Raw genomic sequence first — 112,599 nt, 5'->3', positions numbered from 1 at the left:
AGTGTCAGGACTGGGAATTCTCCCCAATAGCACCTGTCCCATCTCCTGGGTACAACGCTGAAACCACCATGTGGGGGGATTAGTCCAGCCCGGAGTTCCATTACCAGCTCTGTCCACAGCGTGGAGCTCCAGCCCCTCCAAACAGACCTGGGGTGGAGCTCCACCATGGAGCTGTGCCCCCCCACAGCCCCAGCATAGAGCTTCATCGCTGACCCACGCCATGCAGATGCACCTTTCTCCAATTCTATTGGTCAGGCACTGTTGTCTTGGTCAGCCCCTCTATAGGAGCAGGCCTCGCAGCAAGTGTTGTAATTGGAGGTGCCTCTTCCACCAGGTGCCGCTGATCTCCCTCCCTCTCAAAGTGTTTGCTGCCTCCTGTGCTCCTGAAGACAGCGGGTGGTGCAGAAACTGTAGTCGAGATACTCGAAGGGGACTCGTCCTGCCAGAGATTGGCCACACAGCCAACAGCGCCTGCTGAGAGGAAGAGACAATTGTAGCTGAATCGAACCCAGGAGCTTGTGTAACAAATTCTGGAGTGGGTGACAGGCTCCCACGCAGTTCAGTTTATACAAGAGTTGGGAGAGCACATTAAACACTGGATGGACTGTACTTGGAATATCAGGTTTAGTTCAGTCCATCACACTACAGGGTGGATTACAGGCAGGAATACACAGTTGATGTTTTGGGCCTGTAATCAGGAGTCTTGATGATGAGTTTTGGCCTGAAACGTTGACTGGTTATTTCCCTCCACAGGTGCTACCTGAGCTGTGTGCTGCTCTGGATTTCTAGGATAGATAGTGGGTAGAGGTTGCCCAGGATGTTGCTTAGAATGTAGGGCTGTGATTACAAGGAGAGATTGCACAGGCTGGGTTTGTCCTCCCTGGAATGTAGGTGGTGACCTTAATGCTGTTTGTTAAATTATGAAAGAATGGATAGTCTTTTACCAGCAGTGGAGTGCAGAACCATAGGGCACAGATTGAAGGTGAGGGGAAAGAAATGCAATGCAGAGCTGAGAGGTACGTTTTCCCCACACAGTCTGGTGAATATCCGAACAAGGTAGGAGAGACAGGTACATACGTTCAATGTTTAAATATATTTGCATGGGAGATGAGTCTAATGTGGACAATGGGATTAACATAGGCCACAAGGTCTGTTTGTGTCTATGTTGTACTGATCCACACAGGTCCTGTCAGGGTTACAACAGGGTTTGTGACTGTGCTGTACCCTTCTACACAGGTCATGTCAGGATTACAACTGGGTCTGTGCCTGCTGTACTGATCTACACAGGTCCTGTCAGGATTACAACTGGATCTGTGTCTCTGCTGTACACAGGACTTGTCAGGGTTACAACAGTGCCTGTGTGTTTGTGCTGTACCACCCTACACAGCTCCTGTCAGCATTACAACAGAGTTTGTGACTGTGCTGTCCCCTTCTACACAGGTCCTGTCAGGATTACAACAGGGTCTGTGTCTGTGCTGTACACAGGTCCTGTCAGCGTTACAACAGCGTACAACACAAACAATCCACAAGTTGGGAAACAGAATTCCGATCTAACAGCCATCAGCAACTCCACCTTGCTGGACTCCCAAATATTTGTTCATATCTGTCTGCTGTACATAGTCAGCTGGGGAGAATGTGTTTACAGAATAACTTACAGACTGGAATCTAATGCAGGCGTTCACAGGGTTTATACATAGAACAACCTTACAGGCCCTCTGGTGCACGACTTGCACCAACCTTTTAGCCAACTCCAAAATCAACAACCCTTCCCCCCCCCCCCACCCTGCATAGCACTCCAATTTTCTTTCATCCATCAATGTTTACAAGGATGTTGCCAAGGGCAAGTTTGAATGGGCTAGGGCTTTATCCCCCTGGAGTATAAGAGAATGAGGGGAGATTCAACAGAGGTAAACAAAACTATGAGGGGTATAGATAGGGTAAATGTAAATTTTTCCACTGAGGTTGGGTGAGACTGGAATTAGAGGTCATGTGTTAAGGATGAAAGGTAAAATATTTAAGGGGAACCTCTTCACTCGGGTGGTGAAAGTGTGGACAAAACTGCCATTGGAGGTGGATGATGTGGGTTTGATTGCACCATTTAAAAGAAGTTTAAGTAAGTACAGGGATGGGAGGGGTATGTAGGGCTGTGGTTCAGGTGAGTCGATGGGACTAGGCAGAATAACAGGTTAGCATGGACTTAGATGAGCCAAAGGGCCTACTTCTGTGGTGTAGTGCATATGGCACCATGTGAGTATCTAAGAGTACTTATACACTCACTAGCCACTTTATTAGGTACTGGACTGGAACCTGGCGGTGTCTTCTGCTGGTTGACAGGTGTGTTCAGAGATGCTCTTCTGCGTATCTCTGTTGTACGGCGTGGTTATTTGAGTTTCTGCCACTTTCCTGTCAGTTTAACCCAGTCCGGCCATTCTCCTCTGGCCTCTTGCATTAACAAGCTGTTTTTTGCCCACAGAACTGCAACTCACTGGATTTTTTTGTTTTTTGCACCATTCCCTGTAAACTAGAGACTAGTTGTGTGTAAACTAGAGTTGTGTGTGAAAATCCCAAGAAAATCAGCAGTTTCTAAGATACTCAAACTACCCCATCTGGTACTAATAATCGTTCCACGGTCAAAGTCACTTACAGAGTCCCATTTTGATATTTGGTCTAAACAACGACTGACCCTCTTGACAATGTCTGCATGCTTTTATGCATTCAGTTCCTGCCACATGATTGGCTGATCAGATATTTGCATTAACGAGCAGGTGTACCTATATAAGTGGCCACTGAGTGTACAATGAGAGGTCGGGGTTCTGTTACCTGTCCGTTGGGACTGCTCCATTGCTGACCAGCTGCTGGGTGAAGCGTTTCTCTGCGGCGAGAGCTCTCTGCAATAAACCACGAGGTCAGTGTCCCTGACACCCAATACAAGCTCACCCTCAGGCAACATTCTGCACGTCAGCACAGCCCCTCTCCCCTTCCCGAGAGTGTCAGCCCAACCCTTTGCCCACCACTCCCATCCACTCCAGCCTCCCCTCCCTGACTGTATCAGCCATTCCTCTTCCCTCCTTGTGAAATCCCCAGGCAACCCCCCAACATCCCACCATCCTACCTTTCCCAAGAGCATCAGCCCACCTCCTTTCCCCTCCGACTTCGTCAGCCTGCCACTCCACACCATAGTCCTGTTGCTGATCGGGTTAGCCCACCCCTCTCCCCTCCTCCCTGACCATGTCAGCCACCCTTCTCCCCAGCCCATCCCTCCCCTTCCCATGTCAGTTCCAGGGAGCCCCCACCTTCTCTCGCTCACTCAATGCCAAGAACATTTTCCTCTCCATTTCTTCCTCCTCCAGTCTCTTCTTCTCTTCCCTCCGTTCTTTCTCCCTCAGTTTCCTGGCGGTTTTCTGCGCTCGCTTCTTAGCGGCTTTCTGTGCCTCCAGTTCACACGTTAGCGGTGTAGAAATCTGTTTGGGCACAACAAAATATCCGTACCACAGGACATCCACCGTACTGTTTCCAACTGTCCCTAAGTACTGCCCCCTACAGTGCGACCCTCCCTCTGTACCAACCCATTTTTTTAACAAACGCACAAAACTTATTCAAATACAAAAGATGTACAAAGGTTAGGGATTACAATACATTAGTGAATTCAAATTAAAATACAGTTATACCATAAGATACAGGAGCAGAATTAGTCATTTGGCCCATCGAGTCTGCTCTGCCATTTCATCATGGCTAATCCAATTTTTCTCTCAGCCAATCTCCTGCCTTCTCCCTCTATCCCTTCATGTCCTCACTAATCAGGAATCTTTCAAGCTCTGCCTTAGATATATATAAAGACTTAGCTACTTGTGGCAATGAATTAGGCATATTGACCACTCTCTGGCTAAAGAAATTCCTCCTCATCTCTGTTCTAAAAGGACAGAGATGAGGAGGAATTCCACGGACCAGCAAATGCCAGCCAGTTTAGCGAGCAGAGTGGCGGACACCCCTGATGAAATCCGGAGGAAAGCACACAGAGAATGCAGAGGGGGAATCACAAAGCCGAGGAAAGAGGACTGGGTCGAGACAACAGAGACTTTTGGAGAAGAGGAGTTCGGTGGGTAATACCGTTCCGGCTGACCAGAGGTACACTGAGAGCAGTAAGCGTAAAGGAGTTGGGTGCTTACTGTTCTGGCTAACAACGGATGGTGCAATTCGGGGCATATTACGATCGAGGAACGTGTTTGCAGACTGGATATTGAACTTTTTACTGTTGGACTTTGGCCACATTCCACTGTGATACAACACTTGGTGGCACAGGAGGTCGTTCCTGCCTGTGGCCATCGAATGTGCAGCTCCTCCCGTGGAGGGTCAGACACCCTGAGCCAAATAGACTGGTCCTGGACTTACTTTCCATCTGGCATAGTTTGCATTTTGTTGTTTGTTTGTTGGGGGTTTTTTGTATTGCTATACTTACGCTCTATTCTTGGTTGGTGCGGCTGTAACAAAACCAAATTTCCCTGGGGATTAATAAAGTATCTACCTATCTACATCCCTCTATTCCGAGGATGTGTCCTCTGCTCTTAAGGCTCCCCCACCATAAGAATCATCCTCTCCATATCCACTCTATCAAGGCCTTTATCCATTTGATAGGTTTCAACGAGGTCACCCCTCATTCTTCTTAAGTCCAGCGAATACAAGTCCAGAGCCATCAAATGCTCAAATACAGTTATTAGCATCTGTAATGCACTCAATTCCCTGGGGGGGGGGGCACTGTTCACAGAAGTTCCCCCTGTACTCATCAGGGTTACATGCTCTCTCTCTGAGGACACCCTGGCACGAATGTAACCCTGGAACAGGGGCAGGCAGAGCCCCCGACAGGCCAATGCCTTCATTCGCCAGCGGCCATCTTGACCAGGACATCCTCCGAGTGACCCACACCCCTCCTTACCGGGTGCTAATAGACCAGGAGAGTGGGGCTGACGTGCAGCCAGCACTTGAGAAGCGGCCCCTTCAGATGTTCAGACAGGGGCTGCAACCTCTCACGTTCCATGTAGACAGGCGTATTGACTCCTCCCGCCCCATGTAGACACGCGTATTGACTCCTCCCGCTCCATGTAGACACGCGTATTGACTCCTCCCGCTCCATGTAGACACGCGTATTGACGCCTCCCGCTCCATGTAGACACGCGTATTGACTCCTCCCGCTCCATGTAGACACGCGTATTGACGCCTCCCGCTCCATGTAGACACGTGTATTGACTCCTCCCGGCCACAGAAAGGACAGGTGGACCGTGTATCAGTGAATCTACCCAGCAATCTATTGTACGGTACTGCCCTGTGCAACACCCTCCAGCCCAGGTACTCAATATACAGGGGGAAAAGCCCGACAAAGAGAGACTTCCACTGGGGGCCTCCCTCACCACCTGATGGGAAGACAGGCCTCCATGCCGTGTCTGGATGGTAGGTGAGGGTCATGAAGTGAAAAGTGTGCAAAAGCAGTCCATACAGGATCCAGCTCAGTACAACTCCTGCTCATCCTGTGAGAAACCGTCTTCTGAAAAAGATCTTGGGGCTTGGGTCCCATGAGCACCTCTGGCGAAACAGAGGTTGGTGGAGACGGAGCCACTCCACACCCTCGAGCCACCACTGTGGAGGGATGGGAAACGACTTCCTCTACAGGGGCAGGAACAGTCTGACCGGAGGAGTCTCTACCCCAGAACCGCAGTATCTCCGGGTGAAAAGCAGGCAGTCCCGCACAGCAGAGCGGCTGACGCTCAACGCCAGGAGTCACGTACCCTCCTTATGGCAATGCCCACGGTGAAGAAAGTGTGTCGCCAGTGTGTGCCACCTCGGAAGGTGCTTGTTGTACAGGTATCTCTGCAGGGTCCTGAAGCAGAGCTGCCAACCGGGTAAGTACACACACCGGAAACTGACCGCCCTCCACAATCGGAAGACGCAGGGTCACAGTGGAGATTCAATCCCTCCTGTTGCCCCAGAAGAAATCCACCAACTTCCTCTGGATCCTGGCGACATATACAGAGGGTGGGACTAAAGTGACCAGCCGGTACCAAAGCATGGAGACTACCGGCTGGTTAATGACCGACGCCCTGCCCCGTACGAAATTGCGCAGAGTAGACACCACCAGCACCCCATCGGATAGAGACTTTTGTCTCCACGCCCCCCCCCAATTCTCTGCAGTGGAGCTTAGCTAGACCCCCAGATAGAAAAGGTACGTGGTGCTCCACGCGAATGGTCTTAGCTCCTCTGGCAGGGAGTCCATCTCCCTCTGGCCCACAAGAAGACCACAGCACTTTCCCCAGTTGACCCTGGCAGAGGATGTGGCTGAGAGGACCCACTGGCAGTCTTGCATCCTCTGTAGGTCAAGAGGGTTGGTGATCATCAGGAGGACACCATTGGCTAAGCCAAAAAGCCTACCTCATGCAGAACCAGACCTGCCAACTGCTTCTGAAGAAGGCACGCAGACAGAGTTTAGTTGCCCCATTGGGCAGCTCTGATGCTCCCCTCCAAAAGTAAAAGGGCACTGCCAAAGACCCATTGAACTTTAACAGGCACTCTGTGGTCCACGTCCGAGGAGGTAGTCATGATCCATCCTGTCAAATGCCTTCTGATTGAGAAAGAAAGATGACCGGCAGGCCAGACTCACGGGACTAGATGGATCATGTCCCGGATGAAGTGGATACTGTCCTGAACAGACCAGCCAGGGTCTTTTAATATAAGACTGCTCTAGGCGGATCAATGGGACAGTAAGGAAGCCAGGGAATTGGCTATTGCCTAGGCAAAGATCTTATACTTGGTGCACAGGAGAGACACCGGGCACCGATTTGTCAGGCAGCTAAGATCCCCCTTTTTCTGCAGTAGGACCACGATCATCCTATGCCATCTCACATTGCTAGGCTTCTGCCCAGGACCCTGGTGTAGTCAGCACCAGTTTATTCCAGAAGGCCCGGAGGAACAGTCAACCCGTCCAACCTCAGGGACTCACCGACCCGTAGCTAGTTAATTCCTCAAGCTATAGGGGAGAGTCCAGCTGCTGGACAGCCTCAGGGGTGACCTTGGCAGATCTGCCCTCAGCACTCGCTGCACCTCCTGACTTGGGTCCTATGAGAACAGGGTCGCATAAAATGAGTGAACTTCATTAACAATTGTCACTAGATCTGTGACTGAGTAGCCATCCTCTACCAGCAGCTCCACAAATTGCCTACACAATTCCCTCCATTTCTCCAGAGAGCAAAAGAAGGGTGAGGCATGGCACGGTCCAGATCCTGGATCCATGGCCTCATTAAAGCACCTCGGGACCCTCAGCACTTCCTTTTCCCCCGGTAACAAAGGAGCATACCCCCATGATTGGGCTCGCTTGAGACTCCAGGCCAAGGAGCTCGTTCTTGAGCCACTCGATCTGACACCCATTTCTTGGTCGACCCTCGTGCATATTCCTTGCAAAAACATTAGACATGAGCTCTGCCCACGTCCCACCAGAGCCTCAGAGGGTAAACCCCACTGCTCTTTCCTCCAGGCTTCCCAGGACAGATGGAAGAATAGCCAGACTCTCCGCCAACACCAGGCGGTGGTCTGAGAATGGCATCGCCGCATGGAGGCTGCCGATAAGCGGGGAAATGCGTGTTCTGGAAACTCATCCTGGAGATGGCTCAGAGTCAGGAGTGAGGCTCCAACAGATTTTGATGAAATCAAAAGATCCAGCCAGCTGTCTCACAGCTGCACTGACACTCGACTGCTATGAGGACCAGAGCAATCTCTCTCCTCGAGGGCTCGGTTGAAATCACCCCCGAGGACAATGCACTTGGAGCCCAGCAGCAGTTATCTCCCGAAACAAGTGCACCTGGGGCTTGGACGTAAATGTTAACTAAGTGTAGCGATACACCAACCAAGTGCACGGCGAGATGCAGCTAGTGACCTGGCTCGAGCTCATTAACCTTCACTATCTCCAGCTGGAAGGTTGGGGCAACAAGATCACCACCCTGTTCGAATCGGAGCTGAGGTGACTCATGTCATTCTGGGAGCCAGGTGGAGGTGTGGGTTTCCTGCAGGAAGCTCACCACATATCTCTGTTCCCTGAGGTCTGAGAGATGTCGGAACCCGCGGTAAGACTCCCTGCTGCCATTGATATCAATACTTGCTACTGTGACCTTCCTGACTGAGATACATCTTCTCACGAATGCCCTGGCTACCGGGAGCAGGCACATACCCTGTGCCCAAGCACCCTGAACAGGGCTCTCAGGAACTCCCTGAATCGGCGTCGCTCCAACACAACCGCTAACAAATCCCTCCCCCTTTTAAGGATAAATCGCACAAACCCAGGCAGGTCCCTCCATTGAGCAGACTCGATGGGCCAAATGGCTGACTTCTGCTCCTTTGTCTTATGCCTTATGGTTCTTCCATCGACTAGCGGCTAGTCAGGCCTTATGCTGCCCACGCAGAGTGCCAGCTAAGAACTCACGTATCTCCTCCACAGCAACAGTCTCAGACTCACTGCCGGGGATGAATTCCTCCACCATTTTGGCTTCAAAAGAGTTCTCCTCGTTCCCGTCACTGCATCCCAGGTCATCCTCACCTTCACTGTCCCATTCCCACATGCTCACCCCACTACGGGAAACAGCCACGTCCTCCCTGTCCCGTTCTCACATGCTCACTCCACTACCAGAAGTCTCATCAAGTGGCCCCACCACAGCCATGGCCCTAGCCTCAGGACCAGTGTAAGGTGGAGACACCACTTCCCCTTGGATCATCAACAGCACCCACACCCCGTGCCTGGTGCGTGGCAGGGCTGGCCTCGTGCACCCACATCCCGTTCCTGGTGCGTGGCAGGGCTGGCCTCGTGCACCCACACCCCGTTCCTGGTTCGTGGCAGGGCTGGCCTCGTGCACCCACACCCCGTTCCTGGTGCGTGGCAGGGCTGGCCTCGTGCACCCACACCCCGTTCCTGGTGCGTGGCAGGGCTGGCCTCGTGCACCCACACCCCGTTCCTGGTGCGTGGCAGGGCTGGCCTCGTGCACCCACACCCCGTGCCTGGTGCGTGGCAGGGCTGGCCTCGTGCACCCACACCCCGTTCCTGGTGCGTGGCAGGGCTGGCCTCGTGCACCCACACCCCGTGCCTGGTGCGTGGCAGGGCTGGCCTCGTGCACCCACACCCCGTTCCTGGTGCGTGGCAGGGCTGGCCTCGTGCACCCACACCCCGTTCCTGGTGCGTGGCAGGGCTGGCCTCGTGCACCCACACCCTGTTCCTGGTTCGTGGCAGGGCTGGCCTCGTGCACCCACACCCCGTTCCTGGTGCGTGGCAGGGCTGGCCTCGTGCACCCACACCCCGTTCCTGGTGCGTGGCAGGGCTGGCCTCGTGCACCCACACCCCGTTCCTGGTTCGTGGCAGGGCTGGCCTCGTGCACCCACACCCCGTTCCTGGTGCGTGGCAGGGCTGGCCTCGTGCACCCACACCCCGTTCCTGGTGCGTGGCAGGGCTGGCCTCGTGCACCCACACCCCGTTCCTGGTGCGTGGCAGGGCTGGCCTCGTGCACCCACACCCCGTTCCTGGTGCGTGGCAGGGATGGCCTCGTGCACCCACACCCTGTTCCTGGTGCGTGGCAGGGCTGGCCTCGTGCAGCGGGTACTGCTCTCTACCAGCCTGGGCTTGAGCCACTTTAGTCTCGACCGCCATTGCACTCGAGTTGCCTTGGTCACAAACCCCTTGGGCACCCCAAGGAGGACTTACGACCTCCCCACTTATCAGGACCCTGGCTCTCCACTCTTTCAGGAGGACCGTGACCCAGGAACCCCTGTTCACTCACGTTATTCCCTTCCCCGGTGGACGCAAGTTCCGAGCACTCTGCTCCACCCAAGGACGAATCATTCCCCTTACACAATCCCTGTTCGGAAGGGGTACCATGACACCAGAGGCTACGAGCTCTGGTGAGGCTGTCCTGGCAGAGAGTGAGCCTCTTTCTTGGGAGTCATGCTTGCAGCCTTTTGCGGGCGTAAATCTTCTCCCTTAGTCAGTTCCTATCTTTGGATTCAGAGGATGCGCAGCTTCCCATTTTTGTTCCTCTGATGTGGGGAGGTCCAATAGCCTCCATTTCAGCAGAACTCTTGGGCCTCAGCACCAGGTCCTCCCTCACAGCCTCTCCAGACCCTTGCTGAGCCACAGAGATATCCGTACCCACCAGGCAGGGACTAAGGGAAGGCCCTGGCTCATCCTTCTGCGGCGGAAAGGCCTGGAAATCTTTCTTCTTCCCTTTAGCCTTTTTGCCCTGTCCCTGCCACCGGGTCAGAAGAGAGAACGGGGGAGGGACAGAGAGTGGGGAGAGGCCCTGTGCCACCACGATGGAGTTGGTGCCCTGGTGTACAGGGCAGTTCTTATGAATATACCCAAATTCCTTGCAGGCATGGCACCGTGGCTGGCTCAGAGCCCAGCAGATCCGGTAACGCTCCTGTGTCACAAATGAAAGTACCCCTCAGCACTCCTTGGTCCATTTAGCTCTACAATGGAGGGTATACACATGCCCAGAACGACCTCCGCCTGGCTTGAGTGGTGTAAGGCGGACTGGCAACCTCGTCTCCCCAAAGAATGCAGTTGGGGAAGCAGCTATGCTCTGTCGAGGTGAGGGTGCATGTTATAGAAGGTCACATTCTGTATGGGGTCTGTCGCTCTTGTACCGGCACAAAGACCCCTTCCATGTTTATGCCCCCACTCAGGGCCAGGGACACCTCTCTAGTGGACCGTAGGTAAAGGGACTTCTGGTGCATCTTACCATCCCAGTCATCCCCACCCACAGACGCAAGCCATAGGAGCTAACCTCTCAGCTCTCGGGTGAGGCGATATCGCACTGCACCGTGTTTAGAATGATCAGTCTGAAAAGTGGTGGCTCTGCAGTTCTTTCACCAGAAGCTACGGCTCCTGCGTCGAAACAAGGTCTCACCATTTTGGAGCTACAGTCCACCATGTCAAAGTCCACATAGTCAGAAATCAAACGCTGCTGAATTAACTCAGTCACAACACTTATCAGTCTTTCGAAGAGCAGTTCCGAGAAGAGGGAAATTATATTAGTCTCTTCCAGACAAGCAGGGATACTGTGTGATGAAACTCTGGCACTGACCTTCTCAGTGTGCAGCTGGGACACTCCAATATTCACACATCCATCCGAGTGACAGTCCAAAGATTCGCCGCAAAACACATCACCCTGTCATTCCTGGCCGAGCGCTCCAGGTGAGAGAGGGCTTGCTGATGTTGGCAGCCAGGGAAGTCTGTCCCAGCTCCAGTAAAAGTTGCAGACACAAACTCTGGCAAGCCACCAGCCACTGTCACTGCCACAGCCTGGGCACAGATTCAACAAAAGTAAGCAAAACAGCCTTCCTGCGAGAAGAAAACTGCTATAGTCCTCTACCACGATGACACAGTTCTCTCCTACGCCTTCCTCCATCCTTGTCTCTGTTCCTTGGGGTTTATTCCCAAAATAAATCAACTTTTTCTGAGAGTTCACAACCCACCCAACCCACAGCGTGGCCTTCCCTCAATACCACCCCTCATACGGCGTTCCCCCTTCCAGTTTAACCATCAGCCCCTCCTCACGCCACTGTCCTGCGCACCCCATGGCAGTGCCTTGCCCCTCCCGGAAATCCCGCAGATGGACTTTGCTCAGCGTACCTGTGCTTTCACGTAGTCGTATCGCCCAGGATGATTGGCCATATACCTGCGGAACTCATTCCTCGTGTCCCTGTCTGCGGACACAGTGTACGCCGGGCGCCCTCGCTTATCCCTGACACAGATACATGGGTTAGCATGGCACAACACGCTCTGTGTACACCTGTGTGCATGATGTATCTTCATGTACCTGGTATGTTGTGTGCATGTATGTATGTTGGTTCTGCTCCACATCCACTGATACTCAGTGTTGCCATGCAAGTTGACAGGGTTGGTCAAGGTGGTGGAGGGTGTGCTGGCCTTTATTAGTCAGGAGATTGAGTTCAAGAGCCGCGAGGTAATACTGCAGCTCTGTAGAGTGCGCTTGGAGTATTGTGTTCAGTTCCGGTTACCTCATTAAAGGAAGGGTGTTGAAGCTTTCGAGAGAGTGCAGAGGACTAGAGGGCATGCCTCTGGAAGATGGGATGTGACCTGATAGTGGTGCACAAGATGATAAGTGGCATAGATAGAGTGGACAGCCAGACATTATCTCCAGGATGGAAATGGTTAATATGAGGAGGCATAATAGTGGTTGGAGGAAAGTGTAGGGGGAATGTCAGAGCAACAAACACAAAATGCTGGAAGAAATCAGCAGCATCTATGGAGATCAACAAACAGTTGATGTTTCACCCCAAGACTCTCCATCAGGACTGGGAGATGTCCGATGTAGGTTTTCTACAGAGAGTGGTGGGTGTGTGGAACACGCTGACGGGGGTGGCGGTCGAGCAAGGTAAATTAAAGAGACTCTTAGATAGGCACATGGATGACAGAAAAATGGAGGGCTACGTGGGAGGGAAGGGTTAGATTGATCTTAGAATATGTTGAAAGTTCGGCACAATAGTGTGGCCGAAGGGCTGTGTTGCTCTGCGTTACTACAACTTGTGCATGTGATTGTGTGCGTGCCTGTATAATGTGTGTATCTGGTCTGTATTTACATGCATATATACATGTTGTGTGTGTGCGTGTGTGTACATACGTGCATGCATGTATGCATATGTGCGTGTGTGTGCAGCCTTGTCCCCATGGAGACAGCGGGTACTCTGGCAGTCTGTCATCTCCCAGACGGCAGTTTGTCCTTACCTGCGGGCAGGGTCACAGCCGGCATCCAGCAGCAGACGTAGGACTGAGCCCTCAGCAGCCGCTGCAGCTACGTGGAGCAGAGTGAATCCAGACTCATCCACCGGATCATTTAGCACATCTGTTGTCACAGGCCCTGGACCAAGACCCCCGTCCCCCAGGGTCCCCCACATCACAACGGTGGCCCCACTGGGTCCGGCCCCATTGCCTGATGTCTGCTGTTGGGTCTGTCCGCTATCCGATGTCTGCTCCTGGTTTTGTCCACAGTTTGGTGTCTGCTCTGGGTTCTGTCTGTCGTCTGGAATCTGCTCCTGGTTCCGTCTGTTATCTGGTGTTTGCTCTGGGTTCTGTCTGTCGTCTGGAGTCTGCTCTGGGTTCTGTCTGTCATCCGCGATCTGCTCCGGGTTCCGTCTGTTATCTGGTGTCTGCTCTGGGTTCTCTCTGTCGTCTGGTGTCTGCTCTGGGTTCTGTCTGTCGTCTGGAGTCTGCTCTGGGTTCTGTCTGTCATCCGCGATCTGCTCCGGGTTCTGTCTGTCATCCGCGATCTGCTCCGGGCTCCGTCTGTTATCTGGTGTCTGCTCTGGGTTCTGTCTGTCGTCTGGAGTCTGCTCTGGGTTCTGTCTGTCATCCGCGATCTGCTCCGGGTTCTGTCTGTCATCCGCGATCTGCTCCGGGTTCCGTCTGTTATCTGGTGCCTGCTCTGGGTTCTCTCTGTCGTCTGGTGTCTGTTCTGGGTTCTGTCCGTCATCCGCGATCTGCTCCGGGTTCCGTCCGGTGTCTGGTGTTGGACTGGAGCAGCCGGGCTCCAAAACATGAGCCGGAAGCAGATGACGGAGTAAATCTCGCAGCCGCTCTACGTCTCCAGTCCTGCAGGCCGTGTACAGGTCGTTCCGCACTGGAAACAGGACATACCCATCACTGCAGCACCCTGAGGACCCACTGTTTACCACAGGTCCTGTAACCCTCCCCGTGCCCCAAGGTTGACCTATCCTTGGCCCATCTCTGGTCTGTGTGGGACCAGGGCATGACTGGAGCCTGAGCTTGGTCTACTTACACAGACAGATCCCTAGGGTGGTGGAAGAATCCAGTGGCAGGAATGATATAATATTATGGAATGAAAGCACTGGCACCAGTTACAGACTGTTGCATGAAACCACAAGGTTTATGATAAGCCTTTGGGCAGGAAGAGGTGACTGGTGGGATGTCAGAGGTAAGTTTTTTTTTTACATAGAGTGGTGGGTGTGTGGAATGTGTTGCCAGGAATGGTCTCAGAGGCAGACACATTAGGGATATTTAAGAGACTCTTAGATAGGCACATGGATGATAGAAAAATGAGGGTTATGTGGGAGGGAAGGGTTAGATTAATCTTAAGAGTAGGATAAAAAGATTGGTACAACATCATGGGCCAAATGGCCTGTATAGTGCTATAATGTTCTATGTTCTAACACAACCATTCCCGACCCAGCCTGGTCTGTAGAATGTAGGGAAAGGGCAGGAGACCATAGGCAAACTGATCCAATCTCACCCATATCATTAACCCTCTCTCAAATCCCCCGACAATTTCACCCCATCTCTCCCTTCCCACACCCCCGACACACAGTATCTTCAACCTCACCCCAATTCTCCCCTCCATCCCCAAAACTCAGTATCTCCAACCTCACCTGTCACCCCCTCTTTCTCTCCTGACTCCCTGCTACTCAGTCACTGCAATCACACCCTCATCTCCCCTCCCTCTCTTTCCACCCAACAATATCTCAAATCTCACCCCCCATCCTTTCTCTCCCCCCCCCATTGATTCCCCTGTGGGGTTTATCTCTGGGAGAGAGTGTATCATTCACCTGCACACTGCGGTCGGTTCCCTAACCCTTGTTTATTCCTTTCTTTTTGCACTATTTATTTTTTGTAATTTTAGATTTTTCTTATCTTTGCCTATACTACTGCCAGAAAACATATTTCACATCATTCGAGTCAGTCATGATGAATTTTATTTCTGATTATTGTTACTAAACAATGTACCAATATCTTCATGAGGAAATTGCTTTTGCCACCACGGAGGGTATAAACTAGCTTGGAAGGGTGGAGAGAACTCGAGAGAAGACATCAACCAAAGCATGTAAGCCCTGCCATCAGGATAACCATGTTTACAGTGAGCGGGCAGGTAGAACCACTGTTTTAAACTGCATCTGTTTTCATGCATGCATCTTAACAGGTAAGGCGAACAAACAAGAGTGTGGGTTGCCTCTAGGGACTGGGATATTGTGGCCATAGCAGAAACAACATGGTTGACAGAAGGGCAGGACTGGCAGCTCAGTGTTTCGGGATACTGATGCTTTAGGTGTGACAGAGGAACAGGGAGGAATAAAGGGCGTGTTGCCTTTTTGACAAGGGAGGGCGGAACAGCAGTGCTTAGAGAGGAATGTTCTTAAAGGATCATCTAACAAAGCCATTTGGGTAGAAAAAAACTGGCCGGTAGTCACTTTGATAGGGCTGTATTGTACATAGGGTACTTGAGGAGAACCACAAATATGCGAAAATCTGCAAATGGTGGAAATCCAGAGCCACACACACAAAATGCTGGAGGAACTCACAGCTCAGACAGCATCTATGAAAAAGAGTAAGTAGTCGACTGTTTACCCTTTTCCATAGATGCTTGCTGGCCTACTGAGTTCCTCCAGCATTTTGTGTGTGTTACTTGATGTGTTGGGAAATTGCACGTAGTTGTGGTAGTGCTAATGCGAGGTTTCAATTGGACCACCTGGAGCGCAGACGGCTTGGACGGGACAGATTTTGTCCTGTGCGTCCGAAACAGTTTCCTCATGCAATATCTGAAGGAACCTACTCAGGAAGATGAAACACTGGACCTCCCCTTAGAGAACGGGGCAGGCCAAGTAACTGGAGTGGCAGCTGGGAAGCACTCTGGGTCCAGTAACCACAATTCTATTAGTTTTTCAATAGTTATCAATAGAGATAGGATAGGTTCACAGGCTGGACCTGTCCACTGAACTGAACTCACACTCACGGTCTTTTCATCTCATTTTCATCTCATGATATTTACTGTGATATATTTCGTATTTTTTTTCCCCCTTTCTTACTGTATTTGAAAAGTTTTTTGTGCACAATGGTTGTTGTCCGTCCTGTTGGGTGTGGTCTTTCAGTGATTCTATTGCGTTTCTTGTATTTACTGTCATTGTCCGCAAGAAAATGGATCTCAGGGTTGCATGTGGTGACATATATGTATTTTGATAATAAATTTACTTTGAACTGAAACAGGGCCAATTTTGAGGGCGTTGGGCAGGATCTAGCTCTCGTCGACTGGGCGACTCTATTAAGGCAAAGGAACAGCTAAAAAGTGAGAAGCTTTTAAAAGGGTCCAGGGTCCGCATGTTCCTTCCTGTTAATGTGAAAGGTAGAGATACCGAGTTCAGGGAACCCTGGCTGATGAGAGATATAGAGGCTCTGATCAGGAAAAAGAAGAACGCTTTCATCATATTTTGGTGTCAAAGGCAGATAGGGTCGTAAAGAAAGCTTTTGGCATATTGGCCTTCGTAAAACACAGTACTGAGTACAGGAGATGGGATGTTATGTTGCAGTTGCATGATACACTGGTGAGGCCTAATTTGGAGTATTGTTTGCAGTTTTGGTCACCTACATACAGGGAAAATGTAAATAAGGTTGAAAGAGTACAGAGAAAATTTACAAGGATGTTGCCAGGACTGGAGGACCTGAGTTATGAGGAAAGATTGAATAGGTTAGGACTTTATTCTTTGGAATGTAGAAGACTGAGAGGAGATTTGATAGAGGTATACAAAATTATGAAGGGTATAGATAGGGTAAGTGCAAGCAGGATTTTTCCGCTGAGGTTGGGTGGGATTACAACCAGAGGTCATGGGTTAAGGGTGAAAGGTGAAAAGTTTAAGGGGAACATGAGGGGAAACGTCTTCACTCAGAGGGTGGTGAGAGGGCGGAACAAGCTGCCAGTGCAAATGTTGCAAGTGAGCTCAATTTCAAAGTTTAAGCAAAGTTTGAATAGGTACATGGACATTAGAAATATGGAGGGCTATGGTCCTGGTGCAGGTCGATGGGAATATGCAGCTTAAATGGTTTGGCACAGACTAGATGGGCTGAAGGGCCTATTTATGTGCTGTACTTATTTATAACTTGGATAGTTGATGGGACTCAGGTAGAGTTAGTGACTGACCACAATGTTACCAACTTGACCAGCCTACCTTCCCCTGCTGCGTCAGCTGGAATTGCTCCAATAACGTCTCGTTGCGTCTTTCCTTTAACCTCCTCTCTGGTTGGCAGTAAGTCAGTCTCTCTGTTTATCTCAGGAGCTGCATCTACTCGACAAAGCAAGAATCATGCACTGTCAGCTAAGACGGCGAAAGAAACCGACCTAATTTAGGCAAATGGGTTTTACATAAATGGCAGGAAGGTCAACGTGGGAGTGATAGGTTGAAGGGCTTGTTTCTGTGCTGTACAATCTGTAGTGCTCACCAGAAATGTCCCCATAGTAACAATCTGTAATGCTCACAGAAATGTCCCCACAGTAACATTCTGTAATGCTCACAGAAATGTCCCCACAGTAACAACCTGTAATGCTCACAGAAATGTCCCCACAGTAACAACCTGTAATGCTCACCAGAAATGTCCCCACAGTAACAATCTGTAATGCTCACCAGAAATGTCCCCACAGTAACAACCTGTAATGCTCACAGAAATGTCCCCACAGTAACAACCTGTAATGCTCACAGAAATGTCCCCACAGTAACAACCTGTAATGCTCACCAGAAATGTCCCCACAGTAACACACTATAATGCTCACAGAAATGTCCCCACAGTAACAACCTGTAATGCTCACCAGAAATGTCCCCACAGTAACATTCTGTAATGCTCACAGAAATGTCCCCACAGTAACAACCTGTAATGCTCACAGAAATGTCCCCACAGTAACAACCTGTAATGCTCACCAGAAATGTCCCCACAGTAACAATCTGTAATGCTCACCAGAAATGTCCCCACAGTAACAACCTGTAATGCTCACAGAAATGTCCCCACAGTAACAACCTGTAATGCTCACAGAAATGTCCCCACAGTAACAACCTGTAATGCTCACCAGAAATGTCCCCACAGTAACACACTATAATGCTCACAGAAATGTCCCCACAGTAACAACCTGTAATGCTCACCAGAAATGTCCCCACAGTAACAATCTGTAATGCTTACCAGAAATGTCCCCACAGTAACAACCTGTAATGCTCACAGAAATGTCCCCACAGTAACAACCTGTAATGCTCACAGAAATGTCCCCACAGTAACAACCTGTAATGCTCACCAGAAATGTCCCCACAGTAACACACTATAATGCTCACAGAAATGTCCCCACAGTAACAACCTGTAATGCTCACCAGAAATGTCCCCACGGTAACATTCTGTAATGCTCACAGAAATGTCCCCACAGTAACACACTATAATGCTCACAGAAATGTCCCCACAGTAACAACCTGTAATGCTCACAGAAATGTCCCCACAGTAACAACCTGTAATGCTCACCAGAAATGTCCCCACAGTAACACACTATAATGCTCACAGAAATGTCCCCACAGTAACAACCTGTAATGCTCACCAGAAATGTCCCCACGGTAACACACTATAATGCTCACAGAAATGTCCCCACAGTAACAACCTGTAATGCTCACCAGAAATGTCCCCACGGTAACAACCTGTAATGCTCACCAGAAATGTCCCCACGGTAACACACTATAATGCTCACAGAAATGTCCCCACAGTAACAACCTGTAATGCTCACCAGAAATGTCCCCACGGTAACACACTATAATGCTCACAGAAATGTCCCCACAGTAACATTCCTTCACATTATCCTAGTGCAGGGACTGTACTGAGTCAGACGCAGTAATGCTTTCCTTACACACACCTAGTGCATCGACAGTATGGGTCAGACACGGTAACTCTCTCCGTACTCACACCTAGTGTAGGGACAGTATGGGTCAGACACGGTAACTCTCTCTGTACTCACACCCAGTACATCGACAGTATGGGTCAGACACGGTAACTCTCTCCGTACTCACACCTAGTGTAGGGACAGTATGGGTCAGACACGGTAACTCTCTCCGTACTCACACCCAGTACAGAGACAGTATGGGTCAGACACGGTAACTCTCTCCGTACTCACACCCAGTACAGGGACAGTATGGGTCAGACACGGTAACTCTCTCCATACTCACACCCAGTACAGGGACAGTATGGGTCAGACACGGTAACTCTCTCTGTACTCACACCTAGTGTAGGGACAGTATGGGTCAGACACGGTAACTCTCTCCATATACACACCCAGTACAGGGACAGTATGAGTCAGACACAGTAACTCTCTCCATACACACACTGTGCTGGGTGGTTAGAAGATGGGAGAATGGTGGTTTGGGAACAGCCACCTGCCAGCAATTTATAATTTAAAATATATTTTATATACTGCAGTTTACTACTGCTGCGAAAACAACAAATTTTATGACCTATGTCTGTGATAACAAACCTGTTTCTCTCACGTCTTCAGCCTGTGTAATGTGCAGACAGCCTCTAGCTGAGGGCTGAAGAGGCCATTCTGAGTCGAAGAGCTAGCACCTACAGAGCTCCCCCCAGCCTGGAGTGCACTGTGACCATGAGATGGGACGATCTGTGGAGCTGATGGTCACTTCTTCATCTCTGGTGGTGGGCCAGGACAGTACAGTCCCTCCTGTTGTCTCATCACCCTGCAGATGTCAACACACTCACCCCAGCCTGCTAGGGGCGACCTGAGTACAGGCAGGGGCCGAGGCCTCTCACACAGTCTCAGGTGTATGTGAAGGAGTGGGGAGACGGCAGTCCCTGGTCCCAAACAAAGGTGGGACCCCCTCTCTCAGACATCCCACCCTGCACTCCTGATGAGGCCTTCCTGCTTTTGCTGAGGGTGTGGAGGTCAGGGATCACCCTGGTCTGGTCGGGAGAATAGCCTCCCATGTCATCTGTTTGTGCAGCCGTAATGGGGGGGGGGGAGGGAGATCACGGGGAGATCACTCAGGGATGGCCAACAACATCCTATGAACCTCAGATGGAGTGTTGGCATGTATCCTTCAGCCTCATACATTAGGCCGTGGATGCTTTGGGGTGTGTGGGGGCTGGGTGGGGGAACTCGCCAGGAGTGGTTGCGGGGAGAACCGGCCGGAAGGGGTTTTGGGGGGAGAACTCACTAGGAGGGGTTTGGAAATAGGACCGGCCGGGTAGAAAGAACTGTTTCACCCCTTGGATAGAATCCAAACCTGGGTTCACTTACCACACCCATCCCTTCCACTAGCTGTCTGGGTTTGATCCAAAGGAATCCACCTACTCATTGGTAAGGGGGTAAGGGGGAGGGTGGAGTGTGTTGTGGACAGCATTGGTGGTGTTTTAATTTGACATTTATGTAAATATTCTGATGGAAGATTTGGAAATATGTAAATACTCCCTCAGGAGGCTAAATAAATGTAGCATGCCCCTGTCAACCCTCACCCATTTTTATTGATGCATCATGGTTTGGGTTAGCAACTGCTCTGCCCGTGACCGCTAGAGATGTGGGCACAGCTCAGCACATCACAGAAACCAGCCTCCCCTCCATGGACTCTCGTCTACACTTCTCAATGCCTCAGTAAAGCAGCCAACGTAATCAGGCACCCACCCACACGGACATTCTCTCTTCTCCTCTCTCCCATCGAGCAGAAGATACAAAAGCCTGAAAACGTGTATCTCCAGGCTCAAGGACCGCTTCTACCCTGCTTTTATAAGACTATTAAATGCATCTCTGGCATGATAAGATTGTCTCTTGACCTCAAAATCTACTTAACTATGATTTTGCACCTTATAGTGTATGTGCACTGCACTTTCTCTGTAACTGTTACACTTTAGTCTGTATTGTTATGGTTTTACCTTGTCTGACCTTAGTACACTGTGTAATAATCTGATCTTTATGAACAGAATGCAGGACAAACTTTTCACATATGATAATAACAAATTAATTCCAAATAAACTTCTATCAGTAAAACAGATACAGAACAAGAGACAAGACACATATGCACAGTTCCCACTCCCTTTACCTTCTTGATGAATCCCCTTCTCCGCAGAAACTTTCTTCTTTTTCTTTCCCCGTTTCTTTTTTGGTGACACTTCGAATTCCCGGAGGTCCAAGGTTCCCAGCGTTTCTTCAACCACTTCAAGGGCAGTTGGTAGATCAGAGGGGTTGATATCCACGTCTACGCACTCTGCAGGGGGAAGAGTCGAGTGGTCACATGCTGCCAGGGCAGTGAATGCTCCCAGTTGCCACCACCTTAGTGAGGACAACACCCCCACCTCTTCCCCAAAGGGCTAGGCCAAAAGACCCATCTCCTCAAGTGAGCAGAGTTCCCTCTACACCATTACCAGAGTGAATACCACTGCCCTGTGCCACAATTCTCCAAAATCGCAAAAAGAGCCAGTAGAGGTACGATGGGCCAAATGGTCACTTTCTGGGTTGCAGCAGAACAGAGAACAGTGCAGTCCAGGAACAAGCCTTTCAGCTCACCGTGTTAACGCCAAAATAATTAAACAGCTAACTAATCTCATCCCTTCTGCCTACACAATGTCTGTATCATTCCCTTCCCAGCACATCCATATATCTATCTAAGAGCTTCTTAAATGCCTTTAACGTATCTATCTATCAGCCCACTCCATCCCAGGCAACACATTCCAGGAATCCACCACTCTCTGTGGAAAAAAACCTGTGCCACACATCACATAGAACAGAGAACAGTATAGCACAGTACAAGCCCTTTGGCCCACAATGTTGTGCCAACCTATTCAAAGGTCAATCCATCTATTCCCTCCTACACAGCCCGCCAATTTTTCTACCTCCTTTGAACTTATTTCCTCTCACCCTAAATGCATGCCTTTCAGTATCATACATTTAAACCCTGGGAAAAATGATACCAGCTGTCTATCACTGCACCTCATAATCTTATAAATCTCTATCATGTTTCCCCACAGCCTCTACCACTCCAGAGTTATACATTAGTGTGTTGAAATAACTATTGAGTTTAGATTTTAAAATCTCTAAGGTACTACTCTCAACTACGCAACTAGGTAGCTTGTTTCATGTGTCCACAACTCACTGTGCAAAGAAATAATTCCTGATGTTAGTCTGAAATCTCCCTTTAACCAGTCTCCACCTATGGCTCCGTATCCTTGATGATGGATTAATTTTGAAGTAACAGCTGGCATCCACTTTACTTATAACCTTAATGATTCTGAACACTTCTATCATGCCTCCTCTCATTCTATGTCTACTTAGACTAAAAAGATTTAATTACTTCAACCTTCCTTCATAGCTCATACCCTGCAGACCTGGAATGAGTCTCGTCACCCTTCTCTGGACTCTCTCCTGCATCTTTACATCCCTCACACAACATGGAGACCAAAGGGCTGGCCTCACAAGTACAAGCACAGCTTTAGGAGAACATCTCTGGACTGGAACTCCACTGAGCACACCCAACATTCTACTGACCTTCCTAATTGCTTCTGTGCGTGGTCTAGATGTTGATGGTGATGACCCTACCAGGACGCACAAATCCTTCTCACACAGTGCACTTTCTCACTCAAGACCCCCCCCCCCACTGTATATTTATATCTAATATTTCTACTTCCTATATGTAATATTTGCAGTTACATTAAATTCCATCTGTCATTTATCTGCCCACATCTGGATTTTGGTTGAGATCTATCTGTATTGATTCTGCTGCCTGAATGTTATCAGCTGATCCCCCTAATTTTGTGTCATTGGCAAACGTTACTAGTTTATTTGTTATGTGCTTATCCAAATCATTAATGTAAATTAAAAACATCAGCAGCCCCAAAATCGATCTGTGCTGAACCCCACTTTTAACATCTTCTAGGTGTGAAAATGATCCTCTCACCATAACTCCTTTTCTGTTTTGAGCCAATTCTGCACCCATTCGCACACTTTACCCTGAATCCCGACCTTCTTTAATTTGATTATTAACCTCATGTTGGGTATGTTGTCAAAACCTTTTTGAAAGTCCAAACAAATGATATCAACTGCTGTATTGTTATAAATTTTAGCTGCCTCTTCATACAACTCCAGCATACCAGTAAAACATGATTTCCCCTTTCTGAACCCATGCTAGCATTCCTTTTCAGCTGCTTTTCCATCATCTTGCCTTCGATACACGTTAAGCTTACTGGTCTATAGTTACTAGGGTCAGTGTGGTCACCCTTCTTATATACTGGGACAACATTAGCCCATTTCCAGTCCTTACAGACTTCACCAGTTTTCAATGACTTTTGAAAGATACATGTTAGGGGTTTGTAGATATAATTAGACCTCTTTGAGTACCCTTGGATATATGTTGTCTGGCCCTGTAAATTTATTAACTTTCAGCCTTTTCAGCTCAAGCAGGACCTCAATTTCTAAGATCTCTAAGTCACTTAAAACAAATTATTTTCTTTACACTTACTGGCATATGGCTAACATCTTCGCAGGTGAATACTTTAGCAAAATATGAGTTATGATTATCTGCTATATTGTTCTCTGCATAACTTATCACCTCACTATTATTCCTAGCACATTTAAATACCTTCTTGATTTTTCTTTTACTACTAAAGTATTGAAAAAGATCTTTTCGGGTCAGCCTTAGCATTATCATCAATATCCTTCTCACTCTGCATTTTGACAATCTAAATTTCCCTCTTGACTATAACTCATATTTTCATATGCCCTATGGTTGACATCATTACTATTTTTTCTATATTCATTATATCGCTGTCTTTTCATGAATCATTTTTAAGCACATCTTTATTCATCCATGTCGTTGATCTATTGTTTTTATTGCTACTCCCAAGCTTGGTTATGAACATTTCCTGCACTGCTTGTACTACCTCTTTAAATTGAGCCTGTGGTTTCTCAACTAACTCAACGCCAAACAGTTCCTTCCGGTTTACCTTCTGAAGTCTTTGCTGCATCTGCACAAACTTTGTCTTTCTGAAATCCAATTCAATGGCTTTGGTTTTTACTGATATACTCTTCCAAAAAACTTTGAGACTAACACTGTTATGATTGCTTGTTCCTAAAGGCTCAACAACTTACATACTTAAAATTCTAGCCTGATTGTTACAGAATATCAAATCTAGACAGGTCAAAAAACCATCACTTTCCTGTAATCCATTAGTCTCTGGGTTCTCCCACTCAATATTTGGAAAATAAAAGTCACCCATAACTATAACATCGCCCTCAGAACTTGTTTTTTAATATTCCGGTAGAGTTGTTTATTAAAATCACTGTCAGCATTAGGGGGTCTATAACATGCACCCAATGTTATTCCTTTATCCCTATAGCTTTCAATTCTCACTCAGATATCTTCACTGTCTCGATTCATCTCCTATCATAAACAGCATCACGTTTAAATTCTCTCTTACGTATATGGCTACTCTTCCACCTTTAAGATCTTGCCTATCTTTCCCAAGTATATCCTTTATATTATATTCATCACCATCCTTTGACGTCAGCCAGGTTTCAGTTATTGCTATTATATCATACTTATATGCACTTGCATATAATTCCCGCTCTTTATTTTATTCTTAATACTTCTTGCATTTATATGTGCCCTCCTTAGTTTATTAATGTTTTTCATCCTATTCCAACCCATTTTTATATTTTTGAAGCCTATCATTGGTTTATACCATAATATGTTAATCCTCACTACGGTGTTTGAACAGTTGTGCCTACCCCCTGTCTCCCATTCCCGAGTTAAACAGTCCTCATATAACTGAAGCATACGTCTGCCCAGTATATTAGCGCCCCTCCAGTTCAAATGTAACCTGTTCCGGCAGTACAGGTTCCACCTGCCCCAATGTCCCATAAACTACACCATTACTTGAGCCATGCGTTAAATCTTCGAATCTCCTCCATCTTACCTGGACTGACACTTGGCACAGGCAGAACTTCCCAGACGACCATCTTGTCAGTTCTGTCCCTAAGCTTCCTACCAAACTCTTTAAATTTGTCTTGCAAAACTGTCAGCCTGCCCTCACCTATGTTGTTTGTTCCAATGTGGACAATGACTGCTGGATCCACCTCAGCTCTGGCCAGGAGCTTATCTACTTGTCCAGGGAGATCTCCTACTTGTGCTCCGGGTAGGCAACACACTGTACGAGACTCCTTGTCAGTACACACCCGACTCTCAAACCCTTCCCTCCCCCCACCCAATAACTGAGCCCCCTACTATCACCACTTCCTTTTTATGGGGTTTAGGTTTAGGATTAGAGAGGGTCCTGTGGGGCTCCTCTGTCCTGCCTACCACCCCAGAGGTTTCACAGTTGGTGTTGAGCATCGCAAGATGTTCGAAATAGGTGGGCATCCCTGGGGTTGATGCCCCTGGACAGTGTGCACCTCTTACCCTGCGCTTCCTTCCCACGGTCACCCGCCCGGCTCTTTCTTTCTGGTCCGTTTCTGCAGCAGAGAAACAGGCCATTTGCCCCGTTCACTGCTCTGTCTTTCAATAATAAGCACCTTTGCTAAGAATCGGAGTGAATTGTTCAGAGGCCATCAGCTTTTGACAAGCTACTGCCTGTTCTAGTAGATTAGTCCCTTGGTAGAGACTGTTAGCTGAAGCCAAAGGAAAATTATTGTCCTCTCATTCTCCTAAATTCTGGGAAATAAAGTCCTAACTCATTCAACCTGACATCCCAGCAACCTCCCTCTGTCCCTCCTACCGTCACGTCATCTCCCACCGTCCCTCCTACCGTCATGTCATCTCCCTCTGTCCCTCCTACCGTCACGTCACCTCCCTCCGTCCCTCCTACTGTCCTGTCCTGTCACCTCCCTCCATCCCGACCATCACCTCCCTCCGTCCCTCCTACTGTCCTGTCACCTCCCTCCATCCCTACCATCACCTCCCTCCGTCTCTCCTACCGTCACGTCACCTCCCTCCATCCCTCCTACCATCACGTCACCTCCCTCTGTCCCTCCTACCGTCACGTCACCTCCCTCCGTCCCTCCTACCACCACACCTTCGCCCCTACCCGTGTCATTTGACAAGTTTCATTAGTACTGTTCCCTTAGCAACCCAGACGTGAAGTCCAGTCGTACTTACCGTCTCTGTCAGAACACAGGGCATCCTCCGCTGATTTCAGCTGCTTCTTCCAAACCCTCCTCTGTGGACTGTGGATTGTTGTGAAATCGGTGTCGGCCGCTGGAAACGAAAGTTTAACCCAGTAATTCACGTGTCTGGGAGATCAGTACAGTGGAGGGGTGTCCATGGGCTGCTGTGTCCCTCATCGTGGGGGGAGCCCCACATCAGGCTCAGCTACAGAAAAGGACACTGTAGAGTTACACCGAACCACAGACACCTACAGTGGGACACACTGTACAGTTACACTGAACCACAGACCCCCTTCAGTCGGACACACTGTACAGTTACACTGATTCACACACCCCTACAGTCGGGCACACTGTACGGTTACACTGATTCATACACCCCTACAGTGGGACACACTGTACGGTTACACTGATTCATACACCCCTACAGTCGGACACACTGCACAGTTATACTGACCCACAGACCCATGCAGTACGGACAGATACCATCACTCTGACTCACCGTAGATCTCCACAGTGGAGAGGGCCGCGTGCACCCGCTTCACTTCTTTGAAGGTGGCCCTGCGGGTGCTGAAGGGGATGGATCGCAGTCGGCTGTCCCCACGGTTTAGAGCGGGGACTTTACCACCGAGGAAGATGCCTCTGTTGTGACTGGGAGCTCGGAGGAAGATGGCACTGGCTGCTTGCAGGTACTCAGTCCAAACCAAGAGTAAATCTTCAATCTCCTGCAATCACAAACCCATGCAGACAGCTCTCAAAACGGGCGCAGAGGTCAGGGGTTGATGGAGTCTCTGGAGGGAGCCGATCAGACAGAATGGCAGGCAGCTGCCGTTACCACACGCACCAGGTCTATCATTCAAGCGACCTGGAGGGCATGGCTAAGGACAAAAGGACAGCGAGGGACTAAACCGGTGCCTTGGATGATCAGCTTGGTAAGCTACGCATGAAGTCAAAAGAGATGGGGGAGATCTTAAATGGATTTTTGCATCTGTATTTACTCAGGAGACTGATACAGAGGCTACAGAAATGAGACAAAGCAGCAGTGAGGTATACACATTACAGAGGAGGAGGAGGAGGTGTGCTGTCTTGAGGCAAATTAGGGTGGATAACTCCCCAGATCCTCAGGGCCTGACAAGATGTCCGCTCGGACCTCGTGGGAGGATAGTGCAGAAATTGCAAGGGCCCTAGCAGAGATACTGTACAGTGTGTCCCATGGGTGAGGTGCAGGAGGGTTGGAGGATAGCTAATGTTGTTCTGTTGTTTAAGAAAGTCTCTAAGAATAAGCTGGGAAATTATAGACTGTTGAGCCTGACATCAGTAGTGGGTTGGAGAGACAAGAACTAGTTAGGGACAGTCAACACGGTTTGTGCGTGGTCCGCCATGTCTAAACAATCGTATAGATTTTTAAGGAAGTTACCCGGGAAGCTGATGAAGGCAAGGCAGTAGAGGATGTCTACATGGACTTCAGCAAGACCTCTGATAAGGCCCCATATGGGAGGTTAGTCATGAAGTTTCAATCGCCTGGCATTCAGGATGAGGTAATAAATTTGTTTAGACATTGGCTTCGCAGGAGAAGCCAGAGAGTTTTACTAGATGGTAGCCCTCTGACTCGCGGTGTGCCACAGTGATTGGTGCTGGGTCCAATGTTGCTCGTCAGCTATTTCAACCATCTGGATAATGTGGTTAACTGGATCAGCAAATGTGCGAATGACACCAAGATTGGGGGTGTGGTGGACAGCAAGAAAGGCTATCAAAGTTTGCAGCGTGATCTGGACCAGCTGGTAAAATAAGGGTGAAAAATAGCAGATGGAATTCAATGCAAACAAGTCTGAGCTCAGACTCTGGGAGAACAAACCAGGGTGGGATTTACATGGTGAGCACCAGGGCACTTCGGAGTGTGGTAGAACATAAGGACCCCGGGAATACAGAATAACAATCCCTCGAAAGTGATAGATAGGGTCGTAAAGAAAGCTTTTTGCACATTCACCTTCACAAATCGAAGAACTGAGTACAGGGGTCGGAATGCTATGTTGAAGTTGGATAAGATGTTGGTGAGGACAAATTTGGAGCATTGTGCGCCGTTCCCGTCACCTACCTACAGGAAAGATGTCAATAAGATTGAAAGAGTACAGAGAAAATTTACAAGGATGTTGCCGGGACTTGAGGACCTGAGTTATAGGGAAAGATTGAATAGGTTTGAACTTTATTCCCTGGAGTGTAGGAGAATGAGGGGAGGTTTGATAGAGGTATACACAATTAGGAAGGGTATAGACAGGGTAAATACAAGCAGGCTTTTTCCACTGAGGTTGTAGATTTTTTTGGGCTTGTAGGGATGGCTTTGGGGATACAGATTAGTTAGGGGCGAGGTTAAGGTTTAGGGACAGGGATGAGATGGAGTTAGAGATCAGGGTAGTAAATGAAGTGCTAGGGGCAGGGGCCGGTGTTCAAAGTCCAATGACCCCCCCCCCCCGAGGATGAAGGTCGGGTCAGCAGGTGCTGAAAACAAAGGCTAGCAATCCACGTGGTCAAGGACTGCGGTTGACAGGCCCTGGAGATGAGGGCCAGTTATCCCCCAATGTCAGCGAGTCCTGGAGTCAGAGGTCGGTAGGCCTAAGGTGAGTTGCCAGGTCCGGGTGCCAGACTCCAGTGATCCCCGAGGACGGACGTCAGCTCAGCAGGCACTGAGGACGAAGACCTCAGGGACCATGTATCAGTGGGCCTCAAGGATGAAGGCTGGTGATCCGTGATGGGGTGTGAGGATAGGAAGGGGTCTGGTTTGCTGTTGTTTGTCTGTCTTGCTGTATGTTGATCTGCTGAACATTGTGGGCATGCTCATTTGTGGTCTGCACCCAGCACATTCTGATGCAAATTCCACATTTCACTGTATATTTTGATGTACATGTGACTAATAAATCTAATTTAATCTAATGTGACGGGTGCAACCAGATACATGAATTAAATTGCAAGCCACCATCGTTAAAAATTCCCTGCGATGTGCAGAGGTGCGGGCTGCAAGGATTCAGCCTGTCTCGCGGTGCTGGGTGGGCTGTACGGTTACAGTCGGTGGCTGCCTGTACCGTGGTTGAGCAGCTCGGCTGTTCTGGGGTGATGAAGATCGCTGTCTCCTGACCACAGTTCCCTCTAAGCTGTGCGTGTGTGTGCGCACACAAGTTTTTCAACCAGCGCACAGAGGAAATTAATGTGTGCACAAAAGGTGAGTTACCTAAAATAATGTAGTAATTAATAATTATACTTATTGAAAATAATCTTTTAGCGAACTGTTTCTTTTAACTAGTTAGTCGGTTTTTCAAATACCACAATGCACGTCGCTAATTTACATCACCTCACCTTTCCTGTTCCGGTTTGTACAGCTGCATCACGACGGCCGCCATCTTTGGCGGACAGTGTTCATATCGTAAAGTTTATAAAGGTCTGTTTCAAATCCTGTAGATAGCTTACTAAGTTTTTATTGGAAAAAAATATTGATTCACTATGTCGAATTCAAAGGAAGCGAAGGGCGTGAAGCGCAAAAGAACTGCAAATTTGTTTAAAGTTGAATGGATTAACAAATTTGTAGAAACTGCTACACCGAAAGCTCATGAGGTCATGAACGTTCAGCTACGAGAAATATTTATGTATGATTCGGAAACTGGAGTTATCTGTTTGTATTGTCGAGATGCGAAAGTTGCTGGAGAATTTGCTCATGGAAAGATGTGGGATGATATTTGGAAACTTAACTTTTCGAAGTGTCATTTGGCAAGTAAATCGCATTTGGACGGTGTACAAAAGCTCAGGCAACAGAACCCGTCATTACCCGTTACAGGAGTGCTACGCATGTTACGGTTGAGTGCAGATGAGCGAGAGCGAAGACGATCAAACCCAGAGGAGATCAAAGTTGAGGTACAAGAATGGTCAGCTTTTGATTTCTCCACAATTACAGATTGTGACTTCACATTTGGCAATGAACAAGTTAATGCCTTATGTCTGAAATATCATGATTTTCTTGCTGAAAATACTGTAATAGTTAGAAAGTTTAATGATTTCAAATTTTCCGTGCAAGAAAAAATTAAATCCAAACTGATTTCAAACTTTGCTCAAATGGTGGCATTTGTACTTCAAAATGAACAGTTTTGCGACCTTGCACAGTTGATGGACATGGGGGAACCTTTCTTGTGTCCAGTGCGGACTGTGAGCGAGGTTTTAGCCTAATGAATCAACTCAAAAACAAGCTGAGAAACCGTTTAGGTGAATGTCATTTGGATATGTTAATGAGAATCAAAAGCTATCAATTGGATGGAAGTTCTGTTAGTCTAGATAGAATTTACAAAGAATGGGTAAATGCCAAAGACAGGAGAGAGAAAAAATAACTGAGTGACTTAAATATGTATGTTATTTTGTTGTTATTCTGTGCAGTTTTATGTTAAATATTTTGTAAACCCACATAAACTGTGCCTTGTGTACATTCAGTGTGCACATACTTTTGTCACAGGAAAAAAATTTGCACAACATAAGATTTTTGTGCACACTGACTACTAAAAATTAGAGGGAACATTGGTCCTGACCTTTACAAGTGCAGCTTCGTTGTGACGGCGGAGGGACGCTCCTGCTGACTTGGGTGCATGGTTTCGATTCTGTCCATCCCAAGCTCCCTGGGCAGAGCCGCGCTTAGCGCGCACGGTATATCGGTGGAATGTCTTGTGGTGGATGACGACATCCCTGCGGAGAAGGATGACTTGGATGAGAAGTAGAAGGATGGGTTTGTCAGTTTGCAGACGACGGGAAGAGTGGTGAATTTGAGGATAGTGTGAAGGGTTGTTGTACGTTGCTTGATTAGTAAGGATGCCAAAGGATACAGGGAGAAGTCAAGAGGATAGGGTTTAGAGGAAAAATAAATTAGCCACGATGGAATGGTGGAGCAGACTTGACCCGCTGAATGGCCTCACTCTGCTCCTATGTCTTGTGGTCTTCAGTACTCCCACCTCCTCTGGAACTGAAAGGGCTGAGTGTGACTCCCCTTAGAAACCTGACCCACGGGAACTAGTAGTATTGGTTTTTAAAAGGGGGAGTGTAACCTCCCTTAGAAACCTGACCCACGGGAACCATTAGTATTGGTTTTTAAAAGGGGGAGTGTAACCTCCCTTAGAAACCTGACCCACGGGAACCATTAGTATTGGTTTTTAAAAGGGGGAGTGTAACCTCCCTTAGAAACCTGACCCACGGGAACCATTAGTATTGGTTTTTAAAAGGGGGAGTGTAACCTCCCTTAGAAACCTGACCCACGGGAACTACTGGAAATGGTTTATTATTGTCACATGTACTGAGATACAGTGAAAAGCTTGTCCTGCATTTTATTCACACAGATAAGATCATTATATTAACGTATTGAGGTAGAACAAGAATTTGCAATAACAGGATGCAGAATAAAGTGCAACAGTTACAGAGAAAGTGCAGTGCAGGTCGACAATCAGGTGCAAGGTCATAACGAGAGATCGTGAGATCAAGAGTCCATCCTTTTGTACTATTCAATAGTCTCTTAACAGTGTAGAGCCAGGTGGTAGGTGTTTTCAGGTTTTTGTATCCTCTGCCCGATGGGGGGGGGGGAGAGGAGAATGTCCGGGGTGGGAGGGGTCTCTGATCGTGTTGGCTGCCTTACTGAGGCAGTGGGAAGTGCAGACACAGTCCACGGAGAGGCAGTTGGTCTTATCGCAGCGGGGAAGCGTTCAATCGTCTGATAACAGCGGGTAGTACTTGCCCCCGGAACACCGCTCCAGCGAAATGCCCACCACCTGCCATGAGGATGACCCATATCGTCTCGGGAGTGAGGCTGAGAAGGGAAGCCAGGATGTTGCTGTCCTCGTCCTCCCTGGTTATCTGTGGAAAAACAAGAATATGTTCTCTGTACCACGGGGTAAGAACACAGCCCAACCATGCTGGTCCAGACAGGCTTCACCACAGGCTCGATAAGTTCGCCAGATCATATTAGACATCCGCTGTGATGTTTGAGGTCCCCTGCTGAGCAACTGTGAATATTTTCGTTGTGGGGAAACAACAGAATTCACCTCACCTCACAGTGCTGGAAGCCATTGTTAAAGACACTACAACAGAGCAGCTAGGAAAATGGTTAGGGCGACACTAATACCACTCGGGGCATTGGGGTTCAGAGTTCAATCCTGGTGTCACCTGCAAAGAGTTTGTGAGTCTTCCCTGTGAATGTGTGGGTTTCCTCTTTCCTCCTAGTCCAGAGGTGTGCTGGTTAATTGGTCATTGTACACTGTCCTGTCACTAGTCTCGGGTTAAATCGGTGGGTTGCTGGTGGTGCGGCTCAAAGGGCCAGAAGGGCCTGATCCGTGCTCTATCTCTAAGTAAATGAAACTCAGGCAACGCTGGTCGACCACACTGGCAGTACTGCGTTCCCTTCCGGTTGCCTCATTACAGGAAGCATGTGGGAGCTTTGCAGAGGGTGAAGAGGAGATTTACCGGGATGCTGTCTGGATTAGAGAGCGTGAGGTCCTACGAGGATAGGCTGAGTGAACTAAGACTTTTTTCTTCGGAGCAAAGGAGGATGAGCGGTGACTTGATACAGGGGTACAAAATGAAAAGTGTCATAGATCCAGTGGGTGGCCAGACTTTCTCCCCCAGGATGGAAGTGGCTACCAGGAGGGGGCACAATTTTAGAGCGATTGGAGGAAAGTACAGGGGTGGGGAGAATGTCAGAAGTAGGATTTTTTACCCAGAGAGTGGTGGGTGCATGGAACGTGCTGACAGGGGTGATGGTAGAGACGGATACATTAGGGGCTTTTAAGCAACTCTGAGATAGGCACTACCTCAGCAATAGAACATTACAGATCTCCAGAGGCCACGTCCACCGCTGTAGGCTTGTCTGTGCTTACAGGCTGTTTTTTTGTACTAAGGTTGTGCTTTTGCACAATTTGTTCTTATATGTGTAGAATTTAATTCTGGATGTTGTCCATACCTCTGCGCCAGTGATGTTGCTACCCGCAAGCTCTACACTGCACCTCTACCTCACTGTGCTTGTACACCTGATAATAAATTCACTTTGGCATGGAGAGACAGTGAGGAGTTGCAGTCTAGAGGTTGGCAGCCCTGCTCGTTACCTGCTTTCCCTGCAGGACACAGCGGAACACAGAGAGGAGCTCGCCCTCTGCAGTCCTAAAGAGGACACGAGTACTGCGGCGACCCTGAGCCTTCTCTTCACAGGACGATATCCCGCTCCCTGGCTCAGAAACATCCAGCATGTGGTGACAATACAGTCCCTCAGGCTCAGGGTGCAAATCCAGCTCCTCCGAATCAGAGCCAGATATACTGGAGATTTCACCTGCGGGACAATGAGAGGGAAGGGTGAGAAATCGGTAACCGAAAGGGTGTGAATGCTGGGCTGAGGCAAGAGACCAGAAACAAAACCATAACTGACCAGCACCAGAGTGACCAGTGGCAAAAGAACAAACAACATAGTGATGCTCTCTCTACACTGTCCCATCACACACTCTCGGGGTCAGACACAGAGTGAAGCTCCCTCTACACCGTCCCATCACACACTCTCGGGGTCAGACACAGAGTGAAGCTCCCTCTACACCATCCCATCACACACTCCCGGGGTCAGACACAGAATGAAGCTCCCTCTACACTGTCCCATAACACACTCCCGGGGTCAGACACAGAGTGAAGCTCCCTCTACACCGTCCCATCACACACTCCCGGGGTCAGACACACAGTGAAGCTCCCTCTACACTGTCCCATCACACACTCCCGGGGTCAGTCACAGAGTGAAGCTCCCTCTACACCGTCCCATCACACACTCCCGGGGTCAGACACAGAGTGAAGCTCCCTCTACACTGTCCCATCACACACTCCCGGGGTCAGTCACAGAGTGAAGCTCCCTCTACACCGTCCCATTACTCACTCCCGGGGTCAGACACAGAGTGAAACTCCCTCTACACCGTCCCATTACTCACTCCCGGGGTCAGACACAGAGTGAAACTACCTCTACACTGTCCCATCACACACTCCCAGGGTCAGACACAGAGTGAAGCTCCCTCTACACTGTCCTATCACACACTCCCAGGGTCAGACATCGAGTGAAGTTCCCTCTACACCATCCCATCACACACTCCCAGGGTCAGACACAGAGTGAAGCTCCCTCTACACCATCCTGTCACACGCTTCCAGGGTCAGATACAGAGTGAAGTTCCCTCTACACTATCCCATTACTCACTCCTGGTGTCAGATAGAGTGAAGTTCCCTCCACACCATCCCATCACACACTCCCAGGGTCAGACACAGAGTGAAGCTCCCTCTACACCATCCTGTCACACGCTTCCAGGGTCAGATACAGAGTGAAGTTCCCTCTACACTATCCCATTACTCACTCCTGGTGTCAGATAGAGTGAAGTTCCCTCCACACCATCCCATCACACACTCCCAAGGTCAAACACAGAATGAAGCTCCCTCCACACCCCCAGTGATAGGTTAAGACCAGAGTAAACCCTATGTAGCCATTGCAGGGTGTTGTACGACAAAGATTGAATAAAACTCAGTTGCGGGTTTGTCAGCCATTACCCGCTATTGTCTCGAAGTTCTCCGCAGACACCGACTGGGCTCCCATGAGTCGTCGACTCAAGTTGAACCTGTGCCAGTCCAGCCTGTAGTGTTCGGTCTGTGGAGAGAGATTGTATGTCGTCAAGGTCAAAGTTGTCCAGTGTGAATCCATTAAACAGCTGGCCCTATTCCAGGGTGACCATGTCAGGGACTCTGAACTAATTTAGTGAGGAAGCTCACAAAACAAAACCCCTCAAAACTTGATTTCATTACTTAAGCAGGCTCTGGGAGTTTCACAAACAGGCCCAACTCTTTAACAGGAGTGGACCATGCTTGATTAGAAATCATGGGCAGCACTATAAAGTAGCTGTTAATGCAATACTAATACAGCATCAACAATCAGGTTCAATTCCCGCTGCTGTCTGTAAGGGGTTTGTATGTTCTCCCCGTGACTATGTGGATTTCCTCCGGGTGCTCCAGTTTCCTCCCACAGTCCAAAGACTCAAGGGTTACTAGGTTAATTGGTCACGTGGGTGTAATTGGGCAGGATGGACGCATTGGGCCAAAGGGCCTGTTACTGAGCTGTATATTCAACTAAGAACTAAAATTAAAGATGAACGAGGTGTGAGTTTACCAAGTGTGAACAACTCGAGCCAGCTCCCTCCTGGGCACTAGCCTCCCGGCATCGAGCACATCTGCAAAAGGCCGTGCCTCATAAAGGCAGCATCCATCGTGAAAGACCCACACCATCCAGGACGTGCCCTCTTTTTGTTACCACCATCAGGCAGGAAAGTACAGGAGTCTGAAGACCAACACTTAAAACTTTAGCACTGCTTCTTGCCCTCTGCTATCAGACCTCTGAATGGACAGTGAAGCTGTGAAGACGACCTCACGTTTCGATCTACTTATATGTTTATTACATTTCTTATTGTAATTTTACATCTTGTACTGCTGCCACAAAACAACAAATTTCTCAACATACATCAGCAATAGTAAACCTGATAGACGACCCCATCCTGCCGACTGCCCCACTCTGAGGTCCGACCTCAGACAACTGCATCAGGGAACAGGGGGCGAATCTCTGGCACCACAGTCCACTGCTCACATAGCGAATGCTTTTGCCCCCATTCCTCCACCTCCTTCACTCCTGATATCCCCTCTCCACCAACTCTCATATGGTACAGCAGCGTAGCGATTAGCGTAACCATTTACAGCATCAACTATAACATCAAGGTTCAAGTCCCGCCACTGTTTGTAAGTTTGCACGTTCCCCCATGACCACATGGCCTTTCTCTCACAATACAAAGACTTACAGGCTGGGGTTAGTAAGTTTTGGGCATGCTATGTTGGTGCCAGAAGCACGGTGACTCCCTCAGACTGTGTTGATCATTGACGCAAATGACTTATTTCACTGTATGTTTTGATGTTTCAATGTACATCGGAAGATCCTACAAAACACAGTGGATTCAGCCCAGTACATCTCTCCCAACCACTGAGCACATCCACATGAAACGTTGCCATAGAAAAGCAGCATCCATCATCACAGATCCTCACCTCTTGCTGCTGCCATCAGGTAGAAGGTACAGGAGCCTCAGGACTCACACCACCAGGTTCAAGGACAGTTACTACCCCTCAACCATCAGGCTCCTAAACAAATGGGGATAACCATGCTCATTTCAGGACTCTTGTATCTTGTTATTTCAGGCTCTCGTTATTTATTGCTACTTATTTCTATTTGCATTTGCACAGTTTGTTGTTCACTGATCCTGTTTACAGACACTGTTCTACAGATTTGCTAAGTATGCTCACAGAAAACGAATCTCAGGGTTGTATGTGGTGACATAATAAATTGTACTTTGAATGTTTGAACTTTAAACTCTGAACAAAGTTAATCTATATCTTTAATCCCAACTGTCCAGGGAACAGCAGGTGAACTTTTAACTCCACAGTCAGCTGGTCACAGTCTCAAAGCTCAAATTAAATTTATTATCAAAGTGTGTGTTTCTGTGTGTGCATGAGAACGTGTGTGTGTGTGTGTGTGTGTGTGTGTGTGTGTGTGCAGGCACGCGCACACAATCTCAAAGCTCAAAATAAATTTATTATCAGTGTGCAATGTCACCATAAGCTACCCTGAGATTCACTTTCTTGCAGGCATTCACAGGAAAACGAAGAAATACATCAGACTTTATGAAAACTATAAGAAACAAAGATTGACAAACAACCAATGTGCAAAAAGAGACAAATTGTGCAAATGAAGAATAATACTGAGAACGAGTTGTAGAGTCGTTGAAAGTGAGTCTGTAGGTTGTGGAATCAGCTCAGAGTTGAGGTCAGTGAACTTATCCACATCGGTTCGAGAGGCTATTGATTGTAGGGTGATAACTGTTACTGAGCCTGGTGGTGTGGGACCTAAGGCTCCTGTACCCCCTTCCCGGTACTAGTGAGAAGACAGCATGGCCTAGAAGGTGGGGTCGTTGATGATGGATGCTGCTTTCCTGTGCAGACATGCTCAATGATGGGGTGGGCTTTTTCCTGTGATGGACTGGGTTATATCCAATCAGCTGCTCACACATCAAATGCTCTGTCCCTACATCCCCACGTCCTTCACCACAGACACCCCCTGTCCACCGACCCTCTTCCATGCCCTGACCCACCCAGCTCTCCCCGTCACCTGCCCCCCACCACACTTCCCTCCCTCACCGTCCCGTGCCAGGTGAACCATTGGAACATACCTGCTCCTCTCGGCTCTCAAAGCTGCAGCCACAAGCTGAGCAGGACATCCTGTCGGAGATCTCTGGCAGAGCCGGTTCCCTGATGGTCCTCACCTCGCCTGCAGCATCCTCTGCAGAATGAGAAGCCCCTCGGTTAGGTGTTTCAGTGATACGGTGCAATCAAGCTGGGAGTTTCTCCCCAGAAGCGTAAGAGGCTTGGCGCAACCTCACGGAAATGTATAAAATTCGAGGGGCGTGGACGGGGAGGGGGGGGCAGCATGATAGCGTAGCAGCTACTTCAATCGTATTATAGTGACCTGGGTCAATTCCTCTGCTGCCTGCCAGGAGTTTGTACATTCTCCCTGCGACCGTGTGGGTTTCCTCCCACATTCCAAACACGTACCGGTTAGGGTTAGTAAGTTAATGACATGCTATGTTCAAAGCAGAAGTGTGGTGATACTTGTGTGGGCTGCCCAGCACAGCCCTTGCTGATTTGATTTGACAGAAAAATTTCACTGCATGATTCAATGTCCAGGTGACAAATAACAGTTCAAAGTTAATGTATTATCAAAGTATATATATGTCACGATATACAAACGAGATTCATTTTCTTGTGGGCATACTCAGCAAATCCCTATTAGAATAATAACCATAATAGGATCAGTAAAAGACCATATCAAATGGGCGTTCAATCAGTATGCCAAGGACAACAAACTGTAAATACAAAATGAAACAAATAATAGTAATAAATAAGCAATAAATATCGAGAACATGAGGTGAAGAGTCCTTAAAGGTGAGTCCATAGGTTGTAGGAACATTTCAGTGATGGGCAAGTGAAGTTATCCCCTCTGGTTCAGGAGCCTGATGGCCGAGGAGTAATAACTGTTCCTGAACCTGGTGGTGGGAGACCTGAGGCTCCTGTACCTTCCTCCTCATGGCAGCGGCAAGAAAGTATGTCTTGGGTGGAGGGGACCCTGATGATGGATGCTGCTTTCCTGCCACAATATTTCATGTAGATGTGTTTAAAGGAGGGGAAGGTCTACCAGTGATGGATTGGGCCATGTCCACTCCTTTTTGTAGGAATTTCAGTTCAAGGGCATCGGTGTTTCCATGCAGCCAGTCAATATTCTCTCCTCTACACACTTCTAGAAGTTTGTCGAAGTCTTAGCTATGCTTAATCTTCACACACTCCTAAGGAAGTAAAGGTGCCTTACATACTGGGTCCAGGACAGATCCTCCAAAATGACAACACTGAGGAGTTTAAAGTTGCTGACCCTCTCCACCTCTGATCCCCTGATGAGGACTGGCTCAGGGACCTCTGGTTTCCTCCTCCTGAAGTCCACAATCAGCTCCTCGGTCTTGCAGACATTGAGTGAGAGGCTGTTGTTACGGCACCACTCAGCCAGATTTTCAATCTCCCTTCTACATGCTGATTCACTAAAATAAAGCTAAAAGATAAAAAAAGGAACAATAGAAGGTAATGGGATGGATGACCACAATCTTCCTCCCAGTGTAGGGGAGTCTAGTTTTAGAGGGCACAGGTTTAACGTGAGTGGGGAAGTCTTAAAGAGGACCGAAGGGGCAAATTCTTCACCCAGAGGGTGGTGGGAATATAGAACAAGCTGCCAGAGGAGCCCAAGTACAATTACAAAGTTTCTGGATATGGAGAGCAAAGGTTAAAAGGGTTATGGGCCAAATGTTGGCTAATTGGAGTAGCTCAGCTAGGCAACTTAGTTGGTATGGAGGAGACTGACTGTGAGTCTGTTTCCGTGCTGTGGCACTGCAACCCATTGGCCATTTGGCCTGGAGACTCCACGCTGGATGGTCAAATAGCAGTGGCTGAGCCACACTCTGGTCCTCACAAAATGATGGACAGATGAACCACTCACACCACTCAGTAAAGTGGGGCCTGACATCCCAGGAAGAGAAATCAGGAGAGCAAACGGCAGCCTCAGCCTTGGAAAGGGACAGCAGTTTCAAGTTCCAGGGTGTCAACATCTGAGGGGATTATCTTGGGCCCAACATATTGATACAATCATGTAAAAGGCACATCAGTGGCTATACTTCATTTGGAATTTGAGATTTGGTGTGTCACGAAAGGCTCTCGCAAATTTCTACAGCCAGACTGTGAAGAACATCTATTGAGGCTTGAGTGCTCAGTGGGGGGTGTCATTGCTGTTTTTGCTGGCGGCGAGGGGGGGGTCGTTGCTCTGCTGCTGCTTACGTGTGGGAGGGAGCTGGGGAGGACTTTGGGGTTCTAACATTTAACTGACATTCATTCTTTGGGGCACTCCTCTGTTTTCATGGATGTTTACAAAGAAAAAGAATTTCAGGACATATATTGTATACCTCTCTCTGACATTAAATGTATCTTTTGAACTGGTTGCGGCACCGTCTGGTGTGGAAGCTCCAATACACAGGCTCAGAAAAAGCTGCAGACCGAGGCGCTTTGGTACGGAACCAGTTCTGCGGTAGAGGCCTGCAGTCACCGACACAGCGATACACTGAAATGACTGGGGTAGCTGTCAGTCCTGGACTGTCTCAGGGCTCCGTGCTCTGATGTTTCAGGCTCCATGTGTTATGTGCTCACATTCTGCCGTTTGCATGATTTGTTCTTTCGCTCGCGCGTGGGTGTTTGATGTCTTCTTTAAATGGGTTCCATGGTGCTTCTTTGTTTTGTGACAGCCTGCGGGAGGATGAATCGCAGGTTTTTATGCTGTATACGTACCTTGGTAACTTTGAAAGTTGGAAACTCAGCTAGCTCCATCATGGAAACTCGCTTCTCCACCATCCAGGATTCAAGGATATCTTCAAAAGGCGATGCCCATCCATCATTAAGGACCCCCATTACCCACGCCATGACCTCTTCTCATTGCTGCCAACAAGGTGGTACATGAGCCTGAAGCCACACAATGGATGTTTTAGGAACAGAGAGGAAATACCCCTCTGAAATCAGATTTCTAAACGGCTCATGAATAAATGAACACTAACTCACTATCCCTCTTTTGCAAATTTTATTCCAAGTTTTAGTAACTTTTTATGAATTGTACCGTACGGCTGCCGCAGAACAATATTTCACACTTGTCGGTGATATTCCACAGGAGACTGTGGGTGAGGATGTGAGGGGAAGGAGCGAGTATCGGTGATTGTGGATGTGAGCCGGTGTTGGTGGTGGGTAGTGCTGGTGGTTATGCTCACTGCTGCCCACCCCACTCCCCTGCCAGGGTCAATGCCTCCAGCTCCGACCCTCCACTCCATTACCTGCCGGTCCCGGTGGCCCTGCCGCCTCCGCCGGCCTCAGGCCCGAGGCCTCGAACACGGAGCAGACCCGCACCGCCGGTCGAACGGTAGCCATCGCCTCCGGCGGTATCATGGGGCACTTCCGCCCCGCCGTGGGTCACTTCCGCCCCGCTGATCCAGGCACTTCCGGTCGCTGCTGCAGTTGTTTTGGATTTCCGCTGCTTCGGGGGTGAGAGAAGGGGGAGGGAGAGAGGGGGTGTGGGGTGGGGGCGAGGGTAACAGACCCGGTGGTAGGGAGAGGGAGAGGGGAGGGTAACGGGTGGGGGGAGTTGCGGGGTAACCGGGGCACGGGGGGAAGGGACGCGTGACCCTGGGAATGGGAGTGTGGTTTGGAGGGTAGACTGTCACCGGGACCGGGGGTATCTGGGGAGGTAACAGGGGTGGTGTGCCAAATGGCAGCGACTGGGGAGGCTGTGTGAGGGATGAGGGTAGGGCGAGGTGTTGTGCATTTAATATTTCAGGAATATTTGAATAATATTGTTTGGCTAAGGATTCCTTGTTGTTTACATAATTCATTACGGAGTATATGTAAGAAGTATGTGAATGGCATACAGCATTATGCCACCACGTCAATGCGGGCACCTCACTAAAGTAAAACTAAACGTACGTGAGTTATCCCCGGCTCCTGTGTTTTACTTTTGATTAATTTCTGGAGTAACAAAACAATGGTGATCGGGAAGTTTTAAAAGAAACCCGACACAACTTCCTACCCATTGAATCACAGTGAGACGGTCGAGTTTAAAAAAGAAAACGCAGCACATTTTTCTTTGGAAAGTGGGGAGAGAGAGAGAGAGAGAGAGAAAGAAAGAAAGAGATGTTTGAGTTTTAAAAAAAAGCTTAGCACATTTTTTTTTCTTCGCAAGGGGCGAGAGACGGTTGAGTTAACAGCAAGGCAGAAAACAGATGAAATTTGCAGTTTCGTAAATAGTGAATTCTGGACAATAATAGTAAGTAAATGAATAAGCAGAAATGGCTGGCTACATCAGAAAGGTAGATGTGTTTGATTGTACAACGAATAACTGGATAATGCATACTGATAGAATTGAACAGTATTTTAAAGAGAATGGAATAACCAATAAGAAGCGAGTGCCAGCTTTGCTGAGTGCATAAGGTGAAAGAGCATATAGTTTGCTTAGAAGTTTGACTGTTCCAACTAACCGGCAGAAAATTACCTTGGTTGATATTGTGAAAGTAATGCAGAAACATTTAGAACTGAAACCATTGTTGATTGCAGTACGCTTTAGGTTTTGTAAGTGGAATAAAAAGGAGTGTCTATTTCAGTGTATGTGGCTGAATTGAAGAAATTATCTGAGCATTGTCTGTTCATTGATGGGCTTAATGATGCACTGGGAGAGCATTTAGTTTGTGGAATCTTACAAGAAAGCCTTCAAAAACAGCTAACTGAAGCATAACTCACATTTAACAGAGCATTTGAAATTGTATCAAAGGAAGCAGCAAACAGAGACACAATTGAGTTGCACCTAGGAATGAAAGTGAGTTTGAACAAAATTGCAACATCTAACAAATTGCCTGGATGAACAAGTTGTGTCACCATTACAGCAAGAACGCACGTACACCGGACCAATGCAGATTTAAAGATGAAACTTGCAGAAAATGCAACAAAGTAGGACACATACAAAGAGCATGTTCAGCAGACAAAAATAAATGGATTGCACAGGGAAGAGAAGAAGTTAAACAGTCAAGTTGCAATTTCAGAAAGAGCACCAATCTGCATGCTGTCGATGAAAAATCTGATAATCACCAGAGTAACGCAGGACTGAGTAGCCTTGAGATTTACAGTGTGAAAACCAGCGATAAGAAATATTACACAGAGGTGAATGGCAAATTAATGAAAATGGAATTGGATACAGGCTCGGCTGTTTCAGTCGTTCCACAAAATGAGTTTGAATGGCATTTCAAAGATACTAAACTGAAACCTGCAGATATCCAACTAAGAACTTTACCAGAGAAATGATAACTTCTGTGAGAATGACATTCTTAACAGTAAAGTACAACAAACATGCCACACTGGGCTTGTTTGTGGTAAAAACAGGAGAGCCTGTATTGCGGGGCCTTGTGTGGCTGAGCTGAGATGACTACAACTCAATCCACCATTTGGATGCCACATGCTCTGCAATAGAGTCAACTGAAAGCAAATCAAGAAAGGTACTGGATGATGCCATAGCCATGTCCATGGATGGCATTGGAAAACTCAAACATATCAAGGATAGAACGGTGTTAATTGAAAATGCCACATCCAAGTTTTACAAATCCTTATACCATCCTTAATAAAGTAGCCAGTGAGCTAGACCACATGGAAGCTGAAGGAATTCTTTCCAAGGCAGAATAGAGCATATAGGCTATGTCAGATGTCCCAGTAGCCAAGAGGGATGGATCTTTCAGGATCTGTGGTGAATTTGAGGTCACCATCAACCCAGTACTGAAAGTAGATCAGTACCCTCTGCCCAGGATAGAGGATTTCTTTGCAAACCTTTCTGAAGGGAAACCCTTCCTACAAATGGAGATGGAAGAAGAGTTACCTGGATGACATCATTGTTACCGGTGAAGTGACGAGGAACATCTCCAAAATCTCAAGACAGTGTTAAAAAGATTAGAAGATTATGGGCTCTGAGCATTATTAGACAAGTGTGAATTCTTTAAACCGAGCATCACTCATAGTTGTCACTCCATTGATGCACCTCAGTATGCTAAGAAAATTCAAGCAGTAGTGGATGCCTCAAGGCCAAAGGACGTGTCACAGTTGCAGCCCTTTTTAGGATTTGTCGATTACTATAACAGGTTCCTGCTAAACCTGGCTGCTGTGCTGCACCCCTGGAGCTCATTACTGCAGACCAGGAAGAAATGGCGATGGATAAAGCAGTGTGAGGTGGCTTCCCAAAAGACAAAGGAAATGGTGACATCAGACACTGTACTCACACATCATCCAGGGAAGCTGGCAAGTGACACCTCACCCCTGTGGTGTAGGTGCAGTCATATCACGTTATGAGTGATGGAAATGAACTTTCTCTTACCGCTGCAGAGAAACATTATGCGCAGATTGACAGAGAGAACTTGATTCTGGTTCAGGGTGTAAAATGTTTCAACCAGTATTTGTGTGGGAGAGAGTTTACCCTCGTTACTGATCATCAACCACCGGTGTCCATTTTCAATCCACAGAAAGGTATTCCGCTAACAGCAGCACGAATGCCGAGCTGGGCTCTGTTTCTTGAAGGACACAATTCCAAGATTGAAAATTACCAAAGAGGACACTCCTCTTGACATATTCTCCCTAATGCAAATCGAAAGTCTCCCCATTACGACAGAGATGATTCAAAGGGAAACCAGAAAAGAAAACCCTCACTGTTTCAGGTCGACATGGCCACCCAAAATGTGCAACAGAAATTCCAGATCCCCCAGTGCCGGGATGAACTTACCCTTGACAGAGGTTTCTTTATGTGGCAATTTATAGTTGTTGTACCATCTAAACTGAGAGCTAAAGTGTTGGTTGAGCTACATGCTGGTCATCTAGGTGTGGTCAAAAATAAAGCTGTTGGCTCAAGGCTTTGTCTGGTGGTCTGGGATAGATCAGTAGATCAAACAGCTTGCCATGCAGTGTTTGGGATGCCAACACGTCCAGAAGGTGCTAAGAGCAGCGCCTCTCCATCCCTGGGAATGGCCCACATTGCCCTTGCAGAGGATTCATGTGGATTTTGCTGGACCATTCTCAAGAACACATTTCTTGGTAGTAGTGGATGCAGCTACAAAATGGCCAGAAGTGTTCCCAATAGACTCCACTACAGCTTCACACACTGTTGATGGTTTGAGAAACCTCTTCTGAAGGACTGGTGTTCTAGAACACTTAGTCAGTGACAATGGACCGCAGTTTGTTACAAAACAATTTCACTCATTCCTGAAAAGGAATAGAATAAAACATATTACATCTGCACCATACTACCCTGCTACAAATGGCTAGGTACAAAGGTTTGTCCAGGGTCTAAAGAACACACTGTGAGCAATGTCAGTAGAACACACTACAGTGACACTGAATCAGAAGCTCATCAGTTTCCTCCTTGCATATCACAATGCAGCTCACTCCACAACCAACAACTGACCAGCTATGCAGTTACTGGGTCGTCCCTTCAGTTCACGCTTGGATCTCCTCAAATCCTATCTCAGAAGGAGTATACAGGACAAACAGGTGAGAGAAACTGAGGACTCCTCAAACAAAGAGGTTCAACGTTTCACTCCTGGACAAGCAGTTCTGGAGAGGGACAAGAGAAGTGATCAAAAGTGGGTACTTGGGAAAATTAAGGACAGAACTGGACCACTCTCCTACACAGTGGGGTTTGTGTCTGATATCATCTGGAGGTGAGACATCGACCAGTTGAGGAGAGCTGAGTCAATTGTCAGAGAAGAAAGATGTCCAGGGCTGTCAGAGCCACTTCCTGCAGTCCCAGAGTCAACCCCTACAACCACCTCCAAGGAGCCCCCAGAACCTGAGATTGTCTCACAGTTACAAATCTCTCCTGCCAAGCAGAGCGATCTCCCTTGTCAGGAAAGATGATATCCCACAAGAGTAAGAAATCCTTCACAGTAATTTAATCTTTAGGCCTGAATAGGACAATGTAAAATTCACTATGCTGTGGATGTCTGTACAGTCATTGTGCTAAAATAAATAAATGTGTGTATATGTATATATTTATATATGTTTATGTATGTACAGTTATATATGTTTATATGCACTATATGTGTAAATATATGTATATAAGTTGAGATGCATTCTGTATTGAGTTAGAGTTTATAGCTGAGCGGGGAGGAGTGTTGTGAATTTAATATTTGAGTAATAGTGTTTGATGAAGCATTGTTTGTTGTTTACACAATTGGTAATGGTTTATATGTAGGAGGATTCTCGGGGAGGGGGTGGGGACTCCCAGTGAAGGGTGGGTCGGAGCCCTCAGCCAGCACCGTGGGAAAAGGAAAGTGAAAGCTGACACCACATTGTTACTCACTCCTCTGAAACACTGCTCCCGCCTTGCTTCATGTTTCTCTACTATTATTCCACTGGTTTTACAGTATTGTATTCCCTCTCTAGGTGCTGGTTCCAGTTGTACAGACATTGATGGTGACGGAGCGCGGTCAGTGTCGGGCTGGTTGAGGCTGACACCTCGACTCTGGAACCTGTGTGCTGGCCCCCCGGTGATGCGAGGGATGGATGTGTAGATGGCGGAGTTTAGCACAGAGTACCAGCGGCTACAGACATCTGACACCGACACCCCACCTGGTGAAGAGGAACTGCTTGTTCACCAGGCTGATGGCGGCAAATGTAAGTCACAATTTCTCTCCCATCCTGATCCAGTCCTTTGGCAGGACCGTGGACATGTCCTCTGATATCCCGACTGTGTTCACTAACGTTCCATGAGCACATTACAGAATCCAGCCTCCCCTCCACGGACTCTGTCTATGCTTCCCGCTGTCTCACTAACCAGCCAGCATAATCAACAGTCCCTCCCACCCCGGACATTCTTCCTGTCCCCCGCCTCCCGCTGGGCTGAAGATACGAAATCCTGAAAGCATGTATCAACTTTGTGCGAGGAATCTGGGAAATACAGATCCATAATTCCCTGAAAATGGAATCACGAGTAGATAGGGTCGTGACACAGTGGCCTTAAATCAGAGTACCGAGTGGGGGAAATAGGGATATTGTGTTGAAATTGTATACATTGGTGAGGCTGAGTTTGGTCTACTGTCTGCAGTTCTGGTCACCACACAAGGGAAGGAGGGTGCAGAGGAGATTTGGTTTTGCTGACATTGAGTGAAAGGCTGTTGTTGTGGCACCATTAAACAAGATTTTCAATCTCCCTCCTATATGCTGATTTATCAGCACCTTTGAATTGGCCAGCACCAGTGGTGTCATCAGCAAACTTACTGTAAATATGGCATCAGGGCTTCATTTAGCCACACAACCAAGGATATAAAGCGAGTAGAACAGGGGGCCAAGCACACAGCTTTATGGTAGGCCTGTACTGATGGTGACTGTGGAGGAGATGCTGTTGCCAATCCAAACAGACTGGGGTCGGCAAGTGCTTAGAACATAGAGCAGTGCAGTACAGGCCCACAATATTGTGCTAACCCTTTAACCTAAACTAACCTTTCCCTCCTATGTTGCCCTCCATTTTCCTTTCATCCCTCTACCTATATTAAGAGTTTCTTAAATGCCCCTAGTGTATCTGTCTCTACCACCACCTCTGGCAGGGTATTCCGCACACCCAGCACTCTATTTAAAAATCTACCTCGGACATTCCCCCCCCCCCCTGCTTTCCTCCAAACACACTCAAATTTTGCCCCCTCATATTAGCCATTTCCACCCTGGGAAAAAGTTTTTGTCCACTTGATCTATGTTCACTTGATTAAGGGAGCTAGGGCTTTACTCTTTGGAGAGAGGGAGGATGAGAGGAGACATGATAGAGGTGTACAAGATAATAAGAGGAATAGATAGAGTGGATAGCCAGCGCCTCTTCCCCAGGGCACCACTGCTCAATACAAGAGGACATGGCTTTAAGGTAAGGGGTGGGAAGTTCAAGGGGGATATTAGAGGAAGGTTTTTTACTCAGAGAGTGGTTGGTGCGTGGAATGCACTGCCTGAGTCAGTGGTGGAGGCAGATACACTCGTGAAATTTAAGAGACTACTAGACAGGTATATGGAGGAATTTAAGGTGGGGGGGTTATATGGGAGGCAGGGTTTGAGGGTCGGCACAACATTGTGGGCCGAAGGGCCTGTACTGTGCTGTACTATTCTATGTTCTATGTTATTATTTTGTGCACCTCTATGAAGCCACCTCTTATCTTTCATCACTCCAAGGAGAAAAGCCCTAGCTCATTCAACCTATCCTCATAAACCAAACTTTTCCCACCAAATGTACTTGCTTTCCAGATCTTTGCCTGTTCTTTCCACCTCTCTATGTTATTTTTTTAGCTGTCTCGTGTCTTCACAGATTAATTTCCTCCCTGTCTCTGTATCATCAACAGATCTGTGGCATACCACTCAATACACATTGTGCCAACCAGCAGGAAACCTACCTCAACCCAGTTTGTGACCAACCAGCAGAATCCCTCTGTTATCATGTGCTTTACTGCTTGCATTAGCCTTTGTGGCACCTTACCTAATGTCTTCTATTCATCTAGACCTGTGCTTAATTCTTAGATTTCAAATCTCGCACCGTGCATTAAGGTTAGGGAGCAGCACAATCTGCCTTTCACCACTTCCCTCAAAATTCAGAGTTCAAAAGTTCAAAGTAAATTTATTATCAAAGTACATATATGTCACCGTTAGCAACCGGCAGAATCATTTTCTTGCAGGCAACACAGTAAATACAAACAAAAATAATAATCATAAATAATCAGTAAATATTGAGAACATGAGATGAAGAGTCCTTGAAAGTGAGCCTTGAAAGGAGTTGTGAGTAAATTTGAGAGTGAAGTTATCCTCTCTGGTTCAAGAGCCTGATGGTTAGGAGGTAATAACTATTTCTCAACCTGGTGGTGTGGGTCCTGAGACCTCTGTACCTCCTTCCGGTTGGTAGCAGCAAGAAGAGAGCATGGCCTGTGTGGTGGGGGTCCCTGATGATGGATGCTGCTTTCCAGTGGCAGGGCTCCGTGTAGACGTGCTCAGTGGTGGGGAGGGCTTTACCCATGATGGACTGGGCCCTATCCACTACTTTTTGCTGGTTTTTCCATGCAAGGGCATTGACCACATCACTGGTTAACCACATCAGAATCAGGTTTATTATCATTGGACGTCCACGGTGAAATTTGTTGCTCTGAGGTAGCTGTGTAGTGCAGTACATAGAAATAACTACAATAAATCTATAGTGTAAAAAGGGAGCAACATTGTGAGGTAGGTTCACAGACCGTTCAGAAATCTGAGGGTGTAGGGGAACAAGCTGTGAACCTAACAAGGGCAGGTGGAGGTAGCTCGCTGGGCAGTGCATGGACGAGTTGAGCCAAGAGTCTGTTTCCATGCTCTAAGAGTCTTGGACTGTCCCTCAGTGTAACACTTCACATTCCTCTCCATTAATTTCAGCTGCTGCCTAATCCAGTGTCTCCCAGAATCTGTCACCATCCTTTACCTGGTTCGCTCTGCTTTGGGTGGCGTGTTGCCTTTACGTTGGGAACTTGTGCCCTACACTCCCCAGCCCTTAATGCTCCTAAGGAAACGGTGATTCCAGCACTGACCCTGGGACTGCACTCATACGTACCCGCAGTCTCGGGTGGTTGAAGTTTCAGTCTCCTAGAAAACTTCCTGAACAGGTTCCAACAGTAAGAGCTGGAATTCATAAGAATGAGTGGGGATCTCATTGAAACCTATCGAATATTGAAAGACCTATAGTGGATGCGGTGAGGATGTTTCCTATATTAGGGGAGTCTAGCCTCAAAATAGGGGGACATCGATTTAGAACAGAGATGAAGAAGAATTACTTTCACCAGAGGGTGGTGAATCTGGGGAATTCATTGCCATGGACAGCTGTGGAGGCCAAGTCACTGGGTATATTTAAAGTGGAGATTGATAGGTTCTAGATTAGAGCATCAAAGGCAATGGGTTAAATCAGGAGAAAGGGGTTGGGAGGGATAATAAATCAGTCATAATGGAATGGCAGAACAAGCTCGATGGGCCGAGTGGCCTGATTCTGCTCCTTGACTTACATAGACCTGCTAAGGCAAAGAATTGCTGCTGCTGGAAATTGGGAAACGCTGCAGGTGCTGAGCCTGACAAGGACAACACGCAGCCATGCTCTGCTGCAGGGACCTGGCCAGAGCATTAGCTCTGCTTATCATTCTCTGCTACAGCTGACCTGCTGAGTACTTCGAACAGTCGCCTTGCACGGTGAGGTGGCTAGCTTAACTATACAGCAGGTTCAACTCCCGCTGTTGTCTGTGAGGAGTTTGTACGCTCTCCCCGTGACGGCCTGGGTTTCCCCCGGGTGCTCTGGATTCCTCCCACATGCCAAAGGTGTACGGGTGAGTAGTTAATTGGTCATGTGACTGTAATTGGGTAGCGTGGGCTCGTTACCTGTTACCACACTGTGTCTCTCAATGAATAAATAAAACAATCTGTTTTCATGGTGGATTTTGAACCTGTGATGAACTTTGCTTTTATTTATGGTTTAATTGGCTTTCCTCTGCTCTTTGAACCTCAGCTGTTTCTAACCTTTATTATTCATTTCATTCCTTCCAGCTCCATGGCATCACATTGAGAACCTGGACCTGTTCTTCACCAGAATATCCAAACATGGTGGCTGTTCCACCGGAATCGTGGAATTTGCCTCTTCCTGCAGTGTGCCTGATGCACGGGGATACGTGCACGGTGTCTGTTAGTCCCCTCCCCTGGGGATATCTGTATGGTGTCTGTCAGTCCCCTCCCCCAGGATACCTGTACAGTGACAGTCCCCTCCCCCGGGGATATCTGTACAGTGTCTGTCAGTCCCCACCCCCCGGAGATACCTGTACAGTGTCTGTCAGTCCCCTCCCTCTCCCGGGGATACCTGTACGGTCTCTGTCAGTCCTCTCCCACTGGGGATACGTGCACGGTGTCTGTTAGTCCCCTCCCCTGGGGATATCTGTATGGTGTCTGTCAGTCCCCTCCCGCGGGGATACCTGTACAGTGACAGTCACCTCCCCCAGGGATACCTATATGGTGTCTGTCAGTCCCCTCCCCCGGGGATACTTGTACAGTGACAGTCCCCTCCCCTGGGGATGCCTGTACAGTGTCTGTCAGTCCCCTCCCCCGGGGATACTTGTACAGTGATAGTTCCCTCCCCTGGGTACGCCTGTACAGTGTCTGTCAGTCCCCTCCCCTGGGGACGCCTGTACGGTGTCTCAGTCCCCTCCCCTGGGGACGCCTGTACAGTGTCTGTCAGTCCCCTCCCCGGGGATATCTGTACACAATGTTTCCGTCATCTCACGGACTGTTCCCCTTCCTCAGACCTTCTCTCTTTAAGTGAGGTGTCTCTTTCAATTCCCCTTCCTTAGCAATACAGAGTTAGAGTGAGTGTCTGTGATGTTTGCCTCAAGGCACGGTGGGGTTAAGGAGGGATGCTTGAGAGTTCTTTGTGATGTGATGTGCCTGCAGACTGACCACAATCCTTTCCTTAACCACCTATACATCTACCACCTGCATCAGAAGAATGGCTTCCTCTGCATGGTACTTGGTGAAATGTTTGAGCTAGTGTAAGTTGTGCATTTTGATGTCACTAACTCTGCCCGAACCACAGTCCTATCACAACATTGGAGACAGGTGTAGGCCATTTCCACCTTCTGCCCCACCGCAGCCCCACCCTGCCCTGCCTCTGAGGCTTTGCCTTCTGAGGGTGTCCTCGATGCTGAGGAGGCTAGTGCTCACGATGGTGCTGGTTGTGTCTGAGCTTTTTCCAATCCTGTGTAGTGGCCCCTCCGTACCAGCCGGTGGTGCAACCAGTCAGATTCTGTAGAAGTCTGTTAGAGTCTTGGTGACATACCAAGTCTCCTCGGATGACTAATGAAACAGAATCAGAATAAGGTCTATTATCCCTGAGAAATGTCGTGAAAATTTTTGTTTTGTGGCAGCAGTACAGTGCAAAACAAAGAGAAAGGTTACGACAAGTTACAATGGGGCACCAGGTAGCGTGACACTATTACAGCTTGGGGTGTCAGAGTTCAGTGTTCTCCTCTGGGATCCTCTGTAAGAATGTTTGTACGGCCTTCCCGTGACCGTCTGGGTTTCCTCCCACAGTCCAAAGACGTACTGGTTGGTAGGTTAGTTGGCCACTGTAAATTAAATAAGAAATAAATGTTGCTGGGCAGTGTTGAGGGATCTCGGTGTTGCATCAGCCCCCAGGGACCTCCTGCTCGAACTTCTCTCTTGTTTTACAGGCAATTTGTTTTTGTGGTTGCGTTCACGACCTTCCTGGTTAACTGCGTTGATTATGACATTCTGTTTGCCAACAAGGTGCTAAACAGCACACACCACAGCAACCAGGTGGTCAAGGTCACTTTGCCTGATGCCTTCCTGCCCCCACACACCTGCACAGCCAGGTAAGGAACTCTGTTACGTCAGGGTGGGGAGGGGGTGGTTTGAACTGTCCCACCTCACGGGCACCACACCACACACCTGCACGTCCAGGTAAGGAACTGTGGTAAGTTTGGGGGAGGGGGGATGAAATGTCCCACCCCACAGGCACCACACCACACAACTGGACGGCCAGGTAAGGAGCTGTGTTAAGTTTGGTGGGGGGGAATGAAATGTCCCACCCCACCTCACCCACACATCTGCACGGCCAGGTAAGGAATTGTGTTCTGTCGGAGGTGGGGGGAACAGTACTGTCCCATCCCACAGGTCCACACTTGTCACATGGGATGGTTCCTGCCCTGTCTCAGGCAGGTCACGAGGCTGTTCTGCCATTCAATCCAGTTTTAACTGATGTAACACATGCGAAATGCTGGAGGAACTCAGCAGGTCAGGCAGCACCTGTGGAAATGAATGAACAGTGGATGTTTCGGGCCGAGACCCTTCTTCGGGCCTGGAAAGGAAGGGGGAAGATGGCAGAATAAAAAGTTGGGGGGAGAGAAGGAGGATAGCTAGAAGGTGATAGGTGATGGGGGAAAGGCAAAGGGTTGGAAATGAAGGAATGTGATGGGAGAGGAGAGTGGACCATAGGAGAAAGGGAAGAAGGAGAGGCACCAGGGGAGGCGATGGGCAGGCGAGGAGAAGAGGTAAAAGGCCAGAGTGGGGAATAGAAGAGGAAAGGAGAAGGGGAACAAGTTATCAGGAGAAATCGATGTTCATGCCATCAGGTTGGAGTCTACCTAGTGGAGTATGAGATGTTGCTTCTCCACCTGAGTGCGGTTTCATCGTGGAATAAGCGGAGTAGGAATGAGAATAGAAATTCAAATGGTATTGGCCCTCGTTCCGTTACTATCCCTGTAGCCCTAGTATCTATTCATCCCTGCCTTGAACAAACCCACTCACTCTCCCACTGCGGCTCTAATTCCGGAGATTCACCACCTGGGAAATGAAATTCCCTGTCATCTCCATCTTAGATGGGTAGACCTCAGTCTGAAGCTAAACAGCTGGGGCGTAACAGTTAGCGCAACGCTTTACGGTGCCAGCTGTAAGACTGGGGTTGGGTTCCTGCCGCTTTCTGTAAGGAGTTTGTACATTCTCCCTGTGACCATGTGTCCCCACGTGCTGCAGTTCCCTCCCATATTCCAAAGACGTATGCGCTGGGGCCAGTCAGTTGTGGGCATGCTATGTTGGCACTGGAAGCATGGTGACACTTGTGGGCTGCCCCCAGCACATCCTCGGACTGTGTTGGTCATTGACACAAATGATGCAGTTCACTGTATGTTTCAATATTTCAATATAGATGTGACAAATAAAGCCAGTCTTTATCTTTATTCTTTTAAACAACTGGATGAGGACATGACAGATGAGTGGGGAAAGTCTGAGGTCGCCACTTCAACAGGAAAAAACTTGGAGAGCAGAGAATCTGTTGGCCAGAGAGTCCGGGTTTGCAGAGAGACCTGGGTACTCTTTTATCTCTGATAGAACAGGTACTTTTCGAGCCATTGAGTTCTACAGCAGAGGACCAGGCTCTCCCACTCAGCTTGTCCATGCTGAATGCAATTCCTGTTCACACGAATCCCATTTGCCCACGTTTAGCCCAGCCCCTCTAAAGCTCTGTTATCCCTCTACCTGTCCAAATGCTTAAACACTGTGAACGTACCTACCTCAACCACCTCCTCTTGTAGCATGTTCCATAAAGATTAGCTTCTTTTGTCAGATTACATCAAATTACCAAAACATACAGTAAAGTGTGTCATTTGCTTCAACAATCAACGCAGTCTAAGGATGTACTGTGGGCAGCCTGCGGGTGTCACCAGAACTTACTAACCCTAACCTGTGTGTCTTTAGAATGTGGGAGGAAGCCCATGTGGTCACGAGGAGAAGGTACAATTTCCTTAGAGATCGAATTCTGGTTACAAGCCTTATGCTAACTGCTATACTCACTGTGCCACCCAGCACCCATATACACACCACCCTCTGTGTAGAAAAGCATGCCCCTCGTGTTCCTTTCAAATTTAAAAAATCTTACCCTCTCCTCTATACTCCTTAGTTTCATACTCCCCCCCCAGAAAAAGACTGACTATCCAGCCTATCTATACCCTATACCCTTTAGTTTCATACCCCCCTCCGCAAAAAGACTGACCATCCAGCCTAACTACACCCTTTAATTTCATACCCCCGCCCCCCCCAGAAAAAGACCATCCAGCCTGTCTATACCCTTTAATTTCATACCCCGCCCCCCCCCAGGACCATCCAGCCTGTCTATACCCTTTAATTTCATACCCCGCCCCCCCCCAGGACCATCCAGCCTGTCTATACCCTTTAATTTCATACCCCGCCCCCCCCCCCAGGACCATCCAGCCTGTCTATACCCTTTAGTTTCATACTCCTGCCCCTGGAAAAAGACTGGCTATCCAGGCTGTCTATACTATTTAGTTTCATAACCCCCCCCCAGAAAAAGACTGACCATCCAGCCTATCTATACCCTATACCCTTTAGCTTCATGCCCTCCCCCCTCAGAAGAAGACTGACCATCCAGGTTATCTATACCCTTTAGTTTCATTACCCCCCCCAGAAAAAGACTGACCATCCAGCCTATCTATACCCCTGCTAATTTATATATTCTGTCCAATTTCCCCCCAGCTTCTAATGCTCCAGAGAAAACAAGTTTGTTCCCTTCTCCTTAGAGCAAGTGCTCTCTAATCCAGACAGCATCTTCAGTCCCTCTCTCCAAAGCCTCCACATGCTTCCTGTAATGGGGGGACCAGCACTGCACAGAATACCGAACTGCAGTCTCACCAAAGTCTTACTTAGCTGGAACATGACTTTCCAATTATTGTACTCAATGGGATTCATTTCAGATTTATTTATCACATTTACATTGAAACATGCAATTTAATGCATTGTTTGCGTCAATGATCAACACAACCGGATGTGCTGGGGGCAGCCTACAAGAGTTGCCACTTATTCTAGTACCAATGTGAAGCATGCCCGCAGTGTTCAGAAGAACAACATAACAACAAAACAGCAGCAAAACAGATTCCTTTGCAACCCTACCACCCGCCCAGACAGGCCCCCTCTGGGCCTCCAGTCCTTTGTTCCGTTTGTTCTGTGAAGAGTGATTATGCAGATTTGGTCCATACCTTTGTGTTTGGACACCAGAAAGCCTGCCTCAACAAGTCACAAACACTTCCAGTAGGGTGTGGTGGGGTGGATGTGGGGCAATTATTTCCCCTGGCGGAGGTGTGTAGGACCAGGGAGAAGGGGTTGGCCATTCAGGATAGAGTGCAGAGTAACTTGTGTCCATAGGTGGATGGTGAACCTTTGGAATTCTCCCACTGAGAAGTCCGGGAGCTTCGGTCAAGGTGTTTGCTGGCTTGGTGCAGGGAAGCAGCACTGAGGTGAGCAATCAGACTGATCTTATGGAATGGTGCAGTAGGCATGAGGGGCAGAATGGCCTCCTGCTTTCTCGAGTCCCTACAATGTGACCCAGCTCCCTGTGCCTGAAGGAAGTGTGAAAAGCCAGGTTAAACCACATTTGGAATACTGTGCTCAGTTCTGGTCACCTCTTTATAGGAAGGATGTGGAAACTTTGGAGAGGATGCAGAGGAAATTTACCAGGACGCTGCCTGGATTAGAGAGCATGTCTTATGAGGGTAGGTTGAGCAAGCTGGGGCTTTGCTGTTTGGAGCGAAGGAGAATGAACGGTAACTTGATAAAGGTGTGTAAGCCGATAAGAGGCATCGATAAGCCTCTGAGATATGCACATGGGTGATAGAAAAATGGAGGGTTATGTAGGAGGGAAGGGTTAGCTTGATCTTAGAGTAGGGTAAAAGATTGGCACACATCTTGGGTCGAAGGGCCCGGACTGAGCTGTAATGTTCTAAGTGACCCAGCTCTCTGTGAGCGGATCGATTCAGCGGGAGATCTACCTACAGTATAGAGAATGGGCCGTTTAGTCCAATTCATCCATGCAGGCCAGAGAGACCTTTCTGTATTAATTCCTTCACCCAACACTTGGCCGTGGCTGTGTATGCCTGGGAGGTTGAAGAGTTTCTTAAATGCTGTCAGTAATTCCCCCGGCATATTAATTAAAGCTCTTAATAACTTTCTGGTTATACCTGTTGTATTAAAAAGGATACAACTTCACTTGTTCTGTCCTCTGGACATGATTCCTCCTGTAATTGACTCTCCAGTGAACTACCGTTCTGAGCGCCTGCTTCCCTGCCTGCTGTTTGAACCTTCCTCGTGAATGCAGGGAGTGATTCGAATCTGGATTGTACTTCAGAGGTGTAACTGGGTGATGGAGATAATTGCAGCCATAGGGTCCTTTGGCACAGTAACAGGGCCAACAATGGCAACACAGTCAGAAGGGAACTGAATTTGAAGAGGAAAAAGCAATGAGGAGAGGGACTAACTAGACTGTTTATGTAGAACTTACACTGTTCAATAGGGTAGATGGCTTCCTTCTCAGCTATTGCATTAACCCTAAGGTTTAGAAACAGCACCAGCAAACCTACTCCCCCCCCAGGCTGCTGGTCCCTCACTGGTTAACGTGCAACCCATCCCACCTGTACAGAAATGTTCCCAGTGATCCAGGGACATAAAGCCCACCAGCTCCCCTTCCTCACTGTCCCTTCAGCCACCTTAGTGGGGTGGAGTCACATGGTGACCATGGGTAGAGGGCCTGAGTGCCTTCGTATGCTGCATACGCTCCTGCTAGACACAGGTTAGGAATCTCACTGTCAGTCCTCCTGTATTCCCAGGATCCGTCAGAATCTGCTGATGGTGGTCGTCCTTCTGACAGCTGGAGTCTTCTGGGTGCATCGTTTGGTGAAGTTCCTCTATAACGTCTGCTGCTACTGGGAGATCAGGGCATTTTACAAAAATGCCCTCAAGATACCCATGGTAGGTCTTTGCCCTGTTTTGTCTTTTTCCCAGAGCCTTCCTCCAAGGTTACCTTGCCTAAGGTGAGATTGATTGTTCCAGTATAAGATGGTAAGAGGCATAGATCAAGTGGACAGCCAGCGAAAGTAACAGAGTGGCTAAGTCTGCAGATGATACAGAGACAGGTGGAGCTGAGGAAGCAGGGATTCTGCAGAAGGTCTCAGACAGATTATGAGAATGGGCAAAGAAGTGACAGGTGGAATATAGTGTCGGGATTTGTATGGCCATACTCTTTGGTAGAAGGAGTAAAGGTTTGGACTATTTTCTAAACAGGGAGAAAATTCAGAAATCAAGCAGACTATGGAGTTCTCGTGCAGGATTCCCAAAAGGTTAGCTCAGAGGTTGAGTCAGCGATAAGGAAGACAAATACAATGCTGGCATTCATTTAGAGAGAACTAGATTACAAAAGCAAGGATGTAATACTGAGCCTTTATAAACATTAGTCAGACCCTACTTGGAGTATTGTGAGCACCTTTGGGCCCTTTATCTAAGAAAGGATGTGCTGACTTTGGAGAGGGTCCAGAGAAGTTTCACAAGAATGAGTCAGGAATGAAAAGCTTAACATGAGGAGAGCTTGATGGCTCTGGGCTTGAACTCACTGGAGTTTAGAAGAATGAGGGGGAATCTCACTGAAATCTATTGAATATTGAAAGGACTAGATAGAATGGATGTGGTAAGGATGTTACCTATATTGGGAGAGTCTAGCATCAGCTCAGAATAGAAGGACATCCCATTAGAACAGAGGTGAGGAGGAATTTCTTTAGCCAGAGGGTGGTGAATCTGTGGAATTCATTGCTGTGGAGGCCGAGTGATTGGGTATATTTAAAGCGGAGGTTGATAGGTTTTTGATTAGTCTGGATATTAAGGGTTATGGGAGAAGGCTGGAGGATGGGGTTGAATCAGCCCTGATGGAATGGCGGAGCAGACTCGACTGGCCGAGGTGCCTAATTCAGTTCTACTACAGCTGGCAGGAGGTGCAGGCCGGCATCGTCTCTCAGTGTGGGTGGTGAGGGATGGGAGATGGATGGGAGGTGGGTGATTTGGGGGAAGGGTCACTGAGGACTGAAGTTCTCTGTGTTTCAGGCTCACGTGCCCTACTACAGCTGGCAGGAGGTGCAGACCCGCATCATCCAGGCGCAGCGGGAGCACCTGATGTGCATCCAGAAGCGGGAACTGAGCGAGCTGGACATCTACCACCGCATTCTTCGCTTCAACAACTACATGGTGGCAATGATCAACAAGTCCCTGCTGCCCGTCCGCTTCCGGCTACCCCTCCTTGGGGAGCTGGTTTTCTACACCCGCGGCCTCAGGTACAACTTTGAGCTGATCTTCCTGTGGGGGCCGGGCTCCCTCTTTCTGAACGAGTGGAGCCTTAAGCCGGAGTACAAGAAGGCGGTGAACCGGCAGGAGCTGGCCCAGCGTCTCAGCGGGCGCATCCTGTGGATCGGCATCACCAATCTGCTGCTGTGCCCCCTCGTCCTGGTTTGGCAGATCCTCTACGCCTTCTTTAGCTACGCCGAGGTCATCAAGCGCGAGCCGGGCAGCCTGGGGGCCCGCTGCTGGTCCCTCTACGGCCGCTGCTACCTGCGGCATTTCAACGAGCTCGACCACGAGCTGCAGTCCCGCCTCGGCCGGGGCTACAAGGCCGCCTCCAAGTACATGAGCTGCTTCCTGTCGCCCCTGCTCACCGTGCTGGCCAAGAACGTGGCCTTCTTCGCCGGCTCCATCCTGGCCGTGCTCATCACCCTCACCGTCTACGATGAGGACGTCCTGGCTGTGGAGCATGTGCTCACCACCATTACCCTGCTCGGCATCTGCGTCACCGTGTGCAGGTGGGGCTCCGGGGCTCCACGTGGCGGGGAGGGGAGTGGGACTTCAGGAATGGAGGTCCAGAGGGGAGGGAGACTGCGAGGGTCAGCTTCTGTGCAAGACCGTGGTGATCGTCTGTATATTGGGGTGATACAGAGGGAGGATCACACTGTGGTGGGTTGGTACTGAGGGAGGGTCTCACTGTGAGGGGTTGGTACAGAGGGAGGGTCACACTGTGAGGGGTTGGTACAGAGGGAGGGTCACACTGTGAGGGTTGGTACTGAGGGAGGGTCACACTGTGAGGGTTGGTACTGAGGGAGGGTCTCACTGTGAGGGGTTGGTACAGAGGGAGGGTCTCACTCTGGCAGTTGGTACAGAGGGAGGGTCTCACTGTGAGGGGTTGGTACAGAGGGAGGGTCACACTGGGAGGGGTTGGTACAGAGGAAGGGTCACACTGTGAGGGATTGGTACAGCGGGAGGGTCACTGTGAGGGGTTGGAACAGAGGGAGGGTCTCACTGTGAGGGGTTGGTACAGAGGGAGGGTCTCACTGTGAGGGGTTGGTACGGAGGGAAGGTCTCACTGTGAGGGGTTGGTACAGAGGGAGGGTCACACTGTGAGGGATTGGTACAGAGGGAGGGTCACACTGTGAGGGGTTGGTACAGAGGGAGGGTCTCACTGTGGGCACTCTGCATGCCATTTTGTGAAGGATCCCGAGACAGTTTGATATGTTGTTGACCAGTTCATCCTCCAGCTATCACTTTTCCTGTTAGTGCGGTCTCTTGCTGTGCACTGTTTGAGTCTGGGGCATCCTGAGGGCACGGGGTTGAGAGGAGCCGGGGTTGAGGGGGTGGAGGGGTCTGAGTTGTTTGCAGAGTGAAGTTGTCCCATTGCGGGGGGGAGCAGAGTTGGAGACCAGAGTGGGGAATGATGCTTCCCGGTTTGTGGGTTTTATCCCTGATAAACACATAGTATTTTGCAGTCCTGTGGGCTTGGAGTTTAGGGGGACAGAGATGGAGGGGGTCGGAGTTCATACCAGTGCTGGACCCCCATGTTTACCGGTGTGGTTTCTGTCTGCGGTTGTTTTATCCCTGATAAACACGAGGTGTTGTGCTGCCCTGAGGAGGGGCAGAATTGGGAACTGATGTCCTCCCCCCAGGGTGACGGTTATGTCTCTGTCTGCAGGTGTTTTATCCCTGATAAACACGAGGTGTTGTGTCCGGAACAGCTGCTGAAGGTGGTGCTGTCCCACGTTCACTACATGCCTGACCACTGGCAGGGAGCTGCCCACCGCTACGAGACCAGGGACCAGTTCGCTCAGCTCTTCCAGTACAAAGCTGTAAGGATACACTGCGTGCCCTGGGGGTCCCGTCTGTGTATTAAACAACTCCAGCAGGCGGCATGCTTGCACTGTGTGGTCTCTGTATGTGCACTGCTGGCCCGCGCAGTGTGATCTGTGTTTGTGCATTGCTGGTCTGTGTACGTGCACTTCTGGCCTGCGTAGTGTGGTCTGTGTAGTCCACTGCCAGCCCGCACAGTGTGGTCTGTGTATGTGGAACACGATATCTGTGTAGTGACAGGCCTGTGGGGTGCGAGCCAGCTGGAAGTAGTGGGGTACAGGGATGTGAGCCGGGAGCTCGACTAAATCCAGATTACACCAGGGACTCCCAGGAAAGGACAGAAAGTAAAACTGTCCAGTTTCCAGTGGGCCTGAGGTAGGTGTGAAGGTTGGCTTGTGATGAAAATGTGGACAGAGTTATAGAGTGTTACAGCACAGAAACAGACCATTCGGACATCTAGTCCACATCCAGATCATAGCCCCCCCATACCCCTCCCATCCATGTGCCTATCCAATTTTCTCTTTAAACTTCTTGCGCTGTCAGCTCGTTCCACACTCTGAGTGAAAGTGTCCCCCCTGAGGTTCCCCTCAAACACTTCGCCTTTCACCCTGACTGGCACTGAGATGACACTCAGAGGGCAATCTTCTGTAGTGACTGTCCAACGAGAATGTAGGACTGAAGAGTCAAGTTTGTTTATTTGTCACATGTACATCCAAAATATAAACTTGAGAATGTAAGGATAGAAGTCAGGAGCAAGGAAGGTGCAGGCACTGTGATGGGGTTACACTGTAGACTTCCCAATAGAACAGAGAACAGTACAGCTCAGTACAGGCCCTTCGGCCCACAATGTTGTGCCAACTCTTTAGCCTACTCTGAGATCAATCTAACACTTCTGTCCCACATAACCCTCCACTTTTCTGTCATCCATATGCTGATCTAAGAGTCTCTTAAGTGACCCCAATGTATCTGCCTCTACCCTCCCCACGCCCGGCAGTGTGTTCCATGCACCCACCACTCTTGCATTAAAAGCCTACCTCTGACATCCACCCCCCCCACCATACTTTCCTCCGAGCTCTTTAACTTCCGTCGTGCTAACCACTTCCGCCCTGGGAAAAGGACTCTGACTGTACACTCGATCTAAGCCTCTTATCATCAGGTCATCTCTCACATACACCTCTATCAGGTCACCTCTCACGTACACCTCTATCAGGTCGCCTCTCACGTACACCTCTATCAGGTCGCCTCTCACGTACACCTCTATCAGGTCACCTCTCACGTACACCTCTATCAGGTCACCTCTCACGTACACCTCTATCAGGTCGCCTCTCACGTACACCTCTATCAGGTCGCCTCTCGCCCTTCACTTCAAATAGAAAAGCCCTAGTTCGCACAACCTATCCTCACAATGCATGCTCCCTAATGCGGTCAACATCCTGGTAAGCTCCCACATAGCCCTATGGCAGGCAGCCAGTGCTGTGCAGTGGACGGGTGTGCATTGTGGTCCGGGAGTGGTTTGTGTGGGGCAGCCGGTGGTGATGTGACGTCAAAGGGGGTCTGTGAACGGTGGGGGCCCTGGACTGAAGCCACACTGTTTGTAACTCACAGGTGTTCATTCTGGAGGAGCTGCTCAGCCCCATCGTCACGCCGTTCATCCTGATCTTCAGTCTGAGGAACAAGTCCCTCGAGATCATCGACTTCTTCCGCAACTTCACCGTGGAGGTGGTGGGGGTGGGAGACACCTGCTCCTTCGCTCAGATGGACATCCGGCATCATGGTCACCCTGCAGTAGGTCCCCACCCCTGGTCAAGTCCAGGATTTCGTGCTGACCCCCTCGGCCCCTTGCCCACTATAATTTTGTCCCTGCCCCCAACACCACACCCGTCTCAGAACGCCGTCTTGTCCACCATCTCCGTCCCAGACCCCAGTCTCTCCCACACCTCAGTCCCAGACTCCAGTCTCTCTCACACCATCAGTCCCAGACCCCAGTCTCTCCCACACCATCTGTCCCAGACCCCAGTCTCTCCCACACCTCAGTCCCAGATCCCAGTCTCTCCCACACCTCTGTCCCAGACCCCAGTCTCTCTGACACCTCAGTCCCAGATCCCAGTCTCTCCCACACCTCTGTCCCAGACCCCAGTTTCTCCCACACCATCTGTCTCAGACCCCAATCTCTCCCACACTTCCGTCTCAGACACCAATCTCTCCCACACCTCCGTCCCAGATGCCAGTCTCTCCCACCACTCTGTCTCAGACCCCAGTCTCTCCCACACCTCTGTCTCAGACCCCAATCTCTCCTACACCTCTGTCTCAGACCCCAGTCTCTCCCACACCTCTGTCTCAGACCCCAGTCTCTCCCACACCATCTGTCTCAGACCTCAGTCTCTCCCACACCTCAGTCCCAGACCCCAGTCTCTCCCACACCTCTGTCTCAGACCCCAGTCTCTCCCACACCATCTGTCTCAGACCTCAGTCTCTCCCACACCTCAGTCCCAGACCCCAGTCTGTCCCAGACCCCAGTCTCTCCCCCTCAATCCCAGATCCCAGTCTCTCCCACACCTCTGTCCCAGACACCAGTCTCTCCCACACCTCTGTCTCAGACCCCAGTCTCTCCCACACCATCTGTTTCAGACCTCAGTCTCTCCCACACCTCAGTCCCAGACCCCAGTCTCTCCCCCTCAATCCCAGACCCCAGTTTCTCCCACCACTCTGTCCCAGACCCCAGTCTCTCCCACACCATCTGTCTCAGACCCCAGTCTCTCCCACACCTCCGTCCCAGACCCCACTCTCCCACACCATCTGTCCCAGACCCCAGTCTCTCCCACACCTCTATCCCAGACCCCAGTCTCTCCCACACCTCTGTCTCAGACCCCAGTCTCTCCCACACCTCTGTCTCAGACCCCAGTCTCTCCCACACCTTCGTCCCAGACCCCAGTCTCTCCCAAACCTCTGTCTCAGACCCCAGTCTCTCCCACACCTCTGTCTCAGACCCCAGTCTCTCCCACACCTCAGTCCCAGACCCCAGTCTCTCCCACACCTCTGTCTCAGACCCCAGTCTCTCCCACACCATCTGTCTCAGACCCCAATCTCTCCCACACCTCAGTTCCAGACCCCAGTCTCTCCCACACCATCTGTCTCAGACCCCAGTCTCTCCCACACCTCCGTCCCAGACCCCAGTCTCTCCCACACCATCTGTCCCAGACCCCAGTCTCTCCCACACCTCAGTCCCAGACCCCAGTCTCTCCCACACCTCAGTCCCAGATCCCAGTCTCTCCCACACCTCTGTCCCAGACCCCAGTTTCTCCCACCACTCTGTCCCAGACCCCAGTCTCTCCCACTCCTCTGTCCCAGACCCCAGTCTCTCCCACCACTCTGTCTCAGACCCCAGTCTCTCCCACACCATCTGTCTCAGACCCCAGTCTCTCCCACACCATCTGTCTCAGACCCCAGTTTCTCCCATACCTCAATCCCAAATCCCAGTCTCTCCCACACCTCTGTCTCAGACACCAGTCTCTCCCACACCTCTGTCTCAGACCCCAGTCTCTCCCACACCTCAATCCCAAATCCCATTCTCTCTCACACCTCTGTCTCAGACCCCAGTCTCTCCCACACCTCTGTCTCAGACCCCAGTCTCTCCCACACCTTCATCCCAGACCCCAGTCTCTCCCACACCTTTGTCTCAGACCCCAGTCTCTCCCACACCTCTGTCTCAGACCCCAGTCTCTCCCACACCTCTATCTCAGACCCCAGTCTCTCCCACACCTCTGCCTCAGACCCCAGTCTCTCCCACACCATCTGTCTCAGACCCCAATCTCTCCCACACCTCAGTCCCAGAACCTAGTCTCTCCCACACCATCTGTCCCAGACCCCAGTCTCTCCCACACCTCAGTCCCAGACCCCAGTCTCTCCCACTCCTCTGTCCCAGACCCCAGTCTCTCCCACACCTCTGCCTCAGACCCCAGTCTCTCCCACACCATCTGTCTCAGACCCGTCTCTCCCACACCTCCGTCCCAGACCCTAGTCTCTCCCACACCATCTGTCCCAGACCCCAGTCTCTCCCACACCTCAGTCCCAGACCCCAGTCTCTCCCACTCCTCTGTCCCAGACCCCAGTCTCTCCCACACCTCAGTCCCAGATTCCAGTCTCTCCCACACCTCTGTCCCAGACCCCAGTTTCTCCCACCACTCTGTCCCAGATCCCAGTCTCTCCCACACTTCCGTCTCAGACCCCAGTCTCTCCCACACCTCTGTCCCAGACCCCAGTTTCTCCCACCACTCTGTCCCAGACCCCAGTCTCTCCCACACCTCCGTCCCAGACACCAGTCTCTCCCACCACTCTGTCTCAGACCCCAGTCTCTCCCACACCTCTGTCTCAGACCCCAGTCTCTCCCACACCTCTCTCTCAGACCCCAGTTTCTCCCACCACTCTGTCTCAGACCCCAGTCTCTCTCACACCTCCGTCCCAGACCCCAGTCTCTCCCACGCCTCTGTCCCAGACCCCAGTCTCTCCCACGCCTCTGTCCCAGACCCCAGTTTCTCCCACCACTCTGTCCCAGACCCCAGTTTCTCCCACCACTCTGTCTCAGACCCCAGTCTCTCCCACACCTCTGTCTCAGACCCCAGTCTCTCCCACACCTCCGTCCCAGTCCCCAGTCACTCTCATACCTCCGTCTCAGACCCCAGTCTCTCCCACCACTCTGTCCCAGACCCCAGTCTCTCCCACACCTCCGTCCCAGACCACAGTCTCTCTCACACCTCAGTCCTCTCCCCTACCCCTGAGCCCATCCTGCCTCTGTCCCTGTCCCTACATGACTCTTGGCTCCGGCCACTTTTATTCCGCCTACCTACTCCCCCATTCTCCATTCCTCGGCCCCCAACACCTGCCCCTGGCCAGTCTTGTCCCCAGCCGTCAGCCTTACCACCTCCGTCCTAGAACCCAGTCCCCTCTGACTCCCGTCCCCACTCCATTTTTTTCTGACACTCTACCAACCCACGCCTGAGCACGGGGCTCAGTACCGTCCCAAAAATACCTTGGGAAAGGGCTATGTGTGTCGAGTGCCCTCCCCCCCCCCCCCACCAAGTGTGACCACTAACATGCCCCCCCCCCCATTGTCCATCCAGACTTCCTGTTTTGCCCTCACTGATGGTGTTTCTGCTCCTGCAGTGGGTGCTAGATGGGTAGACGGAGGTGTCAGTGTGCCAACAGACACCTCCTGGACATATCTGTTGATCTCCTGAGCCCCCATGTCCCCCCCCTCCCCCGTGTGCCTTCTCTCCTACAACAGTGTTTTTCTCCCCCAAGCTGGGATTTCTACCCCCCGTCCCCACACTCACTCCCTAGTGGGATTCGGCCGGCCGGAGGTATCAGTGTACCAGAAGGCCGAGGACAGACCTCTCTGTTGATTCCTGACTCCCTGTGCTGACCCCCGGCCCACAGTGTTCACCCTCCAGATGGTGTCTCCTCTCCCCATGCACTACCACCCTTCCACCCAGGATCTGGAGGTTCCTAAAGGCCCTCCAAAGCAACCTCCCTCCTGCTTCCATAGCCCCCATGACTTTTCTCCTTCCCCAGTGAAACCCATTCCTGAGTCCTCTACCCCTGTCCGCTGGTGATATCCTCCCCCTGTCCGCTGGTGATATCCTCCCCCCGTCCGCTGGTGATATCCTCCCCCCCGTCCGCTGGTGATATCCTCCCCCCGTCCACTGGTGATATCCTCCCCTCGTCTGCTGGTGATATCCTCCCCCCCGTCCGCTGGTGATATCCTCATCTCGTCCGCTGGTGATATCCTCCCCCCGTCCTCAGGTGATATCTTCCCTCTGTCTGCTGGTGATATCCTCCCCCCGTCCTCAGGTGATATCTTCCCTCTGTCTGCTGGTGATATCCTCCCCCTGTCCTCTGGTGATATCCTCCCCATTCTCTCTCCTCCCAGTTCCCTCTCTCCCTCTCCCCCTCCCCTTCCCCATTCTCTCTCCCCCCACTCCCTCTTCCCCTCCCCATTCCCTCTTCGCCTCCTCCCTGACGGTGTTTCTCCTCCACAGTGGGTGCCAGCTGGCCGGACGGAGGCCTCGGTGTACCAACAGGCCGAGGACGGGAAGACGGAGTTGTCCCTAATGCGATTCGCCATCATCCACCCGCACTGGCGGCCGCCACCTCACAGCAATGCCTTCATCAGCCGGCTCAGGCAACAGCTGTCCCAGGACCCCCCTGCTGCAGGTGGCAGCCCCCACCCCGACGGGGCCCTGCACTCTCTGAACTCCCTCACTGAGGTACTGGGTTGGGGGAGAGGAGGATACCGCTAGGGGACAGGGGAACGGGTTCAGGAATGGGTTTTACCAGGGGAGGGGGATAGAAGGGAGAGGGGATATCACTGGGGGAGAGGGAGTTCACTGTGGTCAGGTGGAGGGTGTCACTGCAGAGGGAGGCTGCTGTAGGAAGAAGGGGTAGTTTTCACTGGGGAGGGAGGGGTGTCACGGGGGGGGAGCAGGAAGGAAGGTTCTATGAAAGTGGGGAGGGATTGCAGGAGGGAGGTTGCTTTGGAGGGGTGGTGGAAGGAGAAGCGATGGGCATTGGGAACTTCCAGATCCTGGGGTGGAGGGGTGGTGGTGAACAGTTGGCCCAAGTGAGTCAGAGACAGGGCAGGGTCCAGACACCTGTGGGTACTGGGTGGGGTAGGGCACCCTTGGGTGCTGGGTGCTGGCTGTGTGTGTCTGGGCATGCGCGTGTGGGTCAGTGAGTTCTCTAACTGTCAGACTCTGTATTGCAGCCCCAGAGCCTGTTGGCCGGACCCCCTTCACTGCCCCCTCGAGGACCAGAATGCTCCTCTGATGCTGCCTCCTCTCTCCGTTCCTTCTCCTTCGCTCCCGGCAGCCGGCAGCTTCCCCTCCCTCGGACCACCAATAGCACGGCGGCACCTGCTACAGCCGGGTAGGCAACTGACCTCCCCTCCTATCCCTTTCTCCCTCACCCCCTTGTCCATTCCTCGTCCTTCCCTTCCCTCCCTCCCCTCCCTCGGACCACCGATAGCACGGAGGCACCTGCTACAGCCGGGTAGACAACTGATCTCCCCTCCTATCCCTTTCTCCCTCACCCCCCCTTGTCCATTCCTCATCCCTCCCTCCCTCCCTTCCTCCATACCTCCCCCAAAACATCATTATCTCATTGTCCCTACCCCAGCACTCTGTGCCCCACAGCAACCTTACTGGTGGGAGAGGCTGGGAAGGAGGGTGTCGATTCAATGCTGGGGTGTCTGTCAGAGGTTTGGCTGCAGGAGGTGGGGGAGTGTTTGGTCGGTGGGAGGGGTTTGGTTGATTGTGGGGAGTGGCTGGGGTTGGGATGGGGCAGGGGCAGGGGACAGGGATATAGGGCTTTGGGTGGGTGGGAGATACAGGTGTGGGGAAGGATTGGTTGCAGTTGGATGAGGGGTGAGGTGGGTGGGGTGATGAGGGGAGGGCAACGTGGAAGACCCCTACAGAGCAGGCCCTTCAGACCATGATATTGTGCTGACTTTCTAATCACCTACCACTCTGTGTGTAAAACACCTACCTGTAACATCCACCCCCCCCCGCCCCCCGTACTTGCCTCAAATCACCTTAACATTCGTTCTGAGAAAAGAAACCTCTGGCTGTGTCTATTCCTTTTATCATCTTGCACACCTCTATTGACTCACCTTTCGTCCTCTTTTGTTCCAAAGAGAAAAATCTTAGCTCACTCGACCTATCCTCCTAAGATATGCTCTCTAACCCGGAGAGCAGCCTGATAAATCTTCTCTGCACCCTCTTTAAAGCTTTCACATACTTTCTGTGAGGACGTAGCCAGAATTGAACCCAATATTCCAAGTGCGGTCTGTTCAGAGTTTTGTAGTCACGAAATTACCTCGTGTCTCTTGACGTCAGTCCCTCAGAGACTAAAGGCTAACACACCCGATGCCTTCTTAACCATGATACACTATCATAACCACCTGCGTGGTAACTTTGAGGAATCTATGGGTGTGAACCCCAAGATCCTCCTGTTCCTCCATACTGTTGAGAATCCTTCCATTCTGTACTCCGCCTTCCAAAGTGAATCACTTCACACTTATCTGGGTTGAACTCCATCTGCCACTTCTCAGCCCACCTCCTATCCTGTCAATGTCCCGTTGTAACCTACAACAACCCTCCACACTGCTCCACCAACATTCGTGCCATCTACAAACTTACTGACCCACCCCTCCACTTGATCACAAAGACCAGGGGTCCCAGACTCCCAGAGCAGATCCACGTGGACACCACCAGTCACCAACCTCCAGGCAGGATTCTCTCCTCTCCCTGGATCCCATGCCGCCTGACTTTCTGAATGAGCCTACCATAGAGAGCCATATGGAACACCTCACTGAAATCCATATACACCACATCCAGTGCTCTACCTTCATCAGTGTGCTTTGTCACATCCTTAAATAATTAAAGTAGGCTCGTGAGGTGTGACCTGCCCCTCACAAAGCCTTGCTGACTATCCCTAATCAGACTCTGCTTTTCTAAATACTCGTAAATCCTGTCTTTAAGAATCCTCTCCAATAATTTGCCCGCTGCTGAAGTAAGACTCACTGATTTATAATTCCCAGCATTATCCCTACTCCCTGTCTTAAACAAAGGACTAACATTTGCCAACCTCCAATCATCTGACTGTAAGACATAGCAACAGAATTAGGCCATTCAGCCCATCGAGTCTGCTCTACCATTCCATCACAGCTGATTTATCATCCCTCTCAACCCCATTCTCCTGCCTTCTCCCCATGACCTTTGACTCCCTAACTAATCAAGAACCTATCAACCTCCACTTTAAATATGCCTAACAACTTGGACTTCACAGCCATCTGTGCTAATGAATTCCACAGATTCACCACCCTACGGCTAAAGAATGTTTTCCTCATCTCTGTTATAAAGGGCTGTCCTTATATTCTGAGGCTGTGCCCTCTGGTCTTAGATTCCCCCACTATACAAACATGCTCTCCACATCTACTCTGTCCAGGCCTTTCAATATTTGATTGGTTTCAATGAGATTCCCCCCTCATTCTTTTGAATTCTAGCAAGTACAGGTGCAGAGCCACCAAATTCTCTTCATACAACAGTGTAGAAGTCTTGGGCACAAATATATACATGTTTTGCACAGTAATAACTTTATGTATTGCACTGTACTGCTGCTGTCAAAAAAAAACAACAAATTTCATGATCTATGTGAGTGATGATAAACCTGATATGGGTCTGATATTGTGGACTGAGAGTGGAAAGGGGGCAGAGAGAGAGGAATCATGGTTGGGACAAGGGAAAGAGAGAGGGGAGGGAGCAGGAAGCATCAGAGTGAGATTCTGTAATGATGAATAAACCAATTGTTAGGAATCAAATGACCTTAAATGGTGTGTCTGAACCCGCGCACACTGGTACTCCTTCCCCATGTGTCCCACACCTCTCCTGTGGCGCCCCACCCTCCCTATTCCCAATTTTCTTTGCACGCACCAGATTTACAAACTCACTCTCTGCTCCATGTTGACAAATGCAGTACAGTGCACAAGTCCTAGGCACCTTCACGATATACCCAAGACTTGCACAGTACTGTATGTTAACCCTTTCATTCCCGGGATCATTCTCGTCAAACTTCCTCTGGACCCTCTCCAATGCCAGCACATCCTTAGATAAGGGGCCCAAAGCTGCCCCATGTGTGGTATGTAAACTACTTCCTAAATGCATCCACCATTTCTTTCTCCCCCAGTACTACCTCTCCAGTGTCATTTTCCAGCGCTCTGATACTCATTCTCACCTCCCTTTTACTTTTAATACATCTGAAAAAACTTTTGGTATCCTCTTTTATATTGGCTATCTTACCTTCATATTTTACCATTTCTCTCCTTATTGCTTTTTTAGTTGACCTGTTGGTTTTTAAAAGCTTCCCAGTTCTCTAATTTATCACTAATTGCTGTATTATATGACTTCTCTTTTGCTTTTATGTGTCTTTGACTTCCCTTGTTGGCCACGATGTGTCATCCTCTTTATAGAATACTGTTTCATCTTTGGAACGTATCTATCCTGTGCCTTCCGCATTGCCCCCAGAAACTCCAACAATCTGGCCAGTTCCCCTCTCATGCCTCTGTAATTCCCTTTACTCCACTGCAATACTGATACATCTGACTTTAGCTTCTCCCTCTCAAACTGCAGGGTGAATTCTATAATATTATAATCACTGCCTCTTAAGGTTTCCTTTACCTTAAGCTCCCTAAGCTCTGCTACTCCTGTGGCCAGTGAGGACAGAAAGATCATCACAAAAGGTGCAGCAATCACTTCCCCCTCTCCCCTTAGTAACATGGAGTGTATTCCCAAGGACTTATCTATCCTAATTTTTAGCACATCATCTTTCTTTATACAAGTATGTTCCATTGTATCAGCCTGTTTTATGCTGTCCTCATACAGGTCAAGGTCTCTTTCACGGGTGAATACCAAAGCAAAGTCTTCACTTAGGACCTCCCCTACCTCCAACTCCAGGCACGTTTCCTCTACTAACCCTAATCAGTGCTACCCTCACTCTGGCCGTCCTCCTGACCTTCCCGTACATGTCGAACACCTTGGGGTTTTCCTTAATCCTATTCTCCAAGACCTTTTCATGCCCCATTCTAGCTTTCCTAAGTCCATTTTTAAGCTCCTTTCTGGCTACCTTGTCTGACCCTTGCTTCCTAAACCAAAAATAAGCTTCTTTCTTCCTCTTAACTAGTTGTTCCACATCTCTTGTCAACCATTGTTCTTTCACATGACCATCTTTTCCTTGCCTCAGTGGGACAAATTCATCCAGAGCCTCCAACAAGTGCTCCCTAAGCAACCTCTACATTTCCTTTGTGTGTTTCCTTGAGTACATCTGCCCCCAATTTATGCTGCCATGTTCTGGCCTAATAGAATCATAATTCCCCCCCTCTCGGTTAAGTACTTTTCCATACTGTCTGTTCCTATGTTCAAGTCTGGCTGGGCTGTGCTGGGGACAGTGACAGTGAGGGGTTCCGAGCCAGAGCTGGGGGTCCCAAACTCCATGGATGGTCAAAGTGGGCTAGCCCATTTTGCTGCCCCTACAGAAGGAGGTTTGGTGCATTATCTTGGAGGGTGGTTGCAGTGAGGGGGGCAACTGATGGGGGTGTGTGTGGTGGGGGGAGATCTGACCCTATGCTATGCCTTGACCCTTCATTTACTTCATTACAACAAGTTGGAGAGGCGGGTTGTATGGACAGGGGTCAGTGTGTGGGTGGGGTGGGGTGGTGGGACGGGGATGTCTGGTACAGGAGAGAGTCTGTCCCGGGCTGTTACCCAGACTCTGTGTCTTCCCCATACTGCAGGTTGCAGTGCTGGGTGGGGAGCGGGGGCGGGGTGGTCTAATGTGTGTGGGAGGAGGAAGGGGGCTCTCCAGTGGGGTGGTGCCTGGTCTGGGCTGTTACCCCGACCCTGTGTCTATCCAGGTGCTGCTCCATTGCTGCAGGTCGGTAGTGGGGGGGTGGTGCAGGAGTCTGATGTGTGTGGGAGGAGGGGTGTGTCCTGCACTCTGACCCTGTGTTTGCATCTGGGAGTGCTGAGGGCTAAGTGTGAGGTGGAGGGGTCTGATGTGTGTGGGAAGGGGAGGGGGAGGGATCTGATGAGTGTGGGAGGACGGGTGTGTCCTGCACTCTGACCCTGTGTTTGCATCTGGGAGTGCTGAGGGCTAAGTGTGGGGTGGGGTGGTGGGGTGGAAGTGTGTGGGAAGGGGAGGGGGAGGGGTCTGATGTGTGTGGGAAGGGGAGGGGGAGGGATCTGATGTGTGTGGGAAGAGGAGGGGGAGGGATCTGATGTGTGTGGGGTGGTGGGATGGAGGGATCTGATGTGTGTGGGAAGGGGAGGGGGAGGGGTCTGATGTGTGTGGGAGGACGGGATGGAGGGATCTGATGTGTGTGGGAGGACGGGATGGAGGGATCTGATGTGTGTGGGAGGAGGGGTGTGTCCTGGACTCTGACCCTGTGTTTGCATCTGGGAGTGCTGAGGGCTAAGTGTGGGGTGGAGGGGTGTGTCCTGCACTCTGACCCTGTGTTTGCCCTGGTGCCGCAGGTCAGAGTGGATGTTGAGCACGGAGAGCAGTGTATGGGAGGGGTTGCTGCCCAACAGCCGGGCTGAGCTCGCCTCCAGTCAGATGAGTCTGCACACACTCTACATGCACGAGGTAAGCACAAGACCGTCACCCCTCCGCCCCCACTGCTGACACCTCCCTGGAACCCTCACCCATCACCACACACCCCTCCCTGGAGTCATAGAACACTACAGCACAGAAACAGGCCCTTCAGCCCATCTACTCCATGCCTCGTCTCATCGACCTGCACCTGGACCATATCCCTCCATACATCTCCCATCCATGTACCTATCCAAACTTCTCTTAAATTTTAAAATCCAACCAGCATTCAGCACTTGCCGTGATAGCTTTTTCAACCCTCTGAGTGAAGAAATTACCCCTCATGGGTCCCCTTAAATATTTCACCTCTCACCCTTAACCCATGACCTCAAGTTTTCGTCTCACCCAACCTCAGTGGAAAAAACCTGCTTGTATTTACCCTCAACACAAGAGATTCTGCAGACGCTGGAAATCCAGAGCAACACACACAAAATGCTGGATGAACGCAGCAGGTCAGGCAGCATCTATAGAGGAAAATATACAGTCGATGTTTCAGGCTGACCCTTCACTAGAACTTGTATCTATACCCCTCTTAATTTTGTATACTGTATCTCACCCACCCTCTTCGTACCCTCACCCACTCTCTTCATCCCCCCAACCCATCCTCTTCGTACCCCAACCCATCCTCTTCATCCCCCCACCCACTCTCTTCGTCCCCCCAACTCATCCTCTTCGTCCCCCCAACCCACTCTCTTCGTCCTCCCAACCCACCCTCTTCGTACCCCCAACCCATCCTCTTCGTACCCCCAACCCATCCTCTTGGTCCCCCCAACCCGCCCTCTTCATCCCCCCCACCCACTCTCTTCATCCCCCCCACCCACTCTCTTCATCCCTCCAACCCATCCTCTTCTTCCCCCCGACCCAATCACTTAGTTCGCCGCCCGCACCCCCGCTCTTCGATCGCGCTCCCACCCGCTCTCTCCGTGTGCACTACCCCCATCCCTCTGAATCCCCCTCCACCCCAAGGTGACTGTCTCTCTCTCTACAGTTCCACAAGCAGCAGACACAGGGGGAATCAGCGCGACACGTCTGGTATCGACGCGAGAGCGATGAGAGTGGGGACAGCGGGCCAGAGGAGGCAGAGGGCAACAGGCCACCCCCACCAGTCATCCCCCGGTCCTCCACCTACCCTGTATCCGGCAACCAGCCCGTGGACTCCCGTGACTCCTCCCTGCCACTCCTGGCCTCTCGCTCCAGGAGATACGGAGGCACTGGCGGTAAGAGTCATCTAGTGGTCACACGCGTTACTGGCACTGGGTGGGTCGAGTTCCTTTTGTCTCTGGGTGGGGTTCAGCCCTTGTGTTTCCTCCCTCTGGGGGTGGTGGGGGTGTTCCCTCTCTCTTTGGGTAGTTTCAGAACTGGGTTCTCCTTACCTGTGGGCAGTGTGCCCTCTGACGTGTAACGACCAGTGTGTGCAAAAATCTTACGCTATGCAATTTTTTGTCCAGAGGCAACATGTACGCACTGCATTTAAGTGGAAGTAAACCTGAAGCTATTCTAAAGATAATAAGCCATTCCATTTTAAATTAACTAGCAGTTATTTTGCGCTTCATGCCATTTGGAATTCGACATAGTGAATCAATAATTTCTTCAATAAAAACCAGTATAAATTAACCAGTTCTAAGATCTGCAGACAAACCATCGCAAACTCCACATTGTCAACGTGTCCAAACAAGAACCGATAAAGGAAACGTGATTGTGTACGGTCGTGAAATATACCGAACATGCCAATGAGGTAGAGGGTGACAACCTTTTGCGTGCAGTTTAAATTCCTTTGTGCTCTGGTAGCAAAAGATGTGTGCCGCTGCACACCGAAGAGGGAACGTTGCCTGTGGGTGGGGGTTCCTTCGATGACTAACTGGGTTCAGAGCTGGGCTCTCCCTCCCTGCGACCTAGGTTCAGTGCTGGGCTGTCTCCATTTGACCATCTGCAGACTCCCTGCCCATCACGGCTGGTAGGGCCACTGCCACTCACCTCCAGACACCGGGTCCGATTTCTGATGAGGGGTCTTGGCCCGAAGTATCAAATGTTTTTTGCCCTTATAGATGCTGCCTGACCTGCTGAGTTCCTCCAGCATTTTGTGTGTGTTGGTCAAGATTTCCAGTGTCTGCAGCACCAAAACTGGTCCTTTGGCCCATCTAGTCCGTGCTGAACTGTCACTCCTGTATTTATGGGTCTGATTTAAGCCTTTAATGCTGGCTATGTGGAGTTTGCGTGTTTCCCCCTTATCCAGATGGGTTAATCTCGGGTGCTCCAGTTTCCCAGAGATGTGTTGGCTGGTGAGCTAATTGACCCCTGTGAGTTACTCCCAATGTATGGGTGGGGGGGGGCATAGTGGAGTGTGAGAGCTGGGGGACTGTGAATGGGCACATAATGGAGAGCAGGTTACGAGGATTAGGTCTAATGGGTGTGGCGTTCAGTGGACCAAATGACCTGGTGGTTGTAAGGAAAAATGGTTCCTGTGGCCCAGAGCTGGCTGCGAGATCACCCGGTAACCACAGCAGGCTCCAGTTACTGATGTTCGACCAGTGATGGACTGAAGGATCTGTCTTTCTGCTGTACCTCCCTTGTTCATGTCCTCAGTTTAACTCCTCTCCCCCCCCCACCCCCAACGTTCTCTGTCGTCTCCAGGTTTCTCCTCCGCCCAGAGACTAGCGAGCCGGGGTGCGATGGGGGGCTGGGCAGAGGACACGTCACCCTCACCACAGACGCAGGTCCTACCCGAGGAGGGGTCTGAGGACGAGTTGCCCTCACAGACACACCAGGTGCGTACGTCCCAGGGAGGCTTCCGCCCACACACCGGGTTTGCTGGGTCCATGCACCGGCGTCTGCCGAGGAGACAGTGGGACAGGGCCGTGGAAGGGCAGTAGGATCCTTGTGCCCGAGTCTGTGTGGTCCGTGCACCAGGGTTGGCAGGACCGATCCCGGAGGTGGGGGTGGGACAGGGGGTTGCATGGTCAAGCGCTGGGGTCTGTGCAGTCTGCACACCGGGCTGGCGTGTTGGGTCCAGGTCCCGTTGGTAGCGATGGTGGTGGTACAGAGAAGTTGGGGAAGGGCATGGGTTCATGTGTCGGCTTCCTGTGGGCAGGGACGGAGTTGGAACTGAGGGTGGGAGGGCAGAGGGGTAGACTATGTCCGTGAGTCAGGCCCCATGGCCAGAGATGGTGGGGATGATGGGAGGGAAAGATGGGATCAGTTTTCTGGGGTCTTTGCGGTCCACGTGGCGGGCTGGCGGGACTGTTTCCGGTTCTGTGGACAGGGGGTGGGGAAGGACGGGGTCTGTGTGCCTGGCTGGTGGGCCCTGTCTGGGTCCTGTTGTGAGAGATGGTGGACGGATGGGGGAGAAGGATGGGGTCTCTGACTGGATGTTCCTCCTTTGTGCTAGGTCTAGGGGGAGAGAGCGAGACGGAGCCAGGAGGAAGCGACAACTGATTCATCGCAGTCTGAGCCCAGCACGGGTCCCATCCCGTCCATCCACCTTCATCGCTGTATCAGTCTGTCTGCTCGTCCACTCAGTCCCAGTGTCAGCTCGTGCCTCACCATGTGCTGTGGGATGGAATTGTCCCTTCACCTGTTGGTGTGGCTTCTGTCATTGTAGGGAGAGGGCATGGTGGGTGTGGGGAGTATTTGCCACTGTGGTGATTTGGGAAGGACTGGGGGCTGTAGTAACTCTGCAGAATATGGTCTGGATGTCTCCTGCTCACAGGGTTCGGCGGGGCGGGGGGAAGTTGGTGACAGTGGAGTAAGGATGGGAGGGGGCTTCCCATTGCCTGGTGATGTGCATCCTACATTGGGGCGGCCAGGGAGAGGCGCTGTCTCAGGGGAGTGCTGCCCCTCACTCACTGAGTTACAGCTCGTCCTGCTCTGTCTATCCCCGCACCCTTCCCCTCTCCACTCCTCTCACCCTCCTCATCGTTCCCCTTCTGCACTACCCCCTCCCCTTGTACCCTGTCCCTCTGGGTGGGGTCTGAGCAGAGTTTCCCAGAACGGGAATGTTACTCCAGCCCTGGGTTGATCCAGCATTCCCAGTGTTTGCCACTGGCTCCGGTTGTGCTGGGGGTTTGGTGACCTCATCTCTTAGCGCCTCCACTGTCTTGTCCCCGTTGTTCCACCCCCCCCGATACATCTAGAGCCCCCACTTCACCAAGGTGTTGACTATTCATCAACAGAACTAGGCAACTCATAATTAATCAAAGTTCGCACTTTATTGTCTCTGCACAAACAACAATGTAACTATTTTGACCCTGGGCCAACATCATGAATTCGAATGTTCCCTTTGTACTCAGACAACTTGTCCAATTTATAACACCAAAATAGGAGATCGCCTTTGGCCAGGCAATTGATCCTTTCTTCCCCCTGCCCCTGGTGTGGAGGCTGTTCCTCAGGATGGTTAGTCTCTGGAGTTCTTGCCCCTTTGCATTTGAAGGTCCTAACTCTTCTAGTCTTTCACATCAGTTCAGAAGTTTCACTTCATTCTTGTTAATTCTAGGTCATCTAACTGACCTATGTAACCTTCTCTTTGGCTCTGGTCCAAGCCAGCATCCATTTATTGCCATCTCCCTCAAGTGACAACTGTTAATTTATGGCTCTTTGTTCTAAATCAGTTACCAAACCAGTAACCAGCTCGAATCACTCAGGGCAGACACAGACCCTACCATTCACAAACCTACATGTTATATCATACCAAAGAACACCTCACAAATAACTTCTTACTTGGAAATGATCTCTAGTCCAGCAGATTACTGGGAGCCTCTGCTTTAAGATACTGATTCAACCGAGCAAATTCAGTTCACAAAGTGGAGGATGCAGAGCAGCTTCACAAAATGCCTGCGTCCTTTCCTTTGACCTTAAATCAAGAACAAAGACACTATCCTTGACCCATTCGGGAAATGTATTCTTCTATGGTTTAATTTCTTCACGGCCAGCAAGGGTTTCCGCTCTGAGGAGAACCTGAACCAAAGGAAGGGTGCTTGGTGGGGGTTGTTGGAGGGGGTGTATAGTGGTGTGGAGTTGGGATTAATAGTAGAGAGGTGAATGTGAAGTGCTGGGTGGGATGGAGTGAGAGGTTTTCGAGTGTGGGGTGGATGTGAGAGGGGTAGGGTTGGGCTGGAGAGGGTGGGTGTGAGGGTGGAGGTGAGAAGGGTAGGGGTAGATTGGAGAGTGTGGGTGTGAAGGTGGAGGGTGATGGAGGTGAAAGGGGTGGGGGTGGGCTGGAGGGATGGGTGTGAAGGTGGAGATGAGAGGGGAGGGGTTGTGCTGGAGGGGGTGGGTGAGAAGGGAGGGGGTGTGCTGGAGAGGGTGGTGGAGATGAGAGGGGAGGGGTTGTGCTGGAGGGGATTGGTGTGAGGGTGGAGGTGAGAAGGGTAGGGGTGGGCTCGAGAGTGAGGGTGTGAAGGTGGAGGGCAGCGGAAGTGAGAGGGAGAAAGTGGGTGGTTGAAGTAAAGTTTGGTGGAAAGGGTGGAAGTGAATATTGGTGGGGGGGTGGTGGTTACGGGATCTGGCTCTGTGCCAGTGCTGGTTTTACAGACAGTAGTTGGGGGGCGGCTGTTAGGACAGAGAAGGGGGGAGGGGGGAATCCGGGTGACATGGGAAGAGGTGAGGGGCTTTTGGATGATGGAGTTGCAGTGATAGTGGGGGTGGTCACACTCTGAGGGGTCTGGGATGGGAATTGGAGAGTTGGGATGGGGAGGGGAGGCAGTCAGAGTTAATGGGGAGAGACTGAGTGTGATGTGTTGGGGGCATGAGGGGACATTGAGGTGTGCAGTTTGGACCAGAATCCTACCCTAGCAGTGCCCCCTGCCCTCCGACCTCCCCCCACCTTTCACCCCACCCGCCCCCACCCTCTGGATTCAGATACAGATTTATTTATCAATGTACTCTACATCAGGCAGGCATTTAGGGTGAGAGGGGTTCATTTCAGAGGAGATGTGAGGGCCAAGTGTTACACAGAGTGATGGGTGCCTGGGGTGGCCGTATAGGCAGGTAACTTTTATATAGGCACATGAATGAGAGGAAGATAGAAGTATGTGGGATAAGTTTATTGCCCATTTAATTGGTTTAAAGGGCTGTTCCTGTGCAGCACTGTTTTGTGTTGTATGAAACATACAGTGAAGTGTTTCGTTTGCGTTGCCAATCAACACAACCTTGGGATGTGCTGCTGGTGGGAGCCCACAAACGTTGCCACATGTTCCAGTGCCAATATAGCATGCCCACCATGTTCCCGACCTCCAGTCTCCAAACTTCAGCCTCTGTGTTTCAGCCTCCAGACTTCTGATCAGCCTTCAGGTTTAAATCTTCATTATTGTCCCTGGAACCCCAGAACTCCAGCATCACCAACTGACTGGCTTTGGTGCTGCCCGCTCACACGAACATCCAATCCCCAGAACCACTGACCTGGGACAGCCCAACATGCATGGATGTCCTCGTTCCCCAGTCCACATCACTGGACTTTAAGCACAGAACGGAGGCCTGGACTGCGGCCTGACCTCAAACTCCTCCACATCTCTCTCCCTAAACCCTGTGGGTGGACCTCAGGAACACAAAGATACAGTCTTTCTGATGAGCTGATGCTACAGACCTCCCAATAGCCAGTGGGAGACAGACATGTAATCAGATATTGGAAAGATATAACAGTAGAGGATACTCCGCAAATATCGACTGGAACTCCCGAAACGCTCGAGGCTTCAATGCAGCGGAATTTATTTAGTGCATCCAGAAAGATTTCTCGACACAGAACATAGATAATTTAAACAAGAGAAGGGGCCATATCAGTGTTTGCAAACTGAGGCTAGTTACAGTGGGAGAAAATTTTGGAAACAGTGCCCATTTTTTCCCCTTTTCCCAAGACCCAGGGTTGGACCTTGGGTTGGCTGACACATTAGTGTAGACATGCTCCACAGCTGTTTGTTCAGGTCCCTGCACACTGGGGCTGAGTTGCCATCCCCTGCCCGTTTTTCTGATCGTGTTCTGTACAGAATATTCTTGTCTGCTGATTTGGATGGGTGTGGACAAAGGTCCGAGTGATTGTGTGAATGTTTGTTATTTGATTGGACTTTGTAATGTTCTGTGATTTTTACTAATGACCTGTTTGTAATTGTGGATGTTGAAGGGAATCTCTCCCGAGCCCAAAAGGCACAATCTATCAGTTCCGTGTTCATTTGCACTTTGTAGCCATTGGTGTACAGACCTGTTTATAGAGATTATGTAAATTGCATGTTTTTTAACAGATGTATGGCTGTTGATAATAAAATAAACTACATCAGAGTGGTCAAAATCTGCCTTTAGCGACACAGACAGAGTGCTGGAGGAACTCAGCAGGTCAGGCAGCATCTATAGAGGGGAAGAAACAGTTGATGTTTCAGGTTGAGACCCTTCTTCAGGACTAAGAGTAAAATTCCTCTGGACACTCTCCTGAGGGTTATTCTGGTTTCTTCCCCCTTCCTTTCCAGTTGTAAAGGCCTGTAACATCGATTGTTTATTCCTCTCCATTCAGATGCAGATATACAGTATTTATCATATGTACTTGGAAACGTACAGTGAATTACATCGTGTTAACCACCAATGCACCTAAAGGTGTGTTAGAGGGGGCAACTTGGAAGTGTCGCCAAACGTTCCGGTGCAAGCCCACCATGCTTGGCAGAACAATACAACAAGTAACCAAACAGTAGCAAACACATCCGTTTCCTCCCTCCCACCCTCCCATCCACACGGACAATTCCCTAACACCAGGACAGGTCTTCAGACTTCAGCCATTTGACTCTGACTTGTAGACTTCTGATCAACCTTTTGGCTTAAATCTTCAGTATTGACCCCTGGACTATCTGATGATGGGTCGCAGATCTTCAGGCTCTAATTCCGGGCTTGCTGACTGACTGATCCTTGTGGCTCACACCTGCAAGGGCATCTGATCCCAGGACCCACCGACCCGGGACAGCTTGACATCCACAGTTGTCCTTCGTTGCCCATCCACGTTGCTGGCTTTCAAGTGCAGAGTGGAGCCCTCAATTCCAGCATGACCTCTAACTCCCCCATATCACTGTCCCTAAACCCTAATGCAACTCCCAACTCCCTTTTCTGTCCCCAAAACCATCTACCTACTAAGTCTAAGCCACAATCTGAACATGGCCCAGTGCCATCTTGGCCAGAAGCATAGATGCTGCCTGACCTGCTGAGTTCCTACCGCATTGTGTGCATGTGTGTGTTGCTCTAGATTTGCAGCATCTGTAGAATCTCTTGTGCTTGCAGTTTCCTGCCTTTTCCTGAAGCCTCATTCGGAAGTGACAGGGAGGGAGGTAAAAGCAATGGGGAGGTCCATTACTGATCAGGGACGATGTCACAGAGGGGACATGGTGGATGGCTCATTCACTGAGGAAGTTGGTAGAGCTCAGGAATAAGAAAGTTGGAATCTCTCTGATGGAGTCATGCTACAGAGCCCCCAATAGCCTGTGGGTCACAGAGGAACATGTGTAAACAGACTTTGGAAAGATAACAGGGTAGTTGTAGTTGATGATCCCCATATAGAAACATAGAAAATAAGTGCAGGATATATTGACTGGGACTCCTGAAGTGCCTAAGATTTTGATGCAGCCGAATTTGTTGCATCCAGAAAGATTTCTTGACACAAAATAGGTAATCCAACCAAGAGAAGGGGCCATACCAGACTTTGGGAAACGCGAATGGCCTGGTGATTGGAGTTTCAGTGGGAGAGCATTTTTGGAACAGTGATCACAACTCGGTAAGTTAATTGGAATTGGATTATTATTGTCACATGTACCACCTAAAGTGAAAAGCCTGTCTTGCATACTGTTCGTACGGATAAATTCATCACATCAGTGCATTGAGGTAGAACTAGAGTAAAACAATAACAGAATGCAGAATAAAGTGTTACAGAGAAAGTGTAGGTCAGCAATAAAGTTGCAAGATCATACTGAGGTAGATTGTGAGGGCAAGAGTCCATCTTATCACACTAGGGATCCATTGAATATCTTATAACAGTGGGTTAGAAGCTCTCCTTGAGCCTGGTGGTATGTGATTTTTCAAGTACTGTATGTGAAAAATAGACGCAAGATGAGAGTGGAGATGGGACCGCTATAAAAGGAGGCTGGAGAAATAGTAACGGGGGACAAGGAGATGGCAGATGAACCAAATGAGTATTTTACATCAGTCTTCACTGTGGAAGACACAAGCAATGTGCCAGTTGTTGAAGGGTGTGAGGGAAGAGAAATGAGTGCAGTTAGTATTCCAAAGGAGAAGGTGCTCAAAAAGCTGAAAGACCTAAGGGTACATAAGTCACCTGGAGCAGATGAACCGCACCCTAGAGTTCTGAAAGAGGTAGTGGTAGAGTTTGTGGAAGCATTAGTGATGATCTTTCAAGAATCATTGGACTCTGGCTTGGTGCAAATGTCACTCCACTGTTTAAGAAAGGAGGAAGGCTGCAGAAAGGAAATTATGGACCAGTTAGCCTGACCTCAGTGGTTGGGAAGATGTTTGAGTCAATTGTTAAGGATGAAGTTATGGAGAGTTTGGTGACACAGGACAAGATAGGACAAAGTCGGTATGGTTTCCTTAAAGATAAATCTTGCCTGATGAACCTGTTGGAATTATTTGAGGAGATTGCAAGTAGGATAGATAAAAGGGATGCAGTTGATATTGTAAGATTGGACTTTCAGAAGACCTTTGACAAGGTGCCACACATGACACTGCTTACCAAGTTAAGAGCCCATGGTATTACAGGAAAGTTACTAACATGGTTAGAGCTGATCGGTAGGAGGCATTGAGTGGGAATAAAAGGATCCTTTTCTGGTTGGCTGCCAGTGACTAGTGGTGTTCTGCAGGGGTCGGTGTTCGGACCACTTATTTTTATGCTGTATATAAATGATTTAGATGATGGAATAGATGGCTTTGTTGCTAAATTTGCAGATAATACGTACATTGGTGGAGGGGCAGGTAGTGTTGAGGAAACTGGTAGGCTGCAGAAGGATTTAGATTTGGAGAATGGGCAAGAGAGTGGCAAATAAAATACAATGTTGGAAGTAGAAGTAAATATGCGGACTATTTTCTAAACGGGGAGAAAAAAAATCCAAAAATCTAAGATGCAAAGGGACTTGGGAGTCCTTGTGCAGAACACCCTAAAGGTTAACCTGCAGGTAGAGTCAGTGGTGAGGAAGGCGAATGCAATGTTAGCATTTATTTCAAGAGGTCTAAAATACAAGAGCAGGGATATGATGCTGAGATGTTATAAGGCACTGGTGAGGCCTCACCTTGGAGAGGATTCAGAGAAGGTTCACAAGGATGATTCTGGGAATGAAAGGGTTATCACGTGAGGAATGTCTGTACTCCCTGGAATTCAGAAGGATGAGGGGTATCTCATTGAAACCTTTTGAATGTAGAAAAGTCTAGACAGAGTAGATATGGAAAGGATGTTTCCCATAGTGGGGGAGTCTAGGACAAGAGGGCACAGCCTCAGGATAGAGGGACATCCATTTAAAACAGATGTGGAGAAATTTGTGGGTGAATTTGTGGAATTTATTACCACAGGCAACTCTGGAGACCAGATCACTGGGTGTATTTAAGGTGGAGATTGATAGGTTCTTGATTGGCCACAGCATCAAAGGTTATGGGGAGAAGAGTGAGGAGTGGGGCTGAGGAGGGGAAAAGAAGGATCAGCCATGATTGAATGGCAGAGCAGACTCGATGGGCCAAGTGGCCTAATTCTGCTCCTACGTCTTATGGTCTAAATCTTCGTTGGGCTTGAGATATTGAGATTCACTAGGCACTTAGCAAAGGCCTAATAAAAGAAGTGAAGATCAATGGAGCAGCCATTGTGTGAGCAGGCCAGTGTTGGAGTGGGGAGCTGAGGCTTTGGCAAGAAGAGCAAAGGCCAAGGTAAATTTCTTTCATTGTCTATTAGTACAGATGTTGTGCGGTGAGAATGGGTTGATGGTTAGTGGTATGTTCTTTGAGATGTGGGAACTGTGGGAGACCTCCAGTCTCCCTGATAACTCCATCTGCAGGAAAGGCATCAAGCTGTGGCTTCTTAGAGAAGGACTGGATGCCCTTTGTCTCATATGGGAGAAGGAGGATGTGATAGATGGAAGCTACAAGGAAGTAGTCACCTCTAAATTGCAGGTGGCAGGTAGCTGGGTGACCGTCAGGAGAGGGAAAGGGAAGAGGCCGACAATGCAAAGTCCCTCTGTGGCCGTTCCCTTCAATAATAAGTATACCACTCTGGATACTGTTGATGGGGGAACGACTTACTGGGGAAAAGCTGCAGCAACCAGGTCTCTGGCATCAAGTCTGGCTCTGTGGCTCAGAAGGGAAGTGAATGTTGGGCAGAGGAGTGCAGTGGTGACAGGGGATTCAATAGTTGGTGCAGCAGACAGGAGATTCTGTGGACCTGAAAGAAACATCCAGATGGTATGTTGCCTCCCAGGTGCCAGGGTCAGGAATGTCTCAGATCTGGTCCACAGCGTTCTAATGGGGGGAGGGTGAGTAGCCAAAAATCTTGGTACAAGGATCAGACAGGGCTCTAGAGGGTTGCAAGGTAGCCAGGAAGGAGTTGAAAAATGGACTTAGGAGAGCTAGGAGGGGGCATGAGAAGATCTTGGAGAGTAGATTACGGAAAACCCCAAGATGTTCTACATGTGTGTGAAGAACCAGAGGGTGGCTGGAGTGAGGGTAGGACTGATCAAGGATGAAAGAGAAAATGTATGCCTGGAGTCAATGAAGGTAGGGGAGGTCCTTAATGAACACTTTGCTTCAGTGAGAGGGTCCTTACCATTAGTGAGAACAGCATAAAACAGGCTGATACACCTGAATATGTTAAGAAAGATGGTATGCTGGAAAATTTGAAAAATATTAGGATAGCTAGGTCTCCCTGGCCAGACGGGATATACCCCAGGTTACTCTGGGAAGTGACAGAAAAGATTGCTGTGTCCTTGGTGATGATCTTTGTGTCCTCACTGCCCACAGGAGTTGTCCCAGATGATTGTAGGTTGGCAACTATTTTTCCTTTGTTCAAGAAAGGGAGTAGGATAACTCTGGGAATTATAACTAGTGAGTCTAACCAGTGGTGAGCAAATTATTGGAGTGGATTCTTCGAGACAGGATTTATAAATATTTTGAGGAACTTTAGTCTGATTAGCGTTAGTAGGCATAGCTTTGTGAGGGCAGGTCATACCTCATGAGCCTGATTGAATTCTTTGAGGATGTGACAAAGCACATTGGTGAAAAGTGTGATGTGATTCGTTTTGGAAGGTCAAACGTGAAGGCAGAACACAGGGTTAAAAGCTGGATTCTTAGCTGTGTGGAGGAACAAGGAGATCTTAAAGACTGTGTCCATTGATCCCTCAAAGTTGTGTGTTGCCCTTCATCATTTGGGGGATTGAGTTCTCAGGAGCTGCAAGGTAATGTTGTAGCTCTGTAAAACCCTGGCTAGACCACACTTCGAGTGTAGGGAGTTAGAGAAGATGGTGAAGAGCAGGACCTCCAAGGTAGTAATCTCTGGATTACTCCCGGTACCACGTGCTAGTCAGTTCAGGACTAGGATAACAGTACAGTGGCTGAAGAAGTGGTGCAGGGGTAGGGTTTCAGATTCCTGGATCATTACGATCTTTTCTGGAGAAGGTATGACCCATACAAAAAGGATGGGATACACCTGAAACTGAACGGGGAGCAATATCCTTGCAGGCAGATTTACTAAAGCTTTTGGGGACGGTTTAGACTAATTTGGCAGGAGCTGGGAACTGGAGTGACAGGGCTGGGGATGGAGCAGTTAGTTTACAAAATGCATTGTCTAGTGACACTGTGAGGAAGGACAGGCATAATAGAGCAAAACTGCAGTGAGTGGGATGAGTTGAGGTGTAACATGGGGGCAAAATTGAGAAGGATGATGAATACAGCACTGCAGGTGTTTTATTTGAATGCACACAGTATACAGAACAAGAGATGATCTTGTAGTACAGTTAGAGATGAACAGATATGACATTGTGGGCACCTCTGATTCATGGCTGAAAGAAGGTTGTACTTGGGAGCTTAACATCCAAGGATACATCTTGTATTGAAAGGACAGACAGGTAGGCAGAGGAGGTGGGGTGGCTCTGTTGGTAAAAAATAAAATCAAATCCTCAGAAAGAGGTAACATAGAATCGGAAGATATAAAGTCCTTACGGGTAAAGCTAAGAAACCGCAAGGGTAAAAAGACCCTGATGTGAGTTCTCTACAGGCCTCTGAACAGCAGCCAGGATGTAGGAAGTAAATTAGAAAGGGAGATAGAAAGAGCATGTAATAAGAACAATGTTATGATAGTCATGAGGATTTCAATATGCAATAGATTGGGAAAATCAGGTTGGTGCTCGATCACAAGAGAGGGAATTTGTAGAATGCTTACAGGAAGGCTTTTTAGAGCAGCTTGAGGTTGAGCCCACCAGGGGAAAGGCAATTCTGGATTGGGTGTCGTGCAATGAACCAGATTTGATTAGGGAGCTTAAGGTAAAGGAACCTCAAGGAGGCAGTGATCATAATATGACAGAATTCACACTGCACCTGCAGTTATAGAGGAAGAAGATAAAGTCAGGTGAATCAGTATTAGAGTGGAGTAAAGGCAAATACAGAGGCATGAGAGACAAGCTGGCCAAAGTTGATTGGAAGGGAACACTAGCAGGGATGACGGCAGAACAGCAATGGCTGGAGTTCCTGGAGGCAATTTGGAAGGTGCAGGACAGATGCATCCCAAGGATGAAGAAACATTCTAAGGGAAGAATGAGGCAACCGTGGCTGTCAAGGAAAGTCAAAGACAGTATAAAAGCAAAAGCAAAGGCATATAATACAGCAAAAATTAGTGGCAAGTTAATGCATTGGGAAGTTTTTAAAAACCAACAGAAGGCAACTAAAAACCAAAGGAGAGGAAAGGTGAAATATGAAGGCAAGCTAGCCTTCATATTTCACCTTGTTGACTTTACTTTTTTCCATCGATGCTGTCTGGCCTGCTGAGTTCCTCCTGCATTTTGTGTGTGTTGCTCGGATTTCCAGCATCTGCAGGTTTTCTCTTGTTTGTGCTGCAGAACAAGATAAGAGCCCAGGGTATTACAGGAAAGATGATAGCATGGATTGGCTGACTGGCAGGATGCAAAGAGTAGGGTTAAAGGGGGCCTTTTCTGGTTGGCTGCTGGTAAATAGTGGTGGTCCGCGGGGGTCTGTGTTGGGACCACTCCTTTTCACGTTATATATGAACAATTTGGATGACGGAATTGATGGCTTTGTGACCAAGTTTGCAGATGATACAAAGATAGGTGGAGGGGCAGGTAGTGTTGCGGAAGCAGGGTGTCTGAGGAAGGACTTGGAGAGATTGGGAGCATGGGCAAAGAAGTGGCAGACAGAATACTGTACAGAGTAGGGAAGTGTATGTCATGCAGTTTGGTGGAAGGAATAAAGGCAAAGATTATTTCCTAAACGGGGAGAAAATTCAAAAATCAGAGGTGCAAGGGAACTTGGGAGATATCATGCAGGATTCCCTAAAGGTTAACTTGCAGGTTGAATCAGTGGTGAGGAAGGCAAATGCAATGTTAGCATTCATTTTGAGAGGACTAGAATATAACAGCGACAATATAATGCTGAGGCCTTACACGACATTGGTCAGATCACACATGGAGTATTGCCAACACACATCAAAGTTGCTGGTGAACGCAGCAGGCCAGGCAGCATCTCTAGGAAGAGGTACAGTCGACATTTTGGGCCGAGACCCTTCATCAGGACTAACTGAAAGACTAACTAGTAAGAGATTTGAAAGTGGGAGGGGGAGGGGGAGATCTGAAATGGTAGGAGAAGACAGGAGGGGGAAGGATGGAGCCAAGAGCTGGACAGTTGATTGGCAAAAGGGATATGAGAAGATCATAGGACAGGAGGCCTAGGGAGAAAGAAAAGGGGAAGGGGGGGAAACCCAGAGGATGGGCAAGGGGTATAGTGAGGGGGACAGAGGGAGAAAAAGAAGAGAGAGAAAAAGAATGTGTATATATAAATAAATAACGGATGGGGAATGAGGGGGAGGTGGGGCATCAGCGGAAGTTAGAGAAGTCAATGTTCATGCCATCAGGTTCGAGGCTACCCAGACGGAATAAAAGGTGTTGTTCCTCCAACCTGAGTGTGACTTCATCTTTACAGTAGAGGAGGCCGTGGATAGACATGTCAGAATGGGAGTGGGAATGGGACGTGGAATTAAAATGCATGGCCACTGGGAGATCCTGCTTTCTGTGGTGGACAGAGCATAGGTGTTCAGTGAAACGATCTCCCAGTCTGCGTTGGGTCTCGCCAATATATAGAAGGCCCCATCAGGAGCACCGGACGCAGTATATCACCCCAGCCGACTCACAAGTGAAGTGTCGCCTCACCTGGAAGGACTGTCTGGGGCCCTGAATGGTAGTGAGGGAGGAAGTGCAGGGATCCACAGGGATCGCTCCCTACGCAACTCCCTTGTCCATTTGTCCCCCCATCCCTCCCCACCGATCTCCCTCCTGGCACTTATCCTTGTAAGTGGAGCTTTCTGCAGGGATCGTTCCCTACACAACTCCCTTGTCCACTCGTACTCCCCGTCCCTCCCCACCGATCTCCCTCCTGGCACTTATCCTTGTAAGCAGAACAAGTGTTACACATGCCCTTACACTTCATGCCCGGCTGTCCTTGGAGAGGGAGCATCCGGTCACAATGGGTACAGTGGGAGATTTCTGGGAGCAGTGGGCCCTCCCCCAGGGAATTGACTGTTTTATAGACAGTAGTAATCATATTTTTACTTGAATTTATTCACTGTCTTGTAAATACTTAATGTTTGTACTTCGTGTATTTGTTGTGTGAATAAACTTTTACAGTTTTGTGAAAAAAGACAGACTTTTGTGTCCCTTGTTGCATCAGTTCTGTAAAATGACTCAGAAGATTGTAATTCTTCATCATTAACTTTTTCAGAATAGTCCGTAGGCCTAGTCCTAGGCCTGAGCCTAGAATCCTTCTCTTCAAAAGTCGCTGCACTGGAATTTAGAATCATCATCTCCCTCCAATTTTCTATCACACTGGTAGTTTGTTTGCTCCCATAAGGCAGTCGGCGGTGCGTAAGGGGAAATTGGGGGGGGTGCGGGGGGAGATAATTCAAGAGGGAGAGGCTGACGTCACAGCCCAAGTTGGGTGAGTCAATTCAATGCTCGGAGAACACACTTCACATTCCTCATCAGCCTACCATCCTCCCCTTCATGCAATACTGCACTCACCAATTATCAGCCTACCGTCCTCCCCTCCGTGCAATACAGCGCTCAACAATTATCAATGCCCCCCACATCTTGTGTCAAAAACTGAGAATAGACTGAAGCAATTAAACTCTGTCCTTCTGTGCACTGCCACACTGGGCTGTGAGACTCTAATGAGATTACTAACAGGGCTGCTCGATCACTGCCTGCCACTGTGAGCACTAGCATCGTGCGAAGTTCGAAAAAGGATGCTTTTTTTTTATCATAATCTCTCGCGGAACTCTGGTTTAGAGCTACAGCATGGTAACTGGCCCTTCCAGTCCAACGAGTCCGCTCTGCGCAACTACACCATGTGACCAATTACCCTGCTAACCCCTACGTCCTTTGGACATGGGAGGAAACAGGAGCACCTGCAGGAAACCCATGCAGCCAAGGGGAGAACATACAAACTCCTTATCAACGATGGTGATAGTCGAACCGCAATCTTGCAGGTGTAGTCACGGTAAGCTAAATACCACACTACTGCTCCACCGCAAGGCGCAGGCAATTTTCTGCAGAATCTGACTGATGAGAATGTGGGAGGATCAAGTGGGTTTAGTGTTGTTAAACATGAGCTTTATTTGTCAGATTACATTGAAACTTCGAGAAATACAGTGGAATGCATCATATTGCATTCCCAGCCAACGTTGTCCAAGGTTACGGGGAGAAGGCGGGAGAATGGGGTTGAGGGAGATAATATGTCATCCACGGACATCCTACCCTGCAAAAACTCGTTTCAGGGAGGTAGCACCCCTGCCCCCCCCAACCCCATATCCTCCCCCCCGCCCCCGTCGACCTCCAAGGGTGTATGTAATACTTTCTTTAGTGATTTTGTCTAATCTGTAAACCAAGTTGGGTATATGCAGAAAATGTGGCATTAAAATATGTACTTATATTATCATGTTTATTCTATTACAACTTTAAGCAAGTCTACAGGGAGTTTGGCCTCATCACGTAGAACATCAATAGCGTAGCTCCTTGGCAGTCAGCCAGCTAGTTTAAATAACGTTAGCTATGCTAATGAACGAATGACACCTGTTAAACTCACCTCAACATGTCTTTTACATTTTAACGCACCATGGGCAATAGAAAAGTCACTGTTGCAAACAGAGCAGCGAGCAACACTGTCATTATTTTTGAGGTCGACTGTAAAGCTCGCCCACAGAGAGAACTGATAGGTCTACTAAGCAGGGGTCCACAACATTTCTTGCACCGCGGACCGGTTTAATATTGACAATATTCTCGCGGACCTGCCAACCGGGGGCGGGGGTGTTAATCACGATCGGAATATTGGTGTTAAGTCAACTATAAGTCAATAGCATCATAACATTTTAAGTAACATTTGGATACTAAACACACAGCACTTACTTTCCCCGTATGAACATATAAAATCATTGCAACACACCAATATCGCTGAATCAGTGGGAGCTCTGGGCTTGTTTTCCTGCAACAAGACAGTGCCATCGAGGGGCAATGGGAGACAGCGATACTCGAAGGGGGTTCCTTATGTCCAGTCTATTCTGCAATTTAGTTTTCATTGCTTTCATCGCAGAGGTATGTTGGAGATGGAAGCAATGTTTTCAGTGCTTTTGTGGCCACCTCAGGATATTCAGCCTTGACTTTGATCCAGAATGCCGGCAGAGATGTTATGTCAAACATACTTTTCAGCCCACCGTCATTTGCAAGCTCGAGGAGTTGATCTCCTTCCCGCGCTGACATGGATGATGCGTGCGTAATGACCTCACGTGCATTCAAAATCAACAGGGAATGAGGAAAGGTGCAGCTGACTCATATTGTTTCATATCACCAAATCATATTGTTTCCTCATGGCCCGGCAGTTGGGGACCACGCTTAGCACAAAGAGAGACCAATCAGGATGCTCACTCTCCCTCTCCCTGGGCTGAGTTAGAAAGGTTGGACACAGGCCAAATTGTGATGGCAGGGGCCCAGGCCCCAGAACGTATCAAGGCGACAGGACCCGGGTCGGAGAGTGAAGAGCAACCCGATGGCTGGAGGATTTAGGTGCCAGACCAGATTGGAAAGGTCAGGGTGAGGGATGAGCTGGTTTTACTTGCTGCTCTACAATGTTTACTGGCCTCTGCACTGAGCTGAGGCCATTGCTTGCTCCAGCTGCGGTGATGCCTGGCTTCATCCCTGTGGTCACACTTCTGTAAAACGCCAGTTCTGAATGTTCTTAGCTTACTTCTATTGTTTGTGGGATTTTTTTTTCTCTGCACATTGGGTGTTTGACGGTCTTTTTTTGAAATGGATTCTCTTTGTTTAGTGGCTGCCTGTGAGATGACAAATCTCAAGGTTGTCTAGTAAATGCACTCTGAACTTTGAATTAATTACTGCACAAATAGCGAGGTTAAATGGCTCTATCCTGGTGCAAAATCGATGAACCGTTCCTTGCACTCAGTGGTGCATCCAATCCCCGTACTAACTCGCCCACAGATTTCTGGTGTCAATTATCACAAGTAGTTTCCATTGCTAATTAGAACTGCTGACCCCTGCATTAATTACTGCATTAATACCCAAGTTACTCAGTGCAACACTTCCCTGCATATTTCATGCATTGTTTAAGACCGTTTGCCTGCATTAATTAGTGTTTTGGTTTGCTGCAACCAGGACTGCAGTTTTCCCTTGTTAATTAGTGCACCTTTTCATAATCTATTAATGCAACAGTTTCCTGCATTAATTAATGCATCCTCCATTAAGGCGAGTTACTGTAGTCGGTCTCTCCCAGTAGTTAGCACACTGGTTTCTTTCTTTCCCGCATGTTAATTGGTAGTTTCATTTTTACTCTTCGTGAAGTGGCGCAAGGAATTCAACCCAGAAAAGCGTCAGGCGATTCACTTTGGATGGTTGAACTTGAAGATAGTGTGCAGGGATAATGCCAGTGTGAAGGGATAATGCCAGTGTGGAGGGATAATGCCAGTGTGAAGGGATAATGCCAGTGTGGAGGGATAATGCCAGTGTGAAGGGATAATGCCAGTGTGCAGGGATAATGCCAGTGTGGAGGGATAATGCCAGGATTCTTGGCATTGTGGAGGAAGTTTGTGATTTTTTTTAATGACTTGGATGAGGAAATGGAAGGGTGGGCTCGTAAGTTTGCAGATGACACAAAGGTTGTGGAGTTGTGGACAGTGTGGAGGGTTGTTGTAGGTTGCAAAAGGACATTGACAGTGCAGGACTGGGCTGAGAGGTGGCAGATGGAGTTCAGTCTGGAAAAGTGTGAAGTGATACACTATAGGTTGAATTTGAAGGCGGATTTCAGGGTTAATGGCAGGACTCTTAGCAGGTTGCAGGAACAGAGGGATCTTGGGGTCCACGTCTATAGATCCCTCAAAGTTGCTGCACAAGTTGATAAGGTGATTAAGAAGGTGTATGGTGTGTTGGCCTTTATTAGTCAAAGGTCTGAGTTCAAGAGCTGTGAGTTAATGTTAACACAATGTTCAGTTCCGGTCACCACATTATCAGAAGGATGTGGAAGCTTTAGAGTGGGTGCAGAGGAGATTTACCAGGATGCTGCCTGGATTAGAGAGCGTGTTTTATGAGGATGGGTTGAGCGAGCTGGGGCTTTTCTCTTTGGAATGAAGGAGGATGAGAGGATACTTTTTAGAGATATATGAGAAGATAACAGCCAGAGACTTTTTTTATCCAGGGCCGTAATAACCAATACCAGAGGACCCCCATTTAAGGTGATTGGAGTAAAGTATGGTGGGGGGGGGAGGATGTCGGATGTAGGTTTTTTACACAGAGAGTGGTAGTTGCATGGAACACCCTGCCAGGGGTGGAGGTGGCGCGTGGCCAAGTGGTTAAGGCGTTGGACTTGTGATCTGAAGGTCGCGAGTTCGAGCCTCAGCTGAGGCAGCGTGTTGTGTCCTTGAACAAGGCACTTAACCACACATTGCTCCTGCACGTTTATAGCCCCGAGGCGGCAGTTGGAGCAGTATGGACAAGACAAGAGGTACATTTGGGACATTGGAAACTCTTAACAGAAAAATGGAGGGTTATGTGGGAGGGAAGGGTCAGGTTGAATTTAGGGTAGGTTAAAAGGTCGACCGAACAAGATGGGTCTACTGAAGGGCCTACAGAGGGCTGTACTGTTCTGTGTTCTAATAGTTCACTGGTTTCTTCTGTTAATTAGTAGAGCTGTCTCCTGCGTTAGTCAGTGTACTGATACTGTAGTAATTGATCTGCTGTTTTAATTAGTGCAGCTGCCTTAAATAAATTTTCAGGTTGACACTAAAATGGATGGTATTATTGACAGTGCGGTAGGCTATCAATAATTATGGTGGGAGTGGCCAACGCAGAACCTTGACTCTTCTTCCTGACTTGCTGAGTTCCTACTGCATTTTGTGTGGGCTGCTCTTAGTTTGAAAAAGTTGTCCTTTGGAAAGTCGAATCCAAGACAGACTTCCACAGTGAATGGCAGAGCCCTGTGGTGTGCTGTCGAAGAGAGGGAGCTCAGGTGCAGAGTTCACTAAAAGCGGAGCGGAGTCGCAGGTAGACAGGGTAGTTGGTGAAGAAAGATTTTGGCACGCTGGCCTTCATCGGTCAGGACACTGAGTATAAAAGTTGAATGGACGTGGGTGTGGTTGTACAGGATGCTGGTGAAACTGCACTTGCAGTACTGCGTGCAGTTTTGGTCGCCCTGTTATAGGAAAATGCTATTACTGGGGACAATACAGGGACCTCACCAGGACTTCAAAGTTCAAAGTAGATTTAGTATCAAAGTACATACTATATGTCACCGTATGCAACCTTAAGATTCATTTTCTTGTGGGTTTTCACAGTAAATACAAAAGGATAAATAATAATAATAGTAACAATAATAATAAATAAATATCAAGAACATGAGATGAAGAGACCTTGAAAGTGAGTCCATAGGTTGTGGGGAACTGCTATGATAATTCACAAATCCTAAAAAGGACCACAACTGTGACACGTCAGTTGGTCTTGGGGCATCCACCACTGCTTGAGTTTTCTAGCACACTTTTGTAATCCTTGTGTGTCAATGGTGCAACTACAGTAAGTGATACTTGTTTAAATAATTTCACACTTGTTGCATTCTAATCTTTTTAATAGTGTCTTCTGATTTTGGAGATGTTCCTTTGTGAGTGTTTGTGGTGAGAAACACTTTGGGCTCTTCTTCCATCTCCATCTGCAGGTAGGCTTCAATTAAATCCACTTTGCTGAAGTGTTTTCCTCCAGAAAGGTCTGCAAGGATATCCCCTATCCAGGACAGAGGGTATTGATCTACTGTCTGTACTGGGTTGACGGTTACCTCAAAATCAACACAGATCCTGACAGACCCATTTTTATTGGCTACTCAATGCACTGGTGTTGCCCATGGCTCCCCTCAACCTTGGAAAGAATTCCTTCAGCCTCCGTGTGATCTAGCTCACTGGCTACTTTATCATAGCTGTGTAAGGAACCAGATGGACTTTGAAAAACTTGGGTGTGGTGTTTTTATTAAACACTATTTTACCCTTGATATGTTTGAGTTTTCCAATGCCATCCTTCAATACTGCTGTGGCATCATCCAGTACCTTTCTTAATCTGATTTCAGTTGATTCTATTTTGGGGATGTGGCAGTTAAATAGTGGATGGATCTCCAATCAAATTGCTGTTGTCTCAGCCAACCATGCCCCACAATGCTAGCTCTCCTGTTTTTACCACATGCAAGCTCAAAGTGGCTTGTTGGTCATTGTATTTCACTGTTACAAATGTCATTCCCACAGGAGTTATCTTTTCACCAGTTTAAGTACTTAGTTGGATATCTGCAGCCTTCAGTTTAGTATCTTTGAAATACCGTTCAAAGTCATTTCATGGAATGTCTGAAAGGCAGTGACCAGTTCCATTTTAATTAATTTGCCGTTCACTTCTGGTGTAAGCCATATTGCTTGTCTGTTGTTAATTTTCAGATTGTAAATCTCAAGGCTGCCCAGTCCTGTGTCACTCCCATCATTATTAGATTTTTGATCAACAGCATGCAGATTAGTGCTCAGTTTGTAACTTGTCACTTGATTTCTTACCTTCTTCTCTTCCCCGTGGAGTCCATTTATCTCTGTCTGCCCGACATGCTCTTCGTGTGTGTCCTAGTTTCTTGTATTTTCCTCATGTTTCACCTTTTAACCTGCATTGGTCTGGTGTATGTGAGCCCCACCACAATTCGTTCAGCCAGGCAGGTTTCTGTTCAGATATTGCAATTTTATTCACGCTCATTTTCATTCCTGACTGCAACTCAGCTGTGTCTCTGTTGTACTGCTCAATTCGCTCAAAATCAAGTTACCGCCCGTGCACTCGAACATGTCAATCTTTCCAATGTAGCCAGCCATTTCTGCTCCTGTTAAATTTATGATTATCACCCAGTTCTCACTGTTTATGAACCTGTGAATGCGTCTGTTTTCTGTCTTTTTATTTAACTTGCCTGCTCTCCCTTCTGAAGAGGCATATGCTGTCATTTTTAAAAAATTTGTATGTCTCACTGTGCTTCAAACAGGTAGGTGGTCATCTCAAGTTTGTTTAAAATTTCCTTGTCATCGGTAGCTCAGCACATTTGCAGATGACACCAAGACTGGGGGTGTCGTGGTCACCAAGGAAGCCTATCAGAACTTGCAGTGGCAACTGGACCAGCTGGAAAAAATGGGCTGAAAAATGGCAGATGGAATTTAATGCAACAAGGCCAAAGCATTGAACTTGGGTGTGACTAGACAGGGTTAGGCCTTATACCATGGGTGATAGGGCTCTGAGGAGTGTGGGGGAACAAAGGGACCTGGGAATACAGATCAATGTTCATTGGAAGTGGTGGCTCAGATAGGGTCACAAGGAAAGCTTTCAGCACATTGGCCTTCTTAACTCAAATTACTGAGCACAGGAGTTGGGATGTTTAGTTGAATTTGTACAAGGCACTGGTGAGGCCTGATTTGGAGTATTGTGTGAAGTTTTGGTGACCTACCTGCGGGGAAGATGTAAATAAGGCTGAAAGAGTACAGAAAAAATTGACAAGAATGCTACTGGGTCTGGAGTACCTGTGTTATAAGGGAAGATTGAATAGGTTATAGCTGCATTCCTTAGAAATTAGAAGACTGAGGCAAGATTTGATAGGGGCATATAAAATTATGAAGGGTATAGATGGAGTGAATGCAAGCAGGCTTTTTCTAATGAGGTTGGGTGGGACTACAAGCAAAGAACATGGGTTAAGGGTGAAAGGTGAAAAGTTTAAGGGAAACATGCGGGGAAACGTGGTGAGAGTGTGGAACGAGCTGCCAGCACAAGCAGGTGCATGCGAGATTGATTTCAATGTTTAAGCAAAGTTTCGATAGATAGATCGATCATAAGGGTATGGGGGGCGGGGGTATAGTCTGGGTGCAGGTTGATGGGAGTAGGCAGTTTGAATGATTCAGCACAGACTAGATGGGCCAAAGGGCTTGTTCCTGTGCTGTACTTTTCTATGATTCTATACTGCTATGTTCTGCAACTCCAAATCATAAAAACTAATTGGAAGGACAACACTGAGCTGGGATATAAAGGTGTATACTTCCTGTTTACTTTAGCAAGGCATGTATGTATGATGTGCAATCCTAATGATTTGTGCAATTCAGATATTTTTACATATAACCCATGATGAATTATTTAAATAAATAAGAGGATGCTTACTCAAAGAATATATTTACAACGTTACTCAAATGATACTGAAATATTAAATACACAACAGCAAATGTGGGCTTGAACGTAACATTTCAGGGGAGTTTGGATAAGTAAATGGAAGGGAGAGGTATGGCATGAGTAGAGGTTGATGGGACTTGGTGTTGGTTAGATGGCGTTGTGCTCGATGACTTTAAGTGGGACTGGCTTGATTGGGTATCTTGGTTAGCATGAAACAGAAACAGTTGGGCTGAAGGGCCTGCTTCCCTACCGTATGACTATGTACTGTATCACCGTGTGCCTCTCACAATGACTATCGTTGCCAAGATACCCATGTTAATCAACACACTTGTTTCATAGAGCATTATTTCACCATACAGGCCCTTAACAGTCCACGCTGAATTGCCGATATCTTAGCTTACTCTCAGATCCATCTAACCCTTCCCCTCTTCATAGTCCACTTTTCTTTAATCCATGGGCTTCTCTAAGAGCCTTTTAAATGTCCCTAGTGTACCTGCACCTACCACTACCTCGGGCAGTGTGTTTCACACACCCACCACTCCCTGTGTAAAAAAACCCAGCTCTGACAACATCCCTATACTTCCTGCAATCTACTTAAAATGATTCCCCCTTGTATTTAGCCATTTCCACTGTGGGAAACAGTGTGTGAACTCTCTCTGTACCTCTCATTATCTTGTACACCTCTATCAAGTTGCCTCTCGTCCTTCTTCACTCCGAGCAAAGCCCTAGCTCGTTCACTCTCTCCTCATAAAGACATGCTCTCTAATCTAGACGGCATTCTGGTAAATCTCTACTTTCACTCTCTACTGCTTCCACAACCTTCCTCTATCTTATTTCTACCACCAAGGACGAGGCACAGGAGCCTGAAGACATGCACTCAATGTTCCAGGACCAGCTTCTTTCCCTCTGCCATCAGATTTCCGAATGGACAACGAACCCACGAACACTACCTCACTATTTTTTTTTCTCTTTTGCTCTTTTTTTGCACTACTTATTTAATTTAATTTATGTATGCATAATATATATATATATATATATAGTAATTTATAGTTTTTATTATTTATTGCATGGTACTGCTGCCACAAAACAACAAATTCCATGATCTATGCCACTGATATTAAATCTCATGCTGATTCTAGAATGAGGTGACCACAATACTCCAAGTGCGGCCTAACAGGAGTTTTATAGAGCTTCAAGTTACCTCGCGACTCTTGAACTCAGTCACTCAATCTCCCGACTAATGAAGGCCAACACACCATACGTCTTCTGAACCAGCCTATCAGCTTGTGTGGCAACTTTGAACCAGCCACAGACATGGCCCCCGAGTTCCCGCTGTTCTTCCACATTGCTAAGAGCAATGGTATTAACCCTGTAGTATCCTTTCAAGTTGGACCTTCCGAAATGAACCACTCCCTGCTCTGATATCCCTTGTAAATTACTGCAGTGGTTACTGGTGTTAATGACTTTGTCTATTTTCTGATGCGGTCATTGCTCTGGAATCCTTAATTGCTTTCAGTTCTTCTGGTAGTTTATTGATTCCCTCATTAATTATCAGCTGGTCCCTGCATTGGGTACCCATGTCAATCTCAGCATTTTCCTGCCTAATATAGTGCACTGTAATAATTACTGCTGCAACTTTCTGCATTAATTAATGCGCCACTTTACCCTGTCTGTCAGCAATCCAGGTTTCTGTGTTAATTAGTGCACGGTCTCCTCTGTGAACTCGTCACCGACCTGAGTTCGCTTTAGCCACCGCGGCACAGTGTGTAGCAGTCAGCGTAACGCATTGCCGCACTGGTGGCCTGGGGTCAGTTCCCATCGTTGCCTGTAAGCCACTTGCACGTTCTCGTCACGACAGCCTGGGTTTTCTCCAGTTGCTCCAGGGTCCTCCCACGCTCCAGAGACGTACGGGTCGGGGTCAGCGAGCCGTGGGCGTGGTCTGCTGCCACTGGAAGGGTGCTGACACTTAGGAGTTGCCCCCAGCGCACCCTTGGACTGTGTGGGTCGTTGATGCAAATGATGCTATTTCACTGTGTGTTTTGAGGCACATGTGATAAAGCTAATCTAATCTTTAAATCTTTAGTCAGTACAGCCTTCCCGCATAAACCAGAAGGATGATTTCCCGTGTTAATTAGGGCTCAGTACCTCCGCGCCCTGCCTTAACCCACTCACTCCCCACTGCTGTTCTAACAGGGACATTTGCTGCAATATTGGTATTGGGTTATATCGTCAGGTGTCCTGAGGTGCAGTGAAGTACTGTCTTGCATTCTTCATGCAGATCAGATCATTAGAGCACTGAGGGAGGACAAGGTACAACAGTAACAATGCAGAATAAAGTGTAGCAGCCACAGAAAAGGTGCAGTGCAGGCTGACAATCAGGGACAAGATCATAGTGAGGTAGACTGAGTTCAAGTGTCCATGCTATTGTACCAAGTAACTATAACAGTGGGGTGGAAGCTGCTGGTATGTGGTTTCAGGTCTCCATATCTTCGGCCTGAAGGGAGAGGAGAGAGGAGAGAATGTCCGGTGTGAGTGGGGTCTTTGATTTTGAGGGAGTTGGAAGAGTGGACAGGGTGCGTGGAGGGGAGGCTGGATTCTGTGATGTGCTGAGCTGCGGCCACAGCTCTCTGCAGTCACGTGCAGAGTAGTTGCCGTACCGAGCTGCGATGCATCCGGGCAGAACGCTTTCTCCCCGATGCATCTGATAGGGTGCCTTCCTATGGGCATCGATCGAAAATTAGTGATGTTTGCCAGGGGCACGCCAAATTTCTTTAGGAAGCAGAGGTGCTGGTGAATTTTCTTGGTCATGACACCAATGTGGCTGGGCCTGGACGGGCTGTTGGTGATGTTCGACTGCAGGAACTTGAGGTTGGAGTTCAGAGGCTCTCAAACTTCTTGACCTCAACACTGATGATATCGACAGGAGTACGTGCACTGCCACTCTCCGTCCTAGAGTCAACGGCAACTCTTTTGTTTTGTTGACATTGAAGGAAAGGTCGTTGTCATGGCTCCATGTCACTAGGTCGTTGTCATGGCATCATGTCACTAGTCTCCATCCTGTAGTCTGACTCATTGTTATTTGAGATGTGATCCACTATGACGGTATCATCTGCAAGCCTGTAGATCGAACTAGAGCACAGCCTGGGCACACAGTCCTGAGGGTACAGGGAGCTGAGGACGCAGCCTTGTGGAGGGCCAGTGATCAGAATAATCGTGTCAGAGTTGTTGCTGCAAGTCCTTACTGACTGTGGTCTGTTGATCAGGATGTCAATGATCCAGTTGCAAAGGGAGGTTTTAATTCCCAGGGTCTGGAGTTTGATGGTGTGTTTGCTTGGAATAACAGTATTGAAAGCAGAACTGTAATTAATAAGCAATAGTCTGACCTAGGTACCTACTGTCCAAATGCTCCAGTGTGGGGCCAGAGAGATGGTGCCTGTCATAGAACCTGTTTCAGTGGCAGGCAAATTGCAGTGGGTTGATGTTGTTTATGAAACTGGAGCTGATGTGTGTCATGACCAGCCTCCTGAAGCATTTCATGACAGTGGATGTCCGAGCCACTGGGCAGTAGTTGTTTAGGCACGTTATCTTGTTTTTCTTGGGTACAGGGATGATGGTGGCCTTCTTAAAGCAGATCGAAGCAGGGAGAGGTTAAAGTTGTCTGCAAACACCCCCACCAGCTGATCTGTGTAGGAGAGAGTCAGGGACACCATCTGGGCCAGATGCTTTCCCCATGTTCGCTCTCTGAAAGATGGTTCAGTGGTGATGTACCCATTCCCTTCTGTTCAAAACTGCAAGAAGCTCAGCAGGGAGAGAGGCATTGTAGTGAGTGATGCATTGTGGTGGGGGATGCATTGTGGGTGATGCATTGTAGTGGGTGATGCATTGTGGTGGATGATGCATTGTGGTGGGTGATGCATTGTAGTGGGTGATGCATTGTGGGTGATGCATTGTAGTGGGTGATGCATTGTGGTGGATGATGCATTGTGGTGGGTGATGCATTGTGGTGGGTGATGCATTGTTGTGGTTGATGCATTGTAGTGGGTGATGCATTGTGGGTGATGCATTGTAGTGGGTGATGCATTGTGGTGGATGATGCATTGTGGTGGGTGATGCATTGTGGTGGGTGATGCATTGTTGTGGGTGATGCATTGTTGTGGTTGATGCATTGTTGTGGGTGACACATTGTAGTGGGTGACGCATTGTGGTGGGTGATGCATTGTTGTGGTTGATGCATTGTTGTGGGTGATGCATTGTGGTGGGTGATGCATTGTGGTGGGTGATGCGTTGTGGGTGATGCATTGTGGTGGGTGATGCATTGTGGTGGGTGACACATTGTAGTGGGTGACGCATTGTGGTGGGTGATGCATTGTTGTGGGTGATGCATTGTTGTGGGTGACACATTGTGGTGGGTGACGCATTGTGGTGGGTGACGCATTGTTGTGGGTGACACATTGTTGTGGGTGACACATTGTGGTGGGTGATGCATTGTGGTGGGTGATGCATTGTGGTGGGTGATGCATTGTTGTGGGTGATGCATTGTTGTGGTTGATGCATTGTTGTGGGTGACACATTGTAGTGGGTGACGCATTGTGGTGGGTGATGCATTGTTGTGGTTGATGCATTGTTGTGGGTGATGCATTGTGGTGGGTGATGCATTGTGGTGGGTGATGCGTTGTGGGTGATGCATTGTGGTGGGTGATGCATTGTGGTGGGTGACACATTGTAGTGGGTGACGCATTGTGGTGGGTGATGCATTGTTGTGGGTGACGCATTGTTGTGGGTGACACATTGTGGTGGGTGACACATTGTAGTGGGTGACGCATTGTGGTGGGTGATGCATTGTTGTGGGTGACACATTGTGGTGGGTGACGCATTGTGGTGGGTGACGCATTGTGGTGGGTGACACATTGTAGTGGGTGACGCATTGTGGTGGGTGACACATTGTGGTGGGTGACACATTGTTGTGGGTGACACATTGTTGTGGGTGACGCATTGTTGTGGGTGACACATTGTGGTGGGTGACACATTGTGGTGGGTGATGCATTGTGGTGGGTGACACATTGTGGTGGGTGACACATTGTAGTGGGTGACACATTGTGGTGGGTGACACATTGTGGTGGGTGATGCATTGTGGTGGGTGATGCATTGTGGTGGGTGACACATTGTTGTGGGTGACACATTGTGGGTGGGTGATGCATTGTGGGTGATGCATTGTGGTGGGTGACACATTGTTGTGGGTGACACATTGTTGTGGGTGACACATTGTGGTGGGTGACGCATTGTGGTGGGTGACACATTGTTGTGGGTGACACATTGTGGTGGGTGACACATTGTAGTGGGTGACGCATTGTTGTGGGTGACACATTGTTGTGGGTGACACATTGTGGTGGGTGACACATTGTGGTGGGTGACGCATTGTGGTGGGTGACACATTGTTGTGGGTGACACATTGTGGTGGGTGACACATTGTGGTGGGTGACACATTGTTGTGGGTGACGCATTGTGGTGGGTGACACATTGTTGTGGGTGACACATTGTGGTGGGTGACACATTGTTGTGGGTGACGCATTGTTGTGGGTGACACATTGTTGTGGGTGACGCATTGTTGTGGGTGACACATTGTTGTGGGTGACACATTGTGGTGGGTGACACATTGTTGTGGGTGACGCATTGTGGTGGGTGACACATTGTTGTGGGTGACGCATTGTGGTGGGTGACACATTGTGGTGGGTGACACATTGTTGTGGGTGACACATTGTGGTGGGTGACACATTGTTGTGGGTGACGCATTGTTGTGGGTGACACATTGTTGTGGGTGACGCATTGTTGTGGGTGACACATTGTTGTGGGTGACGCATTGTGGTGGGTGACACATTGTTGTGGGTGACGCATTGTTGTGGGTGACACATTGTTGTGGGTGACGCATTGTTGTGGGTGACACATTGTGGTGGGTGACACATTGTTGTGGGTGACACATTGTTGTGGGTGACGCATTGTGGTGGGTGACACATTGTGGTGGGTGACACATTGTTGTGGGTGACGCATTGTTGTGGGTGACACATTGTGGTGGGTGACACATTGTGGTGGGTGACACATTGTTGTGGGTGACACATTGTGGTGGGTGACGCATTGTGGTGGGTGATGCATTGTTGTGGGTGACGCATTGTTGTGGGTGACGCATTGTTGTGGGTGACACATTGTGGTGGGTGACGCATTGTGGTGGGTGACGCATTGTTGTGGGTGACACATTGTTGTGGGTGACACATTGTTGTGGGTGACACATTGTGGTGGGTGACGCATTGTGGTGGGTGACGCATTGTGGTGGGTGACACATTGTTGTGGGTGACACATTGTGGTGGGTGACACATTGTTGTGGGTGACACATTGTGGTGGGTGACACATTGTTGTGGGTGACGCATTGTTGTGGGTGACGCATTGTTGTGGGTGATGCATTGTGGTGGGTGACACATTGTGGTGGGTGACACATTGTTGTGGGTGACACATTGTGGTGGGTGACACATTGTTGTGGGTGACGCATTGTGGTGGGTGATGCATTGTGGGTGGGTGATGCATTGTGGGTGATGCATTGTGGTGGGTGACGCATTGTGGTGGGTGATGCATTGTGGTGGGTGACACATTGTGGTGGATGACACATTGTGGTGGGTGACACATTGTTGTGGGTGACACATTGTGGCGGGTGACACATTGTTGTGGGTGACACATTGTGGTGGGTGACACATTGTTGTGGGTGACGCATTGTGGTGGGTGATGCATTGTGGTGGGTGATGCATTGTTGTGGGTGATGCATTGTGGGTGGGTGATGCATTGTGGGTGATGCATTGTGGTGGGTGATGCATTGTGGTGGGTGACGCATTGTTGTGGGTGACGCATTGTGGTGGGTGACGCATTGTGGTGGGTGACGCATTGTGGTGGGTGACACATTGTGGTGGGTGACACATTGTTGTGGGTGACGCATTGTGGTGGGTGACGCATTGTGGTGGGTGACGCATTGTGGTGGGTGACACATTGTGGTGGGTGACACATTGTTGTGGGTGACACATTGTGGTGGGTGACACATTGTTGTGGGTGACGCATTGTTGTGGGTGATGCATTGTGGGTGGGTGATGCATTGTGGGTGATGCATTGTGGTGGGTGACGCATTGTGGTGGGTGACACATTGTGGTGGGTGACACATTGTTGTGGGTGACGCATTGTTGTGGGTGACACATTGTGGTGGGTGATGCATTGTGGGTGGGTGACACATTGTTGTGGGTGACACATTGTGGTGGGTGACACATTGTTGTGGGTGACGCATTGTTGTGGGTGACGCATTGTTGTGGGTGATGCATTGTGGGTGGGTGATGCGTTGTGGGTGATGCATTGTGGTGGGTGACACATTGTGGTGGGTGATGCGTTGTGGGTGACACATTGTGGTGGGTGACACATTGTTGTGGGTGACGCATTGTTGTGGGTGACACATTGTGGTGGGTGATGCGTTGTGGGTGATGCATTGTGGTGGGTGACACATTGTTGTGGGTGACACATTGTGGTGGGTGACACATTGTGGTGGGTGACACATTGTTGTGGGTGACGCATTGTTGTGGGTGACACATTGTGGTGGGTGACGCATTGTTGTGGGTGACGCATTGTTGTGGGTGACACATTGTGGTGGGTGACGCATTGTTGTGGGTGACACATTGTTGTGGGTGACACATTGTTGTGGGTGACACATTGTGGTGGGTGATGCATTGTGGTGGGTGACACATTGTGGTGGGTGACGCATTGTGGTGGGTGACACATTGTGGTGGGTGATGCCACCTGACTTTGTTTGTAGCCCGTTATAGCAGGTAAGCCCTGCCCCATCTAACGGCCGGCCTGGGACTCTGCTTTGTACTGGAACGGCCCCTTGCCAGCTCTGATGGCTTTACGGAAGCCACAGCTGGGTATCTTGTAAAGGCCGGGGCCAGCTGATTTGAATGCTGCAGACTGAGATGCCAGTAGAGCCTGGATCTCCCAGTTCATCTCTGGTTTCGGGTTCGGGAACTCAGTCAGTGCATCTGCGTCCTTCATTAAATGCTCGCGTGGTTTCCCGATTAATTAGTTTCATAATTGTCTGTGTTAATTAGTGACCGCTTTCTCAGCTGCAGTTGATGCACTAGATTCCATGTAAATTTCATGTACCAGTTTGCTGTGTTAATTAGTAAATCGTGTTTCCCTGTTAATTAGAACATTGATGTCATAAAGTCACACAGCACAGACACAGGCTCTGCAGTCCAATTTCTCCAAATATCCTCTAAATGTACCCATCTCGTTCCACATACCCACCACCCTCTGTGTGGAAAAAGCTGCCTCTCAGGCCCCCTTTAAGACTTCTCTCTCACCCTAAGCCCCTGCCACCCATCCTTAGATGCCTGTACCCTGTGACCACATTCTCGTAGTTCTGTACCTTTACCTGAGGTGTTTTGGGTCAGCAACACTCCCCGGGACCTTGTGAGTACAGTACCTTGTGAGTCCTGGCCTTCAGTTCGAGAAGCCCTAGAGCAAGCAGCTGAGCTTTGTCCAACCTCACCCTGTAGCTCATGCCCTCTAATCCGGGCAGCATCCCCGCGAACCCCTTCCGCACTCTCTCTAGCGCCTCAACATCGTTCCTGTAATGTGGGGGGGGGGGGCAACCAGGATTGAACGCAGGGCTCCAAAATGGCCTAACCACGGCTTTTTTCAGGCTGTAGGTGGAGTATTGTGTGCAGTTTTGGATGCAACATTCACAAGAAAACCATAAGTTAGCTATGGTGGTGGCATCCATTAGCCTCGCGAGACCATGGATCTGCGCCTGGAAAGTCTTGCTTCAGTGTGTGTTAGAGCAGCGTCTGTTGTGGCTGTAGAGGCCCACACGGGAGTGACAGTCTCGGAGCATCGACTGCACTCGAAGGCGCTGTCCTCCAGTGTTATCTTGGTGCTGTTTTTCTGACGAGTGCGCTTTTCTTCAACAGCAAGCCTCAGTTTCTCTTCTCCTCTTTTGAGACCTCTGCGTAGTTCCAGCCTCAGTGAGAGCGATCGCTTGTGATGTCCTCCCACCTCTCGACATTCATTTTCAGTGACTTCATGTCTCTCTTGCAAACGTCTTTGAAACGAAGATGGGGCCGCCCTTGTGCTCTCTTGCCGGAGGCCAGTTCCCCATACAGCAGGTCTTTCGGGATCCTCCTGTCTGACATGAGGTGTACGTGGCCCAGCCAGCAGAGACGGCGTTGTTGGAGCAGGGTGAAGAGGCTGGGTATCTGGGCATTGTTGGTGACTCGGTCAGTCCACGTGATGTCCAGGATGCGTCTCAGGCTGTGAAGGTGGAAGGCGTTGAGACGCCGCTCTTGTCTGCAGTGGAGGCTCCAGGTCTCGCTGCCGTAAAGCAGTGTGCTGAGGACGCAGGCCCTGTAGACTGCAACTTTGATGTGCGTCATCAGCTTTCTGTTCTCCCAGACTCTCTTTGTCAGCCTGGCGAATGTTGAGGCTGCTTGTCCGATCCGTCTGTTGATCTTGGGGTCTAGGGAAAGGCTGTCCGTGATGGTGGAGCCAAGGTATGTAAACTCGTGAACTACCTCCAGCTCATAGTTGTTGATGGTAATGGCAGGGAGGTGCTCAACGCCTTGGCCCAACACGTTGGTTTTCTTCAGGCTGATGGTCAAGCTGAAGTCCTGGCAGGCTCTTGAGAAGCTGTCCATGAGGCGTTGCAGTTGCTCTTCAGAGTGTGTTGCCAGTGCCGCATCATCTGCAAACAACACGTTCCTGATGAGTACTTCACAAACCTTGGTATTTGCCCTCAGCCGGGACAGACTGAACAGCCTCCCGTCCGATCTGGTGTGAAGGTAGACACCATCAGTTGATGTTCTAAAGGCGTGCTTCAGCATGACTGCGAAGAAGATGCCAAACAGGGTGGGGGCAAGCACACAGCCCTGCTTCACACCGCTGCGGATGTTGAAGGCCTCCGAAGAAGACTGCCACATTGTCACCATATATATAAGAACAAAGGGGACAGAAGCGACTGTAACAGCTAAGGGGAATCTCCTTGCTGAGCATCGTTGGGAAGATCTTTGCCCGTGTGGTCCTGAACAGGCTGCAGAAAATAGCTGAAAGGGTATATCCCGAGTCTCAGTGCGGTTTCAGGTCGGAACGCTTCACAATCAACATGATCTTCTCCCTTAGACAGCTACAAGAGAAATGCAGAGAGCAAAGACAACCACTCTACATCGCTTTCACTGACCTTACGAAGGCCTTCGACCTTGTGAGCAGAGACGGCCTGTTCAAAATCCTCGCCAGAATTGGTTGTCCCCCGAGGCTCCTCAGGATAGTTCAGTCATTCCACATAGACATGAAGGGTGTCGTTCAGTTCGATGGCTCTTCTTCGGAGGCCTTCAAAATTAGCCATAATTTATTATGGGAAAGAACTCAACTGGGACAAGGGTAGGGTCCATTATATCGCAAAGTGGTTATAAAGTGCTACATGAGGAGTGACTGGGATTGTGTTGCTTGGCGCAGGAAACTGATGAATCTCACATCGGGACACTAGTAAACGCAGGGTGTGACTAACACAGCAAACTGAAACACTGGTTAGTGTGGGAACCAACTGCACGGCTCCAAGCAGGAACAGGCGCACTCACCCATGCAGGAAAGTGGAGCTCTGATTATCACAAGGACCCGGTAGCACTGACTGAAAGGGGCAACATTTGTACCCTGATCACTGCTGGAACCTGGCATGGCCATTACTGGGAGATGTACTGTAACTGTTGTACTGGTTAATGCAGATGACACCCAGATTGGAGGTGTAGTAGTCAGCGAGGAAGATTATCAAAGCTTGCAGCAGGAACTGGACCAGCTGGAAAAATGGGCTGAAAAATGGCAGATGGAATTTCATGCAACAAGTGTGAGATGTTGCACTTTGGGAGGATAAATTAGGGTAGGGCTTATATGATGAGGGGTAGGGCAGTGAGGAGTGTGATAGAACAGAGGGATCTCGGAATACAGATCTCTAATTCCTTAGAAGTGCTATCTTAGGTAGATAGGGTCATAAAGAGAGTTTTTGGCACATTGACTTTCATAAATCAAAGTATTGAGTACAGGAGTTGGGATGTTATGGTGTTGAATCAAGATGTTGGTGAGGCCTGTGTGCAGTCCTGGTCAGATACGTACAGGAAAGATATCAAGAAGTTTGAAAGAGTGCAGAGAAATTTACAAGGATGTTGCCTGGACTTGAGGACCTGTGTTACAGGGGAAAATTTGGATAAATTTGGACTTTATTCCATGGAGCGTAAGATGGCGGCATGTTGAATTACAGTGGCTTCTGTGGGGTCAACCAAAGGTGTTATTGTCTTTTTAAAACTTTTTTTTTTATGATCGCAATACCCAGCTGGACATTAAGAGCTTAAGACCCCATCAGTGGGTTGGTCATTGGTGGAGAAACTGAAAGAAGCTGGACTTGGTGCAGATGGTACTGCTGCCTGTGTCAGAGAGGCATCGGAGGAGTCGATGTGTGAGGGCGGTGTGCAGTCTAACAGTGAGTGATAGTCTCAGCTGCCACCCTTGTGATTGTAAGACCCCGTTGGACATTGCTAATGTGGTAAACTGCAAGTACGATTCTCTGACTTATTGGCGGACAGCAGGGGCGGATGGCGGAGGAGCCGATTGGTCTCGGTGGTAGCAAGGACCAGACCTCAAGCCATGGTGTCGCCTATTTACAGCCGTCCAGGAGAGAGGCATTGGAGTTGGTGCACTCCTCCAGAGCCAGTGTGGAACAGTGTCCAAGCTGGAGTCAGTGCTGCCCCCCAGTGTTCAGTCAGCAGAAGACAAGCTGCATCGTGTTCAACTGCAGACTGCTGCAACGTTCACGGACTCAGGGACTTGGACTTCATTTTATTGCTAGTTTATATGAGCTATACGGGCCTTGTGCTGTGTGTGACTGTTGGTACTGTGTTTTGTACCTTGGCCCCAGAGGAACACTGTTTAATTTGGCTGTATTTATGGGTATTCATGTACGGTTGAATGATAATGAACTTGAACTTGAGAGGAGATTTGATAAAGGTATACAAAATTATGATGGGTATAGATTGGGTAAATACATGCAGGCTTTTTCCACTGAGTTTGGGTGAGGCAAGAACTAGAGGTCATAGGTTAAGAGTGAAAGGGGAACCGGGGGGGGGGCGCGGGGGGACTTCTTCACTCAGAGGGTGGTGAGTGTGGAACGAGCTTCCGGTGGACTGGTGGATGTAGGTTCAATTGTAACATTTAAGAGAAGTTTCAATTAGTGGATGAATCCACTAATCCACTACGGTCCAGGTGTGAGTTGATTGGATTAGGCAGAATAATAGTTTGGCATGGACTAGATCAAGTCAAGTCACTTTTTATTGTCATTTCAACCATAACTGTTGGTACAAAACATAGTAAAAATGAGACAACGTTTTCCAGGACCATGGTGCTGTATGAAACAATACAAAAACTACACTGAACTACGTAAGAAGAGAAAAATTCAGACCTATTCAGGACTGCATAAAGTGCACAGAACATTGCAGGCATTACAATAAATAATAATAAATAATAAACAAGACAGTGGGCACAGTAGAGGGTATAGTAGGTTGGTGTCAGTCCAGGCTCCGGGTATTGAGCAGCTGAAGGGCCTCTTTCTGACCTGTAACTCTAAGTAAAATAAATAGATAAATCTTCGCAGGTTTCCAAAACCTTGCCATCTTCATCTGAATTCCCACAGAAAGGTGTTGATCCACAATACTGACCAGCTAACTACAAAAGCAGATGTGATTTCTCCAGCTCTTCACTTTGCTCTGGACAACTTGGAGAACAGAAACTCACATGTCAAGCCGCTGTTCAACACAACTATCTCATCTAAACTTATCGTTGATCTTCTAGACCTGGGCTTCTGTACCTCCCTGTGCAACTGAACCCTTGACTTTCTCATCCGGAGACCTTAGTCAGTGAGCATTGGTAAGAACATCTCTCTCTCTCTCTCTCTCTGACCCCAGTCGGTGAGGATTGGTAAGAACATCTCCTTCTCTCTGACCCCAGTCGGTGAGGATTGGTAAGAACATCTCCTTCTCTCTGACCCCATTCGGTGAGGATTGGTAAGAACATCTCTCTCTCTCTCTCTCTCTCTGACCCCAGTCGGTGAGGATTGGTAAGAACATCTCTCTCTCTCTCTCTCTCTCTCTCTGACCCCAGTCGGTGAGGATTGGTAAGAACATCTCTCTCTCTCTCTCTCTGACCCCAGTCGGTGAGCATTGGTAAGAACATCTCTCTCTCTCTCTCTCTGACCCCAGTCGGTGAGGATTGGTAAGAACATCTCTCTCTCTCTCTCTCTCTGACCCCAGTCGGTGAGGATTGGTAAGAACATCTCCTTCTCTCTGACCCCAGTCGGTGAGGATTGGTAAGAACATCTCCTTCTCTCTGACCCCAGTCGGTGAGGATTGGTAAGAACATCTCTCTCTCTCTCTCTCTCTCTCTCTCTGACCCCAGTCGGTGAGGATTGGTAAGAACATCTCTCTCTCTCTCTCTCTCTGACCCCAGTCGGTGAGGATTGGTAAGAACATCTCTCTCTCTCTCTCTCTGACCCCAGTCGGTGAGGATTGGTAAGAACATCTCTCTCTCTCTCTCTCTCTCTGACCCCAGTCGGTGAGCATTGGTAAGAACATCTCCTTCTCTCTGAACATCAACACAGACCCAGCTCAAGGTTCTACTTTCTATATGCACACACACGACCAAGTACAACTCCAGTGCCAAATACAGATTTGCTGACGGTGCTACTGTTGTTGGATGAAAGGCAGGTGGCTGTGACTCAGCTTACTGCAGAGAAATCGGACTCCTGGCTGAGTGACACCACAACAACATCAGTAAAACTAAAGAGCTGATTGTTGAGCAGGGAGGGGCAGGAGGAAGAGAATGTGCCTGTTGACATTGGGGAATAAGTGAGGAGGGAGAACGTGAACCAGTCTGTATCAGGGTATCAGTGAGGAGGGAGAACATTTGCCTGAATTAGTATCTCATCCCTCCCAGTGATCCTGTTAACCCCTGGCTTCTTCCCCCTTCCTTTCCAGTCCTGATGAAGGGTCTTGGCTCAAAACATCAACTGTTTATTGCCCTCCACAGGTGCTGCCTGACCTGCTGAGTTCCTTCAGCATCTTCTGTGTGCTGCCCTGTTAACTCGCCACACACCACTGTTTCACAGCTCCCAGCCTTGGGGTTAGACTTCTGCCCAGAAGGCAGCAAACTAAGCTGAGACCCTGAAAGCCTGTCCTCTCCTTCGAAACTGGCAGGGCAGAAAGCTCTTCAACCTGTCGACATGGAGCGCATGGCAATGCACTGGATCCTGGAGTGGAAATCAAAGCAACATTGACCAAACTCTCCACTGGTTTCAGAGATCTTCCTGCATTCATGCATTTAGCTCAACATATCTATCCTCCCACTGGCATCTCCCTTCGCTTGCCTATTCATGTCCTTGTATAACAGCCTCTTAAACACTGTGGTGTCTGCTTCCACCAGCACCCCGAGCCCGTTCCGGGCAGCCACCACTCTCAAAACCCTGCCTTGTAAATCTCAGAGCACGTGGCACCGACCAAAGAACACAGAGCAGTACAGGCCTTTTGGCCCATCATATGGTGCTGACCTACTGTCTCTAAGCCAATTCCACATCTCCCACACAGCTCAAAGCACTCCAATTTTCTTACTTCCATGAGAGTCTCCTAAAGGTTTCTATCCTATCTCCCTCTACAACCTTATTTTCTGTGTAACCTCTCAACCTCTAACACACTTATCGTTTCCTGTGTAAAAACATACCTGACATCTCCCCTAAATTTTCCTCCACGCACCTTAAACAGATGTCCTCTGTTATTGCCCATTCCACCCTGGGGAAAAGTCTCTGACTGTCCACTCCATTTGTGCCCCTTCTCACCTGTATCAAATCATCTTTCTTCAAAGTTTAAATCTCCATTAAATGTTTCCCCTCTCACCTTAAACCTATTCCCTTCAGTATTTGACATGTGTACCCTGGGTAAGAGGCTGATTATCCACAGTATTTACCCCTCTCATAATTTTACAAATTTCTGTCGGGTCTCCATAAAACCATAACCTATAATTCATAGGAACAGGATCGGGCCACTCGGCCCATCGAGGATGCCCTGTCATTCCATCAAGACTGATTTTTTAAAATCCCTTTCAACTACATTCTCCTGCCTTTACCCCATAACCTGTAACACTCTTACTAATCAAGAATCTATCAATCTCCACTATAAATGTACCCAGTGACTTGCAGATGGAGAATGTGTCACAATGGGGTGCTGGAAACAGACCCAAATGCAAGACGCAGACACTGGAGTACAAGGAACTAGACTTGACTAGAGCAGGGACGTGACAGGATACAGGCAAGGAGCAGGGACAAGAACGCAGACTTGGGCTAGGGAAAGCAGGACAAGGACTAGACACCATGGACTAGGGGGCAAGGCTTCGACTCCGAGCCCGAGAATCTGGGTCTTGCCTTGGGCTCGGACCCCAGAACCAGGCAAGGACATGACATGGCTTCAGGACAGGGCGTGGTTGGGGTCTAGAGGCCTGAGCTTGAAAACAGGTGGGGGTCTTGGCTCTTGAGGCTTGAGGATGGGGCCTTGGGACTTGAGCTTGGCTGCAGGCTGGGATCTTGGGTCTTGAGCTTGGCCTGGGATCCTCGGGTCTTGAGCTTGGCCTGGGATCCTGCGGGCTGCTGCTCTTGGAGCTTGGCCTGGGATCCTCAAGGCTGCTGTTCTTGGAGCTTGGCCTGGGATCCTGGGGGCTGCTGTTCTTGGAGCTTGGCCTGGGATCCTGGGGGCTGCTGCTCTTGGAGCTTGGCCTGGGATCCTCAAGGCTGCTGTTCTTGGAGCTTGGCCTGGGATCCTCGGGGCTGCTGCTCTTGGAGCTTGGCCTGGGATCCTGGGGGCTGCTGCTCTTGGAGCTTGGCCTGGGATCCTGGGGGCTGCTGCTCTTGGAGCTTGGCCTGGGATCCTCGAGGCTAGTGTTCTTGTAGCTTCTCCTGGGCAGGATGCGGAACTTCACCCCACAAAGGCAAGGACAGGGAGGGATGGACCCAACCACAGGGTAACTGCAAACAGACTGTTTACCCAATGGAGACAAGGAACTGGAAGGGACAGAACCAACTGCAGGGTAACGGCAATTATGGCCTGGCTTACCCAGCGGAGGCAAGGACAGGAAAGGAGCTCATCCAGGGTGGCTCTGAGTCTCAGGACAGCCAGCAACCTTGGCTGGCTACAGAAACATCCAAATCCATACCACCATGACTGCTCCAACATGTGGCAACAAGGCTCCATGAAGCAGTGGTCCTCCAACCAGGCCTAGAGATCACAAATGGTTTCACTAGCCTTCCATCAACAGGTTGTTCCAAGGGGAACTGACAAGACAAACCAGCAGCCCACTCTTGACCCCAAGGCTACTTATATTCCAAGCCCCAAGATGGGAATCAGGTGCCTATGATTAACTCAATCAAGACAAGGAACAGCTGGAAGACCCGGAGTCCTGACGCCATGGACTGGACCGTGAACCGGAATGTGGACTTCATGGACCGGGCCATGACAAAGGGTTCTGCCACCTGTATACTGTACTTTCCTCTCATGTTCGACTTCCCCAGTGCAACATCTCACACAAGTCTGCATTAAGCTCTGTCTGCCAATTCTGTTCCCATATTTTCAACTGGTCTGTATGAAACTGAATCCTTTAAACACCTTCAT

The 112,599-nt window shown here is 49.1% G+C and overlaps 2 protein-coding genes across 6 annotated transcripts; one reads left to right on the top strand and one right to left on the bottom strand.

Annotated features, from left to right (window-relative positions):
- Nucleotides 1-334: 334 nt before the first annotated feature.
- Nucleotides 335-40,595, bottom strand: LOC134348308 (tRNA endonuclease ANKZF1-like). Of its 4 annotated transcripts, XM_063051482.1 has the most exons (16): nt 40,469-40,564; nt 39,936-40,106; nt 37,229-37,338; nt 34,518-34,614; nt 33,056-33,276; nt 31,693-31,811; nt 30,503-30,656; nt 26,443-26,665; nt 25,936-26,034; nt 20,890-21,054; nt 16,993-17,106; nt 12,770-13,661; nt 11,654-11,765; nt 3,294-3,461; nt 2,821-2,888; nt 338-474 (listed from the first exon to the last, which is right to left on the bottom strand). In XM_063051482.1, the coding sequence occupies exons 3-16, from the start codon at nt 37,274-37,276 to the stop codon at nt 357-359; spliced, it is 2,598 nt and encodes an 865-aa protein (XP_062907552.1). In that variant the 5' UTR covers nt 37,277-37,338; nt 39,936-40,106; nt 40,469-40,564; the 3' UTR covers nt 338-356. The 4 variants fall into 4 exon arrangements, with proteins under 4 accessions (XP_062907551.1, XP_062907552.1, XP_062907550.1 ...); XM_063051481.1 differs by lacking the exon at nt 39,936-40,106 and having other exon boundaries at nt 335-471; nt 40,469-40,595; XM_063051480.1 differs by lacking the exon at nt 39,936-40,106 and having other exon boundaries at nt 40,469-40,595.
- Nucleotides 40,596-40,624: 29 nt separating this feature from the next.
- atg9a (ATG9 autophagy related 9 homolog A (S. cerevisiae)) lies at nt 40,625-76,971 on the top strand. Of its 2 annotated transcripts, none has more exons than XM_063051478.1 (15): nt 40,625-40,676; nt 45,600-45,830; nt 49,740-49,785; nt 50,669-50,731; nt 51,413-51,574; nt 56,372-56,513; nt 57,636-58,384; nt 59,545-59,698; nt 61,305-61,484; nt 65,735-65,962; nt 66,460-66,620; nt 71,780-71,891; nt 72,886-73,114; nt 74,529-74,662; nt 75,283-76,971. In XM_063051478.1, the coding sequence occupies exons 2-15, from the start codon at nt 45,728-45,730 to the stop codon at nt 75,286-75,288; spliced, it is 2,469 nt and encodes an 822-aa protein (XP_062907548.1). In that variant the 5' UTR covers nt 40,625-40,676; nt 45,600-45,727; the 3' UTR covers nt 75,289-76,971. The 2 variants fall into 2 exon arrangements, with proteins under 2 accessions (XP_062907548.1, XP_062907549.1); XM_063051479.1 differs by lacking the exon at nt 40,625-40,676 and adding an exon at nt 41,370-41,454.
- Nucleotides 76,972-112,599: the final 35,628 nt, after the last annotated feature.

Source organism: Mobula hypostoma, chromosome 6 (genome assembly GCF_963921235.1).
Source record: "Mobula hypostoma chromosome 6, sMobHyp1.1, whole genome shotgun sequence".
NCBI classification, from domain to species: Eukaryota; Metazoa; Chordata; class Chondrichthyes; order Myliobatiformes; family Myliobatidae; genus Mobula; species Mobula hypostoma.
The sequence above is the reverse complement of the archived record's forward strand: the minus strand, read 5'-3'. Positions and strand labels throughout refer to the sequence as shown.

Excerpts from the sequence above, each read along its gene's own strand:
- LOC134348308 (XM_063051480.1), bottom strand. The coding sequence starts at position 40,580 with ATGATACCGCCGGAGGCGATGGCTACCGTTCGACCGGCGGTGCGGGTC. Across the intron at positions 30,657-31,692 it reads GCTGGAGCGGTGTTCCGGGG|GGATGTCGTCATCCACCACA; the intron begins GCAAGTACTACC and ends CCTTCTCCGCAG. Across the intron at positions 475-2,820 it reads GGAGCAGTCCCAACGGACAG|CAGGCGCTGTTGGCTGTGTG; the intron begins GTAACAGAACCC and ends TCTTCCTCTCAG.
- atg9a (XM_063051478.1), top strand. The coding sequence starts at position 45,728 with ATGGCGGAGTTTAGCACAGAGTACCAGCGGCTACAGACATCTGACACC. Across the intron at positions 45,831-49,739 it reads CCAGGCTGATGGCGGCAAAT|CTCCATGGCATCACATTGAG; the intron begins GTAAGTCACAAT and ends CATTCCTTCCAG. Across the intron at positions 66,621-71,779 it reads GCGGCACCTGCTACAGCCGG|GTCAGAGTGGATGTTGAGCA; the intron begins GTAGGCAACTGA and ends CTGGTGCCGCAG.